General features: G+C 34.7%; 20 protein-coding genes and 1 pseudogene across 31 annotated transcripts in view; 8 read left to right on the top strand and 13 right to left on the bottom strand.

Annotated features, from left to right (window-relative positions):
• LOC7464577 (uncharacterized) overlaps positions 1-772 on the bottom strand; it is a 788-nt gene extending 16 nt beyond the window's left edge. The window contains exon 1 of the mRNA XM_002315059.4: positions 1-772. This exon is cut by the window's left edge and continues 16 nt beyond it. Within this exon, the coding sequence (XP_002315095.1) occupies positions 97-336 (240 nt within the window). The 5' untranslated portion in view covers positions 337-772 and the 3' untranslated portion in view covers positions 1-96.
• Positions 773-923: 151 nt separating this feature from the next.
• Positions 924-4260, bottom strand: LOC18102667 (uncharacterized). 2 transcript variants are annotated; one of them, XM_006378558.3, is made up of 5 exons: positions 3870-4260; positions 3629-3763; positions 3493-3530; positions 3315-3381; positions 924-1424 (listed from the first exon to the last, which is right to left on the bottom strand). In XM_006378558.3, exons 1-5 carry the CDS (start codon positions 4044-4046, stop codon positions 1035-1037), a joined length of 807 nt encoding a protein of 268 aa, XP_006378620.1. In that variant the 5' UTR covers positions 4047-4260; the 3' UTR covers positions 924-1034. The 2 variants fall into 2 exon arrangements, with proteins under 2 accessions (XP_006378620.1, XP_052312615.1); XM_052456655.1 differs by lacking the exons at positions 3315-3381; positions 3493-3530.
• A 1305-nt stretch (positions 4261-5565) lies between these two features.
• LOC7464575 (isocitrate dehydrogenase [NADP]) lies at positions 5566-9275 on the bottom strand. Its single transcript, XM_024609583.2, has 16 exons — positions 9072-9275; positions 8765-8808; positions 8547-8656; positions 8320-8357; positions 8144-8221; positions 7989-8042; positions 7791-7892; positions 7550-7641; positions 7339-7442; positions 7151-7219; positions 6957-7072; positions 6770-6804; positions 6529-6671; positions 6278-6400; positions 6036-6185; positions 5566-5853 (listed from the first exon to the last, which is right to left on the bottom strand). The coding sequence occupies exons 1-15, from the start codon at positions 9154-9156 to the stop codon at positions 6092-6094; spliced, it is 1287 nt and encodes a 428-aa protein (XP_024465351.1). The 5' UTR covers positions 9157-9275; the 3' UTR covers positions 5566-5853; positions 6036-6091.
• A 1972-nt stretch (positions 9276-11247) lies between these two features.
• On the bottom strand, positions 11248-15044 carry LOC18102666 (serine/threonine-protein kinase RHS3). The gene is made up of 4 exons (XM_006378557.3): positions 14699-15044; positions 14081-14157; positions 13089-13957; positions 11248-12297 (listed from the first exon to the last, which is right to left on the bottom strand). Exons 2-4 carry the CDS (start codon positions 14117-14119, stop codon positions 11421-11423), a joined length of 1785 nt encoding a protein of 594 aa, XP_006378619.3. The 5' UTR covers positions 14120-14157; positions 14699-15044; the 3' UTR covers positions 11248-11420.
• A 317-nt stretch (positions 15045-15361) lies between these two features.
• Positions 15362-17148, bottom strand: LOC7464573 (heavy metal-associated isoprenylated plant protein 32). Its single transcript, XM_024610073.2, has 3 exons — positions 16646-17148; positions 16468-16543; positions 15362-16345 (listed from the first exon to the last, which is right to left on the bottom strand). Exons 1-3 carry the CDS (start codon positions 16682-16684, stop codon positions 15573-15575), a joined length of 888 nt encoding a protein of 295 aa, XP_024465841.2. The 5' UTR covers positions 16685-17148; the 3' UTR covers positions 15362-15572.
• A 137-nt stretch (positions 17149-17285) lies between these two features.
• LOC112328881 (uncharacterized) lies at positions 17286-19647 on the bottom strand. The gene is made up of 5 exons (XM_024610072.2): positions 19314-19647; positions 18654-18953; positions 18232-18393; positions 17671-17754; positions 17286-17593 (listed from the first exon to the last, which is right to left on the bottom strand). The coding sequence occupies exons 1-5, from the start codon at positions 19545-19547 to the stop codon at positions 17486-17488; spliced, it is 888 nt and encodes a 295-aa protein (XP_024465840.2). The 5' UTR covers positions 19548-19647; the 3' UTR covers positions 17286-17485.
• A 1142-nt stretch (positions 19648-20789) lies between these two features.
• Positions 20790-22845, bottom strand: LOC112326130 (heavy metal-associated isoprenylated plant protein 32). Its single transcript, XM_024593451.2, has 3 exons — positions 22343-22845; positions 22165-22240; positions 20790-22042 (listed from the first exon to the last, which is right to left on the bottom strand). Exons 1-3 carry the CDS (start codon positions 22379-22381, stop codon positions 21270-21272), a joined length of 888 nt encoding a protein of 295 aa, XP_024449219.2. The 5' UTR covers positions 22382-22845; the 3' UTR covers positions 20790-21269.
• A 137-nt stretch (positions 22846-22982) lies between these two features.
• Positions 22983-25344, bottom strand: LOC7481614 (uncharacterized). The gene is made up of 5 exons (XM_052456810.1): positions 25010-25344; positions 24354-24656; positions 23930-24091; positions 23368-23451; positions 22983-23290 (listed from the first exon to the last, which is right to left on the bottom strand). The coding sequence occupies exons 1-5, from the start codon at positions 25241-25243 to the stop codon at positions 23183-23185; spliced, it is 891 nt and encodes a 296-aa protein (XP_052312770.1). The 5' UTR covers positions 25244-25344; the 3' UTR covers positions 22983-23182.
• Positions 25345-26801: 1457 nt separating this feature from the next.
• LOC7481613 (peroxynitrite isomerase Rv2717c) lies at positions 26802-28961 on the top strand. 2 transcript variants are annotated; one of them, XM_024609830.2, is made up of 4 exons: positions 26802-27098; positions 27175-27315; positions 27447-27515; positions 27873-28167. In XM_024609830.2, exons 1-4 carry the CDS (start codon positions 26937-26939, stop codon positions 27966-27968), a joined length of 468 nt encoding a protein of 155 aa, XP_024465598.2. In that variant the 5' UTR covers positions 26802-26936; the 3' UTR covers positions 27969-28167. The 2 variants fall into 2 exon arrangements, with proteins under 2 accessions (XP_024465598.2, XP_002316162.1); XM_002316126.4 differs by lacking the exon at positions 27873-28167 and adding an exon at positions 28560-28961 and having other exon boundaries at positions 26806-27098.
• Positions 28962-35373: 6412 nt separating this feature from the next.
• LOC7464572 (YTH domain-containing protein ECT4) lies at positions 35374-39805 on the top strand. Of its 4 annotated transcripts, none has more exons than XM_024610876.2 (9): positions 35374-35808; positions 36213-36277; positions 36401-36569; positions 36676-36755; positions 36994-37449; positions 37538-38083; positions 38208-38420; positions 38518-38673; positions 39153-39805. In XM_024610876.2, exons 1-9 carry the CDS (start codon positions 35766-35768, stop codon positions 39246-39248), a joined length of 1824 nt encoding a protein of 607 aa, XP_024466644.2. In that variant the 5' UTR covers positions 35374-35765; the 3' UTR covers positions 39249-39805. The 4 variants fall into 4 exon arrangements, with proteins under 4 accessions (XP_024466644.2, XP_002316161.4, XP_024466645.2 ...); XM_002316125.4 differs by having other exon boundaries at positions 39150-39805; XM_024610877.2 differs by lacking the exons at positions 35374-35808; positions 36213-36277 and having other exon boundaries at positions 36420-36569; positions 36662-36755; positions 39150-39805.
• A 2446-nt stretch (positions 39806-42251) lies between these two features.
• On the bottom strand, positions 42252-44973 carry LOC7481612 (uncharacterized). Its single transcript, XM_024609533.2, has 5 exons — positions 44135-44973; positions 43945-44002; positions 43768-43851; positions 43542-43677; positions 42252-43090 (listed from the first exon to the last, which is right to left on the bottom strand). The coding sequence occupies exons 1-5, from the start codon at positions 44778-44780 to the stop codon at positions 42800-42802; spliced, it is 1215 nt and encodes a 404-aa protein (XP_024465301.1). The 5' UTR covers positions 44781-44973; the 3' UTR covers positions 42252-42799.
• Positions 44974-51148: 6175 nt separating this feature from the next.
• On the top strand, positions 51149-51968 carry LOC7481611 (18.1 kDa class I heat shock protein). Its single transcript, XM_002316124.4, has one exon. It carries the CDS (start codon positions 51278-51280, stop codon positions 51743-51745), a length of 468 nt encoding a protein of 155 aa, XP_002316160.2. The 5' UTR covers positions 51149-51277; the 3' UTR covers positions 51746-51968.
• A 1442-nt stretch (positions 51969-53410) lies between these two features.
• On the top strand, positions 53411-55180 carry LOC7481610 (peroxidase 7). Its single transcript, XM_002316123.3, has 2 exons — positions 53411-53925; positions 54162-55180. The coding sequence occupies exons 1-2, from the start codon at positions 53650-53652 to the stop codon at positions 54945-54947; spliced, it is 1062 nt and encodes a 353-aa protein (XP_002316159.2). The 5' UTR covers positions 53411-53649; the 3' UTR covers positions 54948-55180.
• Positions 55181-56642: 1462 nt separating this feature from the next.
• On the top strand, positions 56643-59338 carry LOC7464570 (metacaspase-4). The gene is made up of 2 exons (XM_002316122.4): positions 56643-57185; positions 58225-59338. Exons 1-2 carry the CDS (start codon positions 56840-56842, stop codon positions 59148-59150), a joined length of 1272 nt encoding a protein of 423 aa, XP_002316158.2. The 5' UTR covers positions 56643-56839; the 3' UTR covers positions 59151-59338.
• Positions 59339-59985: 647 nt separating this feature from the next.
• LOC7464569 (protein FORGETTER 1) lies at positions 59986-82153 on the bottom strand. 6 transcript variants are annotated; one of them, XM_024610995.2, is made up of 32 exons: positions 77678-78329; positions 76313-76378; positions 76002-76175; positions 75794-75924; positions 75534-75610; positions 73285-73466; positions 73057-73134; positions 71960-72092; positions 70562-70622; positions 70396-70477; positions 69024-69152; positions 68755-68898; positions 68550-68646; positions 68330-68461; positions 67827-67897; positions 67585-67757; positions 67316-67409; positions 66459-66556; positions 66239-66374; positions 65852-65958; positions 64766-64861; positions 64583-64670; positions 64350-64470; positions 64059-64170; positions 63854-63977; positions 63711-63788; positions 63475-63593; positions 62767-62820; positions 62587-62689; positions 61708-61836; positions 60577-60688; positions 59986-60366 (listed from the first exon to the last, which is right to left on the bottom strand). In XM_024610995.2, the coding sequence occupies exons 1-32, from the start codon at positions 78185-78187 to the stop codon at positions 60335-60337; spliced, it is 3843 nt and encodes a 1280-aa protein (XP_024466763.1). In that variant the 5' UTR covers positions 78188-78329; the 3' UTR covers positions 59986-60334. The 6 variants fall into 6 exon arrangements, 4 of the variants coding, with proteins under 4 accessions (XP_024466763.1, XP_024466764.1, XP_052312346.1 ...); XM_024610996.2 differs by having other exon boundaries at positions 76313-76374; positions 77678-77759; XR_002984430.2 differs by lacking the exons at positions 59986-60366; positions 60577-60688 and having other exon boundaries at positions 62772-62820; positions 77678-78331.
• Positions 82154-85711: 3558 nt separating this feature from the next.
• Positions 85712-93782, top strand: LOC7464565 (E3 ubiquitin-protein ligase RGLG4). Of its 2 annotated transcripts, none has more exons than XM_024610618.2 (12): positions 85712-85873; positions 86326-86651; positions 90463-90547; positions 90808-90948; positions 91048-91161; positions 91322-91419; positions 91525-91604; positions 92453-92558; positions 92666-92793; positions 93114-93237; positions 93337-93393; positions 93475-93782. In XM_024610618.2, the coding sequence occupies exons 2-12, from the start codon at positions 86334-86336 to the stop codon at positions 93556-93558; spliced, it is 1335 nt and encodes a 444-aa protein (XP_024466386.2). In that variant the 5' UTR covers positions 85712-85873; positions 86326-86333; the 3' UTR covers positions 93559-93782. The 2 variants fall into 2 exon arrangements, with proteins under 2 accessions (XP_024466386.2, XP_002316157.4); XM_002316121.4 differs by lacking the exon at positions 85712-85873 and adding an exon at positions 85907-86071.
• A 579-nt stretch (positions 93783-94361) lies between these two features.
• LOC18102662 (uncharacterized) lies at positions 94362-95703 on the bottom strand (annotated as a pseudogene).
• Positions 95704-102003: 6300 nt separating this feature from the next.
• Positions 102004-105577, top strand: LOC7464564 (NAC domain-containing protein 54). Its single transcript, XM_052456387.1, has 4 exons — positions 102004-102449; positions 102587-102867; positions 103787-104143; positions 105026-105577. The coding sequence occupies exons 1-4, from the start codon at positions 102293-102295 to the stop codon at positions 105254-105256; spliced, it is 1026 nt and encodes a 341-aa protein (XP_052312347.1). The 5' UTR covers positions 102004-102292; the 3' UTR covers positions 105257-105577.
• Positions 105578-108110: 2533 nt separating this feature from the next.
• LOC7464563 (MYB-like transcription factor 4) lies at positions 108111-109808 on the bottom strand. Its single transcript, XM_024610334.2, has 3 exons — positions 109465-109808; positions 109224-109353; positions 108111-109028 (listed from the first exon to the last, which is right to left on the bottom strand). The coding sequence occupies exons 1-3, from the start codon at positions 109592-109594 to the stop codon at positions 108275-108277; spliced, it is 1014 nt and encodes a 337-aa protein (XP_024466102.2). The 5' UTR covers positions 109595-109808; the 3' UTR covers positions 108111-108274.
• A 16231-nt stretch (positions 109809-126039) lies between these two features.
• On the bottom strand, positions 126040-127593 carry LOC7481607 (organic cation/carnitine transporter 3). The gene has a single exon (XM_002315045.3). It carries the CDS (start codon positions 127591-127593, stop codon positions 126040-126042), a length of 1554 nt encoding a protein of 517 aa, XP_002315081.2.
• Positions 127594-132368: 4775 nt separating this feature from the next.
• LOC7464561 (uncharacterized) lies at positions 132369-136118 on the top strand. Its single transcript, XM_002316119.4, has 3 exons — positions 132369-133350; positions 133428-133775; positions 135339-136118. The coding sequence occupies exons 1-3, from the start codon at positions 133042-133044 to the stop codon at positions 135825-135827; spliced, it is 1146 nt and encodes a 381-aa protein (XP_002316155.1). The 5' UTR covers positions 132369-133041; the 3' UTR covers positions 135828-136118.
• Positions 136119-138489: the final 2371 nt, after the last annotated feature.

Genomic DNA, 138489 nt, shown 5'->3' with positions numbered 1-138489 from the left:
AGAGAATAATTTCTTATTTTAAAAAATTGATAAACTCACACAAGTTCAATTTTAACAAATGATGCAGCAACTTGTAGGGAAACCAAGCTAGGCTAGCTACTCGCCAGTGCCAGTAACTCCCAAGTCTTTCTTATTTTCATCTTTGCCAGCGCCAAAGACAGGGCCTCCTTCGCCAGCGGCGTCAGGAACCTTCTCCTGGAGTTTGTCGACCTGGATCGCGCCCTGATCCTCCTTTGAGTCCACCTTAACTCTGGTCTTGTTCTCCCCCCCTGGCACTGACTCGTATGTTGTTGCTGTTGTACTGCCCGGCGGCTGTGCTCCCTGTGCCCCTGACATTTCCTATTGCCTTCCTTTCTTTCGCTCTTCTTTCTGAGTTTTCAAGTGGTTTCGATACAGATATAGCAGCGTCAAGAAGACCTTATATATGCACTAAAGATGGCATGACCTTTTGTCTTCATAAACACAGTAGTCTAGGGGATTTTGACAAACATTGAGGTCCAACCAAATAAAAACACGTCGATAGCAAGCGAAGCCACATGGCATACATGCTACCATTCCCCATCGAATATGGCACTCTGTTCTGCAACGTGTGGCACCAGCAATATTACTACTTGGCACCACCAGCCTTGCTGTTGACGTTAGGATCAAACTCCTCAAGGGGGGAGGAGCAAGAGCAGCAAATCATAAGTGATGTTTCTGAAAGGCATTGATCGTTGAGTTTGGCATACATTCTGACTTCAGCCCTCTCACTTTAACCTGCTAATTTAAGGATCGTATATGCAATTTTTTCGTTAAAGCTCACTCTCTCCTTTTGGGGTTACTTATAGCTGAATGAATTGTGGGGATGCAACGGTATTTCAATCTTAAAAATAGCTAGGAACAAACACAAGCTTGCACAGAATTAGTATGTGTTGAGACAAGAATTTGAATCCAGTCTCAATCTTATCTAACTATGATCTTAGTAAATATAGATGATTTTCTAACAATATGTCTGAATGCAGCAATGAATTGAAAAATAAAAAATGAAGATGTTATCACAAAATAGTATAGACTGCGACGCTCACAAAGAAACCTAACAAAGCACCGGCTATAACTTCAACCTCTGTGTGGCCAATTGATTCTTTCAAAGGAGCTGAACTACAGGGGATCTTCTCTGTTGCTTCTTCAGCAGCTGTTAAGCTCGAAAATGCCAATCTCTGACTAGTTTGTCTTGTTTTGTTCTCTGTTTCAAGTAATAAAGGAGAGTTTGTGGAATTTGGCAAAAAAGGCCTTTCCTCTTTGGATAAAAGGGCACCAAGGTTTTCCTCAGGTGCTTCCTGAGAATCAATCAGATCATCTCTACTGCAAACCTTTGAGTTAACTTCAGTCTTGGGTAGCATTTTGTTTAATGCTTTCGCATGATTTCCAACTTCTCTTCTCACCCCCTGCAAAAGTAAAAGCATCTATTTTCAGATCAAGCTCTGAATCCAACCACATTATTATTCTATTAATCAAATGAAGATCCTAATATAAGAAAAGAAAACAAATCACGGAGGAACAAATGAAGTAGGTCCTCCAAGAACTGGGTATAATTTTGAGCAGTACCAATTAGTACCTCCTTTTCTGACTGAATAAAAAATGCAGAGAACAAAAATCTCATCACCCTTCCTTCCACTTGGACGGTGATATAAAATCCACACTGAAGGTGGAGCAAAGAATGCAATTGGTCTAAAGTTTTTGCAAAAAAGAACTCAAAAAGGAAAGGTAAATGCTTATTTTGCATGTTAGAATTAGGAAATAGAACAAATAAATGTTACCAATCAGCAGTCATTCGAATGATTTTGCAGAAGGTTACAGGTGATGTAGTTCTAAATATATATGATTCATAAGAAAAAAAATCCAAATATGAAATGATTCCTTACAAAAATGACCACATAAAAAAATTAGCCTCACAACGGCTGTGTAGCAGAAGCGTCACCCCATTTTCATTTGCTTTTTTCCTCACAAGCAATTCATGGAAGATGCACAAAACAAAGGCACTCTTAAAGCTAAGTTTCAGCCCAAGCTCAACCAAAATCAAAGACTGGAAAGTGAAAAGAATTCCAGCAGCAAGATCTGTCCCTATGATATCCATGTCAACCCCATCTAGAGTGAGAAAGTCTAGTGCCCCCCCCCCCCCCCCCCCCCACATGGATGCAGAACAGCAAAAAACCACAATCCACACAAGGCAATCCAAGTGAATGTTTTCTCACCAGTAGAACACGATTTCTGAGTTTAATCTCAACTGATCATCACATCCGGTGCTCCCTTTCCCCACTTCAGTTAGAGCTTGAAGCCGAATCCACAGCATAAGAAAACATTTGTTTAACAGTAAAATGTACTCAGCAAAGTTATAATCCCAAATCAAGAATCCAAACATAGCAAATGTTTTCTTCCCCTCGAGTCTATACTCAATTGGTTCATGGATGAACAAGGTCCTAATTGTTAGCGTATGAGAAAGGTTTCATTCCACCACTGTAGACATCCATTGAGAAACTACCAATATTCTTGAAAGCATACTAGATCCAGAGGAATCCTACAAAAATCAAAGCTCAAAGGAACCAATCCATCTTTGGGTTAAAATAAGCCCCACCTTGACTTCAGTTAACATATATAAGCTTAAACAAGTAAATTTTCTGCAAAACTTTGTCACAGCTGCTTCCCTAATTTGGAAGTTTCTAAAAGGTGTGCTCATGGTGAATTAAAAAGCACAAGTTCAATTAACATCCAGAACATCAACATCCAAAAATCAACTGCTCTGGTCACCACCTAATTTTCTTCTAAGCTATCAAGCATACCATCTCCACCAGAATAAAATGGACGCTTGAGGTCAGAGTGCTTGAGAAAATTCAATCCCAGTCTATAGGGTAAAAAATATTTTTTGACACAGGGTTAATTTTGCGACAACCCATGACTTCTACAGGGGATTACCTCGTATGCTCTCCAAGAAACCCTCAATCAAAATTTGATTACATTATTGTTGTAGATATGTTCCATGATGTGATTTGTATGCTACACGATACTGTAAAAAAATGTATGGCTAGCATTCGAGACTCGTGTAACCTATACTCTGTTCACACCAAATGAATATCGTTTCTCAAAAGTGAATACCATTATAAACAACAAGAACCTTAGTGCTGATCCTTATTTTACACATTAGAATATATGATAAAGAATAACATTCTTCTTAACACCATTTATTTATTCATGAGGTCAAGGATTTTAGCTTATAGCTCAAGATTTGAGTGCCTTTAATAAAAAATTAATTGAAAAAAGAAAGAAGAGCAACTGAACACCTGTGCATCATACATGACAAGGAAGGCATAAACCACAGCGAGGCCAAAAATCGAATCGGAGAAGCCCCTGTAGTCAAATAATTGAAATTTTTACTACTTAGCGTGCATCAATTCACAAAATTAAAAGAAATTAGAAACAGAAAAATGCAATGGCAGTAAAGGGGATTTGATTAATCACCTTTCAAGGGCAAGACATGTGGCAGCAGCCACCACTGACTATAAATCACAAAAAAAGTAGCAAAATAAGGAAAACATAACCCCCCAAAACAAGCAGAACTAAGTATTGGAAAAATAAGAAGAAATAAAGAACATACAGAGGAATGAGTAGAAGGAAATCCACCAGCTTGAAAAGTAGTCTTGAAATCAAAATCTTTGCCATATAAAAGTACACAAGTGTATGGCTTTGAGAGTTGACCAATGGCCGCTGATACAACAGCTGCTATCACTACCTATATTGTATTTAATTATTTATTACAAATTAAAGAAAACATCATCAAATAAGCCAAAGAAAAGACCAAAAAAAAAAGCAAGAAACTTTTAAGCCAAAGAAAGTACCTTGTTGTGAGCTATTTCCGCAATATCCTCGACACCAAGTTTGAGGAAGCAAGTGAGTTTGGCTGGCTTTCTGTGTTTTCTAAAACGAGGAAAATTGTAAGGTTTGGAATCCGAAAAGAGAGTGCTTAGATTTGGATATGTCAGGTTAGAAGCGGAGCTCCAACACTGCAACGCCATTATTCCCTCTCTCACTCTTTCCGACCGGTCAACCGCACAGTATCAAGCTCATCCACCCAATTGGGTTTCCACTCTCCACTTTGATATTGGTTAGTATTTTACCCAATTGTTAATGGCCCCTCATCAAAATAAGGCTGTGTGGAGGAGAATTGGAAAAATAATCCTCCTCTTGGTAGAGTAGTGGTGGTTACGGGTGAGGGTGAGGGGTCCGGGCCACTAGATAAAGTCTATTGTATATTTAATAAAGTACATGTATTTTTAAATATCTGCGAAGTCAAAGTGTTTTTTTTTATTAAAAAAAATTTAAATTATATATTTATCAAAATAAATTTTAAAAAATAAATTTTAAAAAATAAAAAAAATTATTTTAATACATTTAAAAAAAACTTTAAAATACAATAATTATTATAATATAAACAAGCTTTTAATCTTAATGTGTGGTTATTAATGCAGTTATGGTTACTTTTGTAAAAAAGTTTTTTAATAAAAAATATATTAAAATAATATTTTTTTTATTTTTAATATTAATAGATTAAATTATCTAAAAAATATTTTTAAAATATTAATTTAATATTTTTATATAGAAAGCTTTTTAAGAATAATTTTAGAAAACAAAAAAATGAACACGACTTAAATAGGAGAATTGAGATGCATTAGTTTTAAGAAGTCTCAAAATTTTACTGAATTATATATACAGTAAGTACGTCACCGTGGCAAGGTGTTTGACATTTAGTTTTAATCTATTAAAATTTTAAAAAAATTATTTTTTTAAATTATTTTAATATATTAATATCAAAAATAAATTTTTAAATAATAAAAAATATATCACGTAAATACTTTCTCTTTTCTAGAATTATTTGCGTGTGTTGGCTAAGAGTTTATGCTAGAGATGGGCAAGTGGATATGAGCCACCAATAAGAATGGATGTAAAGTAAACTATACACGCAATGATATTTCACTTTCCAGTCCAATAATTTACTTACATGCGCATAAAGATTTACGGCACGTTTTTTAAAAAGATCTGCTGGCTAGCAAGTAATTTTAGAGCACCCCTAAGTCATTATTTGAATGGATTTATTAAATTATGTTATTTTCGATTTATGTTAAAAACATAAAAAATAAATATTATTTTATGTAATAATATTTTTAAACATTTACGATAAATTCCAAACAAAAAAAAATTATAATTGATTATAAGTATTAAATGACCCTTAATAAATATTTTAAAGACATCATATTCCTGGCAAGTAATATCAATAATTTAATGATTAATGTAATGCTTATTTACCCTGATATATATATATATATATATTAAAAAAAAAGATCATTTGGATTTACTCCGGTTTCAAGATAGAAAATAAGTAACAGTTTTTTTTTTTTTTTTAATTTTCTGTAGTTTCTCCGCAGGAAATATGAAACTTGAATTCTTAGTGCCCAGTTCAATACGAAGTTCAGTAACTCGAAATTTCTAACGACTCATTTGCCTGAGACAGTATTTTTTGACGCCATGCTTGAACACTAGATGAAACCTCAAAGCATATATAATTTATCGGAAGTAATTGCTTGGAAAAATTATCGCACAATCCAAGGCAAGAAGAGTTGCCTGTCTTTCTTCGCTTTTACTTGGCCACAAAGGAAATGAAATTTAAGAACTGAATTCATAGAAATAACAGTAGCAGTGTCCAAGAGAGCAATCAATCATCAATTCTCATGAGATATCATGCTTATTCACTTCAAACACATTTCGAGAAGAACCCCATTCAATCTCCCCCCAGGCTGCCCGGTCTTTGGTAGTCCCTTTCCAGGCCTGCAAGAACAATCAACCAGAAATGTCAAAACTTGCTAGCCAACTTCAATCCCAACTTCCCAAAAAGGATTAGACTTCTTAATTTTATCTCATTCCCTTATGCAGCAATGAAACAGAAACTCAAAACATAGATAACGGATGAGGAAATAGATTAGGGCAGGAAAAAACCAAGAAAAATATACCTCGAGTTGAACCCAACTTCTGGGTAAATATTATTGCCAAGTTAGAAGCCATAATTTTACAGCTTTGCTTTGACTGACAATCTTGCCCTAAGCTCCTCAGCTACAGCATCAATGAACTCCTCTGTATTCAGAAATTGAGACCTACTAACTCTGCATGGGTACAAGGCTTTTAGAATAGTGAAAGCTCAAGAGCGATAGCGAAACTTTAAAATGAAATCACCTTTTTTTATTTCGTTCCTTACCTGGGACCATGAATAAGAAGTGCAAGATCCTTGGTCATCTTCCCTGACTCGACAGCTCCAATGCAGGATGCTTCTAGTTTTGCAGTAAAATCCATTAGTTTGACATTGCCATCCAACTTTGCCCTGATAATATGATCATGGTCAAGTTCTCATCCAAGGTTTCAAGGGCTGTAGATAATCCCATTCTTGGAAATTCAAACAATATAGTCAGCATAGACATTGTGTCGTCTGATTAAGCACTATTAAATTACCTGTGTGCAAGACCACTTGACCAAGCAAAAATCGATGCTATGCTGTTGGTGCTGGTTTCACCTCCTTTCTGATGAACACGGTAATGGCGAGTAACCGTGCCATGGGCTGCTTCTGCTTCAATTGTCTTTCCATCTGGGCACACCTGGAATCCAATTGAAATTTTTTAAAAAAATATTTGAAGGGGAGGAAAACAATTAAAATAAATTTAAACGAAGATAAAAACAAACACTGCAGATATACCAATACTGAAGTCATCAACCCAAGAGATCCAAATCCTGTACCGATAAAAAAAAAATTGTTTAAGAAGATTCAACAAAGCACTGAATTCCTCAGTGTCAACCCTCCAGAACAATTCGCTAACCACAAAGGCAACAAAAGAAGATAGATAGGTACTGTTGCTAGGGTAATCAGCAAACGTGATCCAAACCTTGGGCTAAGAAATCACTCTGCACATCTCCATCATAATTTTTACATGCCCATACATAACCCCCTTCACTTTTGAGAGCATAAGCAACCATATCATCGATGAGACGATGTTCATACCTACAATTCAAGAATGTGAGTAAATAACAGGTTCCTCAAATTGGCCAAACTAACCACCATCTGCACAAAAATTCTCACCAAATTCCTGCAGCCTCAAACTTGGATTTCCATTGAGTTTCATAAACTTCCTGGAATATGTCCTTGAATCTTCAGAAAAGTCAAATTAGGAAAATGTCAATAAAGAAGATGAATGCCAACCATGTAATTTCTCATAAAAGAAGCAAGTTCAAGATCCATGACCTAAATCATCCATCCCAACATATTACCTTCCATCATATTTTTTAAGAATGGTATTTTTTGTGCTAAGATAAAGTGGCCACTTTTTCAAGTAAGCAGTATTCATTGAAGCTTCAGCAAAAGCCTGGATGGACTGTTTTCCAAATCAAATGGAACAATAACAGTTAATGACTTCTAAAGGAAAAGGAAGAAAAGAAAAGGAAAAGAAAAGAAAGAAACGAAGAAAAAAAGAATCAGAACCTCATCAGTGTTATACATGGACAGAGCTACACCTCCAGCTCCTTTGAACTTGAAAACCTCAAACTCTGTCTTTTCATTGTGTCCATCAGGTACTGCATAAATTGCAATAACCTTGACATGATGAGATATGTAAACTTGCAGCAGTTTTGCAAGTCTCCCACAAAAGTGAAATTAACATGCAATTTGCAAGAACCCAAAAGTAGTGAATTTTAGCGCCAACTGTTGGAAACAGGAAATTTACCAAATACTAGCTTCAGTTTGCCAGGTCCTTGGATAACTGTATCAGTTGCTCTGTACTGGTCACCAAAGGCATGCCTTCCTATGCAGATTGGCTTGGTCCAACCTGAAAGGAAAAAAAAAAGCTTGTGTTGCAGTGTTGTTTTCAATCAATAGAAAAATGATCCCAAATCAAACAGAAAATCAAAAAGTCATTGCAGACCTGAAACAAGCCTTGGAATGTTTTTGCAGATAATTGGTTCTCTAAAAACCGTACCTGTAGTATAGCCAAAATAAAATAAAATAAAAAGTTAAGCTCCATAGTAAATACAGGAGATTAAAGAGGCAGTAAAACATAAATAAGGCAAGTTCATTCACCATTTAAAATGTTGCGAATTGTCCCATTTGGACTCTTCCACATATTTTTCAAGTTAAACTCCTTAACACGGCCTTCATCTATCAGACAACAAAGCAAACTACCTTAAGTTCAGCAATGATCAACAAAAAAAACCACGTACAAGCCTGTCCACGATCCTTAAAAGAGCTCAGTATACCTGGAGTTATTGTTGCACACTTAATAGCCACATTATATCTACAACGAATAGGGAAAAAATAGAAAAAGTTTCAGTCTTTAGCATAATTCTGAGTCGATTTAGCTAGTAGGTATGAAAAAATATTAAATAATAACATCACCATGAAGAATGGTGATGGTAGTTAGCAAAGCATAGTATTGTTGAAGAGGAACTCATAAAAACAAAAGAACCAAAGAAATATCGCATACTTGAGAGTCGCCTCAGCACTTTCAACGGTAACTCTATCATCTGTAGCATCCCGATTAGGCAGGCCAAGGTCAAAATACTTGATATCCAAATCCAAAAATGGGAAAATAAGCTGTAAAACATAAAACCAAGTTGCAAAAACAACAAGAAGAATCATATAATAAGGCACCATGGGGTTGTTCCCAAAACAACAAAAAGCACTCAGAAGACGAAAAAAGACCTTGTCCTTGATTGATTTCCAAATAACTCTAGTCATTTCATCTCCTGTGTAGATAAGAAAAAGAGATCATAATAATCATGTATTTATAATTCCAAAAGCAAGGCTCCAAAATTTATAAGCTGACCTTCCCAATTTAACATCATGGTCAGTCAAGTGACAAAGTGAGTGAGGGCAGAAAATCGTAATCAAAACCCAGAAAAAAACTACTGTACTGGGTTTTGAAATTGAGACACTCAGTTTGATAGTTATATATCATCCCACGCAAAGAATGTAAAGAAGAAGAAGAAGAAAATTGGAGAGAACAAACCGTCCATTTCAACGATGGGATTGGTGACCTTAATTTTATCGAATGCCATTTTCACTTGCTGTCTCTGCGTGATCACTGCAATCATAAAACAACTACAACTACAACTACTCGTTGGAAATTAAGAGACGTAAGAAAAAACGAGGCAAAATGATCGTTGGGTGGAGCGTGTCTGTCTGAGTGAGTTTGTTTTTTTATATCGGTGCCGTTGCCACTAAAGTGTAATGACTAAAAAACTGCCAGATTTTAGTTGCTCCAGTTTCTGAAGCCCACTGGGCTCTGTCTATTACACCAAACCTGCTTTTGTTTTGTATTGCATGACTAGGAGCATCGCATCGAGAGTACCTCATGAGGCTCATGTCATGTCATGTGGGTGCAAAATACAAAATCTAGTCAAATTTGTGTTTATTATTCATTATTGTAATTGGGATATGCTTTTTATTTATATCTTGTTTTTTATTTAAAAAAATTATTTTTTTATATTTTTAAATTATTTTTATGTACCGATATTAAAAATAAATTTTTAAAAATAAAAAATTAATTAGAAATCAATCACTGTTACTCAATCTCATCATCTCGTTTTCATCTTTTTTTTATATAACTCGCGGTATCCGGGCCAGCTTATACGCACCACGACTAATTCCCGGGTCCACTGAACACCCTGCAAGTTTAATAAATAGGTAAGACACTGCGGAGGTGATATGCATGCAAAGAAAAAATCGAACCTGAGTGAAAAGGAAAAAAACAAGTTCCTTTCATAGTTAGGCCACGAACTGATATGTATATTAGCTGTCTTAGGACGTAGCTCTTTGTTGGGTGCTAAACATTAACATCACCACGTTTGTGTTATTGTCATAAGTTCAGTTTTTCATATTGTCTTTGAGCATGATGGGTACATTATAAGATTAAGGGGTTCTTTAGTATTGAATTTCAACTTGTTTTTTTATTAAGATTTATTTATTTTGTTTTAAATTCATATTTTTAATATTTTTGAATTGATTTGATATGTTGATGTAAAAAATAAATTTTAAAAATAAAAAAATATTATTTTGATGTATTTTTTAGCGAAAAACTTTTTAAAAAATAACCGCTACCATATTTTTTTCACACGCCCCTAAGTATGTATCTTGCAACATGATGGGTTTTTAAAAAATTATCTTTAAATTGAAAATATATTAAATTGTGTTTTTGTAGTTTTTTTAATTTTTAACATTATTATACTTGAATCATTAAAAAACACAATTTATTTATTTAAACTAGTTCCAAATTGTACCTGCTTTGAAAAACTAGGGGTCAAATATTTTTATTTCCTATAAAAAATGTATATGTAAGTTTTTTCAAAGTATTTTTTTAGTTTAAAAAATCTAAGTTCAAATAAAAAAAAATATGCATTCATGTAATTAAATAAATTGAGAACTATGTGTGCAAATAAATAAATAAATAAGTCATTAACGATACTTAAAAATAAAACTTGAAAATCGAGAGACAAATATAGGTGAAGATATTTATTCTCAAATGACAGAATATTTATCCGGTTGTGTTTGCTAAATTTATTTATTAAAATAATTTTTTTATTTAAGAAAATGATAATAGAAATAAAGGTATAAATTACATTGATCGAATAAAATAAAAGGAAATAAAAAAATCATGTGTGACTGCACATATTAGAAATATTATTTGAAAATAATTTTTTTTATTTTCAAAAATAAAGTTCATCCATACAAAAGATAAAAAAAATTATACATGAATCAAAAAAACTCTTCAAATTTAAATATATAACTAAAAAAATAATCATCGCTCTCCAAACAAAATAAAATATAGAATAAGCACTAATTTAAATATAAATTTAAAAAATTTAGAAAAAAAACCATTAATTAAAAAAATAGAAAAAAAAAAGCATAAGTCAGCCAGCCCCATCTAGATCAAAATAAATCATTTTGAGTTACTGAAATTGTATAATTTGCGTGATTTTTAAAGTTCAAAGATTAAAGTATATTTTATACGAAACTCATTACATAACACCCATGTTTAATGTTTTTTTCATTTCGGTCTCTTTTCTTTCAATTCTATATTTTCATAAAAAATCAAAATTAATTAATTTTTAATTAGAATTAAATTGCTAAAAAAATATTTGAAAACCAAATTAAAAAAACATAAAATTATAGCTCATCGTAATACGTGAAAGAATGAAGAAGGCAACCTTTTACAATAAAAAAAAACTCCTTAATAAATGCAATTTTGGAGAACAAAAGCCTTGTTAGACACACCCTAAAGAAATTTTCTTTGTACACTTTCAGTTTCTCTCATAGATTGCAAGTTATGGATCGGGCAAAATATGGAATGGAATTATTCCTAAAAGTATTCAAACTCTATATAAGATTCATTTTTATTTTCAGGAGGACTAACATCGTTCTTATCACCTCCAACGTCTAGCCCTTTCTTGTCAGCTGGGGGTGCTTCTTTGCTAGCATATTGTGAGAAGTCTACGGGTTCAGGTATGTTTGGAGGCAAGGCACTTCTGACTAGAGCCCAGTTCACTCCTTCGAAAAATGGATGCTGTTTTATCTCTGTGGCACCCCTTTTGTATGCAATTCTTTTATGGGGTTCTTTCACTAGAAGTCCTCTTATCAGATCACGAGCCACCATGCTGACCTGTGGATTCTCTGGAAATCTCAATGGCTGCCCAACAACATTGAATAATGTAGCTCTGTTTCCTTGTCCTTTGAAGGGTGTTGTTCCATGCAATAGCTCATATAAGAAGATGCCGAAAGTCCACCAGTCCACTGCACTGCCATGACCTTCTCCGCGTATGATCTCAGGGGCCAAGTACTCGTGTGTGCCAACAAATGACATCGATCGTACGTTTGTAGGCTCTGCCATTAATTCTGGCATTGACCCTCCAACGAAGAGTCCAAAGTCTGATTTGGATTTTCGGTTCTTTTTACCAGGCAATATGCGTGGGAAAAATGTTGATGGTTGCATACAACCTTGCACTACAGATTCATCATCCAAGATGCCGCCGCCGCCGCCACCGCTGCCGCTGTTTACATGCACAGATGAAGACTTGACAAGGGTTGGACTAACCGAGCAACGAAGCGATAAATCAAAGTCTGAGAGCATGATATGTCCTTCGTCTCTAACTAGCAAATTTTCTGGCTTCAAATCTCTGTATACTATGCCTAACATGTGCAGATATTCAAGTGCCAACAACACCTCTGATGCATAAAATCTGTTAACAGCAAAATAACTTAGAACATCTCACATCCATTTGCACAAGAACTAAGGATTTGTTACGTGAAAAGAGAAAAAAAAACAATTTTGATCATTTGATTCATGAAAGAAAAGATTCAGCTTTTGTTTCCAACAAATCTAAGACCAAAGACACAATTGATCGACTTACATATGATGAACCTGTCAGAAACATAGAAAATTTCTCTACCAAGGGTGAAGGAGAATAGCCACTATGTCTATAGTTTTTCATTCTTTTTTTTTTTTCTTGAAATTAATGTCTATGATATTGGTATTTTATGTATCCAATCACTATCAAATCCAACCGCAAAGTCAAGGGTAACGGTTTAATTTCTATCCATTTTAATTGGAGAAGGGGTGAGGGCTTGGATTTTGGAGAATTAGCATAATCATATAGTCGATCAACCTTTAACAGCAACATCTTTGCATTCAACTGTGCTTGAAATACCTTGTAAAATGTAACTTTCTAGGTCCAATTATGCAACATAAAGGCGCTAGAAGCAGCATGATTATGTAAAAATAAAAACTAGCGAGCACAGATTGTGAACAATGCTGGAAAAGATGTAAGGTCCCGAACTGCTGCTGATCTAACCTAAGCCTCCATTATTGCAAAATTGGCAGAATCCTATATCAGCATATAATTAACACATTGTCAGACTGGCAGACTGAAGACCAATATTCAGATAATGTTTGTTAGAATATAACTACAAAGCTCAATATCACAAGTTTTGATGATAGAAAGAAAAAACATAGCAGAAAATGAGGACTCACCGTGCTGCTTCCTCAGTAAAATGCTTGTTAGGTTGCTTCTGCCGAAGAGAATGAAGATTACCTCCACTGCAGAATTCCATGACAATGCAGTAGAACTTATCAGTCTCGAAATAAGTATATAAAGTGGGCAAGAATGGGTGGTCAAGAAGTCCAAGAATCTCCTTCTCTGTCTGTGCCCTTAATAGCTTGTTTCTACTTGCTAGAGAAGCCTTGTCCATTACTTTCATAGCAAAATGGGCATTAGTCCCTCTAAGCTCAACAAGATAGACACTACCAATGTCACCGTATCCAAGGCGCTTGAGAAGCCTAAAGTTGCTAAGACCGATTGTACCTCTGGCAGTGGCAAACTGAATGGCTTCCCATCTGACATCACCACCTGTGTGGGGCTTGTTTGCCCCACCGGAGCTCTCTAAACTGTTGGAACGGGTAGAGCTTCTGCCACTCAAATTGGCATGGTTGGTAATGGAACTAAAAGTCTTTGCTTCGTTTGTCTTCATGTTTGCTGGCAATGCAGCTGTTGCTGTTGCTCCAGCTGCTGCTGAAGTGGTTGAAATTTGAGATTTTGAAGGTGTTCTTGGGCTTTGAATCGCGCTTTGATTAGCACTAGCATTTCCCACAGGCCTGCTTAATGGATCCATCTTTTTGGGATCTAAGTGACGATTAAAAGTTACATTTTCAGTAATCTTGGTAAATCTGGTTTCCCTTGGTGAACCAGAACCTGAACTTGCACTGTATTTTCCTATTAGATCCGTTTTCTTGGGTTCTTGGTAAAGAGGATTGTTACAGATTATATTGGCATCAATACTCTTGCTAAACCCCTCCATCTTCTTTGTTTCACTTTCTACTACTTTTCGTGGCATGCAACTCATCTGCAAAAGTACACAGAATGATGTATTAATCACAAAAGAATGCAACAAGTTGCACAAATTTGCAAAATCCGCCAGATTTTAAATCACAGTCCGCAAGGACAACAATTATGAGCTTAAACATACCTCGGATGAGTCAGGCCCTTTGTCAGGCTTAGATGACATTGATGGCGCAACACGAGACCACCCCTTAACAGGAATTCCTGATTGCCAAAAAAGAAAGAAATGCAAATCCATTAGTTTCACAATGAAATAGACCGATGCCTTAAAACTGATTTCTCAAATATACATCAGCAACAACAACAACAACAACAAAAAACCCTGCTCCTATTCCTGGAACAATGGTAGAAGGTTACCATCTGAAACAATAGTTTTTTTGCGAGCTGCTAAAGAAGTGTACATTGTTAAATGTTAATTTTCAATTTTGATCCGAAAGGTTGCATTGCATTGAATATCATAGCATATACGGAGCTCATAACAAACGATTAAGGTACCTATAATTTGTGTGTGGTGTGCACGTATTATGGGAAAACATATATAAATTATCGATTGAATATTCTATCGATTAAAATATATGCATCTCAACGTGGGATTGACAACATTCTGTGACGTAGGATGACAAGTATCCACAATGTATAATAAAAAGGGAACAAAGGGATTGTGAACAGAACAAAAGATCAATGAAAATGCCATAACAAAAAGAAACTCAAATGAAGAAACACATTGAAGAGATTGCAGACCAACCAGCAGAATCTCAAAATTGCATTAACAAAAGAAACATGTTATTGGTTATGATTGCATCTGGCTTGAGATGGAAGGGAAAATGGTATTTCATTGCATAATCTGCAAAGAGAGAAACTGTCTAAATAAATAAATAAAATGGTGGTGGTGGTGGTTACAAAGTTAAAATGTAAAAACGAAAGCAAATGAGAATGAGTTGGATTTTATATGGACCACCACTCATCATCATCATCATAGCAGGAGTGGATTTTGTTGTTAGTCTTTATTTGAATATTTTAGTATTGGTTTTTCAAGATTCGGAGAGTTTTGTGGAAACAAATTCCCATAAATAAAGCAAAAATAAAATAAAAGGAACACCCAAGTACCATATTCTATTCTAGCTAGCTCTTCAAGCTTTGTAACTACTAAAGTACGTGGGGAGAGGAAATAAAAAGAAGGGGAAACGGTCATAGCTATGAATAAGGGGTGGATATCCGTTTAATCCTCCTTGTTGTTTTGTGAAAAATAGGGAAAATAGAGGTCCTTTTTCATTTCACATCCTCTCTGCCCACCACTACTCTCCAGCTCTGCATTCTAGTTGAGATTTGCTGTTATATCGTCATTGCCTCATTGGCAACGTTTGCATAAGTAAACAAAAATGCAGCTTTGTTAAAAAAATTGTCAACATTGTTTATTTCATAATTAAGTTGAAGTGCGCACTTTGCCAATATCGAGGGGAAAAAATATTTTTGTACATTACAAATCGAAATATATAATGAAATTGCTTCCCTCTAAGAAATAATGTGTCGTGAATGCCAAGTTCACGTGTGGATTTGCAACAACAGAACATGGTTTATTATTCGTTAACCTAATCATAGCCTGCAGCACAAGCTGTAGCTCACATCACCCGGCAAGTTTTATGACCCCCACCACAGTTTACATCTGCGTGTAGGATATTCACCGGTTGCGATCCATGAGGAGCATAGTGATTTGGTGGTGTTGCGCCGTAAGGACCATGGTTGTATGTTGGCATGGGACCAGTAGGATCACAGTTGGGTGGCAGTAGAGGCCTATGAGCCTTCTCCTCACCCCATCTATTGCCGCCACAGCTGAACTCAAAAGCGTGGCAACAAGGAGGTACATTTTTCGTTGTGGGATCACATCCACCACTACCATTACCAGAGGGAGCAGGACCTCTGCTGCTGCTCGCACCACCGATATTACCATATTGGCCTTGACCAAATGTATTCATATGTGGTGGGTTGTGCCCATTCATCGCTCCATTACTCCCTTTAAGCTCGTGCAAATTGTTTGTATTGATGTCTGTGGCATGATCACTATGACTGATAACACCGTTGTCACTGAAGGTCATCTTTATGTTGTTGGTTTGGTTTAGCTCCAAAAGTTTCAAGCTTTTATTCTCAGCGAATTTTTGCAGTTGAGCCAGCTGATCGAGATCGATTCCATTTTGTTGAGCAATAAAAGGTGCATCTTGAACTCTCTTACCTCTGTTATCAGCATTGTTTTGGTTCATCAAGAGAGGTCTTGGTTCCCATAGAAGATGTGCTTTCTTCCCAATCTTTGCAAACTCTTCTATAAGTACATGAGGGTCTACTGTACTTGAGACTGTCACCTTCCCCTCATTCGCATCTATGTGGATGGAGTGCACACCTAGCAAATGAAAAAAAGGAAAAGCATAACAAATTCGATGCATAGCAGTTCAATCTTTTGGTTTCTTCGTATACATGACTAGAAGAAGGCTGTGCAGCATAATAGACCAGTAAAAAAGATACCTTGAGTTTTCTGCAATTGTTTCCTGATCTTCTTGTGGCAATTTCCACATGCAAAATTCATTTTCAGGACACATGTCTGCAGCCGTATTTGAAACATTTATACTTAACAACAAAAAGAAAAGGAAAAAAATAAAAAGTTGCAATCTGAGCACATTTCATTGGACATTCTTTGTAATACCTGAGGAGCAACTGAAGGAGCAAACGGCTCACGTTCCATAGGAAATTTTCTGTAGTCCTTAACAGACAAAAGTTGCGAGTTAGTTACTTGTCCCGTCGCCCCCAGAGAGTGCGTTTTATTCTTTGTTCAGAAGGCTGATAGAGAAGCCTTGAAAAACCAGGGGGGACGCAGTGACATTTATTTGCATATAACGATCTTTATTTAAATGTAGAAATAAATACAGAATCAGTGTCATGCGAGTGATTATGGTGCAGCTATATGCGTTCATGATGCTGGATTGCACAAATATTGTAGTGCAGACATGTAATACGTTAACTAATAAGATATGTTTGACATAAAAAATAAAAAATTCCTCTAAATTTTTCTATGAAGATGAATGCCTCCTGCCAAATCTTTCATTAGAATGATGAAAGCCTTCAATGATAATTTTTCATGCCTGGAAAGCTGGACAACGTTCAACTCTTTTATTAGTTTCTCGCGAATCAAATTCCAGCAAGATCAAGACATTATCATGCAACCAATGTTCCGGATTTGTTAAGAAATCTACAACAGTCAAACGGATTTAATCCATTAATAACGAAGTATAATTTCCAAAATCAATTGATGATACCAGAATTAATGAATTTTTAAGGTGTGATAATAAAGAAGATATTAGCTGATGTTTTCATTTAATAAGTTGAAGGGCACCCAGGGCAAACTTCAGGAGAAAATAAGTGTGTAGTGAAAAGGCACCATACAAGTTTTCAAATCAAAAGTTTTAATTGAAATACAAAGGAAATATGCAATTCAATAATTGTCATTTATTTTCTCATACATGCACAACGGAATCCAACATCAAATCTAAACCAGTACAGAGCCTTCCATCACAGTAACAGCTTTCCCCCGCAGCAACACTCTCTGGTTCTGCTCATCTAAGTGGATGTCCAGTATCCCACTCCTAGGAGATGCCTGAAGAAGATAAACAACGTAAGCAATATATGATTTTCTAAGACTACTATCTTAGAGAGGGGAAGGGGAGGGACTACCTGATATGCCATAAAATCACACTTTCCAAGTTTCTTGCTCCAATAAGGTGCTAACGCACAATGTGCACTCCCACAAACAGGATCCTGAAGAATTCAAACTTGTAAAATGAGGAAGTATTCACAGATATAATTTTATTTTGCGACAGTGCACAAAGTTTCACCATCTATTTCAGTTACTGAAAATTCAGTGTTTTCTAGACCAACAACATTCAGCAATGAAGGGATTCAGCAAAAGAAGACAAATCAGGTGGGTTTATCCATTAAGGTATCAAAATTGATGCTGTCAGGTAACCTAGATTCAGGACAGTCTTTAAGTTGGTAAAGCATACAAAGCGGATGAAAGAATTTAGCTGTCAGAATCCTTAGCATTTTGGCCATCATGTTCTATTCAATTTGCAGGTACAATACTCATCAGATTTGGTGAAGGCCTGATATTTAATGTCAGGAACTTCTTTCAATTACTTCAATCAATTAGGAATATCTTTACTGCAATGGAAGGTATTTAGAATTAGAAGTCTGAAGAGCATTCTGATGAATGAGACAAAATGCCAATAAAATTACCTCATTAATCCCAACTTTTGGGCAGAAGAAACGGCTATAAAAATCAAATCCAGACTCTGGTGGAGCAACTCCAGAAACAATTACCCCCCTTCCAGGACATTTAAGTATCTCATCAAATTCTGGATTTATTTCTGCAACATCTTTACCAGACGGCAAGACAATCTGCAAAAGGACAAGCTATTATTTTTGGTACACAAATGAACTCAACATTCAACCGAATACATATGGCATCGTATCCGGATACAAAAAATGACATACATGGAAGGTTCGAGCCATTCATGCTAACAAAACATTACTCTTTTAAAGTAAGGTCGGTGCTTAGTTGCAAATTTATGTGAGAAAATAACGAATAAGAGTTGCAAACGGAAGTATAAAAATGTAAATAACAAAACATTAAATAGAAAGGGAATTGGAGGTGTTACGAAGAGGTCACCGAAGGTTGTCTTCTTGAGATCAATTATTGGAGCAGAATTCAGTGCCTTAGAAATCGACACAGCGTCTATGAAGAACTCCGTCAATGGGACAACTGGGAAATCTAATTCAATGAGAAAGCTCTCTTTTGCTTCACCATTTGAGACATTCTCAGGGTTGATACTTTGAGGAACTTTCTTAGCAGTTAGGATCCCAGATAGCGTGTCAAATTCAATAATGTCAGAACTGACCAAGCCATTTGAAAATAGTGTGTGTGAAGCAGCTAATGTTGCGTGGCCACAAAGATTAACCTGTGAATGGGGAAAGGATAATAATTCAGAATCCCTCTTTATTATAAATCATCCACCTCAAAATACAAACAGGAAAACTTGCATTTGCAATACAGTACAATACAGTTAGTAAAATTGTAGCTAAAAATTGTTGTTTGTTTAAGGGCCATTAAAAAGTAATGAACTTGGTAGAATCTTCCATGTAAATGAATGAAACCATCGAATTGGCCAAAAATATTCAAAACCGCGCCACCCGATTGATCCAGAAGTAGTTTACACTCACTAACGACAATAAAAATTAATCACCCACAAAAAGAGCAATCACTTACTAGTTGAAAATACATTTAAAAAAAAAACTAACAAGAAAAAAGAAGCGTTGACCTCGGCAACAGGAGTGAACCATCTAAGACGGAACCTAGGATTGGAAGTGACAGCAACATCAGTAGTGATTGGTGTCAAGTAACATGTCTCGGAGATATTGAACTCAGCCGCCACAGCTTGTAACCATTTTTCATCCTTTTCATATTCTAATAAACATACAGCAGCTGGGTTTCCCTTGAAAGCCGAGTCAGTGAATGCGTCCACCACAAAGTATTTCACAAACTTCTTTCCCATTTGTGAAGTGATTCTGTGGAGTTAAAAAGGAAGTTCTTCTGTTTTGGAGACGAAGCTGAAACGAAAGGTCAACTAAAAAGGTGCAAAGCTTGGAAGGTTAACTGAGTTTTGTTTGTGGGTCATTGTCCTTTTACACCTTTACCCTTGCCTTGTTTTTTATTCTACTCCTAGTTTCAATGGAATATGCTTTGCACATTTTAAATTAAGCTATCAATTTAATTTAAATTAATTTAATTAATAGTTTAAATATCATTTATAATTATAGTATAATTTTTAAAATAATATTTATCTACTTATAAGTGAAAAAGAAACTACCTAGCATCTTAATTTATCAAAAATTAATATTTAATTGCAAATGATATTTTCTTTCGGTTCTTTTATACCCAATAATATTTTACTTTTATATATATATATATATAAAGTATTTTTTGTTACAGTATTTATTATTTTTATAAATAATAAATAATCTCAAATTATAGACTCAAGCACATGTTTTTGATAACTTTAAAATCTTAAATTTAACTTCATAACTTAAATTACACACATTTTAATTGTCTATTTTTTTCTTTCAATATAAAGTAGGATAGAGGAATCGGAGAAATCTCAAATTAATCCCAAAATCTCAAATTACACACATTTTATTTCGGTCTTTAAAAAAACAATTCTTCAGTTAGGTTTTCAAATGATCAAAATTTCTTAATATAAATGTCTATTTGAAAATGTAATTGCGGTTATTTTTGAAAATATTTTTCATGCCGAAATGCATTAAAATGATGTTTTTTTATTTTTTAAAAATTATTTTTGAGATCAGCACATTAAAACAATCCAAAACATACAAAAAAATTAATTTTTCACAAAAACAATTTAAATTTTTTGAAAACATAAATTCACCCGCGTTTCCAAACATTCCTCCACGTCATCAACAATTGTGTTTAATCATCACGTGTCTATCACATGCGACTTTCAACTCCAAATAATTTTTAGAATGAATCTAAAATCAATCCCTCGATTATGTAATAATTAATAATTAAGTGAAGCCTTACATTTCAATTTTTCAATCACTTCAGAAAGAGAACCAACTAGCCACTAAATTAGCAAAATCCTCACATTTCAATCACTCTAAGAACAAAAATAAATAAATCAATCAATACAAACAGTTTTTTTTTTAAAAAAAAAAAGACATAAAGAATTAAAAAAGAATCTACAAATTTTTTTTTAAAAAAAATCAATACAGACGCCGTTGACCTTTCATCGATCTGTCGCCATCTCGTTTTCTGACACGGTCGAACTAAACCTGGAAAATATCTTTTACTGCCTCCCTCTTATTTTAGTTAAAAGACGGAATCTTAAAAAAAATCGCTGAAAAGTATACACAACAAAACAAGTTTGGTTTTTTGCGCGCTTCCCTCTCTTTCTATCGAACAAAGCAGTAGTGAAAATTACTAAAAACTCTATGGGCAAAGAATGTTGGGCCATAAAGGTACAGAAGACATTGGGCCACAAAGGGGCTCATCCACTTGGTTCAAACCCGCTTTGATTCGGGCCTCATCCAGCCCATCCATGACCATGTTAGAGGAGACAGCTGAAGACAGGGGTAGCAGAGCAGCCTGGCACTCCCTGCCTGCTGATAACGTGAATGCCAAGTTCACGTGTGGATTTGCAACAACAGAACATGGTTTATTATTCGTTAACCTAATCATAGCCTGCAGCACAAGCTGTAGCTCACATCACCCGGCAAGTTTTATGACCCCCACCACAGTTTACATCTGCGTGTAGGATATTCACCGGTTGCGATCCATGAGGAGCATAGTGATTTGGTGGTGTTGCGCCGTAAGGACCATGGTTGTATGTTGGCATGGGACCAGTAGGATCACAGTTGGGTGGCAGTAGAGGCCTTTGAGCCTTCTCCTCACCCCATCTATTGCCGCCACAGCTGAACTCAAAAGCGTGGCAACAAGGAGGTACATTTTTCGTTGTGGGATCACATCCACCACTACCATTACCAGAGGGAGCAGGACCTCTGCTGCTGCTCGCACCACCGATATTACCATATTGGCCTTGACCAAATGTATTCATAGGTGGTGGGTTGTGCCCATTCATAGCTCCATTACTCCCTTTAAGCTCGTGCAAATTGTTTGTATTGATGTCTGTGGCATGATCACTATGACTGATAACACCGTTGTCACTGAAGGTCATCTTTATGTTGTTGGTTTGGTTTAGCTCCAAAAGTTTCAAGCTTTTATTCTCAGCGAATTTTTGCAGTTGAGCCAGCTGATCGAGATCGATTCCATTTTGTTGAGCAATAAAAGGTGCATCTTGAACTCTCTTACCTCTGTTATCAGCATTGTTTTGGTTCATCAAGAGAGGTCTTGGTTCCCATAGAAGATGTGCTTTCTTCCCAATCTTTGCAAACTCTTCTATAAGTACATGAGGGTCTACTGTACTTGAGACTGTCACCTTCCCCTCATTCGCATCTATGTGGATGGAGTGCACACCTAGCAAATGAAAAAAAGGAAAAGCATAACAAATTCGATGCATAGCAGTTCAATCTTTTGGTTTCTTCGTATACATGACTAGAAGAAGGCTGTGCAGCATAATAGACCAGTAAAAAAGATACCTTGAGTTTTCTGCAATTGTTTCCTGATCTTCTTGTGGCAATTTCCACATGCAAAATTCATTTTCAGGACACATGTCTGCAGCCGTATTTGAAACATTTATACTTAACAACAAAAAGAAAAGGAAAAAAATAAAAAGTTGCAATCTGAGCACATTTCATTGGACATTCTTTGTAATACCTGAGGAGCAACTGAAGGAGCAAACGGCTCACGTTCCATAGGAAATTTTCTGTAGTCCTTAACAGACAAAAGTTGCGAGTTAGTTACTTGTCCCGTCGCCCCCAGAGAGTGCGTTTTATTCTTTGTTCAGAAGGCTGATAGAGAAGCCTTGAAAAACCAGGGGGGACGCAGTGACATTTATTTGCATATAACGATCTTTATTTAAATGTAGAAATAAATACAGAATCAGTGTCATGCGAGTGATTATGGTGCAGCTATATGCGTTCATGATGCTGGATTGCACAAATATTGTAGTGCAGACATGTAATACGTTAACTAATAAGATATGTTTGACATAAAAAATAAAAAATTCCTCTAAATTTTTCTATGAAGATGAATGCCTCCTGCCAAATCTTTCATTAGAATGATGAAAGCCTTCAATGATAATTTTTCATGCCTGGAAAGCTGGACAACGTTCAACTCTTTTATTAGTTTCTCGCGAATCAAATTCCAGCAAGATCAAGACATTATCATGCAACCAATGTTCCGGATTTGTTAAGAAATCTACAACAGTCAAACGGATTTAATCCATTAATAACGAAGTATAATTTCCAAAATCAATTGATGATACCAGAATTAATGAATTTTTAAGGTGTGATAATAAAGAAGATATTAGCTGATGTTTTCATTTAATAAGTTGAAGGGCACCCAGGGCAAACTTCAGGAGAAAATAAGTGTGTAGTGAAAAGGCACCATACAAGTTTTCAAATCAAAAGTTTTAATTGAAATACAAAGGAAATATGCAATTCAATAATTGTCATTTATTTTCTCATACATGCACAACGGAATCCAACATCAAATCTAAACCAGTACAGAGCCTTCCATCACAGTAACAGCTTTCCCCCGCAGCAACACTCTCTGGTTCTGCTCATCTAAGTGGATGTCCAGTATCCCACTCCTAGGAGATGCCTGAAGAAGATAAACAACGTAAGCAATATATGATTTTCTAAGACTACTATCTTAGAGAGGGGAAGGGGAGGGACTACCTGATATGCCATAAAATCACACTTTCCAAGTTTCTTGCTCCAATAAGGTGCTAACGCACAATGTGCACTCCCACAAACAGGATCCTGAAGAATTCAAACTTGTAAAATGAGGAAGTATTCACAGATATAATTTTATTTAGCGACAGTGCACAAAGTTTCACCGTCTATTTTCAGTTACTGAAAATTCAGTGTTTTCTAGACCAACAACATTCAGCAATGAAGGGATTCAGCAAAAGAAGACAAATCAGGTGGGTTTATCCATTAAGTTATCAAAATTGATGCTGTCAGGTAACCTAGATTCAGGACAGTCTTTAAGTTGGTAAAGCATACAAAGCGGATGAAAGAATTTAGCTGTCAGCATCCTTAACATTTTGGCCATCATGTTCTATTCAATTTGCAGGTATAATACTCATCAGATTTGGTGAAGGCCTGATATTTAATGTCAGGAACTTCTTTCAATTACTTCAATCAATTAGGAATATCTTTACTGCAATGGAAGGTATTTAGAATTAGAAGTCTGAAGAGCATTCTGATGAATGAGACAAAATGCCAATAAAATTACCTCATTAATCCCAAGTTTTGGGCAGAAGAAACGGCTATAAAAATCAAATCCAGACTCTGGTGGAGCAACTCCAGAAACAATTACCCCCCTTCCAGGACATTTAAGTATCTCGCCAAATTCTGGATTTATTTCTGCAACATCTTTACCAGACGGCAAGACAACCTGCAAAAAAGGACAGGCTATTATTTTTGGTACACATATGAACTCAACATTCAACCGAATACATATGGTATCATATCCGGATACAAAAAATGACATACATGGAAGGTTCGAGCCATTCATGCTAACAAAACATTACTCTTTTAAAGTAAGGTCAGTGCTTAGTTGCAAATTTATGTGAGAACATAACGAATAAGAGTTGCAAACGGAAGTATTAAAATGTAAATAACAAAACATTAAATAGAAAGGGAATTGGAGGTATTACGAAGAGGTCACCGAAGGTTGTAGTCTTCTTGAGATCAATTATTGGAGCAGAATTCAGTGCCTTAGAAATCGACACAGTGTCTATGGAGAACTCCGTCGTTGGGACAACTGGGAAATCTAATTCAATGAGAAAGCTCTCTTTTGCTTCACCATTTGAGACACTCTCAGGGTTGATACTTTCAGGAACTTTCTTAGCAGTTAGGATCCCAGATAGCGTGTCAAATTCAATAATGTCAGAACTGACCAAGCCATTTGAAAATAGTGTGTGTGAAGCAGCTAATGTTGCGTGGCCACAAAGATTAACCTGTGAATGGGGAAAGGATAATAATTCAGAATCCCTCTTTATTATAAATCATCCACCTCAAAATACAAACAGGAAAACTTGCATTTGCAATACAGTACAATACAGTTAGTAAAGTTGTAGCTAAAAATTGTTGTTTGTTTAAGGGCCATTAAAAAGTAATGAACTTGGTAGTATCTTCCATGTAAATGAATGAAACCATCGAATTGGCCAAAAATATTCAAAACCACGCCACCCGATTGATCCAGAAGTAGTTTACACTCACTAACAACAATAAAAATTAATCACCCACAAAAAGAGCAATCACTTACTAGTTGAAAATACAGTTTAAAAAAAAAATAACAAGAAGTGTTGACCTCGGCAACAGGAGTGAACCATCTAAGACGGAACCTAGGATTGGAAGTGACAGCAACATCACTAGTGATTGGTGTCAAGTAACCTGTCTGGGAGATATTGAACTCAGCCGCCACATCTTGTAGCCATTTTTCATCCTTTTCAGATTCTAAAAAACATACAGCAGCTGGGTTACCCTTGAAAGCCGAGTCAGTGAATGCGTCCACCACAAAGTATTTCACAAAATTCTTTCCCATTTTTGAAGTGATTCTGTGGAGTTAAAAGGAAGTTCTTCTGTTTTGGAGACGAAGCTGAAACGAATGGTCAACTAAAAATGTGCACAGCTTTGAAAATTAACTTCGAGTTTTGTTTGTGGGTCAATGTCCTTTTACACTTTTACCCTTGCCTTGTTTTTTATTCTACTCCTAGTTTCAATGGAATATGCTTTGCACATTTTAAATTAAGCTATCAATTTAATTTAATTTAATTTAATTTAATTAATAGTTTAAATATCATTTATAATTATAGTATAATTTTTAAAATAATATTTATCTACTTATAAGTGAAAAAGAAACTACCTAGCATCTTAATTTATCAAAAATTAATATTTAATTGCAAATGATATTTTCTTTCGGTTCTTTTATACCCAATAATATTTTACTTTTATATATATATATATATAAAGTATTTTTTGTTACAGTATTTATTATTTTTATAAATAATAAATAATCTCAAATTATAGACTCAAGCACATGTTTTTGATAACTTTAAAATCTTAAATTTAACTTCATAACTTAAATTACACACATTTTAATTGTCTATTTTTTTCTTTCAATATAAAGTAGGATAGAGGAATTGGAGAAATCTCAAATTAATCCCAAACTATGTATTGATTTTATTTCAGTCTTTAAAAAAACAATTCTTCAGTTAGGTTTTGAAATGATCAAAATTTCTTAATATAAATGTCTATTTGAAAATGTAATTGCGGTTACTTTTGAAAATATTTTTCATGCCGAAATGTATTAAAATGATGTTTTTTTATTTTTTAAAAATTATTTTTGAGATCAGCACATTAAAACGATCCAAAACATACAAAAAAAATTTAAATTTTTTGAAAACATAAATTCATCCGCGTTTCCAAACATTCCTCCACGTCATCAACAATTGTGTTTAATCATCACGTGTCTATCACATGCGACTTTCAACTCCAAATAATTTTTAGAATGAATCTAAAATCAATCCCTCGATTATGTAATAATTAATAATTAAGTGAAGCCTTACATTTCAATTTTTCAATCACTTCAGAAAGAGAACCAACTAGCCACTAAATTAGCAAAATCCTCACATTTCAATCACTCTAAGAACAAAAATAAATAAATCAATCAATACAAACAGTTTTTTTTTAAAAAAAAAAGACATAAAGAATTAAAAAAGAATCTACAAAATTTTTTAAAAAAAAAAATCAATACAGACGCCGTTGACCTTTCATCGATCTGTCGCTATCTCGTTTTCTGACACGGTCGAACTAAACCTGGAAAATATCTTTTACTGCCTCCCTCCTATTTTGACGGAATCTTAAAAAAGTCGCTGAAAAGTATACACAACAAAACAAGTTCGGTTTTTTGCGCGCTTCCTTCTCTTTCTATCGAGCAAAGCAGTAGTGAAAATTACTAAAAACTCTATGGGCAAAGAATGTTGGGCCATAAAGGTACGGAAGAAATTGGGCCGAAAAAGGGGCTCATCCACTAGGTTCAAACCCGCTTTGATTCGGGCCTCATACAGCCCATCCATGACCATGTTAGAGGAGACAGCTGAAGGCAGGGGTAGCAGAGCAGCCTGGCACTCCCTGCCTGCCGATAATCTTGTCCACTGCAACCCAGAGTTAAAAAGGTCTTGGATCAAAAATAAAGTCTTTGGTAGAGAAATCAAGAACGGTAGCTGTAGTAGAGGATGGACTCTGTCACGCCACCGTCAGCAGCAGCTGTGCATCCAGTAATCGTGCCACTCTCATATCTGCTGGGGACATGGAGGGGCCAAGGAGAAGGTGGCTATCCCACCATCAACTCTTTCTCTTATGGAGAAGAGCTCCATTTCTCTTCCAATCCTGGCAAGGTATAGCTTCAATATTTCTTTCCCCTTAGTTTTGAGTTTGACCATCAGCAAATACTGAGTAGGGTTTCTCTTGTAGCCTGTGATAGCTTATAATCAAAAGACTTGGAAACTCAATTCTGGAGAACCTATGCATGCCGAGAGTGGTTACTGGAGACCCAAGCCTGATGGTACCATTGAAGTTGTCATTGCTCAGAGCACTGGCATCGTTGAAGTCCAGGTTTTTTTTTTAATTTTCTCACTTCCATGCCTTACTTTTGAAGATGAAAACTATATTGGATCTTCTCTTTTTTGGCTTCCTATCTTAATTACTGGTATCAGGTGAATTATATTCTGGTAATTTGTTTTTAGAAAGGGACTTATAATACACAAGATAAGACGATCAAGCTTCAGAGTCAATTGGTGGGCAATGCTTCTAAGGTGATTTTTCTTTTTCACGACCATTCATATTGTTTGTTCGATGGGTTATTTGCATCCTCAACATTAACCTTTGTATAACTTTACATTACTAGTTAAAGAATGCTTCACTATTGGTCGATGAAGCATGGAACTCTCTTTTCTGTTGCCGTTAGTACTGCAAAGAGGGCACTGTATCCATTACCATTGCCAATTTTCTGTTTCTGTATACAAAATTAAGTTGGGATTTGGGAATGGTTATTTGGAAAATAACTAGCTGGCTGCATTCTTGATAATTAGTTGGTTCATGATCCTAAAGACAAAACCAGATTCATTTTTATTTCAAATTATATGCCAGTAGACTTGTTCTGTGATGCACAGGAGCTTCAATTTATGCAAACAGTAGCTGATTTTATACCTTGGATGGTAGAATGTTTTTGTCATGGTAAGTTTAGACCTCATTCTCTTGACCATTAGACGAAAGCTGCCTCAAATTTGTGCATTTGATTTTCAAATTTCAGCATAGATATTAGAGAAGCCTTTACTTGAATTCCCATACCACACAAGCATGTTGTCATTGAGCAATGTAACCATTTGCCGGTTTTTTTATTTCACTGTCAATGGTTCGGCATGAGAGGCGAGGACAGTCTGTTGCATGCCACGAGCAAAAGAAAAATCTATAGATAGGGATTCATGGGTCACTATTCTAGTAATGGTAATCCTAAACTTATTCATTTATATTGATGGTAATTATATTACAAGGATGAGGATTTTAGCTTGTACAGGTTGAACAGAATTACAACAATCCATACAGGGTTACAACTAGAATTGAATACTAGAGATTTAGAAACATAGTTTGTCCCATTGAAGAAAGGAGGAATTATGCAAATGTTGTATGTTTTTATCTTAAAAGAATATAGGAGGATTATAAAGCAATGTCTTTTAAGAAGCATAAAAAATAAAATTGTCTGTGTTCTTTTTATTTAGCACTGTGGATTCTGTTTTAAAACAAATCTGTTCATTTTTTATTGCAAGTGATTGCAAATCACCTTCGTTTTTCTTTGGCAGGTGAAGGAGATAACACGAGATTTTGAATTGGTGAATGGAGATTTATCATATGTGGTTCAAATGGCTACCAACCTAACTGGTATTCAGCCACATCTGAAAGCTTTGCTCAAGAAGCTCTAACAGTTTCATGCCTATTTAAAATTGGCAGAGAATATAAAGTAGCATGCATCTTGGCTGATCTTGATGTTTGCAGCTGCTAAATCCTTGCAAGCAATTGTTAAATGCACAAAGTGCCGTCGTGTAAATTATTGTTGGAGTTGCTTGTTTGTCAGCAGACAGTAAAATCCTTCATTGAGTTGTGAAGAACTCCTGACAATGATGTATTAATGAACATTTGATCGTTTTATTTCAGACAGACTTGTGCTCTGTATATGATTTTAAAGCGTGTCTTTGATTTGTGCATACTGTGAACTTTAATATTTCCCACGCGACTCTTTTTTCTTTTTCCCCTTTTCTGCAAACAACTCCTGCTCGTTCTCTCATCCTTACAAAATTTAAGAAGGTCCGAATTTTTTTTCTTAAAAGAAAAACATGAACATTGATTTGTGAGTTTCCACAAGGCATAAGGTTACTTGCTTATAAAAACCACTAGGGCGATGCAGTGACCCATCACTGCATCGCATCCTTGATGCCTGTTCGATGGCATCTAGAATCTGCCATGGCACAGCCCATTTTTCACCATGCACGTTTGATTTAGATTGGCTTTTAAACAGAACAAATAAACTCCAAAAGTGTCATTAAACAAAGCCGAGGAACACTGACATGGAACAAGCAAAACATGCGAACATAAATCATTGGCAGTCATGATGTTCCTTGAGCTTGTTACCAAACTAAGAAAGCTCACCAGTCGAAAATGCAAGTGACTTCAAGATCCGGTCCCTTCTCTATTCACTTTTAATTAGGCAAATACTGATCATACTTGGCGTAAAAAACTTCGTCAGAAGGAAGAAAATTAGATAATCACTCGAAATATATTTCCTTCCATTCAAATACAGTGTTGCCTTTGATTACACAAGTAATTATACACTCAGGAAAACAAGCCTATTAAACAAGAGAATGATATCGCAAGTTTTTAGGAATCTTAGTTACGGTTCTAAGGTTTGACTTGTCCTCTGTGCGGAAGAATAGTAAAGTGTTTCAAGCTCCTCGAGGCTAGCGCGCAGCAGCCGCCTCTCCAACTGTTTTTTCCACGAGCTGGTCAAACTCGTCTATTCTTCGATCAACATGGTCATTAAGAGATGCAAATCCTGAAAAGATTGATGTCTGCTTCAACTCCGACACCAGCTTAAGTAAAGAATCAGCTGCTTGAACCTGTTTCCAAATAACAAAGAAAAAACAATGGCGGAGGCCCAGCTAGTGTAGAGGCAGGCATTCACAAATGGCACTCTCAAAATCAAAAACATTGCATTCACTCGAAACGATAGGACCCCGACCAAAGAAAGAAGATGAATCATGAAGTTGATCTGCTCTGAATATATCAAGTGATGCATACAACATCAAACTAACTTCTCTTCTATTTTCTTAAGAAGATTGTTTAGTGTGTACTTTTTAATTAGTAGTTATTGTTTTTTATTATTTGAAAGTCTTTTAAAGAGATTATTTTAATTTATCTTTAATTTTTTTATATAGTTTTTATTTTCACAATGTATTTATAAAAATAAAATTAATTTGTTATCAGTTAAAGAAAAAACATTAAGATTATAAAAACAGCTAGTATATGTTTTTTAATTAAAAAACATGATATTTGAGAAAAAAATATATCCATATGACATTAAAAACACATACTCTTACCCGCCGCGAAGGTTGGAAGATCAAACTAGTTTCCCCTATAATGTTATCCACAACCGTGTAAGGTTATTAGCGAGTAATTAGCAAATTGCAAGGCAGGGTAATGGAGAAAGTCAGTCATACCAAAAGCTAAACTCCTCTATTTTTAAAATAAGATAAAAAAAAAAACACTTTGAGGATTATAGTTTAATTAGTTAGATTTTAGGTTTGTTCGGGTAACTAGTTTAAATCTTATAAATATCAAAATTATTAGATATTTATATAATTATTATTTTAAAATTTATAAAATTATTAAAGATAATAATAGAATTCATGAATTCTAATAAGGCGCCCGCCCATGATCCAATAGTGAGGAGGGCTGGCGTAAATATATGTATGTATGATTCCGTACTTGCGTGTTTTGATAAGCGGATGATATGGGAAATAATACTGACGGTGGATGAAGGAGAGAGGTGTCATGATCTAAATTCATTTTCAGTGGACTGTTTATTTAGTGTTTTTAGTGGTTGGAGTGTGATAGTGATTTTTTTAAAATGTAGTTTAGTTGGAAATATATTAAAATAATATAATTTTTTATTTTTTAAATTTTAATTTTAATATTAGCATATCAAAACCATTTAAAAATATAAAAAAATAAAACAAAAATAATCAAAAAAATTTAAAAATCTTTTTTTTAAAATATAAAGACTACGTTGTTTTTAACAACAAAATCTTAAATAATCATGCTCTTTCAAACAGCTTAATTTCTGATTTTTTTTAAAAAAAAAGAAACTATATGTTAAGAACAACCTAATGTAGTGGATTGCATTATTTTCATTTTTCAACAGCAAAACGCATGAAAATGCAGTGCGCCAAAACTTTCTAGGCCAGTACTATTTAAAAAAAGAAAAAGAAATACTAAGAATTGGTTATCCAATTCGATGATGGAGTATCGCAAAGGCCTGACACGTGCAGCCATTGTAGGGGTCAAACGTGGCAGCTCATGCTCTCCTAACATTGGAACCATCGTAATCAAAAAAAAAAAACTGGATTTTTTTGTTTTAATGAAAGAAATGGATGGCTGGCAAGACTTGCCCGCCAAGAAAACCCAATAATTATTTATTTTTAAATTTAAAAAATGGAAATGATAAAAAAAAAAAGTGGACAAGATTGAGAATACCGGCCGGTATAGTGGGAAGAGTTTTTGGAGCTGACCCTTCTATTTATTTTGTTCCCTTTCACGTGGAAAAGAATCATTACAGGATGTGGAATTCCAAATTGCTTATCTTGTTAGTATATTATCCCAGCCGTCGGATTGATGAGTATAAATATATGTATCTTCTCTATATATGCTGTCAATTTCGCGGTGAAGGGAAATGCTTGCATGCAACTAGTGAAGGAACCATTCTGCGCGCATCCAAAGAGTTGTATTCAAGTTGCTAAATGGGAAAAAAAATTCCTTTTATGACAGCACCGTATGGTTTTGTTTTGTTCGTTGTAATACAATGTTCGAAAATTGCCATATCTAGTGTTCTTGGAACTATGATGTACGTATAGTGATTTTTTTACTTAAAAATATTTTTTAATATCAGTAAATCAAAATTAAAAAAAAATACTAAAAATCTTTATTTTATTTTTTTTAAATAAAACACACTTTGAAAAACATAAAAAAAAAAAGGGAAGGAAAAACAAATCTACCGCTCTCGAAACTCACTGGGTTGAAAACAAAAGAAAATCTCCTTTCGGTTTTGGGCTTTCATAGTGACGAGGAGATGCTATTTAAAAGAGTGGAGTTAAACTGGTAATATGAATATCTCTTAGGAAAAAGCTAAATTAAAACTAAAAGGATTTTGCAGCTCCAAAGGCCATATTAGAAAGCTAAAATAATATTTTTATGTTGTAAATTAAGCTATTCGTGTATATTGGTCAAAAGTCTTCAAAATTTGGTACTTATATTTTTATGCAAAAAATTAGTCTTCATTGGAGTTGTTTATATTAGTTAATTATAATTAATAAATTGTTTTTATTTATATTAAATATATTAAAATATAATTGATTTTTCTAAATATCTTTCCATTAAAAATTAGCACGTATAAAAAATTTCATATTTACATTATTTTAAAAATCAAATTATCAACTTGACTTTTCTAAATATATAGTTTTTTTCCTTGAAAATGCTTACTTTTCTGCTTATGTACACTTCAAAGGTAAAAAGTTATTTAGAAAGATAAATTATATTTTAATATATTTGATACATAATTATTTTAACAATTTGATATAAAAGGATTTAAAATTAACTCGAATGATTCTCAATTAATTTAATATTAAATAATAAAATTAAAAAATAATAACTTAAGTGAACTCGTTAAATTCATGACATGGATTATAAGATCAAAATACTTTTATAAAAAGTAAAATAAAAAACAAACATAAATCTAAAAAAAATAGTAAAAAAATACTATTATAATAAATAATATTTTGTAGGATTTTTATATTTTTGCAAAGAATATTATTTCTCTTGAAACATATAAAACAAACATTGAAAAATTAAATTGATATTTTTTTTATTTTTTTTTTACTTTTCATTTATCACATCCTTGGGAGTTGCAGATGCCCTTGTACCGTTGCCAATGCAACTATTCCATCCCGGTCAACACGTACGAATGAAACTCATCAACACGTGCGGTAAGGTTTATTTGACTGCTTTCCCCTTTGAATATAAGGGCAATTAAGACATCAGTGAATTACCCAACTGGTCAGTTTTATTTGTCATTTATTTTTGTATTTTAAATTTTTTTTGTATTTTAAATTAATAATTTTTTACTATTTTCAGATTATTTTGATGTGTTTACTTCAAAAATAATTTATGAAAAATAAAAAAATATTATTTAAATATATTTTTAAATAAAAAATAATTATAATTATATTTACAAACAAAACAAAATTACGAGAAAACATAAAATTTGGTGATGAAATTAAGTTTTATTTGAGAAGACGGGGATTTCAATTCTATCAATTTCTGAACTTGTAGAGCAAAATATAAAATTGATAAAGACAAAAGTTCACCCTATGCTAGGAGTAGAATGGATAAACATGCACCTTAACACTGTTCATCAAGAATTTATTTTTTTTATTTGTTTAAAATTAGTTTTTAAAATGTATTTGTATATCTTGTGTTGGTATTATAATATTTTTTTAAAAAAAATATTATTTTAAACAAAAAAACAATTTAAAAAATAATAATCACCACAATATTAAATACACTAAAAATATAATGAAATCTATTATTACATGCTCTTTATAGGTATACGGTTTTATCTTATTATGAATGAGTATGTTAAACACTAAATATTTAAATATTTAAATATATTAAATTTTTATTAATTGATTAAACTTTAAAATTTTTAAGCGCGATAACCTTTATATAAAAAATAATAAATTTTTTTTATTAGTCTTTAATCATTACAATCTAATAAAAAATTTAATATTTTGAATAAAGAATTCTTGCTTATCTCAAGAAGCTTGTTGTAAAGTGTACAGAAAAAGAGTATATATATATTCAAAAACTTTTTTAAAACAATAAAAACTCAAATTTTATTCATCAATTATTTCTTTGTTAAAAAACTATTATAACTTTTTTTTTTAAAGCATGATATTTGCTCTCCACGTCAGCTCAGGACTAGGAGCACTGTTAATTAACGACGTGTCCTGCCGCCACTCGTAAGATGTCATTCAAATACACGGTACCTGCTTATTTTCCTTGCCATTTTAGGCATGAGGATTTAAAATATCCACTTGATGTTTTTTATAGGCCGATAAAATTAGGCCTGGAAAAATTGATGACCTGGCAATAGAAAAAGACTACAAAGCTTTAAACCAATATAATATTTGTACATGTGATGGGAATAATGAACATTTTATAGAATTGAATGTTTCTTTTTTTTTTTCTTTTTTTTTCTTTTTTAAAAAAGAATTGAATGTTTCTTAGTCGTATTATACATGTGTTGTGTTAGACCTAAAGTTAAGAAAGATAAGAAATATAAGCTCTGATCTTTTTTTTTATGTTTACAGAGAGATAAACTTATATAGACTTATTTAAAATAAATATTTTATATAAATATCTTATAAATATATAAGTTATAAAACATTTAATATAATTTTTTTTATATAAATATCTAGGATATTTATAGATATATTTATGAAAATGTATATATTATATAGATCTCATGTAGTTTTTTATATATTCTCAAGGCTTGTAAATATAAATGTTTGGAATACTTTAATTAGCAAGATTGAGGACAGAAACAATTACAATAATAATATATTTTGTGTACGAGCCGCTATAAAAATTATTCGTGGATGTAGTTTTGTGGCATCGCTATAACCATAGCCGCTAAGTATAGCTATAGGTGTAACCGTTTTTATATTGTTGGTGTAATTATAAATATTATTATTATGTAAAAGTTTTATCGACCATGAAAAGAATTATCGAGAAACAAACAAGAATAAATATGTTTAGTATGAAGATTAAAAGTGATTTTTATAAGTTGATAAAATTGAACATGGGTAATTTGATGAACCCACCGGAAAAAATAAAAAAAGGACTTCAAAACTTAAATTAATATCTTGTAAATATCCAGATTCAAACTTTGCCCACAGTGGAAGCAGGCTGAACGCTTTACGAGCATGTAAAACAAGGAAAATAACTGAGTGGGGGAGAGTATAGAGTGCCTCTCAACAATCGTGTTCGCACCTTCGAATGGCAGGGTCCAAACAGAAAAGATGACAAATATGATCACAACACGGCAATAATAATAATAATAATAAAAAGCCTCAATAGTCCTTTTTTTTCAAATAAAAACAGGTAAATGACAATTTTTTATAAATTAAATAACATGTATAAAATGAATAATAGCATATTAAAAATAACAATTGTTATTAAAAATACTAAAATAAAAAGAGCCGTCCATTCGATCTATCTGACGTATAACTGACGTGTCATCCTCTCCGCCGTCCCTTTCCCTTACTAATATTCCTGAAAGCATTTCCCTCTCCCTTCATTTCGCCTTCCTCTCTCCTTCAAGCAAGCAATCAATCATCACAGGAAAAACACACCATTTCAGTAACACTCTCTCCCAGTATTATTACAGTGTATTTTTGGTGTCCGATATTTCGGGCCTGCTCTGTAAAAAGCGGAATCAGAGTACAATCATTATCCCGATATTTCCGGCCAGTAAAAATATCCAAAAATCAGAGTTCGTTAGAACAACACAACGCGTTCTCCGGTCCTTCGATTTATTCGCTATCTTTTCAATTTGTTTGTGTCTTTCTTTCCTTTTTCCACTTTAGGATCTCTGATATAGGAAGAGGCTGCCTTGCCTTTTAAGACCGTGTTTGGATCCTTCTGCTTCACTGCTCCTACTATTGACTTCAGTTCTTATGGCTCAACAACAACAACAACAACAACAGTCTCCTCATAAACGTAATCCTCTCTCTGTATGTGTGTATTGTATTATTCGTCGGATTATGATAGAGTTATGAGTTTTAACTTTAATTAATTTTGTCCGGAAAGAAAGAAAAAAATTAAAACGAGTTTATGAATTTGATATACTTTTTTTTTTTTTTTTGTTTTCTGTTATTTGGTTGTTTTTAAAAGACTTATTGAATACAGCAATAACCGGCCTGCTGGATATTAAGTGTTTTTTCTCACCTTTTTACGTGTTCAATAATTGTGCAGATCTGAGTACTTTTTTTTTCTTTTTTTTTTTAGAATTGATATTGCAGATATATATATTTTTTATTATATGTTATTGCTGTGTGGTTAATTATTTGATTTTTGACTTTGTTTTGTTTTTTTCTTTCTTTCTTTTAATTAATGATTATCAGCAATAGAAGAAATGATGAGGAATCTTAAGGTTGATCCTTCTCTAGAACTCTCCGAATCTAATACGGTAATTTAGCGCCTATAAACTCATCCCTAGTTTCCATTGATTGAATTTGAATTCTTATGTATAAATAACGATCGAAATAATTAATTTATGAATCTGTTTATTTATTTATTTATTTTAATTTAGGTCCCTTCAAAGGATGGGAGCCCATCAGATGCAACGTCGTGTATTTCTTCGGCAGGAGATGCAACTGGGAGTGTCAAAGAAGATGATGTGTTCGATCATGACTCCCTGACTACAGATCAGGCCTTGCCATATCCAGCTGAGAACTACTACTACGGATATTACTATCCAGGTTTGTTTGTTTCAACAGATGAAGAAGTACGATCAATTGTTTTTGTTTGTGTATGTCTATTGATTATGCATCAATGTTTTCATTTCTTACAGTAGCTTTTTACCAGGTTATGATGCTACTTTTGGAGGAGGGTCTAATGACCAAGTATACTACGTGGCTGGTGATGGAACAGAACTTCAATACCCTGTAAGGAATTTTAATCTTTGTACTGGTCATTAATGATATGGAAACAATCATTCCTTTTCTTCTTTAATTAGGTCTTTTATTTTTGTCTACTTGATAGTCACTGTCAAGGTAGTTAACTGAATTTTGGAAATCTTTTGAGCATAAAAAGCATAATTTCAATGGCAACAAATGTGTCATTCGTGTTTTTTTATCAAATCATGCAAGCAGGTTATCTGACATTCACGCTTGCTTCCCCTAGGTTATGCAAGCAGATAATGGGTCTTTGATGTACTTCATGCCAGGGATACACCATAATTACAGCTCTTACGGCACTTATGTGCCTGTAAGCATGATTGGCATTGATGGACAATTTGTTGCTCAATCACCATATTCACCAAGCTCCGTGTTCCAACCATCCATTCCTTCCCCTGGATATATTCCAACTCCTGTTCCCTATGGAGAGTCTTTACCACACCTATGGGACCCATCTGTTTTTGCTGGGCATGGAACATTAGGGAATTATGGCCACAGCGGAGTTCTGGAAACTCCTAGAACTAAACCTAACAGGTCTTCACCTAGTAACCCTCGTGGTCCTGTATCAAAAAAGGCACTGCCTTCTGACTTAAGCAAATCGTTAGAAACTAAGACTTCCCTTCCAGCACTGGATGTCTCATCTGGTCATGGCATGCGTAACCAGTTAAAATTACCGGGCAAGGTATTTCAGTTCTTTATACTTTGCAGTATGTCCTCGTGTCTTTTCCTTTAGAGGTTGTTTTGATGATTCTTTTCCCCTCTACTTTCAGGCTTCACAGCATGTCTCTCCATTCCAGTCAGATGTACTGGGCAAAGGGTATTTTCCATTTTCAAAGTTTCCATCTTATAATCCAGGGAAGGGTGCAGTGCTCTATCCAAATAACACTATTAAGGCAAATGCAAGGGGTTGGGGAAGCAATGAAAAGCTGAAAACAAGAAGCAAGACCAATGGCATCAATGATGCATTGCTTAATGAGCAGAATCATGGTCCCAGGACAACCAATGCAAAAGGTTCTGTGGCATTTGGAGGTAATGCTGCTGAATCTTTGGCTCCTGGTGGGAACGGAAACAGTAACAGCATAACTTCAGTTATTAGCAGGGATCAATATAACCTTCCTGACTTTCCAACCAACTACGATCATGCATTTTTCTTTGTTATCAAATCTTACAGTGAAGATGATATTCATAAAAGCATCAAGTACAATGTGTGGGCCAGTACTCCTAATGGAAATAAGAGGCTGAATAGTGCATATCTAGATTCGCAACAGAAGATAGCACAGATAGGCTGCAGTTGCCCTGTGTTTCTTTTCTTTTCGGTACGCACCTGAATTTTATTATAATTTTGGCACCTGAGTTTCAGGCACTACCTACTGTGCTCCATTATTTTCTCCGTGTTAATGTACTGATGCATTTCTATTTGAATTTTATTGGCTGATTTAGGTAAATGCAAGTGGCCAGTTCTGTGGAGTTGCAGAAATGACTGGTCGTGTTGATTTCAATAAAAACATGGATTTCTGGCAACAGGAGAAGTGGAATGGTTATTTCCCAGTCAAGTGGCATATCATTAAAGATATTCCAAACCCGCAACTACGACATATAATACTTGAAAATAATGAGAACAAGCCGGTGACAAATAGCAGAGACACACAGGAGGTGTGCTTGACTAACCATTTTTTAGCTGCTGGTCTTTTGTTCTTGTGAGAATTCTGTGCTCTCTTTGAACCAATTTTAACCATCTCTCCCATTTCAGGTAAAATTTCCTCAAGGTATTGAAATTCTGAACATATTCAAGAACTATGTTTCAAAGACATCAATATTGGATGACTTCGATTTTTATGAAAGTCGCCAGAAGGTGATGCATGAGAGAAGACCAAGGTCATTGATATCCCATTTTGATCACAAACAGGTTAGCTTCCTACCGTTGTTCCTTCTTTTTTTTATTACGTATTTGTGTATTGATTGTCTTTAGTTTTTCTCCCTTCAAATCTTATGGATTGTTTTGGTGAGTGCATTCATTAGTAGACCATCTTGTCATCATAATCTTTGGAGGATTGAGAATCATATTTGCTGTCAAAATCAATGGCTAATGGCGTGAAGCTGTTGCATCTTAAGATTCTGTATTTGATTCTCTTCCCATAAAATACTAAAGGATAAAGAATGGTTCTCCATACAACAAGATAGTGGACAATGTTATGCCATTAAAGATATGAAATTGGGATTTGGCTTTATTCTGTTCTTAAAAAGTGTTGTAATCATGCCAAGTTTTCCTCTCCTTCAGACATGCTCACATGTTCTCGCTTATTGTTGTATTATTCTAACATGATTTTTTATTTGATATAGTGGTGGTTTATTAATTTTGTGATTTTCTCATCTATTTGGCAGCAGAAAACAAATGAATTGATCTCTGGTTTTCAGTCGATAGATATATCTGCTACAAAAAACAAGGTGGACACTCGGGTTGGAGACAACACAAAAGAATGACGGATTAAAATCCCGATAAACCCTGTTCCTAAAAACAGCAGTTGAATTCGGAGCTGTGGAAATACAGCCATTGCTGCTGATGCAAAAGCCACCTGAATGGGGAACGTTCGGGGAAAAAAAAAAACGAAGATCCTTTGTTGTGAGGTACTGGGAGTAAAATTTTTTCTAGGAGGGGATGCCTTGGCGACACTCGAAGTGGTTCCTTTTCTGTATCATATGAGAAAGCGCATCCCCCCCACTAACATTGGGGTATTATGTAGTTTTCTTTTATTGTTTTTTTTTCCTTTCAATTTGATTTTTTGTCCCTTTCTTTCGTGGGTTTTCTACCCTCTGTAAAATGGTGGAAATTCTTAATGTGGTTATGCCCTTGGGATTTGTTTCCTAAGCGGTGAAGGGTTGGGTAGGCTTTTATTTAGGTTTGATTATTACATTAATAAAAAGAAAAAAAAGAAAAAGAAATTGTAAACTAGAAAGAAGGGTGTTTCTGGTGGTGGCTAAACCTGATAATCCTTCCCAAAATGCGAGTAGTTTTCTATATTGATGCTATTTTTTTTCTATTCACGCTTGCTATTCTATATTGATGCTATTTTTTTTCTATTCACGCTTGCTATTCATACAAAATAATCCAAGGGCTATGTGATTCTGTGCACTTTCGCTTCGGTCTAAATTCCCACGCCATATGTACTTGCTGAATAATTTCCCAAAAAGAAAAGTCTGCAAGCTCGGGTTTAATAAAACCGTGTAAAATCCTAATTGACCCTGTTGACTAGGAGTTTGTCCACGTCCTGGTCGACCACGTAGAACTCTCCCACGGCCTAGTGTTTTGAGGAGAAAGCGCTGTTGGAGCTCCACCTCCACCGTGTCTCAGCATAGCCCTCTGCCTAGCTTTCTCTGCTAAATTCACAACAGTAGAGGTGTTACTTGCAGGTGATACCTGTCTAACCGCTTCTGCCTCTGCTCCACTGGAACTAGCTAGCTCTGACGCATCTACTTCTGTGTTGGCAATAGCTGCTGTCTCACCAGTAAAATATAAATCAAACAACATATAACTGCTACTGCCTAAGAATCTCTGGTTCGGTGTTGTTTGTGCATCATGTATATATATTGCCATAGTAGCGTTTCCTGATCTAGAACCTCGAATTCTTGAACTTCGTACACCTGCTTATGGTGATACAAAGTCCATATGCTGGTCGGTTTTTTAATCTCCTAGACCGGAAAGTTTATGAACTTGTCATTCCACATTACGCTTGGCTTGGATTAGAGGATAGTTCAAGTGAATCTCGGATAATTACAGTTGCATGTACGATTACAATCCATTCACTGGGGACGTGATTTCACTCCTAAAATATAGAGATTTAATGTCACGAGTCGTTTTTATTGAAATTGCCTTCAAGTTCATCAAGCCTTCGTCGGACTTCCTCACAGTTGAAGGGCTACTTCTGTTCGGGGGTCTGTTTTGTTTTGTAGACCGAAGGGCTTGTTTTGGACACCCGTCAAGGATTGTCCCGCTTGCCCTGCAGACATGATAATATCGAAGGGCATGTTTCTATGTGTTGACTACTCAGGGTATATGACCTCGAAATGGAGAGTGGCAGCAAGTTAGACAAGGGTTTGGATATTGGCAAATCATTGAATTTTATGCAACTAGCTATCTAGTTGAGTCATGCGGTGATATTCCAATGGTCATGAGAATGCCGAAGTCTTGTAGCCAGGCAATAGACATGGTTGTAGAAGAACTGCTGGTTTTCAGGTATTCATACTGGACATTAGTGGCTGCCCAAAGTGGGTCAAAGTAGAAAGCTTGGGTGACCAGGCATTATTCGTCAGGCAATTTTGCTCAAAGTCTTTGCAGGCCACGGATTTTATGCATGGAATCAGAAGAAATTGCTTATATCTTGCTTAAATCTGTATGCTGTGATATTGGGAAACTGCTGGCTTAATTATTGACTCGTTTACTTTTCAACAAGTTGGGGAACAGCCAGATTTGGCTATCTGGGATGCGGCTCATTCGCTGATCTCAGCTTTACCCTTTGTCTTTGAACACTTAGTTACGACTACAGCCTAAACCCAGTATCTTTTCTGCTGCTAATCAGTGACTACTATATGAAACAGAGTATATGCGTATTCTGGTGAAGATCCCGTACTTTGATCTTGCAAGTTAGAACTACATCTTTTTCTTGTTGCTATAGTCATAAATACCTCATGCCATGCGTGGTTTATATTTATATAAGATCTAACTCAAGAAGGATGTGACTGTTTTATAGCAATTCTGGGCTATAACTCAACAAGAATAGTGGTTTTAGATTACAACTAACAGATTATTATACTTATGAAACTAAGGTGGTTATGAAAAAATGGTGCTGGGAAGCTCTCATGCAATGACATCTCGAGTACAGAAAGTTCTCAAGTTAATTATACATGACTTAAAATTAAATGTCATAATTCAAAAACCGTGTCGAACATATTCTTACTCGTCACATGAATTAGTCATCGATTTGACTTCTTAAAGTTTATATTGCAAAGTATTCAACTATTTCAGCAGAAGTGTTTTATTACATACTTCTTAGTAAATGTTTACGGACTGACGCATCGTTCTCCTTCTATATGATGCTAGAGTATAGAGAACGAGTCAGATTCTCACCAAGAACCCATTAAATTCATCTATTATCGTTTATGTTGAAGCTTGAAACTCTAAAATCATGCACAATCTTGCTTCTTTCCTTGTAATAAACGAGGGCCTAGCTCATTGTTCTGTATCCATCAATTTTCCTCTGTTATATTCAAGAATGGCTTGGTGTATCTTACGTCGTATTTTCTCTCTCTGCATTATGCTGGTGTCTGATTTTATAGCAAAATGCGTTTCTGTGATAGAACTTAGAGCGTATGAAATAGACAGTGGGCACATGGAGAAGATATCTCATCCAATCCATATATGGCTAGAAATTATAGAAAGATAAATTTTAAAGGGAAGCACATGACAAATGCATCGAAGAACACTGAAAATGCCACACCAAATCAAAGATACATTTCACATTTGGAGTATAATATTCTCTCAGAAGCTAAAAAGGTTAAAAATACAGGAGAATTATAGCTCAAAACACATAGAAAGAGAGGGAGGTGGGGATGATAGTAGGTGGCCCTACCCTCCTTCAACGAGTATCTCACACAGCCTGTTAAAGGAAAACCCCTCGAATAAGGTAGAGTGTGAGAGGTCACATGGAATAAAAAGAGACTGGCAACCCACACATGCCACTACCTCCCAATTGCACATGCTACCTGTCTCCTCCACCACAACAGTACTATGCCAACCTTTCCTCTCTCTAATCTATTTCACCGCGCACTCAAACTGTAATTAGAAACAAATTTAAAAGAAAAATCTCACAGCATCTCACAAAGTGACTAGTCACAAACCCTTTTAATATTTCTTCCTATCTAATATTATACACAACCATTCCAAGTCAGAGAATGAGCTTAACTACACATGCATTATAGCATATATTCTTTATGTCTTGTTAATTTTTCTGTGTCCCCCTTTAAATGTCAGTTTGAGTCTATTGATCAGCTTGTGCCTCGGTAGGCCTGCGGGCTGCCATTAAGGTGCATGGAAGATGCCTGTGGCAGGTGATCAAGTGGTCATTGGTTAACCCTACAGCTTGCATGAAAGAGTGAACCATGGTTGGACCAACAAACCTGAACCCCCTCCTAACCATGTCTTTGCTTATAGTTTCTGATTTTGATGTCTTAACTGGAATCTTGTGCCCAAATTTGTATTGGTTGGAGAAAGGCTTGTTATTCACAAATGTCCATATGTATCTGTCAAATGACCCGAACTCCTTTTTGATCTGTAAGGACACAAAGTTTATTACAAGAAACATTAGCAACCACATGGTTTTTAGCAATTGAGACTATAAATTTTCAAATAAAACAAGGTCTAATTAAATAACAACGGGTCCCTTCGTTGCATGGTTATTAACAGAAAATGTGGGGCACGCCATGAATTTAAAAGCAGGAAGGGATCGCAGCTTGCTTGCCAGCTACTTTTCACCAAAAAAAGAGGAAAAAGGGAAGACTAATTAACAAGCTGTTGACATTAATCAAGAGATTGCATCTTTTCTTAATCATGAACTCTTAAACATGTTCTTTTTAAACCGAATAAAAAAGGTTCTTTTGAAGTTTGAATAATCAAGAATACGTTTTTATATACAACAGGAGTGCCATGAAAAGAAGGGACCGGAGCGGATTATGAAAAAGACGAAATGATTTGCGACTTTCGATGCTAGATTTATTAGTTACCTCGAGAATTCTTTTAGAGTTGTCCACAACACCTCGGACTCGGCTAATCTCAATCCCATATTCTGCACTGATTGACATCATTTGTTTTTCAGTAATGTTGGCCACAATTTCTGCATCAAATCCTGAAAATGCATCCCTGCAGAAGAGGAAACATTAGCTTTTGTTAATTCTGAGAAACAATGAGACAAAGGAATTCAGTGGCTTTTTTAAAAAAAAAATAATCCACCTGAAATCTTGGCGTTTCTTCAAGATTGAAGTCCAATCCGAGCCAACCTGAGCACCGCTTAGAACTAGCAATTCAAATAACATCCTGTAAGAAATTTAGGAATGTTAAAAAACTTATTCGTTTGCAATTGAACTGGACAGAGAAATGAAGGGACAGAGGCCAAGGCAGAGTCTTTACTTGTCATCATGGACTGGAACTCCCCATTCTTTATCATGGTATGCAACATAGATGGGATCTAAGCACAAAAACGTTGGAAGTTTGGAGCATAATTAGAGGATGTCTCATTCAAGTTTAAAATTATTTTCACCAAATTCAACCACAGGAATCTAACAAACATTTGGTCAACTCATTTCATACTTTTCCTTACCTGAATTTGCTGTGATAAAACTGCATCTCTTTTCTTCTTCATCAGTCTTTGTTGTCACATTGATTGAAGAATCAACAGGAACAACTTTAGCTTCAAACCTGGAGGACTTCGATCTTCCATAATGAGCAATTCTCATCTTTCTCTGTGCATGTTGGAGTGCCATTTGTTCTCTCCTCACGGCAGCAATGCTCCCTGGTGCCTCCACGATCAAAGAAGAAGAATAACTCAACGATGCCTCAATAGAAGAAGAAAGTGCTCCACTCCCAACACTAGTTTCCTTGAAACTTTTCGACTTCTTTCTCTCTAAAATCGGTGTCTTTGCAGTGCTTCTTGGAATCACGACCTTATCAGAACTTGAATTCAAGCTATTAGCATCACTCCCTCTCTTAATAGCTGGTAATCTGGGGGACTTTGACTTTGGGGATAAAGGAGGTGAGGCCTTGTTGGTCTTATTAGCAGAAGTTGGTGGAGGTAGTGGCGGTGGAGGAGGAGGAGGAGACTTTGGTGCTGTTTTCTTTAGAGAATTATGCCTTTCAAGCGTAGGTACACGATTACATGTAGGTTGAAGGACTGGCCGGCCATTGATCCTGGCCACTGCTGGTGTTATTTCAACTCCTGTGGTCACCTTAGCGTTAGAGCTGCACATTTTTCTAGAAAATGTGTTCCAGGGATTTTTAGCCAAGTTAATGTGTAAAGTATGAGTGGTATGTGACAAGAGGGCTTATGAAAAGATTGGAACAAAGAGGGATTGTTGATGAAGGAGGGAAAGGGAGAGTTGATGAGAGATTGAAGGAGGTAAGGGGAGGGATGTGAGGTTATAAAAAAGGGAAGGAGTGGGGACATATAAAGTGTAAATTGTAACATGGGGAGGTTGGGGTCTGCCATACAAACTCTAGTGAAGGGCATTACTTTTTGTTAACTAGGCCACGAGGGGTGATCATGACACGCATCTGATTTGCCCAATTGGCATTGATTAATTAATCTATCTCCCTGTTAATTGTTATCACTAATTGCTGTTATTTTATATTGAAACTGAGTTATTGTTAGAGAGGGAGATAGAATCAAGAGACTGGCAAGGGGGGATTTGTTAGTTGAGATGTATGCAAAATATACAGAAATGCTTTTTCTTGGAACTTCCCCTAGTGGTGCCACTTTATTGGCGATGCATATATGACTCTCACACCTCGCAGGATATCAGGCTGGAGTGGTGGATAAGGAAGGTAACAATGCAAGAAAAAGACCAATCATTGATCTATTCTTTTTAGCTGGAGGGAATCTCTCTCTCTCGCCTTGTTTTGGTGGGTGAATATTGGAAGGTAACATGCAGGATTTCCTTTTGAGTTTTATAAGCACAAAATCAAAAACTTTTGTTGTGAGCACAGATTAAGAACCTTTTAGAGGTTGATTTTGGTTATGATTTAGCTGTTGTAACCAATCAAAAACAAAAAGGATTAGAAGTCCATTCAAGACCTTTATGAAATTTAATATAACAATAGCTCACATGTTTATGCAAATTCTTGAAGTGGCTTGTCACGTATATGCTTTCCAGTCAAATTGGACTGCATCCGTTTCCCTTTAGGAGGTCTCCATCATCAGCGTATCACAAGTAAATACTTGCCAACATAAGAAGAGCACCAATAATGTCAAACCCAATTTCCCAATTCCACCCCCTTGTTCTTCACATTTTATAGTACCTAAATGCTTAACCCCTGGAACACCTGCAAGCACTAGCCCGGTAGATTCCTAACTAGTTTGGTTATGATTTACTTTGCAACAATTCTACAGTTTCCCCATCTGCAAACTTTCCTGATTGCATATTTTTTAGGCTGACCTTCACATGCATTTCTTGGTTAACTTGATTCTTATGAAACTGTAACATGGGGAAGCTACTACCACTTCATCCAGCATGATATTATGGTAAGAAGTGCTATCATTGATAGAAGCATTATCTGTTGAAAATTTCTTTATTGATAGCTGATAAGTCATTCTATTAGGCAACTTTGGTGGCTAGCTGGAATTGATTACTTTTATGTTCTCTGTAGTCAGCAAATCTTGATTGCCTGGAAGATAATGGGTCCTTTCCTGACTTCTCAATGACTTTGATCCTTTAGTTTCACGGGTTGTGGAATGTGGACCCTCAACTGAGCTCTTCTGCTCCGAATACTGTTACAAAATCACAAGGCTGGAAACCTTACTTGCAGGTTATACTATTTCCGAAAGAAAGAATATAACTCTACTCCTTTTGTCTACCCAGAATTCTGTAGCCTGAACCTTCAAGCATAAGATTGCCAGAAATATTTTACAGCTCATGAGAGAGCGAGACATATTAGTTTTGGGATATGTCTCATTTACCAGCTGATTAGAGTTACAAGCATTTATCTTCTATGTCAATCGTCACGTGCACCCATAGAGCAATCTAAAACCAAACTGATCTGGATGAAAACTCGTTTTCAAATTTAATGGGATTTGTTTTCAATAATTAGAAGATCCTGCTCTTAAATCGGTGGACAGTCAAACTTGATACATAACATTGTTAAATCACAGCAAATTCTTCTGATTTTTAAAGAAATCACAGCAAGTCCGTCCTTTGCCCTATAATTTTAATCCAATCTTGCCATGTCTCCTTTGCCTTGTTCTTTGCAAATATTACATGTAGCAAATTTTTTGAATTCACTAACCCCCCTTGTCCCTTCTGAGATTCTTGTAAGATTGTCGAGACAAGTTCTGTGAACCCTCACCTACTTTGTTTCTGTTTCTCCCTTAACATTCCAAGATTCGAACAGTCTTTTCATGATTTAACTATTTTAAGTGCAGTGAACATAAAAAAGATGCTCTATCTAATCTTTTTTTGAGAATTATGCTCTAATTACAGTAAAAATGAACACAACTATTCCTTAATGTTGATCGATTGATTGTTATTCCTGCTTTTTCCACATTCCACGTGATAAAAAGAGTTACCACTAGCCAAAAATGCATGCGAGAGATTGCATTTCTGCTATGCAATCAGATAAACCCTTTTCTCAAACATTCGTGGCATCTTCCTTCTTTTTCTTTATATATATATATAATTCGTTTCTGTAATTTATATTCTCCATTTTCACTTTCATGATAGCTTGGTACATTCGTTGATCAATGATTACCGACCACCTCTTGATTTTAAGCGCTATGAATGATTGAGGAACTCAAGAGGCAACTCCCCATTTTCCTGATTGGATCGAACTATCTTTTTTAAGTTCTGGAATTGTTTCACTGCTGGTATCATTATCTGTGATTATATTTTGATAATTTCTATCACTCGAGAGAGACAACCCATGTGATATAACCGACACTTTATGGTTATAATTGATGTTTAGAGCCAATATTCGGACACAACTGAGGCAAAATCAGGCCACTATAATTTGTAATATTGCAACCTACTTGTGCACATGTCTTCTTGTAACTCCTATTGTTCTTTTCTTTTTATCTCTCTCACACACACACACACACACGTGTTCTCTCCTCCTTTCCTAGAGGCTTCTAATCTTTCACGATCGATCGTTCAGATCGAGGATGCCAGAAAAAATGGAGGGAGCATCATGTAATGGTAGTACTGTTAGATGTACGTAGCAGGCTAGCTACCAGCTCTGTATCTTTTTGTATGTTTTTTTTTCTTTGCGCGCTTTTTGTAACTTATCCAGCGATATATATATATATATATATATATATATATATTTATCGCTGGATAAGTTACAAAAAGTCCGATAAATGGAAACACAAAATGCTATGAAATTTTGTCATTATCAAAACAGATTTTACATATTTCATCACCGATAGAGATTTTTATATGAAAACTTTTAGGTATAAATTTGCCCGTAGAGATAAATAGAATTACTCATAAACGCATTAAATTATTTTTTTTAAAAAAATTATTTTTGAAATTATCATTTCAAAATAATTTGAAAATACTAAAATATTTAATTTGAAATAAAAAAAATAAAAAAAATTTAAATTTTTTTTTAAAAAATTTTTTAAATCTTGGACAAATATATGATTGATATAGCCTATTGATTAAATTAGCTATATATATATATATATATATATTGACTGTGTTGTTCAGTCGTGCGTGAAGCTCTTTGCTGAGCACATGCGATTCCGAACGTTGTATTCTCCGTTAGAAAGATATATTTTAGAATGCTTTAACTTAGTTATGAAACTCGACTCGGACTGATGGATTGATCTAGAACTAGAATTGAGTCGAGTTGATAAAAAATAAAAAAAATTATGGTTTGGTGTGACCCGGCCGACCCGACAAAACACGGTCAAAAACTCAGTTACAACCCATTGACTTTTAATTTTTTTACTAAAACAACACCGTTTTGATTTTTTTTAAATAGAGATTGACCCGGACGACCCGGTGACCCGGTCAAAACCCGGAACCCGGGTCTTGGACCGGGCCGGGTTTAAAAAGCTGTAACCTTTATTTATATTAATTTCTTGGTTTTTTTATTTCTTTTTATCTTTGTAGAATTGTATCCATAGATATAGAACTCTAGATCGCGGCCCAGCCTTTCAATTTTTTTAAGAACCAAAACAATTTGGTAAAAAAAAAAACAAATTTCCCACAGACGAGTTATCAAATTGACTTGTAAAGCCGACGGGGAATGATTGTATCGACAGAAATAAGTTGTCTTCTCTTTAATTTGTTGAGCTTTTGTGTTGCCATGGGGTGGGTTTCGCATTCAGCAGCTTTGTGGTTTGGCCTTCCGATTCTGCAGTTTTATGGGTTCTCTTTTTTTCGCCGGCTTCCTTTCGCGTCGCTCTCTTTTGCCCCGAGTCCATGATGGGGCACCCCTCCCCTTTCTCGGCCTTTGGCTGTAATTTTGGCATTTACCTTTTCTCGATTCAATAAATGTGCACATCTTTATAAAAAAATATATATATTTAGAATGTAAAGATTGCCAAGGAGGTCTCTTACAGATTGAAGTTATGATGGAATCTTTCATGGTATATGCTACAGTTTGTGTTATAAATTCTGATGATTCACCGAGCTTATGCAGTATGATTGCCTGAAGTCAACGGCTATAGTCTTCTCACTAAAAACTCTTAAGATTCTCTGCTAATATTGCTAGCAATTCCTTAGCTTTATAATGTTTCTGAATTATCTAGGTCCCGAAAGAATTGTACGGGTTCAAGTGAATTAAATGCGAACTACTTAGTTTGTAAATTCGATGAACAGTGGTCGGAATGCTACGGACAAGAACCAAAAAACTTCTGGCCTCAAAAGAAACTTGCTTGTGACTTTGATAGGAAGACAAAATGAATCGGCAAACAAATTAACAAGTTAGTGTAGGGTGGGATTTGGACATCCCCCGAGCAATATTGATGAGGAAATGTGCAGGAAGATGCCCTTGTCTTCCTACTCATAACTCAATAAATGTTTTATTATATGATTGAGCAGATAAGATTGAGAGTTGCCCTTCATTTTCAGGTTTTTTTTTCATTTTTTTTTTTTTTAACATGAATGTCCGGGTTAGCTTGGTGCACCTCGACTAATCCTACGGGTCCTGAAGTTAACGACTATGTAAGCCTCCAGTGGCCCTGAGATTTGTGGAACTCGAACTAGTAATCTTTAAAAAACAAACAAATAATTGAGCTATACCTTTCAAGATTAATGAAGGCAGACTATGACAAGTGTTTTTTTATTTTATGTGTACTTTATTATATGTGTTTTTTTAATTAAAAATATATATTTTTTAAAAAATAATTTTTAACATTAGTATATCAAAATAATAATAAAATATATAAAAAAGAATTGAATTAATATGTTTTTTTTTACTAGAAAATTTGAAGGGTCTTGGGTTAAATAAAAGGAAGTCCTTCTCTAATAAATCATAGCTGAAAAAATTGAAATTACTGAACCTCTTACACAAACTATCACGAACACAATTATTAAAGGGAAGTGTCTTGCTTAGATTTTTACTCGACGCCGACCAAAACAAATTTAGGACCAACTAAAGGTGCTTCCTTCCCAATAAATTCTGATTTTGAATATTTTTTACAAAAAGAAATACAGACTGAGAGAGGATATGTCGAAGATTAATATCTATGTCCATCTCACGTTTTATTAAATTAAATTGTAAAAGGTATTTAAATTAAGTGGATTAAATCAGCTTAAATATAATATTACAGTTTGATCCAAATATATTTTTGAACTTTGACACCACAGTCCAAATACAACCACAATTGAAATTTTATTTTGAATAAGGTAAATTAATAATTCTTTAAGGTATTATAAGATTATAATGACCATCTAAGAGTCTAGAAATATTATAAAAGTTCCTCTTTTATACCCAAAACACCCTTAATGTTAGGGGGGAGATTAAAAAACATGAAGGATATTTTGGATACAAAAGGGGTTTTTTGTAATGTTCACTTGAACTTGAAGGTGAGTTTTGGGTGATTAATGTAATTTTGTATGGGTTTTATAGTTTGCCCTTTTTGGACATAATAACGGAAAATGGGCTTGTGAATTGGTTCAGTACGTGAGTTGACACCAAACTGTATTTAGATAAGAACTATACAATATTTAATTTTTTTAGAAGAGAATCCAAATTATATTATAATTTTTTAAAAAAGTATTTTTTTATATTTTTGAGATTAGAAAAATAAGATTATTAAAAAATACATAAAAATTATTAATTTAATATTTTTAAATAAAATATTAAATTAAACTGCTGATGAACACTGTCAAATCATGGTTTTCTCGCGGGGCATGTTCTACAATCTTCTAATAAATTCCATGTCTGTGATTAATTAATTGCACAGCTAAACAACTTTTTTGACATCGAAACTTTTATTTTGTCCATTTCTAGGTTCCCCCAGAAACTTCCCTTGTGTTGACTACCAAATGGAGTGTGATTATCTCTTCCGACGTTATGATCCTTGGGAGTCAAAATCCTTATAATTTGCAAAATCTATCACCAGAAACTTCAAGAACTCGCCAGTCTCTGCCACATGATCCAATATAAATACCTTCAATAGCAATACTTAAACAAACAAGCATAACAAAACAACTGAAGTCTGTAGCTAACTCTTCGTTCTAACATTCCTAAGCCAAAAAATCTTTCCAGCACAGCCAGATATATATAAAAAAAAAACCAGAAAATGTCTCTCCTTCACTCTCTCTTGAACCAAAACAGCTTGTTTGATCCATTTCGGGGTTTCTTGATCGAAAACTCAGAGACCCAAATGGACTGGAAGGAAACTCCTCACGCCCATGTATTCGAGATCGATCTTCCCGGCCTTACAAAAGAGGACGTGAAGATTGAAGTTCATGAGGGGACAGTGCTTCAAATAAGTACTGCAGAGAGAAAAGAAGAAGCCGAGGAGAAAGGAGAGAAGTGGCACTGCAAAGAGAGGTCACGTGGTGGGTTTTCAAGGAGGTTTCGGTTGCCCGAAAATGCTAAACTTGATGAGATTAAGGCGTCAATGCATGATGGGGTTCTTGTGGTGACAGTGCCTAAAGATGAACTGAAAACGAAGCCTAAAAACAAGGCCGTAGAAATCTCTGGAGATGATGGTGAAAAACATGTTTCCAGGGGATTAGGTCGTTTTGTTTGCTGCAAGGCTTAAATCTTGTGCTTGTTGTGGTTAGCGCTGCGTGGTCTCATATCTTCCGGGATAGTGTGGATTTTTTCTTTTTTTTGGCTTGTTTCAAGATTTTGTGCTGTCGTGTGATTGGGAATATGAATGTAAATATGCTGTGACTTGTTTTGTTCTAGTAAAAGTTTAAGCTGAATCAGAAGGTCAATTAATTTTGTAAATAACTATATATATATATTTTTTTTTGAAGTTTTTTCTTCGTGGACGTCACACAAAATTTCCTTCATTTTGATCGTGTCCAGTGCTCCTTTCTGAGCTGGATAGAATGTCTTTATTAAGGGCCCAAATTTGCCGAGTGGCATTTGCATGACTTGACCCAGCAAGGTCAACGCTTCCCCCTCCAACCAGGGCCATGCCAAATATAGCCAATATTAGATCCCGAGTTTTCTGCGCTATTTTTATTGGATTTATTTTTATTCTGAAATGTGATAAAAAAAAAAAAAAGTTTAGATGCAGCATAATCATGAATTTTTTAAAATATTACGGCCGGTATAGACCTTATTAATTTCTATAGAGTTGAAGGGTTGGCAATCTATACGTCGATCCTGAGCTATTTGTTTTTAGATCAGTAGTTACTTAGTTAATTAAAGATATGTTTGTTTTTCTTAAATTTTACTGTGTTTGTTTGCTATTAGAAAAGTTGGTTAACAAAAAATAATTTCTAATCAAAAAAAATTTGGCTTGGTTTCCAGGAAAGTATTTTCCTGTAAAATTTAGGGGAAAAACACTTTCTGAAAATTATGAAAAAATTAGAAATGTCATATTATTTGCTGATTATATCAAATTTGGTCCTCAAACTTTTGATTGCTATATATATATATATTTTGTTTTGAATATTTATTTTTCAATTTCATCTTTTAAAATTTAATTTTTATATTAACTTTGGTCTTTATTTTTATAATTGTTATTTGTTTTTCCCTTATCATTTTTTTATTGAAATTTTTTATCTATCAAATTTGATCCTCATTCTTTTGATTGTTACTTATTTTATTTAAAATAATTTATGAATATTAATTATTATTATTTTAATTTCTTTATCTTTCATTTTTTTTTTTAGATTTGATCTCTATTATTTTGATTATTATTTATTTTATTTGAAATAATTTATGAAATTATATTTTTTTTCAATTTTATTCTCATTCAACTTTTTAATTTGTAAGATTTGTTCCTCATTATTTTAATAAACTTGAAAAAAATAAAATATTAATAAGTTATTTTCCAGCTCATTTTCCATAACATAACCAAACACTGAAAAATATTTTTCAATTTACTTTTTATTATACTATCAAATATCAGAAAATAATTTATTTTTCTGAAATTTATTTTTCTAAAATTTACTTTCTAAAAAAAATAATTTCCAATAAAGAAACAGAGCCTAATTAACTAATGACCTATTGATGGACTTTATGTTTTGAATTCAAGGCCCTCGTAATAATTGTATTCCTTCTAGATCTAAACCAAGTCCGTTTCTTTTTATTTTCCTCCCTAAATCATAACGAAATATATTGAAACAGTTGATTTTATCTTTTAAATTAAAGAGTTGTAGCTGAACGATCATCCTGCAGTTCCCAATTCCATATTTCACTCTTTACAGCATAGATTTCTTCTGGGCTGTCGAGTGTCCAAGTGACCTTAATATTTAACTCTGGAATATAGCGTGTAACGCTGTCCTGAGAGCCCCCACTTGGAGTACATGTTTGCAAGTCATAAAAATTGTGAATTAGAGAGTGCTCCTCACGTATTTCTCTCTTTACAACACATAAAAATCCACAATGAATCAAGTATAAAACAAGGCGGAGAACACAATCAGTAAATACTCGAACAGTTTTTGTCAGTGTGACATACCAGTGCTGACAAGAGATCAAAAAAGCAACATGAAGTGGTGGTTTTGCACCTTTCTCCTCCTTGTTCAGTTTGAGTTGTACATGGTGTCAGCCATATTGCCACAGAACCCTGTCAAAGATTTAGTTAAGCCTCTGGGAGCACCGTCGATCTTGTCTCCTCAAGATTTCCTGTCTCTTAGCTACTATCAAAAAACTTGTCCTGCTGCTGAAGAAATAATTCACCGAAAAATGAAAGCTTGGTTTCTAAAGGATTACACCTTGGCAGCTAGCATCATTCGCTTGCACTTCCATGATTGCGCTATTAGGGTAAGCACTAAATGATGACCAAAAATCTTGCACCTCTAATATATATCCTTCACGACCATTGCACTAGCTAGTATTCTCAACCTGAGAAAAGGTCTCAGGTTTTGGCATCTTTTATGCACCAAATGATGGTCATTAATTGGTTTTTTCCTTTTCTTTTAACTGATTTTATTAATGATAGAATTGCTAGTCTCGTATAAGTCTTATGAGACAAAAAATATTGACAACATGCAATGCAGGGATGTGATGCTTCTATCTTGTTGAACCATCGAAATAGTGAAAGGAGAGCTTATGCTAGCAAGACACTGAGAGGTTTCCAAGTGATTGATGAAATTAAAGCAGAGCTTGAGAGGAAGTGTCCAAAAACTGTCTCATGCGCGGACATTCTCACAGCTGCGGCTAGAGATGCCACTCTTCTGCTTGGAGGTCCATTCTGGGAAGTCCCATTTGGGCGTAAAGATGGAAAAACTTCCATTGCCAAAGAGGCTGACCTTGTTCCTCAGGGCCGCGAAAATGTCACAGCTCTGATTGATTTCTTCCAGGAAAGAGGATTGAGCATTCTTGATTTGGTTGTTCTCTCAGGTTCACACACAATTGGAAGGAGCAGTTGCTATTCATTCATGCACAGACTCGCTAACTATAAGGGAACTGGCAGGCCTGATCCTACCCTTGACAGACAATACTTGAGGAACTTGACAGGAAGTTGCAAATGGAGTTCTAACTTGGTCAATCTAGATAGAACAACTCCAAAGACTTTTGACGTGGAGTACTACAACAACCTTGGCAAGAAAAAGGGGTTGTTGTCAACAGATCAAGAACTCTACTCGGATCCAAGAACTGCGCCATTCGTTTCAGCATTCACAGATCAGCAGCCTGACCTTTTCTTTAATCAGTTTGCAGCGTCAATGGTGAATCTTGGAAACATTCTTGTCTATACTGCTCCGAATGAAAGCGAAATCAGACTGGACTGTAATTATGTTAATCCCGCACCTAGCAAAAAGGGCAATCCACCACGACGCGGTTAAGTAAATCTGCTACGGATCAATGTCTGTCCAGCTCGGCGCAGTTACAACCCTTGATGGATGTCCATTCCATTGCGGTTTTTCCATGACATTTTGTTCTTATTTCTCGACAATTAATGATTCTGGTTTTATTTAAATAAACTTATACTCGGCCTTGTTTGTCTCGCATCTTGAAGTAGTAGTGTATATGATGATCGATAATTATCTTAATTATATTTCGATCAATAATTACTCTCACCCCTCGTGAATTGTAATCTTGGATTCCAGTTACTGCAAGTTACAATAGATGCCACGCTCCTTCCTCCCCACTCATGTTTTGATCCCCTGGAAAACAGGGATTCACTGTAATAACTGATAAATGGCTGATACGGCTCGAGTGCACGTTAAAACGGGACTCAACTCACAAGAACTCCCTTGTCATCGTACAGCAACTTCACTCCATCATCCTTCCAAGATCCAACCACTCCATTGTTAACTTTGGTATTTCAAGATTGGTTTGTTATTAAATGCTATTTGCTTATTAATGATTTTGCTCAGGGTTTTACATTAAAAAAAAAGGTTTTTTAATGAATAAATGATTCGGGCGTGAATTTTTCTTTAATTTTGGACATTATTTGACCTCTCTGTAAATAGAAGATAGTGGATGGATCACCAAATGTCTATTCTTAATAAGAGATATTATTCAACACAAACTCTTAAATGTAAGAAAGACTTGGTTTGATTGCGCATACCAATAATGTGAGATTCCTGACATTTTAAATCAGTATTGCATTCTAATTATATTTGTGAAAAAATTTAATTGTTTTTATTTCAAGTTAATTTTTTATATTTTTAAATTGTTTTAATATACTAAAATATATATATATATATATAATAATAATTATTTAAATATATATTTAAATAAAAAAAACATCTAAAAAAAAAATACAACCTTTATTACTCTACAGACAAACTGAAAAATATTTGGCTGACTTTCAGGCAATGGTTCATGACACCCACTAACTGACTTGTCAATTTTTTAAGGTCAAGGCCCACCCGATGGATGGGTGTTCAATAATAGTAGATCTCGAATTAAATCATCAATAATTTATTCTATAATAAAGTTAAAATCACTACAATTACAAAGTTACATATCTATATGTTATTCTATAATTTCTTAAACTTTTTTTAACTATATTATTTAGCAAAGCTCTCGTAATGTAGTATTTATTATAAATAAATAAATATTTATTTATTTATTTTATTAATATTTATAGAATAATATTATACTAATTAATGTAATTATCTTTATTTTTATTTTTTTTTGCGTTTAAATAAAAAATTTAAATCAGATATAGAATTTTGCCTTCTATTGGCTGGAAGATAAAATTACAAGCACAGTGGTTGGATTTTATTTACAAGGGAAGATGATTAATTCTTTTTTTTTTTTTGTGTTGTTTGTCATTGCGTATCATGTAGTATTTTATAAAAAATAATTTTTATAAAATAATAATTTTTATATTTTTAGATTGTTTTATATATTATGTTAAAAATATTTTTTAAATAAAAAATATATTTTAAAAAATAATAACTTTTACATTCCAATCACTATTTTAAGGGCCCATCCTCTTTAATTCCATTGAATCCAACTCACCCATCTTATCTTCCTCTTTTCTTCTTTTTTTCAGAACCTTTTTACGCTTAATTTGTACTTTAACCTTTTCTCCAAAATAAATAAATAAATAAATAAATCCTCCCGAGTCCTGACAACTCATCATTACCATTTCTTTGACGATCCCACTTTTCTCAGAGTCCAAAACGTCAGAATTAAAAGGAACAGAAAGTACTCTCCAAGGATCAGAAGATCCCAAATCCAATTGAGACTGACTGAGTTGATCGTTGCCAGCAACAGAACCATGACAAAGAAGGCATTGTTGATAGGCTGCAACTACCCAGGAACAAAAGCTGAGCTCAAAGGCTGCATAAATGATGTCAAGAGGATGTACCAGTGTCTTGTTGATCGTTATGGTTTTTCTGAAGATAACGTAACTATCTTGATAGACACGGATGATTCTTACACACAACCAACTGGGAGAAACGTGCGCCAGGCGCTGAAGGATCTGGTTCGCTCTGCCGAGCCTGGAGACATGTTGTTTGTCCACTATAGCGGACATGGGACAAGGTTGCCTGCTGAAACTGGAGAGGATGATGATACTGGTTACGATGAGTGCATTGTCCCTTGTGATATGAATCTTATCACCGGTAATGTCTTTATCTTCTCTTGTCTTTTGTGGTTCCTCTCTCTCTCTCTCTCTCTCGAAAGATTGGTTTTGATTGATGTGATCCGATTTAGTTTCTTTCAGTAATCTGATCAACAGCAGTTTGTGATTGATCTTATTTGTTTCTGGGGGTTCTTTCTTTTTTTTAATTGCGATCATGGTGGATTGTTTTAGATCTTTTTGTGGATAGGAAATTTGAAGGGGGGAAAAGCACCTTTATTCTTTGTTTGGTTGGATCCCTGGGAAATTGATTCTAAGGAGCCGCGCTACTGTATGTGGTTTTCTAAGAAAATACCATTAGTTTTGTTTTTTGGTTTTTTTTTTTTTTTTTGTCAGTGGAACGTCTTGACTCTTGATCTCTGTGCTTGAGACTGTCAATTTTGAATCTTGATTTGTTAACTCTCTTGGACCTTTGCATTTTCAATAATTTAATCTGTTGTGGTGGAGCTGTTATTGCTCAAAGCTATTAGGATTGTTGAAGAGATAATTTGTGTAGTCTCTTTATTCTAACAAGAGAGATGCAGAGTCTTTGTTATTGCAAAAACAAATTGTTGGATCTTTAGTCATGAGGTTTTTGATAAATACAGGTTTATTTTATTGTTTCTTGGCACGATGATCATACATCACATTACAAGTTCGCATGCCAGGGTATTTATAGGACACAATCCAGTTTTGCGCTCTGAAATAGTTTGGAGCCTGCTTGATGGTCCATGCATTTGTTCAAAGAGAATCAATTCATTGGCAAAAAGTATTACTGATGGATGAAGAGCATGAACCATGAATTATTCAAGCAAATAATTAAAACATCAGAGCCAAGGGGTTTTTATCATTCATTTTGTTTTTATCATTCTCTTGTATTGGTTGTTATTAATCTAATTGATAAAAACTCGACTTGTTTGGAAATGGAAATGATTTTACGGAATTATTTGTTTCCCTTGACTGCGTAGTTACTAGAATGATTCGTCATAAATGTTGCTTAAGCAAATTCCATTCTAACTTCCAACTCGGATGTTTGTGAACAGATGATGATTTCAGAGATTTTGTGGATCAGATCCCACAAGGTTGTCGCATAACAGTTGTATCTGATTCATGCCATAGTGGTGGCCTCATTGATGAGACTAAAGAGCAGATAGGGGAGAGCACAAGGCGTCAAGAGGAGGAGGAGGAGGAGGAGAAAGAGAAGGAGGGGTCTTCTGGGTTTGGATTTAAAAGTTTCTTGAAACAGACCGTGAAAGATGCATTTGAATCTCGTGGAGTTCACATTCCTTCTGGATTGCACCCCATCCGGCATGTCAAGGAGGAAGATTTTGATGACAGAGCAGTTGAAGGAGACTATGGTGAGCGAGAGTACGTGAAAAGTAGATCTCTGCCTCTCTCAACTCTCATAGAAATACTCAAGCAAAAGACTGGTAAAGATGACATTGATGTTGGGAAGCTGAGGCCAGCCCTTTTTGATGTCTTTGGAGAAGATGCAAGCCCTAAGGTGAAGAAGTTCATGAAGGTTATCATGGATAAACTCCAACTTGGTGATGGGGAAAGTGGAGGTGGTGGACTCTTTGGAATGGTTGGGAATCTTGCCCAGGAATTTCTCAAACAAAAACTGGAGCAGAACGAGGGGTATGCACAGCCTGCCCTCGAGACTGAGGTGGGTAGCAAGCAAGAAGTTTATGCTGGAGCAACTAAGCGTGCACTACCAGATGGTGGGATTTTGATCAGTGGCTGCCAAACAGACCAAACTTCTGCCGATGCCAGTCCAGGAGGAAATTCAGCCGAAGCATATGGAGCTCTTAGCAATGCCATCCAGACTATACTTGGGGAGGCGGATGGTGACATTTCTAACCAGGAGCTTGTTTTGAGGGCCAGGAAGATTCTGAAGAAGCAGGGTTTCACTCAGCGACCTGGCCTCTACTGCAGCGACCATCATGTTGAAGCTCCATTTGTGTGCTGACCTGAATGGTTTCTCCAGTACTAAGAGAGGAATAAATTTTATGTGCGTGTGCGTGTGCGTGTTTTTTGAGTGGACTGTGCTGATTTTTATTGTGCTTTCCGTCTGAACTACAAAACCTTGGACCAAAAATGGTAATATTCAAGTTTTATGGCGCCTGAACCTTGATGCAGGCTGGTACAATTCACATAGACCATACTGCCGAGTTAACCCTTTCTTTTCCTAACATGCTATCCAAAATTACCCTTATTTTAATCAACGGCAGTAAAAATGAATTTAGGTGAGAAGTCTTACATTAAACTTTGAAAAGAGAAAGCAAGCAAATCAAATTAAAAGATAAAAATTGATGCATTGGTGCGTACACAAACATCATCTGTATGTTTTGGTAGAAACGATTGAACGTATAACATGCTTAGAATGTAGTTACAGGTTGACCTAAAGAGAAAAAAAGATCGAAATTAAGCTCTTGCCTGTGCTTTGCAGATGGAAAAGAGGAACCCACCACATCACGGCCGCACTCGCATGAAGATGACCCCCTTCTAATTTATCCAGACATCCTGCTTTCCATAATAACTAATTAGTGGGGGCTTTTAATTTAACGAAGTTTCGTGGCACCACAAGGAGCTCCTCACATCCAACGATGCCGGAAATTCATTTTCTGATTTGTGTCCCTCTATTCATTAAACACAACACTAGTGCTAAAACCTATCCAATTAGAAAGCGGCATAATTGAGGATAATATCAACATGAACACAGAAGGATTTCAACACTGGTGCTAAAACCTATCCAATTAGAAAGCGGCATAATTGAGGATAATATCAACATGAACACAGAAGGATTTCTTTATCAGCAATAGAATGATGATTATATAGAGATTTATACAAATTAGTTCGAGTACAACTACGACTCGTACAACCTGGAACCTATAACTTCCTGCCTTCTGCGATACTGTAAGAGATATACAAAATTATGAGCCAAAAAATGGAGCAAAAAAGCAAAAGACAAAAAATCAGTATGAATGAGCCTGCACAATTTCCTTGCATGGTGCAGGGAATGACTTTCTAACTTTTTCACTATGAGGTTTATGCTTGTATCTTCAGACTTGAATCACATTCTCAAGTCTCCAAAGCAACATTCTTACTTTCTGTATTGCTCACACGCTCCTTGGAACAAAAGACTGCACCATCTCAATCATCAATATCTTGGACCCACGCTAAATCTGCAACCAAGACGACATCACACTAGAATTAGATCCATGTAAATTACAATAAAACAGATTTATATCCAGACTTATACGCGTGCGCGCTCACACACACACACAGAGGTGAGGCAGGTAGTTGTAGCAAGCTTCGATAACAAAACTCGTGCATGTGTGCATAAAGGCAAGATAAGACTAAGCATGTGAGAGAAGGTAGGGAGATAGAGAGACCTTGAAGTACAGATTCCACAGCCGCATTTGGGACAAGGAGCCCAACAATTCGCTTGTTATCTGTGGTAGTTTCTAAACGCACAACACGGAGTCGCTTTTGGCTTTGACGAGCCTGAAGAGAATATTACTTGAGGTTTCAATTTATCTCAATGGCAATTACATCAGATTGATAGTTCATTCCGTGAGCTGATTCTTTAATTAAACATTTCTTTGCTGCAAGTATTAATGGCAGTGACATGCTTTGAACAATTTATAAAAATACCCCTTTGTATTAACAGGCAATGCTAAAAGGAAACAAACTGAATGTTTGGTTTCTTCTTGTGGAATAGAATCAGGGACAAGGTAAGAAAATCCTGGAAATAAATGATTTGGTCGAAGTCCCATAAAAACAAATCAATTCTCATAAATTCTCCATTTTATTTTAAAAAGAAAATTTTAAGCACAGGGCAGTAATATAAAGAGCTTGACCATGCATGGAAATCACAGCACACTTCAGTGTCTTTGTTTATGGTTCCTTCCACTTGATATTCTAGAACTTGTGTCACCAATGCGATACATTGCTCAGTTGAGTCAGCATGCATATATTTCTAATACCTAAAAAAGATCCACTCCATAACCAACAGCTGCTTTTCATAGTTATCCAAAAAACAAAGGAAGAAGGAAGAAAACTGACCCAAGCTAGGAATCAATTAAGAAATTAACCTATCTTTCCACCTCATTCCTCGTGTGTATCTCTCCTCCAGACAAGTAGATCAGACTTAATAGAGCATTTTCCAAATTATTGATCAAACCTAGATCCATCGATAGAGCACCTAACTCGAACATAAGCAATTTTGGCACTACATAATAAACGACCCTCTTGCAAATTCAAAAGTGTTGCCCACAGAAAGAAACTCATGGAATAAAATAGCAACTGCATAACTAGTAGAATGCAGTAAAAAAATTTAGATTTCAGTGAAAGTGCCACAAAGTCAAAAATCTCGAAGAGGGAGGATCGATACATGTAAAACTGACACTCCTGGCTCAAGTGTGGTCTATAGCAGAAAGGACAAAATTGAAAAATGAGCAAGGTAGCATTTACTAAACATCATGTTCATGGGAATTAGAAATCATTAAGAAGCCCTGCATTACCTGCTTAGAAAGGGCTTTCTCGATAGTGCCCCAAACAGGAAGAATAAGACCACCCAAAACATTTACTTCCTGCTGTCTTCTGCCAACTGTACAAAAGTTTCCAAGCTTACAGTTGGGGCCATGCATGCACTGCAGGAAAAATTAACAGTAAGCTAAGGTAAGAACTGCAGGGTAACTGAAGAATTAGCAAAAAAATTATGCACCAAGTGTACATGGAGGAAATAGTCAGTTCAAGAAGAAAATTATTTAGATTCCAGATTGATCAATACGATTATGAATGCATTACAGCAAAAGTGGGATTCAAGAAGTCACACAGTATCAAGACATGCACATTTCACTTAGGCATGATTTTGTTGGACTACATGACAAGGGGACAGTGGGATACTATCAGCAAGGAGTATCAATAACATTAATCAATCAAAGCTAAAATATTCCACCAAATTCTCTCCAAGTCACTTCCCTTGTTTCAGAGTCCTAAACTTTCCACATGGTATTATCAATTAACTCCAGTATATAATTCCCCATTTAAGTAGGAACACATTACAAACTGGAAAGCTTGCAATGAAGATATTAAATTTGAATATTCACACAAGACTTGTCTCCGACTGCTGAAACGGAAGTTGGAAGGTCGAAGCTGGCATCCAATTCATTAACAATTTGAACACACAAGATGAAGAGAAATCCACATCAAAGAACAAAACTCATCTTTGCATGTCCTAAAATGGTTGTTCACAAAGAAAAGTCAACATAAAATGCAATTAATTTTCATCACCGGTCAATCTATCATGTTAGCATTGCAGTTATGCTATATTTGATATTGCAAAATACCAATGCTAACAGCATTTATCATCTGAACATATATTCAACACCTTTTTGTACCTGTTTAGATGAAACTTCATATTCATCTTCCCAGCCACTACGAGCTTTCTCTAACGACAGCAATTTTCTATATTTGTTTTTCAACTCTGCCAGAGGCATTTCCCTGGAGAAAGAAAGAAGGGGTTAGTGAACACAATAGATTCAATATAAGCTTTGACTAAGCCTGGTGATATTTGATACCTTACCGACTCCCCAACAGCAGGTCTGACAATCTTAAACATTCCAGAAGCAGAGCTGAAGCAATGAAATAAACAAAGACACTGAAAGGATGAATACAAGAACAATAAAATAGCGAAGCACCTAATATTAATAGCAGCAGAAGTTTCTAAAACACTTGTATCCTAGCATTGTGAAATGGAGATCAGAGAAGTTGATATTCATTTTGTGGCAAAATTACCACTATTGACTTGTATTAATGCCTCTAGTCAACAAAATAGCAGCAGAAGTTTCTAAAACACATGTATCCTAGCACTGTGAAATGGAGATCAGAGAAGTTGGTATTCATTTTGTGGCAAAATTACCACTATGGACTTGTATTAATGCCTCCAGTCAAACCCTTCATTTACATTTCTCACCTCTTTTCCTATCTTTTTTACAGTGAAGAAATCTGGTAGCTAAATTGGAAATACTTCATCGAAAATCAGTTCCTCTCCAAGCTACAGTGGTCAAACATCCAGAAACTCAGGCTAGAGTTGATTTCCTTAAACCTCAGTGGACTACTGGAGTTTTGATTCACTTGCCCTCTTTGGCTTCATACTTTCTTTAATCAAAGAGTAATATTTTCAAGGGAATCAACTGATTTGTGTCATAAAAATTTACGATTCACATAATAAAAACTTTACAATTCACAAATAAAAAACATAGAGGTGCAGTCAAATCTAGCAATACCTTTCAAATGCTAAAATAAAGTGACGTCTTCCTAACCACTCCCTCTTAGATTCATAGAATCCATCATTCAAAGAACTGAGCCCATCCTTTTGCTTCTCCTCGAGCATGGTACTTGCAGACTAGCATTAATGAACATTTACAAATTTTACAGTTATTTATCAAGATGCAATCCAGCATTCACCATTCAGAGTTAAAACATGCATGCATAAAGAAAACAGAAGAAAGAAGAAAAACACCTCCCATGTGATTCCACGGTCCAGAGTAAAAGTAAACAGAACAGTTGATGCCCCAGACATTTGATCAATGTGAACAGTCTGTAAGATAAAAGTCAACATCACTGGTTGAGTAAAGCCAGTAAAGGAACAACAAGAAAGTATACCTTGGGAGTTCCTTGTAATTCTATAATGTTCGCTTTCATATCAACAATCCCAGAATCAAGATTCCCTTCAATGCGTGCATTCTGAACAAGAAGATCTAGGATACTGACGAACAAATCAAACAGCCTGCAGTGAAAAGCGGTTTAGTGGATTAAATTTATTTATGAATGCAACAAGCAATCATTTCTCAATCAACAAAATAGAAACCTATTTTGAATATCAGGTGGCAGTCCTAAGATCCGATTGAGGAAACGCCCAACATCGTGCATGTCTGAATCAATTATACGTCCAGACAACTTTCCATAGTCTTTCCCATTACCTATATAAAATGTGGGAATTTAGAGTTATAATTGTTACAAAAAAAATGATGATTAAAGATGATAAAACGGTAAAAATGATGGCATAATAACGAAAATAAAATTAGTGAACTGTGAGTATATTCTGACAGTTCAATTCAAGAAAAAGTAGTGAAACGGGAATGCACAAGAAAAAAAATACCAAGAACAGAGTCTCTAACTATTCCAACAGACACAAGAGCAGCTTTTGCCTTCATTATAAAATCTTGAACTGTCTCTGGCTTTTCAGATGAACATCCAGGAGGCACAACTGGCAGAGTATCCTGAAAATTGAATTTTAGTTATTCCCAACAATACCTGGCACTCCATTTTTCCACTATAAATCTAGCATGAAGAGAAATACTAAAATATTATCAAGAAAAAGGTGATGAACACCTGCTCCATAATCCCTCTATACATCACCGTCAAAGCCTTTTTCCCATACGCACTATCATAATTGTAAGCACTCAATGAAGGCCCTGCCCTGAAAAGCATTTACACATAGTGAGACATACAATCAAGCAAAAGACATCAATGATAACTGCTATTGTTCCCCAGAGGATAAAATATCCAAGTTACCTGCGGTCGCCCTGTGTTAAAGCCCCAAGAGATTCCAATCTCTTGGCGACAATAGATGCAAAGCGGCGTTCTCCACCAAGATTAGTAAATAATAGCCTGCCAAAGGAGAGAGAGAGAGAAAGAGGTATGTTTTTGGCCCAACAATTTATGATGTCGACTTTACGCTTTGCAACTATTAAGCATCTATATGTTAACTCTACTACTTTCAAACAAAACTGAAGACAACAGTTTTATTATTCTGGTAACAAACATCAGCAATGACCAAAAAGGCATGATCAGATCAAATAACCATGGTTTCAGAAACTGTAGCTTAACCCTATCCAAAGAAATCATAATTTTTACCCATCCATTGTGTAAAATAACAATCTTTCTCAAGGCTTCACCCAAATTCTAACTTTGCCCCATCTTTGTTTTGGTAGCACGTTCAGCCTCAACCATTTGCCTCGCTAGCAACTTCTATCTTCTGCCATCTGATATGACCTCTAACTTGCTATACACACACACAATTCCATAATTTCCTTCAAGAACTTCGTTTAATATAATCATAATGCCATGGATAATTTTGCGTGCATTGTCAAGCACTATACTACATCAAGTCTCCCAGCTTCATGCTCACCATTTAGTCATGTATGTATGAAAAGGGAATCACCTCAAGTAGCTCAGAAGAAGGCTTCTCCAGTTGTTATTGAGACAAGTTAGCAGAGCTTATAAGCACTTACTACCTCACCTACCTAATTTGAAGTTCATGTCAACCCTCCTCCCTGCGCTTGGATTATTTTATCAACTGAAACTAACCTAAGCCCACACCCAAAGATCCCCAAGTCCCCAACTACTATTTTAACATTTATAAAATTATGAACAATATGCTTTTTTAAATCATTCACTCTTGAAGAGCCAAATGGCTAGCAGACATGACAACTATAAAAAAGTTGGGGGAGTAAGCTTAGGAATTTTACATTTAATATAAAACAAAACAAAGTAAAATATTAATTCAAAAGGTTGAATATTTAATATGACACTTGTATACTAATGCAATGAGAAAATCAAATAGATGAAAGAGAATTAAACATGCATGGCCCGGCCTACCTATACATGGGCGCAGAAGCTTGATTTGATCGGTGTGTTCTTCCAAACTGTTGAATTGCTCGGTCAGCACTCCAAGGAAGTTCTAGAGTTAAATGAACCCTTCTTTTCTGTTGGTAGAAATGTCATATAGCACTTAATGAGACAATTACTTACAAATTGTGCAAATTACAAAAGCAGAACAAGGCAGAAATAATTTTTTTTTCTGTGGATAGAAATGTTGGCACCTAATTGGAAGTGAGACAACTTTAAAAAATGTACAAATTATACAAAGCAGAACCATGCAGAAATGAGACGAAGATGCCAAAGAATCATGCAAAACAATCAACTTCAGAGATTTTCAAAGAGCAATACCAAGCAAACAAAAAAAATTCAGAGCATTGGGCACACCTGATTTTTTGCTCTTCTGTCTGCCTGTAAAGACACACCAGCTGATCCCGCTTCAGAAATGATAGCAACCAATTTCTTACCATCCATGAAAAGCTGCTTCTCATGCATGTTGACCATTTCCATGCTGACATCCTTTCTAAAGTAAAAAAAACAGAAGTAAAAACAGTCATGTGGAATGAAATCAAACAATAAGTGAAAGGGGAAACGCACAGCAACTTACGAGTTTCGTGGCTGATAAGTTACACCTTTTCCACTGGTGGCCCTTACAAGCATGCCTCTCCTCCCAGTCATTTCAGAAATTTTATCAGGGCCTCCAAGCTGCAAATATTAAATGCTCGGTCAACAAGGGTTTCTTTATTTCCAAAGGAAGAGAATATTATTAGATCAAAGTGAAAAGAAGATTACAACATGCAGATAAGACATATCATCCATGACAGAATACAAGAACCAGAAAAAAAAGAGCTTCCTAACAGATTTACATATCAACCAGGGTAATGGAAAAGCTTACTGAGTTATGTGAAGTTATTTGAAAATATCTGTGACCCTATAATTTTCCACAGGTAACTGGAAACATAACACTTATAAAAACACACTTCCTTTTATCTCCAGAAGGGAAAAAACAAAAATAACAGACAGGAGAAGAAAACCATGAACTTGAGACTACATAACTAAGGTAACATTTGATATTGAAGTTTGCAAGGACTATAACACAATTTCACTGCATTGTGACTCAGCAACGCAGCAAAAATCATTGCCCATTTAGTAATGCTATATAAATAAAAATACACTAGAAGAGTTTGTTGTCACTCTCCATGCTCCCAGAGCCCAGTGAAAGGGGAAATTTTGGTTATAAAAGCAAAACATTCTTACAAATTAAAACTTCTTACAGGATTTGATAACTTGTCAGGAAAACAAGCGTTAGCTTTAAAAAAAATATTACAAAATGTTGAATGTGGGTAACTGCTTGTCAGTAATGTATGCAGATCGAGGCTTACATACAGCACACCATAAATATACATACAAGTATGGGTGTGTGCGTGTATTAGAGAGAGAGGAGAGTCAGAATGTGGTCGCTACCTGATCAATAATATCATCCAAAGGATTGTTTGGAAGATCCAAGGATCGAATTATCTCCAAAATTTTTGATTTGCGTTCCAAAGCTGTTTCATACCTAATATCAAGTTCGTAAATTATATAATGATGCTTTTAACAATTGGTGATTTAGAAACACCATGACCATCAGCAGCCCACCATGACCATCAGCAGCCCAGATGAGAAAAGTAATCGTAGAAGGTAAAATTACTAAGAAACAGGAAAAACTAATTAGCTTCCATAAGATAGGCTACCTCTTTGTAAGTTCAACAAGATAGGCATGCTGTTGTTGAAGAAATTCTTCTGTTTTTTCCTTGCACGAATGACATGACCAGTCTTCAGATACTACATCTGTAACAGGTGGCACTAAACATGAAGGATGGACCAGTTGTCCACAACAAGAACATTGGAGCAATTTCTTCCTTCCCTGCGGTTAAAATTTTATAAATAATAGCACCTTACTGATATCAAAACCACAAAAAAAATCAGAAACTACCTCTTCTGAATTGCATATCTCGCAGATCTGAAACTCATCATCAGATCCATTGGATTCACCTCCAGAATCAGCTGCATTGGCAAAAAAGAAATTAGGAAGGGGGGAAAAGCAATTTCAGAGTTTGCATCATAGCATACAAGAGAAAATGCCTCCAGACTTGAGCAGTAAAGCCCCATATTGCTAAGAAATAAAAAAAAATGGCATCAATAAATTTGGCAGGTGAGTTTACTAATTAAGGAAAAGGTAATGCACTCAACAAGGACACAAGGACGTTCACATGAAAAGACAGAACACATGAGAATAAAACCATACAAGAGCATTAAAAGGTTCGGACACTAGATTTCTTCTCTCTCTCTTTTCTTCAACAATGAAGATCAGTCATGTACCAAGAATGCAAGCAAGAAGCATCATTTTGCAAACCCATGATATAACAAAAGAGAGAATCACGTTTGGTCCATGGTTACTGCAATAAATCAATTAATGTCAGACTTCAGAAAACTTACTTCCAAACCCTTCATCAAAGTCATCATCACTCTCAGGCTTCCATCTTGCAGCTTTTCTGACTCTCCCTTTCGATGAAACACCAGGTGTTGCAGAGTGCCTCTTCCGTTGAAGTTCCTTTACACCTTCCTCTCCTACATAAAACAAGAAAGCAAACTCCATAATCCATATAAGCCGTAATGCATAAGGTTCAATTAACACAAATCATAACCACATAATTACCTTGTTGCTCTGGTTTTTCAGGCAGAGGATAATTTTCTTCCACAAATTTCAGCAGCAACTCTCGAGGACCAGAAATAAAATCATCAAGTTCAGAACCCTGCTCAAGAAAGTATAAATGGCATTCAAATAAGAAACTAAATGATGCCAATTGGAAGAATCACATGAAAATGTGTGCACCACATCAATGAATAAATGACATGCGCACATATTTTGAAACAGCTTCCTCAGTTCGAGCCTCCCCGGTACTCTGTAGGCCAATAACAACACACTTTTCTTCTGTCAATGCTTGCTTAGCTATTCTTACAGCAGCAGGCACCTTAGCTGACATGCACATGTGTCTAAAGAAGCGCTGCCACAAAATGAATGAATGAATGAATGAAAAAATTAATTAGAATAACTTGTCAAACAATAAAATAAGCATTTTACAAAAAGAGGATCAATGAAAAACATTTAAACCACAAGGGAAGGCCAAACCTGATGGCTTGACCAATATACTCTCCACAATTGACTAGAGTTAGGTTTGTCATTGGTGAGAAAGGTGCTTGCTGAAAGCAACTCCACTCGTAACTCTGCCCAAAATTCTGCTGCTTTTTTGTACATGTCCTAAGCAATTCAGAATCCAATATGAGAAAACTCGAGGGATTATTTATCAAAAAAAGAAAAGAGAAAAATCAAGAGATTCAGGGAAACTACAGGTGCAATAAAAACAGGGAAAAGGCAATGCTTTATTGGGTGATGATAGTCCCCGCCTAGGAGATTCTGAATCAAGTTAGTAGGGATCAGTGGAAAAACTAAAGTTCCTATAAACTAAAGGAATGGATGAGTGACAGAAAGGAACATTCAAACACCACATTCAAGATGAGGTCCGAAACTTCGAACGAGGAGTTCTCATCCTTCCCCACAAGTGAGAAGTCAACAATGATACATAGGAAAGTAATTTGCTAAAAATTCCCACTTTTAGTGGACAGCTATTTCAAATCAATTGATATTAACAAACAGATATTTTCCACAACGCTACAGAAACCTCGCCCAAAAATTTGACAAGGCACTTAAAGGACAGAGGCCATGTTAATAAATCCTAATGGGAGTGTCATTCTACATTCTTAGCGCATTAAATTGGTGGGTTCAATGCATTCTTGGCCACATGGAGTATGGGGACAATCAGCTGGGAAAAAAGAACAAAGACCAGAACCAAGCAGGTAAATAAGTAAAATAGCAGGGCATTTTGCAGGGTTACAAATCTAAGGTTGTTCTGTCCAGAAATGAGATAGACTGACCTAAACATGGTTACCTAAATATAACCTCTCTTTACCTTCCACGCTACTTGGTTTGTTGAGAGCATAAAATTGGCCACAAAAAAAAATATGCCAAGATGATTTGCTGACGATGTCTAAGCTATCAGCATATTTAAGAATAAAAAACAAAATTGAATAAGTAACAAGCAATGTCGAACTGCCCTGCTATTTAAAACATCTTGCTGAGCAATGTGAAAGGAAAACATCCAGCAGAACTTGGTCTGGGGCATCAGACCAATTTCAAAATTCATGGCAAGCAAACAACATCAGCTTGCTCAAAACAATATATTTAGCATGGAAACACCATACACAGTGCTTTTATTTGGACATGTTACAGGGGTTAGAAACCAGCACAGCTCTGTGGTGCAAAGGGTAAAGAAGGAAAGGGGGAGATCAAAAAAGACCAACTATAGTTAAGTGGATACCAGGAAGTAAAGTATAAAAAAAGGTCAAAATCATAGTCATAGCTCATATAGATCCTTGGAAGGCAGTAACAACTTCGACCATCAATTCCTATGTCTCATACTGGAAAGCCAATTGATGCTTCTTACCATCATCTCAGGTTCTAAGGGCGCTTCAACAATTTCAAACTCCGCCCCTTTATAGCTAAGGGTACGACATACATACATTCCCCTGAAAATCAGAAGTTGATGACAAATTATATAATAAATTCCTAAAAATAAATCTAGTTTACAAAATCATTTCAACAATAACAACCTTGCTTTCATGTCCATGGCAACAAGTTCCAATGCTCCAACACCACCTTTTTCAAGAACACCTGCAAAACTATTATTTAGCTAACTTTGAATGGTGAACATCGTATTTAACTAGCGACATAGAAGCAGCAAAAACAAATCATAGAGAAAATGCCCATAGTGGAGATTTATGGAAGCTTAACACACAAACACACAGAAGAGTTCCAGAACAACAAGAAATGAGCATATAATATCAAGCGAATCAATCAGCAGCAGCCTGCAGATTCCAAAATTTATGGTTATATCATCTGGTAATTTCAATAATACGTTTCTTGATAACTAAATGCAAATATCTCGGTGTGTTCTAATTATTTGCTCTTCTTCTAAGTTCTTAATTATCATTATAATATGTAGTTTCTTGACACAGCCTAGCATCTAAGATATAAAAACTTTCTTTGATGGTCACCTCCAGAGTCCCAACACAAATATATCAAAACACAAATAACTCAAGATATGACAAATATTAGTTTCTCTTTACCATGTAATCTTATGGAAGAAGTTAGATCTTTCTTCATTCTTTTTCATTATATCCAGTGGTGTTCTAGAAATTGCACCTAATGTTATATACCTAGGGAATTATGATGATTGTTTCAGATATCCTACACTCTTTTCCTCAGGAGCTTTTTGTGGCTTAAGTTCAATATATTATTCGTGCATTTTGTTCAAGGTTAATTCAATACTAGACAAATTATAGCTCCTTTACTTGAGTCTCTATCTCCCTAGATTAATAATTATGATTGAGCAACTATAGGACAAAAGGAACGAGTACTGCTCCTTATGCACAAAGCATATCGCTTTGTTGCCAGAAACCCTCCCTACTGAAAGGCAATCCTCTAAACCTCACCTTGACATGTAGAGAAGCACACAAGCATTTCAATTATACAGCCTTTACAATTGACAGTTAAACAGATGAATTTATGTCTGCATGGGCACATTTATGAAAGCGAGAGAGAGGAGGGAGGGAGTTCAGCAACTAACTCATGCCTTCCAAATAGGATCTTGAAACACATGCATACAAACTTTTCAACAAAGTAAACAACAGCAGATTCAATTATCCAATAGAGAAGGAAAAAAATATTAATATGATTTATGAATAATGTTCCTATAACAGTTAGCATTACAAAACTAAACCTTTTGGTGGGAGATCAATTAGGCCTCTACCATTTATGTACTCAACTATACTATTCTACTGCTTCCAACTAAAACCAGTTTTGTTTTGTAACTGAAATTCTTCTAACTCAAACATCATCTTACCAAAGCTGAACAAAAGAAAAAATGTGGCACAGACAATATGCATACAGAAATGATAGAGGAACATAAGAGAGGGGAGCTAGGAATAAAATGCATGAACTTATCACACCTAGAAACTTCTGGAAAACATCAAAACATGTTCCATCTCCCCAAAGACCAAGCCTGACCATATAACCCATATTTCGGGGCTCAGATGCACCGGTCGCTGAGCAATAGATAACACGTGCTCCAGGAAGTCGGGCCTGTTATATTGGAACATGAATATTGAAAGTTAAGATCTCAGGGAAACCTTGTTTAATCATCCAAAGCCACTTTGCAATAACAAATAGCATAGCTAACCCATGATCATTACTCCAAAATATTTTTAAAAAACAGAAGCATCAACCAAACTTGTGAATGTTTGTGTGATATATGGTATAGCAAGTGTGACCATAGGCGTGTCCATGCACATCCACCAGCATGATTTCCTGAGCATGTCAGCTTTTTCGTGTGTGCACATGCACATGAGAATAGAAGCATAGAAGAAATAAATAGAAATGCATTGCATGCAATCCAACAAAAGAAATCATCAAAACTGAAAAAGACCCTTGGAGGCTTAACACAATTAGCAAGTGGTTTTGCTCCCCACATTATCCTCTAGCATTTGAATCCTAGGAGAGAGCATAAGAAAATAATTCTTATGAATTCACCAGTCTAAGTGTGGATGGCCGCCGTAAGCCCCAACTAAGGAGGGATCAGAAGAAGAAGCCTTTCTTCCATCCCCACATAATAGTTCCCATTATACCTTCATAAACAGAAACCAATAGTTCTTTTAAAAATAGGAGTGATACACACTTGGCAACTGCAAACTTATGCCATGAGTTCTTGGAATAACAATTTCCGTAACACACCATCTTCCATGGTCATGTCAGAACCATAAACGTTTCCTGTGTACATTTGTCCTTTTCACATATAGGAAAATTTAATAGCTTAAATCACTATAATAATTTAATGGAAGTGAAAACTGTAAGAAGAAACCTCTAAATTTTTTATAAAAAAATATCTTAAATACCACCAGAAAGGTATTCACATGATTAGATTACAGAGACGAATGATGATACCTACATTGTACAGACATAAATGAGAAAATCCCAAACACCTAGTAAAAAGGAAGTGCAGAACAGGCAAGGAAAAAATCTTCTCTGGAAATCAGTTTCAAGGACAAACCTGAATATCAAGAACTGCTTCACCTGTCCGTGTGGGTTGACTTCCAGCTTCAGGTATCAAATTTTTTGCTTTGTGGCACTACAATAAAGCCATTGATCCTTAGCAATGAAAATTATAAGGATGTATTGAAACACAGCACTCAATGAGTCAGTCAAATAACAAAAACTTTGCAAGGTCTGACTGTCAAAGCGACAAACATAAGACAAACTTCCAAAAGAAGTATACTACCTCATCAAATATTAGAAGACCATCAAATCCTGATCCACACCACTGCACAAGCTGCTGCAGACGAGAACGACCTTTTTCAGAAGATGCAATGAGGCTACTGTATGTCAAAAATACAACACCCTCTCGGACCCCAACAGACTTCGAGTCAAGCTTAGAATAGGGCAGCTTGTTCAAAGCATGTACTGCATGGAGAAATAAGAAGTATTATGTTGGTTTTTCCATTTATGGATTACAAGATAATAACAGCAGATTGTATTTAAAAATCTCAAATTTGCAGCCAAAAGCCAAGTATAAGCAAATGATATTTTGTCACAAAAGAGTTTATCAGCAGCTCTCAAGTTTGGGTTTCAGTTTTAAGTGATTATGTATCCTCTGCCACTTCTTTATCAAACTACTTCTACACATCCTAACACCCCAACTAGCTCAACCATGCCAACAGATTACCAAAATCACTAGAATTAAACTTCTTACTTCCAACAAAGGTAGTTAACATAAAAAAAAAAAGCAACCTTTTAGCATTTAAAACAGCCATGTTGAAATAATATGATTCTACCCAGCTTTAGTATACTTTATTGATATAATTCTCTCCGATGGTCTTTGGAGGGGTCTGAAATTTTTAAAAAAAATTTCATGCCATCTCTCCCAAAATGAACACAGTAGTTTTTTTTTATATCATATCTGGAAAGCTAACTTCCCAACAAAGTTAATGCTTTCATCTGGACTGTTTCTCAAGGTGATAATAATGAATTGTTACAGATTAGAGGACCTCACAAGACCTTATCTCCTGATATTGGCATAATGGGTCACCAAGTCTCACAGTCATTTGTTTTTACATTGTCCAGTGGTTTGGGAAATGTGAAAAATATCGATGGCTTGTGGTGGTGAGCCTTGGGTATCCCAGTAGGGTGGAAGATTTTCTGCAGGTTTCCTTTATGGGTTTTGGGCGGAGGTATGTTATGGAATTTGTACAATGAATGCAGTCTTTCAGAGGATTTGGCTGGAGAGAAATGCAAGAATTTTCAGGAATCAACTTATCAACTTACTTCCACTAATTTGTTATGGGATAGAATAGTTTTCTTTGCATCCTTATGGTGTGTCATGCTTCTAGCACGTTTAGGGGAAGTATCATTAATTGACACTGAACTGAGATTTGGCTGCTTTAGTTTTGTAATCTTTTGCTTTGTTTGTTTGCTGCACCCTTAATTTGGACATTGTCTTATCCTCCATTTTGTGATTGTACTTCTACTCTTTTCAACATTTACACAGTTTCTTTTACATTAAAAAAAAAATTCACTAAAAACAGAACTTCGATATTCCATTTTTTGAACCTTGTTAAAGAAGAAAGTTAAAATCATTGCCCGAGTATATTCACACTAAGATAGTTTATAATTTGCAGCGGTAATCTATCTATTGCAACTCTCTGGGAAACAATTGAGCAACAAAAAAGTACTTGGTTCATATTTATAATTTTTCTGTCTCCTGTATATAATTTAGCTTTTCCAAGTATTTCAAACCAGATTTTCCAAGAATCAAATGATCTCATTGCAATTTAAAATGGCATAAACATCCAAAGCAATCACCAGTAACACTTGAAACAGAACCATAGTCCACACATTACAACAAAATTAGGGAGAACTTTCATTATCAAAACTTAAAGAGAATGCAATTAATCAAAAATCTTACTGTTACAAGGATTCACTACTAAGAGAAACTTCTCTATCTACTTTACTATGCTTTTACAGATAGAATAAAACATTTGCATACATGTAAACGCTGTACAATGAGATGATCACTACTCAGAAATATCCAAACAAGGCAAGGCCAAAAGTGCTCAGTAGCACAAATAAAAGCTAATGTGGAAAATAACAACAACAAAAATAATAGCAACGATAAAAGAAAAACTAAACCCAAATATATTTCCAAATATATTTACTGTATACTCACATCTGATGTTTACGCGTTTGCTCCTCTAGTCCATATAAAAATATTGCAGAAGATTTAATTAACAAAACATTTATTCTACCACCAAAGCAAGAAAAATATCCTCTCAGGTCCCTAAACTCTCGTTTTCCAAATTTCTATAACTCCACACATTAAAGCAAACCTTTCCACACCCAATCTTGAACAAATAATTCTGATTTCAAATGGTATGCTACTTCAATCATTAATCCCATATGTTGAATAGCTAAAACAGAATATTATTATTGCATAAAATCATCACATAAGCTAGCAAAGACTTGAGAATTTACCTTCAACATGTGCTGCCCCAACATCATCCAGGTCTCTTCTTGCATCGAACTTCAAGTCTGAACCAACAGAAATCCACCTGTGTAAGAACATTAGAGAAGATGAAAAACATTATGGAACATGGGTTGAAATATAGCATCCTTCCTAGCTGTAAATGCAAATTAATAACTTAACAGTCCAGTAATAGCCACAAAAAATGAACAGAGGACGAGGATAGATTGAAGGTCTGCATGCAAATCAGTGAGTGTAACCCAAAACTTACAATGCTTTCCTCCTTGCATGGTGCCAGTTTTCCCATATCAAGCCCGCAATTGTCCTACCTTTACCCACACCAGCTCCGTCTCCAACAAAGAATCCAGCCCTGGCACCATTTGGAAGGTGTTGAAGGTGTCTCTGTCATCAAATCAACAATAACTTATCAGTAGTGGCACACATAATCACCTACCATAAGTTCTATTGTAGAAAACAACCTGACATGCATAGACTAATGTCTCAATCTGCAAGCATGACAAAGCCTTTGAACTTTCTAAATCATCCTTGATTTTTAGATCATAAGTGGGCTCAGGTGGCTGCACTGCAGACAAGGAAGAAGTCTCCACAATAGGATCAGGATGAGGTGGTCCAATAGATAGTTTCGGAGGTCTCTGCATAAAGGAACGCATAAACATCAACTAAATTCTACTGCTCAATAACCAAAAACTATACACGAGCCAAAAGTTCAGAAATGCAGAGAATATCATTGCAGAACTTCTAATGTGAAGCTTTTAGAAATAATACTCACATAATCTGTAAAAGTTTCTCCCACGGTGCCACCTTCATCTTCTTCTCTCTCCACTTCAATGGCTACCTGACAAGTTTTAGTGTCAAAAAGGATGAAACAAAGCGGAATATGAACAAGAAAGTTAACATATTTTCAAATCACCAGCTTTCACAAGACATCCCACAACAGGGCACTCGAATATGCATCTGAGATCTTTTGAATTTTGTTTGGCAGGGTGATGGTGAGAAAAACTTTTTTTATTATTTTTAGATAAGAGAAGGGGCGTCCAAGATCTTTTGAGTTTTGTTTGGCAGGATGGTGGTGGAGAAAAACATTTTTAGTTTTAGATAAGAGAAGGGGTGCCAATTTATAAACCCTGAGCTTTGATTTGGTGGGAATGATGACAAAGCTGGTTGAATATGGATGTCAATTTGCACTTACCAACCTATTTCAGTCCTGGTAGTGATACTTGTTGTTAGAAACGGAGTATTTCTACAATTTTCCAAATTTGTCAGTAGAGACAAGTTTTCCAAATTTGTCAGTAGAGACAAGCTTGTTTCTATATTTGCTAGAAATTGTTAATAGCAAGATCTAGGTTCCTATTTTATATATCGGTGCCCAATGTTCCTCAAGCAAATGGATTTCGTTCAAGTTGTTTTCTAATGATATAAGAATGTCTGAGTCTTCCTATTTAGGAGTCCAAGTCCAACTAGGTTACAAATATTTCAAGTAAATAAACACGTTTGTACTCCTTGAATTCAATTGGAAAGTTCTGTGAATAACTTCACTACCTTTTCTCCACACTCACAAAGTGTCACGCTTCCTTCCTGGGAATGATCTTAACTGAGGGTATTCTTCTTTCCTTTCCTGAATTAACCCAGAAATCAACTTTTCAATCGCTCTTTCAGGATCTCTAACATAAGTCATCAGAGAACCTTGTAAGAGCAATAAGGTCTTATACTCCCTTCTAACGGGTTTTAGAAAACTAAATGAAAAAACACAACCCACTTCTCTTAATTCCCAGTCTCATTGTGTACCAAAAACCTCGCAAGGAAGGTCGCGAAACGAAGAACTCCTGATGTTGAAATTTAGAAGTAGAAGACCTAAATAAGCCACCACGTCACCCAACTGTGAAACGGCAGTGTCCTCCACCATCTAGTACATTGCCAGCTACAATGCAGCTACTAAAAGCTTAACCTTTTCTTTCTGTTAGCACTTAGCACGCATACATTTCTAGTAATTATGAGTGTTGCCCTTATTCACTACAGCTACTACTGCTTAGAAGCAGCACTCAGCAGAAAGCCCTAATTTTTTAAAATTCAAATAAATTTTACTCCATTTAAATAAATACACGAAAAAAAAATCAGAGAACAATTGATGCAAAACCTCGTTGACTTCTTCGGGGGGAGGAGGAAGAACTGGTCGCGGTAGAGGAGGAAGAGGAAGCACCGCTCGCGAAGGAGGAGGAATAGCAGGAGGAGGAGGAAAGAGCTGTTTAATCTTCGACAAATCAACAGCGAGATCGATAAAACACTGAGGGCACTGAAACCGAGCCAGACCATGAGGAACATTCAAAATAGCCTTGCAATTAGCACAAGGCAGTTGCATCTTGGTCGGATCGACACCGTGAGCAGGCGTTTGCAGTTGCGAAGGCGACGTAATTTTATGGAGCATATTGTTATTGTTTTGAGGCGGCGGAGCCACCGCCTTTTTCATGAGCTCAGGCGGCAGCATTTGCGGCATCTTACATGAAGGACAGACGAATTCCGTGATTCCGGGTCCGACGGTTAAGATCATTCGGCATCCAGCGCAGCGGACCTGGACGCTGCCGCCTGCAGAGTGAGGTTGTGGTGATGGTTGTGAGGCCAGCGGCGGTGGTGCCGATGGCTGAGTCATAATATAATAATTTATTTTCTGATTGGGGGGAGGTAAGTGGTGGTGTGGAGAAGTAGAACTGGTGGGGATTGGGGCGCGAAGGGGTTTCTGTTGGGAGTTAGAAGGTTTTTTTATCTCAGTTTTTTTTTTTTTTGTTTGATCAGGTCTCAGTTTTTTTTATTATTCCAGGAAATGATATTTCGCTGTGGGTGGGTAGTGGACTGATAACCGAACGCGCGTTGCGCGTGATCGGGAGAAGCACTTTTTTCTTATCGGAATAAACTCTGGGAGGTTGCTTTGCTTGTCGGGTAAGATAGTATTCGGAGCCGGGGTTTCTGAATATTACAAATATCTGTATATATTTTGAGTTTATCTTGTTAATTTTAATGAGTTAGACTTAATTATAATTAAAATTTTAAGTTTAACAAATAAATTTAAAACTTATTGTAAATTTTAATAAATAATTCAGATTTAATACATAACAAATCATTAAAATAAAATAATCAGTTGTAAAAAAAATAATAGAACACAAAATAATAAATTAAGTTTATTATTATGGAATTTATAAATCAAGTTAAGTTAACCATGTCTTAAAAAAAACTATCCATATTTATTTCTTGTATTTTTTATGTAATATTATTTATAATATTTATATTATCTAAATTCAAGTTAAATAATACAAACATTATAAATAAACCGGTTTTTTTTAACACCCTATGCTAGCGAGCTATACCTTGTTATTCCGGGCCCTTCCACAAAATTTACAAAAAGTGACGTGGACGAAGCATCAATCGTCTCCTCCCTATCATGCTCAGCAAACCGTAGAAGTCGTGGGATCCACCTCCACTGCTCAAAGCCTCTTGGAAAACATATCTCAGCCCTCAGGAATCCTCACATCACCCTGATGCTGTGTTAGTTTCCGAGGATATCCGCGAGTTTTCAGGAAATTTAATTTTTTAAAAAAATATATTATTATTTTTCTAATTATTTTAAAGTCACGATAAAAAAAAATTTAAATATTTTTTAAAAATATTTTTTAAATAATTATCATGTGTCAAACATCCTAAATATATTGAAAGCTTGCGATGATCTATTTTTATACGTATTTGGATTGTTATTCAATGCCTATTTGTTTATAGATTTAAAATTATTTTAAAAAATAATATTTTTTAAAAAAAATTAATTTTTCAATGTTTTTAAATCATGATGTTAAAAATGATTTTTAAAAAATATATATTATTTCAATATATTTTTTAAAAATAATCATTATTATAATATCAAACTAACTCTAATTTAATAAAACATGTAAATTTTGCACTCTATTCTTAGTTTTTTTCCATTTTATTTTTAATTTTATCTAGATTTTTCCAAGTTTGCTCACTAATTTATCAAATTCTAGTTGAGCATGTGTTTATTTTTATAAAATATGATTTACATGGGAAGATTTGTTTTTAACAACATTTATGGAATTGTTGTATTGCAGTGATTTAATTGCCGGTTTAGGAGTATGGTTATAGTTGTTTTTTTAAATATTTTTTATTTAGAAATATATTAAAATAATATTTTTTATTTTAAAAAATTATTTTTTATATCAATGTATCAAAATAATCTAAAAATATTAAAAAAAATATTAATTTAAAAAATTAAAAATAAAAATATATTTTTAAAATATAAAAACAAAGTGAAATAATATTCACGAAGTCGCTCGCAATGTTAGTCCACGTCAGAGTATTACTTACGCATCAATGTTTTAACTACAAACATATACGAGTTTATAAAGAGTTTGTATGGATCAACTAAAAAATTATATACAGACTTTATTTATATTGCCTGGTTTCATAAAGTTCTCGATCCACCTTATAGAATATAGATTGGAATCTATCGTCGTCATCCTTGCAGTTTTCAAAAAGTTTTCAAAGTCCTGCCAATTGTTCAACAACTACAAGGAAAAAAAATTATTTAAAAAATTATTATCTTGAATTTTATTTTGATTCAGATCATATTTTTAATCTCTGTATGATTTAAATTTTATTTTATATTGAAAAACTTGTTAGCGTGGCTTAAATATTTTCCTCACATTTAAAAAAAAATATGGTCTATAGCATAGCGTATAACAATGATGTAGTTTATACTGGTTTGCGTTCAAGATGGTCGCATACAGGGACATTCGATGTTTTTTATATCTAGAAACTAGTTACATAACCCGTGCGATGTTGTGGGTTATTTTTTTTACATAAAAAATATTAAAAAAAACTAAAATTTAAAAGTCTTGGGTTTTTCTGCAAAATTATACCCAAGAGTCTTGAGTTTGACTGCAACGTCTGACCTAAGAGTAATATTTATAATATTAATAATAACATTAAACTTACATGACCCAAGTTTAAGTGAGTCTGGCTGCAACACCGGACCCAAGAATATTGGATATGGGTATGGCTATAAAGTTGTGTCATAAAAGTATGATAATTAAATAGATTAATTAAAAAGAAAAAAACAAATAAAAAAAACCAACATGAAGAAAAAGAAAAAAAAAATCTGAATTAATTGGATTAACTCTTCAAACCAGGTTAACCCGTAAAACATGGGATTCGCGTCATGAAAGTTTGATAACTAAATAGAAAAAAAAATTGACGGGTTTACCTAGAATTAACTGGGTTAACCCATCAAACCAAGTTAACCCTTCAAGCCCAGGATATGTGTCATGAAAGTCTGATAATTAAATATAAAGAAATTTAATATTAACAAACTAAACTAGAAAAAAATTAACTAAAAAGAAAAAAAAATATGGGTTAACTCATCAAATCAGGCTAACCCATCAAATCCGGGATCCGTATCATAAAAATTTGATAACTAAATAAAAAAAATTAATATTAACAAACTAAATCAAACAAAAAAAAATTCATTAAAAAAACCAGAAAAAAAAAACGACAGTTCTATAATATAATATAATATAATATAATAATAATAATAATAATAATAATATATTAATAAGTGAAAGGCGTGGGGAAGCTACAATGCTTTCTCCACGCCTTTTAGAGTATTACGAGATGACATGTCCGCACGCTGCCGCGGGCTTATAAAACAAATACACTTGATAGCGTTATAATTGTGAACCAGTGCTAGATAAGTAATAGAAATTAAATGTATGATGGAGCAAATATTTCATGACGAAAAAAAAAGTTGTGTTGGTGATAAAAAACTTAGAGACTAAACAAAATGATTTGTAGCAATTTACAGTGTTTTGTGAGAAAAGATACAGTGTTTTCGCCTCATGATTTAGCTTTTCAGTTAATAAAAAAAAATTACAAAGCTAAATTCTCTACCAACTTAATATTAAAAAAAAAACCAACAAAGATAATTATGGAAGGAAAAAAACCCATGAGAAAAAACGTTGTAGCAATTGACAATGTTTTGTGAGGAAAACTATAGCGCTTTTCCCAATAAAATAAAATAAAAAACTATTTAGAGAAATATTGTAGCAATCCACGGTATTTTGTGAGAAAAACTACAATGCTTTCCTCATATGATTTAGCTTTATTGTAATTTTAATTCTTAACCAATTTAATATTAAAAAAAATCGACAAAGATAATTTTGAAAAAAATCATAAAAAAATCACATGGGAAAACACTGCAACAATTCACAGTGTTTTAAGAAAAAAAAATTACAAAGTTAAATTCTTAATCAGCTCAATATTTAAAAAAAAATTGACAGAGACAATTTTAGAAAAAAAAAACAAAACAAAAAGCAAAAAAGGGGGGGAAATCATGTTGAAAACACTGTAGCAATTCACAGTATTTTGTGATGAAAGCTACAGTGCTTCCCCACGTGATTTAGCCTTATTTGTAATGACTTGTAATTGTAATTTACAAACAACTCAATATTAAAAAAATAAAAATAAAAAAGATAATTTGAAAAAAATTATAACAAAAAAAAACTATGCGGAGAGACATTGTAGCAATCCACAATATTTTATGAGCAAAGCTACAATGCTTTCCCCACATGATTAACCTTTATTACAAAGTTAAATTCTAACCAACTCAATATTAAAAAAAAAAATCGACGAAGATAATTTTGGAAAAAAATATCACAAAAAAAGAAAACACAAAAGAAACTGGAAAAAAACCATGTGAGGAAAAACTGTATCAATCCATAGTGTTTTGTGAGGAAAAACTTGTATTTACTTGTAATTGCAATTCTTAACCAGCTTAATATTTAAAAAATAAAATTGACAAATATAATTTTAGGGAAAAACATAACAAAAACAGAAAAAAAACCATGTGGAAAAAAACATTGTAGCAATCAACAGTAATTTTCGAGGAAAGTTACAGTACTTTCCTCACATATTATAACTGTAATTTTTAACCAGCTTAATATTAAAAAATAAAATAAAAAAAGATAATTTCGGAGAAAATCATAAAAGAAAACCATGTGGAGAAACACTGTAGCAATCAACAATGTTTTAAAGAAAAAAATTACAAAACTAAATTCTCAATCAGTTAAATATTAAAAAAAATCAGCAAATATAATTTTGAAAAATAAAGAAATAAAATAGAAAAACTATATGGAAAAACATCGCAGCAATCCACAGTATTTTAAAGAAAAAAATTATAAAGCAAAAATTTTAACCGTCAATATTTAAAAAGTAAAATAAAAAAATTTAAAAAAATAAGAAAAAAGAAATAAAAAAAATAAGAAAGTTGAAAAAAAAATAAATTTTGAAAAAAAAAAAGAAGAAAAGTTAACCAAAAAAAAAAGGAAGCTACAGTGCTCCCATGCCTTTTAGAGTATTACTTAACTTAATGATGCAGTGTTAAATCATTTTGTCGGTACAGTAGCCTTGTGATAATTTACACGTGCTCATTGTTTGTTGAAGTGACTTGCGGTTGCGGTTTATGATGGTTAAAAATCAAAAGTGTGATGGTAAATTGTTGGATATCGTATATTTTTTTAAATATAAATTAATTAATTATTAAAATAATAATAAATTAAATTGATTATTTTATTTTATTTTATTTTATACTGGACAATGATTTATACATGAGTCAGGAAATTTAATGACTATTTGTTATATATTCAAGTAAGATAATTAATCAAATGTAATTTAATTAAAAATAAATTTTAAAATTTGAGATATTAAATTTAATTAATCAAGGGTATTACAGTTTAAACAATCAAGTAAGGATTTAATCAAATAAACTACTAAAATTAGCCTAAAAATATACATGATATTATTTATGAGATAAATTGATATTTTTTTATATAATTTTTAAAAATTATAAATAGAATGTTTTACATGTTATTTCCCAATAAAATAATGGGCCATGACACTACAATACATAAAAAATAAGATAAATTAAATAGCACTCTAATGTACATTATAGCAATCTCTTTCTTGTAAAAGAGTTTAAAAGAATTTTTATTGGTGGTTTCATTCATTATTATTAGAAGCTGGATATTTAGATGACTTGTAGTTTATGATAATTCAATTCTAAATCAAATATTCAAAGTAAAAAAAAAACTATATAATTTTCAAATAAACCCCAAATAACTCTGAATTTATCTAGCCCATGACTGAAAATTTTCAAATTTATTTTTTCAAATAAACTCCAAATAACTCTGAATTTATCTAGCCCATGACTGAAAATTTTCAAATTTATTTTTTTTGTTGCATAATCATGTCACGGGAACCAGCATCTCTAGGTTGGTATTTGTTGTCCCTCTCTTCTCTTTCAAGGATCCTTATTAACAAATACCATTAAAAGTCTTAAAAGCTCATCCTTATACCCACGATCCAAAGCCTGTTTACTCGACAGGAAAAATAAATATAGCAAGTCTTAATTTAGATTTATTTTAACCGTGCCAGGTTATCATTCAAAAAATCACACTGCCTGTAAAAAATGCACGCTTCTTATCAAAACAAGAAATTACATCCATAACCTATTTACTAGGTGGTCCAGTAGTAAACTTGAAATTAAAGGGGTTTGCTCTCCCTGTGATCTCAAGTTCGAATCATGTGGTTGATAATATGATGACCACTGAAGATTTAGATGGACATTAACTTCAGGGTCCGTGAGATTAGTCGAGGTACGCGCAAACTAACCCGAACACCCACGTTAATTACAAAAAAAAAATTGCATTTATAAGCAAATGAAATCTTGACTTGAAAAATATTTTTCTCTCTTTATATGTAAATAATTAATTTTTTTTAAGAATATATACTAATTACCTGATAATTAAATAAAAATAAAATTTTAAAATCGTCACGTAACAGCACGGGTCAGCAGCCAGGATGTTAAAAAAAATAAAAAATAGTTATAGATAACTGGATCCAATTAAATGGACCAAAACAATCGTTGCTTCTATCTAACCTTCTAGCCTGGCCAGTGCAACAATACGAATACCATGATGGGCTGACGGCTTTGTGCAATACATTTAAAGTTCTACACGTGGAAAGAATGAGATGACCCCCCGTGCGGTATTGCGTTCCAAACGGGGTGGCCAAACTTTATTTTTTCTTTAAAAAAATAATTTATTTTTTATATATTTTTGATATATTAATATTAAAAATAATTTTTTAGAAATAAAATAGTTTTTAGAAAAAAATATATATATTAAGAGATGATTTATATCATGAGAAAGGGCATCTTGAATATGACTTGGATTGAGAAAGCACAATGGCTGATAACTTAGTCCTCGTACTAATTAGTAGATTTAATTAATTGTCCTTCTACTTTTAACTTGATGAATTAAGTCCCTGTAGCCTTGATTTTTTTTAATTACATTGTACCCTTCGTCAAACCCCATTTTTCGTGTCGCTTTGATTTTACTTGATTTGAACATTTAGAGGATAAAGTGGTTTGAAATACCTTGTATTTTTTTAATTGTGTTTATTATATTATTATATAGTATTTAACTCTCCAATTTACCACTATGTTAGTTTTTTTTTTTCTAAACTAAAAAAAAACTATATATTTCAATTAAAAAATGCACTTGAGATAAGGATGTATTAGAAAGAATCATTCAAAATATTACAAGAAATAAAAAAAATCAAAATTAATCGAACCATTAAAATTTTAAGAAATAATTTTTTTATTATAAAAAAATAAAAAATACATCTCCTGTATAGCTCGTATGCGTTTTTCTTAGGATATTGAAATATATAATCATGTCAAATTAGATGAAAAATTCGAACAACATGATATATTAAAAAATTGAACACGATAGAAATGCAGAGAACAGCCCTGAAAGGCTGGAAGCCTGGAACCGACTCACAATTGAATAAAATGCTCTTTTAAATGACCGTTGTGTCAGACAAGACAGTAGGAACATATGTCGTTTATTTGCTGCGATTTTCATCAACTGATCACCTGTAAGAAACGGAGATAGGTGTTTCAGTCGTAATTAAAAGTAGAGGGACAAAATCCATCAATTTAGAAGTACAGGGACTCAATGAACCCAATCAACTAAGTACAGGGACTTTCCAATGTAATTACCCCTCCGCAATTAACTACGACTCTTGACTTTTTTTTTTCCTAACCTAATTTCATGGTTTTTTCATAGGTATTGATGGTGTTACCAGTTTTCTGATCTATCAGCAGCTAGAACTGCCGAGTCTCGCCTCTCCCCTGCCGGAAAAAAAGCGCCACGTGCGATCGCCTATCCAAACTCGCAGTCCCACGCTGTACTAGTCCTACCGTGTGAACTGACCCGTATGTCGTTTTTTATTTATTTATTTATTTATTTGGTATGTATCATGCTATATATATGTACACCGTGCTGTGGAGTTAGCTTATCCAACAGCTACTGCCCAGCAGCGCTCAGAATTTGCTAGAGAGTGTCGTCTGTGAAATAAAAGTGGAAAACCCAGGGAAATTAATAGCACTTGTTTTGGCTTTCCCTTTCCCCTGGTAATTAGAAGCATCTCGTGCCTTTCATTTTTTCCACGCAATCTTTTGAATCCTTTGCTCCTTTAAGCATCTGCCCATTAAACGCCACAAGCAAGTTAATTAACTCCTTTTGATTTCTTTCTTTAGTATATGCACACAGCATCAATTCTCTCCTGATAACAATCCACTAACCTGTTGCTTCCACGATCTTTCCTGCAAACTAACATTTTTTTTACTCTATATTTTCTTTCATCTCGCCCCTTTCTTGAATGAAGAAGATGATATGGGTGGGGTATTTTCACACGCCAAGTCTAATCAGAGAGGTTATAGCCGTGGTAGGAGCAGCGGAAATAGTAACATAGTTACAAGAGGAATATCTTCACCTTCGTCTTCGACCTCGTATCCGTATCCGCATCATCCTAGAATAATGTCCAAGGAGCCATCATCGTCACTGAGTAATACTGCTAGAGCCACTGGTAGTGATACTAGCAGTCAAGCAAAGGGAACCAGTCAAGCAAAGGGTGGTTCCAAATTGGAGAAGAAGCAATCCATCAAGCAGAAATATAGTTTCATCCCTGATAATTTTTCTTCCCTAGAACAGGTACGTGCCAATCATCCTCTTTAATTATTTTCTTTCATTTTCTTGGAAGCCTTGCTGGTAATTTTCATTCAGGATAGATAATTTTCCACTTATTGAGCAAACTACACACACACACACATATTATTCGATAAGAGAATGGATATTAATTTCTTGATGACTTGCGGAAAATTTGTCTGGTTAGCCGTTGCGATCTTAGTCAATTTGTCTGATTTGACTTTTCCCTGATGGAATCTCAGGGGAATCTTCTTATCAATTCGCACTCTCCACTCCACTCCATGCCGTTTCGTTTGCTTTTCAAATACTACTTGCTTCTTATTCTAAAAAAATATTACAATGCTCCATGGAAAAAGATAAAATAATAATGGAAAAGTGATATCCGACCAGTCAAAATATCGCAAGGTGCTTTTATTTTTTATTTTTTCTGTTAAACAAAGTCACGACAGTACTGTTAGTGTGGTCCAGACGCCAACTTTCCTTCTTTTTTTTCCCGCTTGGATTATAAAGGAATAAAGTAGCTGTAGGTGTTTTTTAAAGTATTTTTTATTAAAAATATATTAAAATATATTTTTTATTTTTTAATAATTATTTTTTATATTAATACATTAAAACAATTTTAAAAAAATTCAAAAGTGTTAGAAACTTAAGTTGAAATTTGAAATGCTATTCCAATGAAAATTTTCAAATCGAAGAAAATAGGTATTTATTTGACATTTTGTTTGTAAAATACTGTCATTTTATTCAAACCGATAACATCCAACAAAGCCACATAAGAGCGAATTTTTTTGAAAGGACTGAAAAGAAAAATCATGTTAATTTTTTTTTTTAAAAAAGTGATAGCTATATTGTTATTTTTTAATAAATTGAAAAATAACTCGTTATTTATTTTTTCTGATTTTTTTTCGTTAATCTTAACCTCTTTTTTTTCCGGCGCCAAACGGCCAAGGATAAACACTCCTAAGATATACAGGTTCATGGAACACACGCAGACACTCACGAAACATGTTTTTTTTTAATCCTTTGATTTCCATGTGTTTTTTTATGGGATATTTAGAAGTGTGATTTTTTAAAGTTTTTTTTGTTTGAAAATATATTAAAATAATTTATTTTTAGTTTTTTTAAAATATTTTAACACCAACAAATTAAAATAATATGAAAATATTAAAAAAATATTAATTTAAAACAAATAAAAAATAAAAAAATTTAATTTTTTTAAAAAGCAAAAATAAACATAACTTTAAAAATATATTAAAATAATATATATTTTTATTTTTAAATAAACACATTAAAATAATAAAACATTAAAAAAAATAATCTAACCACATTTCTAAACAGTCCTAAATCATCAAAACAACTTCAAATTATCACGGTGAGAATACAATTTTTTAAAACAAAGAAAAAGAAAGATATAATCATATGTATAGTTTATTTTTACATTTGAAATTATATTTATATGTGATTTAAAAGTGTTTTTAAATTTATAAAAATATAAAATTAATTTTTTTATAAATTCTTGTTATTTATAACATCATTTAATCAAATATTAATCAAATTCCTAACAAATATTCACTGAAACATTCGATATGAATTCATAAAAATCGAAGTTGAAATTGTCAATTATGAAACAAGAAAGAAAGTATACACTCCACATGTCATGATTCCCTGAGAGAAGAGAGGGGCCATTATTGCCAACCACTGGCAATAAAGCTAACGCGTTTTTGGTCATCACGTCGTCAACACGGTGTCTTCTTCTCAATGGAAACGTGAAAGTTAGATAAGATAATAAAGAAAAGCAAGTTTTTTCAATCATCAAGTATTATTGGTGACCCCAGGCACTATTGAAGGTTTTCAAGTAATTGACTGACTGAATCTCGAGGGATATAATTTAACTAATCAGTTTCTAGATTTGTTCTTTAAATATTACTAGTTTAAATTTTATAAACTCTAGTATTATTAGAAATTTACATGATTATTAACTTTAGAATCCGTGAGATTAGTCAAGGTACGTGTAAGTTGGCCTAGACACCACATTAATAATAAAAAATAATAATTGAATGAGTGATTTTTTTTATAAAAAAACAGGCTACATAATTAAAATAGTCCGTTTTATTCTCAAATTTCATCTATTTTTCTTTTCTTTTCTACTAATGTTTTACAGACAGATTTCTCATTCAATTTTTTTTTCTATAAACACACGTGACAGCTATTATTATAGGAGAAGTCAGTCGTTTAAAATTCACGAGACTCACACCTTATCATTCACGTTCAATTTGAATATTAATATAGTACAAAAACTAAGGTAAATTACAAAAATATCTTGAAGTATCATAAAACTACTAACACCGTAATTTTTTTTTTAATTTAGACAGTATTTGAAAATGCGGGCGATCCACGTTTGTAAAAATTAAAAAAAAATTATTAAATATTTTTTTTTATATATTTTGGATTGTTTTGATGCACTGATTTCAAATATATATTTTATAAAATTTAAAAATATTATTTTAATGTATTTTAACATGAAAAACACTTTGAAAATCAACACAACTATAACTTCCAAACAGCCCTATACAACCCCACACCCCTCACGTTCAAATAAATATTATAAAAACCTCATCCTTCTATTTAAAATGCTTTTAATATTTTTAGCATGCATAATTCTATGTTTCTCATGGTGGTTGTTATAATATCTTCATATTTTAAATTATTATTTTTATTATTATTATAAATTTAATGGAAATTATTGTAATTTATCCTAAAAAAAAACTGCAACTCATTTTCATTTTCAATGATCGAAACTTAAAAATTTAATGGAAATCATAAGTTTTATCTCTTGCAATAAGTTATCGATTCTCACACGAGTCCACACTCAAGACTCGACGAGTTCTACAATGTTTTCATGGTAATTATCGCTTAATTTATATGAATAAGCTTATGTTAAGTGAGCTTCGTACAAAGATTTCTCCAAAGCCTGCACCTTGGGAACGGGAGCTGGATTCAATTTCAACGTGAACCAAGTTTCAATGTGTGTTCAATAATATAATGTAAAGTGGTTAGTAAAAGTGTTTTACAATTAAAAATATATTAAGATTATATTTTCTTAATATTTTTATTTATTTTTTAAGATTATATATATAACAGTAGAATTATTGTATTTTTTTATTAACTATGAAAAAATAAATTTCAGATTTGATGCTCAAAAATCATCTTTAGCCTTATTATTTATACTCAATTCCAATCTATTTATAAACTATTCTAGTCATTTTAGATCGGTATCTGTAAAAAGAAAATCATTCAAAGAAAAATGTAAACGTGTTCACGTGATCCACGTGGACGACTGCTGTTTTGATTAACAGAAGCAAATGACCGAGTCAACTCTACTGGGTTTCGGGACCCTGCTGTGCTTTTGTCGACTGTTCAGTTTGACCAAAATTAAATAAATAAATTGGGATGGAAATTAATATGGTCCTTGTATTTTATCTTAAATTTATATTTCAGATTTTATTCTTTAATTTGACCAATATATACCTTAATTTTAAAAATCCATTAGTCGAGTTAATGGTTCAAGGGGTGAGGTGCAAGTTGCAACTTCAAATACGCAGAGCTTTTTGTAAACCTTCTGCAAACGCTCGTCATGTGTTATAGCATTAAATTGTTAACGTTAGGTATTGCTTTGTTGATTATGCATGGAAATCATTTGCTAGCAACGTGCGTAATTTCAATAACAGAAGTTTGTTGCTTCAGTATAGATAAAAATATGGCTACTCGGTTGAATTCTCGCAGTCTACTACTAACAGGCTCCCCCCCTCTTTTACAGGTTACGACAGCCTTGAGGGAAGCTGGACTGGAATCATCGAATCTCGTTGTTGGAATTGATTTCACTAAAAGCAATGAATGGACAGGTATGTGCAAGTGAACTAATCACATCGTCGATTTGTACCATAAAATTTGTGTTTTGCTTTATCAGTTATTCAGGAATTTGGATTTTGAGACTTCCATGAAGTTGAAATAAGTATTCAGAGTCGAAAAACCAATCTTTAGAAACCTAAGGGGGCGGCAATCTAATAATATAGCAGAATGGTTCAATTATATCCTCGTGTTTTCTGTTCCTTTGAATTGGTTTGTCTCTCATGGATGTCAATTGTTGATTTTCATTTTAAAGGCAAAGTCTCGTTCAATAATCGTAGCCTTCATGCCATCGGAGACACACCTAATCCATATGAGAAAGCCATCTCTATTATTGGAAAGACGATGGCTCCTTTTGATGAAGACAACTTAATTCCTTGTTTTGGCTTTGGTGATGGTAGGTTCAGTCCCTGGAAGTTGAATTCTAACAATGTTGTTTCTAGTTTTGCACCTTATAACTCAGCTGTTGATTTGATTTTTCTTTTTATCTATACAGCCACCACTCATGATCAAGAGGTGTTTAGCTTTCACAGTGATCATTCACCTTGCCATGGTTTTGAAGAAGTCTTGGCATGCTACAAAAAGATTGTTCCAAACTTGCGACTTTCAGGTTTGTTCCTTGCTTATTTGACGTTGGAATTTGGTCTTTTATCAGTTCCTTAGTTTTCTTAATTAGACCCATGGTTGAACATTACTTCTACAAAGATTCTTGTGTTTTACTTATTTCTCAAGCCACAAAAATCTTCACCGATATATGTTTTGGTTTTAAGGGCCGACTTCGTATGGACCGGTGATTGAGGCTGCAATTGACATTGTGGAAAAAAGTGGAGGCCAATATCATGTATTGCTCATCATTGCAGATGGCCAGGTTTGAATTCAAAACCCTCTCTCCTTTTCTGCATGCTTGCATGTGTTTGTTTCTGTATGGATGGATGCATAGGGAATCAAAGTAACAGTCTCTTTTTCTGTGAAGGTCACAAGAAGTGTGGATACAGGCGATGGAGAAATGAGTCCACAAGAAGAGCAAACAATCAAGGCAATTGTCGATGCAAGGTCGAGCCTTACAGATAAATGCAAATCATTTAAACTTGCTCAGACTAACATTCATAGAAAATATATCCTAGTGTCATACTATAACTTTCATCTAATTAAAATGACGAACTTAGGTTCTTATTAGAACTGTCACTTTCTTGGTGCGCTTCGGGTGCCAGCCCATTTACATTTGGTGTTATGCTGGTTATGGAATAGGGTTGCTAATCATTAGCAGCTGCTTGATAAACTTACTTTTCATTGCCACTAGAATGGCCATGACATTCCACTTCACAGACTACTATACTTGACCTGCTATTGTTACATGACTTGCCTAGATAGATATGTACATGACTTTGGCAGATGCATAAAAAGAAGGTGGTCAACTGATGACTGTCTTTATTTATTGAGAGGTGATCCCATTTTGCGATGTCAATCACTTGTAAACTATCAAATGAATCATAAGGGGTCAACAATCTACTTTTAGATCCTAGTAAGTATACAGATTATCTTGCGTCATAACCAGATTGTTATCCAGTTATTTGTTTGTGTCATGCCAGCTCGATATTGCATTTGTATGTGAAAAACACTCAAAGTCCACACAGAACATCGAGGATGCAGAATGATTGCTTCATGTTCTCCTCCACAGTCAGTTATTCATAACTTTATTGCACTGAGTTTACCTGTTTTGTGTTCCCTAACATGCCAGTCAGCCTGTATCAACAGTAAGTGGATGTAAAGTTGAATCTAATGATTTTCATCATCGGATTCTAACAATGCCAGAAAATGGAGTTGTGTTTATTCTGAAATGTGTTGCCATTTCTTTTATGAAAAGCAATTACAATGTGTAACCTTATGATATTCTTAAACAGTTCATACCCACTTTCGATAATTCTTGTTGGAGTTGGTGATGGACCTTGGGAAGACATGAAAAGATTTGATGACAAACTCCCAGCACGTGAATTTGACAATTTTCAGGTATAGTGATAACAAAATGAATGTTAATTTCGAATGCCATCCAACATTGTGATTTAATTTATTATACGATCTAGCACTTTATCAACTTGTTTCTGAATTGTGTGCAGTTCGTTAATTTCACTGCAATTATGTCAAAAAATGCAACCATCTCCGAGAAAGAAACAGCTTTTGCTCTAGCCGCTCTGATGGAGATTCCCCTCCAGTATAAAGCAGCTGTTGAGTTTGGTATTATCGGGTAGGTTGATAAACTTGTTTATTCACTGCTCCATTTTTTTAACACAGCTTTGCCAGCATTTGAAAACGTTTGAAAATTTCAAAATAAAGGCCTTCAGCAGGGGAGCCAATTCTAAAACTGGTCAGCACGTCTTAGTTTTGAATCTGGGTATGGAAAATATTGGTTGGCTTGCCCTTTCAATTTCAAAGAGAAAACAGCAATGGAAGGATTTCCATTTTTACGTTTCCCAGCATTCCTAATGCACTGGCCACTTTGTTCTGCATACCATCCATTTGTTTTTACGTGTTGTCTCATATATTTAAATGGCCTTTGGATAAAAGACGTTCCATGGGACAAGCAAAGAAAATCGTACCACGCCCTCCTCCAGTTCCTTATTCTCGTCGTCCAGTGCTAGATCGTGAACCAACCCATGTTTCTTCTCCGGTCTTGGATGAAAGAACCCAGGTTTGAAAATAATCTCGTGTAATGCTGTCTTTTTGTCTGGAACATTGTAGCTCGTCTATAATTTATAACTTTGAAATGTGTTTTTCAATTTGATTATAGGCCTGCCCTATTTGTCTGACTAATAGAAAGGACTTGGCCTTCGGCTGTGGGCACATGGTGAGCTGCCACATAAACATTGCCAGCTTTGTTTTTGCTTAACCTTTTTGTTACGATACTAATACCGTTGCTTGGTTGTAGACTTGTAGAGACTGTGGATCTAGAGTATCCAGTTGCCCTATATGCCGCCGGCCAATCACCAGCCGTATCAGGCTGTTTGCTTAACGACTGGATCAAGGGAATTGTATCTTGAACTGTACATGTGGTTCTCTTGCTTTCTTTTAGTGCGTGTTTGTGTGTATGCGCATGAGCGTGTGTTTGAGTGTGAAGGCAGAGTCAGATTTCTTCGCTCTGTATCTTGTTCTGTTTCTAAAGTTGATGCAGAACTTATTTTAACGGTTGAGAATGATGTATATTTGCTATGCTGCAAAATTTAGCTTGTGGAATCACTTCATCTGTAAGTAATTTAGAATATAATTTACGGCTTTGGGAAGCGATTCGCCAAGTCAAAAGCCACCCCTGCACGTCTTTAACCTCCTTCTCAACTCCAATACTGGAGTTAGCCCCAGGGTTACACTGATCATCTGCAAATTCAAGGGGTTGCAAGGGCTTTTCGAAAGGGAAACAGCTGCTCATTAGCAAAATTGACCCGAAGTTAAGAAGGTGCCCAAAATGCTTTTAGCCTAAAGTTGTATGAATTTCTGTCTCAATCAACTTCCCTGCCATCATTGAACTTTAAAATTAACAGGAATAGAAGTAAGCAATGTCAGAAATTCATCAATGACTTACCTTTCGTTCCGATGCGATTACGATGAGTCCTATTATCGTATCCTGTATGCTTAACTATAGTATCCACCGATAAAAACTTATAAATGATGCACTTGTGCATAAAACATGTCACTTCTTCCCAAGCCTCGTATGCCAGGCCTGGAATCAAGCCTAGGCACTGACATCATCTTCATGAACTACCAAGAAACTGCAAATAGCTGAGAAGCATTTTGGGTTCAAGATGCAAAACCAAAAGCAAATTAGAAACATTATAATATGAGATAATTGCTGTCATTCCCAGCGGGTATGAAAAAACCATACCAAAGCAGAAATATTCCAAATAAAACACAGGCTACAAGCTGTTGCGTAACAAGAAGGAAAGGGACCACTTTGCATTTCTTGTGCTGCCATGACATTAATATACCAAATATAGAAAGGGTCACATCAGCAAGAACCATCAACTAATCTGCTTCCTTTGATCGTTATCAAGGTTCTGCTCCTTGTCAGCTTCAGTGTTATTCCGCTTGGGTATTGACTGAATCCTTACATATGGGTTTCTTGTAAATGTCTCCCCTCTTAGAGCAGCTACATAGCGATCGTTTGTATCCTCTTTCCGCTGCAGCTCGCCAAGGTATTCTGCCAGTCTCTCTCGATTAACTTTACCCATCATCTGATTGAGAAATTCGAGCGAACAAAATTTGTCAACATGTACTTCCATTTGAAGATCAAAAGGGTGATAATTATTAACCATGACCCAAGATTTTGGGGCAATCTTAACTCTAGGATATGAGACAGAAATTAAAGAGGAACTAACCTAAGTATCTAAAGCAGCTACTCTGAGGTCACTGCCATGCACTTTCATTCCTGTGATTACCAAAAGATGACTTCAGTTAGAAGTGGCCTTACCTGTGAAATCCATCTGCCATATATTGAAATTTGGAAGCTTAACCAAGATAAAGTATCCAGTGACTAGTCTGCAACTCTATGCTAATTGAGGTATCCTTCAGAAGCTTTACCGCCCTTCCATTCTTCCTCTTGATATCTATGAGTGATTAACGTACTTTTCATATATTATTTTCTAGCATTCGATGCTAAACTACTTAAAAATATAGCATCAGAGTCAGAGTCAGATTCTTGAAATAACCAAGTTAACAAAATAATCAGGAATTAAGATATGTCAATAATCACAAATAGCGGGCCATGCCCAAAAATCTGCAGATCAAACGTTTTTATGGAGAAAATCAACGGTGATTCAAGATATATATATAACGTACGTACAGGGGAATCGGGACGCGCGTTCTAACGGAGGCGGGCTTCGAGCTCGGGGTTGCGGGAGTTGGTGGTTTGCATCACGAAATACCCAATCACACCTGGAACGACACCGCATCATGCAGCGAATGCGAAGAAGAATGGCTTTGAGTCTCTTGTCATCCTCACTATCCACCTCCAGGCCTCGCTCTTCTTCCACAGTATCGACATCTTCCCCTGGGTGAAGCTTCAACTTAACGAGTGATTCTATCTGGGGCTGGCCCTTGCAGTTTGAAGCAAAGATAGGGAGGCCCAGAAGCGTGATTTAGTTTGGGCCCGTATTTTCTCAAGATTTTCCTTTGGTACTTTTGGGCAAGGTATAATGGCCAGCAAACATGTCACCTAACTTATGGGCCAGAATTGTTGGATGATAAAATCACTTTTGGGCTAACACAGGTATATTGAAAATTGTTTATTTTTAATAATGAGATACAGGTTATTTTTTAAAATATATTTTATTTAGAAATATATTAAAATAATATTTTATTATTATTTTTTTAAAATTATTTTTAATATCAACGTATTAAACGAATAAAAAAATAAAAAATAATCAAATTAGTAAATATGGCAAGAGATCTCGATTTGAACTGGGAATTCAGTAATGATGGAGAGTAATCAGGACTCATTGTGATCCGAACCTCCTAATGAAAGAGTGTTTTTTTTAAAAAAGAGAGAAATCCCCGTTAACCTGTAGTACTGGATGGAGAAATATATTCCCGATCGAGGGCCATAATAACCACCACTCCTCTGCCCTACCTTCAAATAAAAATGTAGAATGGACCGCGATGTTAATTAATTACCAGTTTCGAACCTTCAACAGTACAAGCTGACTAGATAATTTAAAAGGGTTAAACATGATCTGAATGCAGATAGATCCAATTTTCTTTTTTTACCCGTTAAATTAAACAGGGTTCATTCTTGAAAACACACAACGCCCGCGGAGCTCAATTTTCACTTTGCCGTGCGCTATATAGCTAGATAGCCGATCATCTCACACACACGGCATTTTATTTATTTATTTGTTGAAGAATAATGTATTTTGTTTGTTGGGGATTCTTCTACTCCGGAATAGCTAGCTACAATTATCCAAGAATGATCAGATTTTTCGAGTAGCTTCTCATTATTACCAGAGATCATTACATTGACTAGATACCCTAACAAGATTGCTTTGTCCATTTGCCGTTCTCTCTCAAGCTGCTACTTCTTGTGGAAAAATGGAAATGGTCCCTTTCAAATCTCAGCTGTGACGTGAGGGGTCCAAGTTTGGCAAAGCGCTATTCCTTGGGCATGGGAGAAAAGGATGGACGAGGTCATGACAACGCATTCAAAACCATAGGCAGCTATACCATGAAAGCTACACCTCGTATATGTTACGTGTAATGGAAGAAGAATCGAACATTTGTCTTTTGTATGCACAGACTAAAATGGAAGCTAGATTTAGAGCCGACATCTTGGAATCCCTTTCTCTTTATTCTTTATGGATCGCTAACTGCCATCTCTAGGCTCTACTGTTACAATCCACCAATACATCACCCCCAGGCATCGATCCATGATCTCTTTGCCCTTGTGTTTCCCGTTGCATTATTTCACAGCGTATCAAAAAATTAACAAATATAAATAACACATCGCTAGAAATATCCCATTAGTAAATTATAGTGAATTTTCCTGATTGAACATGCCGTTGCAATGTTCATCGGTACACACCAATAAAAATATTTTTTTAAATATATATTGAGAGAATTATAATTAAAAAAAAAAGATAAAAAATAACCAAAAAATACAATAACAAGTAATTTTTACAGATATAATTACCGGTAGATTTAAATCTGTCTATAATATTTAATTTATAAATAATAAACTGCGATGAACTAAGACCTTTTATTCAGTAGGTAAAATTCTCCATATGTTGTTACTTTCGAATAATTTATCTCTTATGCTATCATAAATTGATAAATTGATGAATTTCTCATAGGTAACATCATCAATTTTTATTAGTCGAAAACTCACGGTTGACTGAATCCCAAATCTTTCGATTACAAGATAAACAATTTTTCATGTGGTTCAGAACACAAGTAAGGACTAGTTAATTATTCTTATCTCTCGGGATACTTAATTTCATTACACATTTCCCCTTAACTGTGATGAAGATATAATTTATGTACTAGATTTATCAATTGAGAGAGAATACTAGTTTTACTTTGAATTTATTAAGTCTGGATCTTAAAAGGCAAGTGAAGTGCTATAACAAGTATTTCCTCAATGAATATGTGTTTCATATTAAAGAGTATGGTTAGGGTAGAATGTGTTAATATTAACCTCTTATAATCATTTCACAAATGACCTTAGCAAAGTTAATTGAAAATCTGGTTAAATTAATATAATTAAAATTATTCGATTAACATGGATTGAAATAAAATCAACTGGTTTGTGACGGTCCAATTTAAATTGTTGTGTATTTGTAGTTTTAAAAAATTTAGGTAGTCTTCCATATAGAAAATGTGCTGCCGTTTTTTTTTTAAAACATAAATGATTTATGATACCTTAATTCTTTAATTTATATAGATACCTAGAAAATAGTCAATAGCATGTTGTATGAACAAAATCGCTGCTAGAGCGCTTCTGACAACCATGAGTCATCAGGAGCCGATCAAGAATAGGCACCTGAGACATAGGTCTCCTCCTCCTCCTCCTTCAGCACCTCAATTTTAGATTAATTGTATTTGAATTTGTAAATATTTAAATTTATAATAAATATTTGAATTTTTTTTTAATTTTTATTGTTTCTGTTTAATAGATTTTTTAAAAATATATGTTTTTAAATTATTACTGACAGGGGTTACCGACGGACATAGTCTATCAGTATATTACAAAGAGTTGGAAAAAAAATATTGTAAATGTCACTGCCCCTGTTTACTCACCTACAGAATAACATACGGTCTGTTTGACGATTACATGTCAAATTCATCGATGGAATGACATAGTTTTTTTTTGTATAATCAGCGATGGAAGTACCGACAGAATGAAGCAAATTTTTTTTTTCGCGCTTTGTTCGTCAGTAAATGCATCTATAAAATTATTACTGGCATACCATAAATCACCGACGAAAATTTTTCTGATATATTATTTTTATTCATGAGTCCATTAATAAAATTTTATAAATAAATCTAAAAATTCTGTTGCTTAATTAATTAGATCGTATGAAAGGTTGCCTGGCTTTAGAGTCCATTTAACATAACAACACTACTGTCTATCATTCTTGAGAAAGGAAAAAAACAACTGAAATAAAGAAACACAACTATATTAATAAAGAATGAATCAAACCCATGTGGTATATGGCAAGCTACGTAACTGTATATGAGAATCAAAATGTGGGTACTATAACTTCTAGTTAGAACTTGATGGATCAAGTTGCTTTTTCCTTTTCTTTTACATGTAGGAGCGTCTAGCTAGCTACCATATTTTCGCAATCCCATTGGTGAAAAAGAAGAATTCGGAATCTCTTTTATGCTAATCAAAAGCTTCTTGTTCATGCATATTAATTCACATACAAGGTTGACAAGGTTCTTAAGTGAAGCTAGCTACTATATCTATGTTAATACGTGATGAATATTGTGGAGTGTGGCTAGTAAAGAATGTAAAAGGATCTTTCGGCAAAAGACCCTTGAAACCCTACATCTCTCTCTTTCTCAATTTAATTGGGTCGCACAAAAATTAATTCAAATTACATCCACCTTTGAGCGTAAGAACCATAAAGACTCATCCAAACAAGAGAAAGCTGGAACTCCCAACAAAGTTAGTAGCTTACGTTTTAATAAAAACTACATGTTTTCTCCGGCCCGTTGTGTTTTAATTATTACCCGGTGTACTGGACTTCAAATTAAACTAGAGAGACATTTGGGTTTGGTCATCTTAGTTAGCTAGCGTGCATGCTATAATTTACTGGTCATGTATATTTCGATTTCACGCCGATCAAAGAACTAGCTTGGATTGTATATAGTTTTGCTGTGCTTAAAATGGTAAACTGTGGAGCTAAGAGTGTGTGTGCATGCAAATCAAACCCTTGCGCTATGTATTTTGATCATGCTTCTGCATCAATGGGGGGAATATATAATTAGAAGTTAGAACCAAAGGAGTACATCGATCGATGATATTGCGGTGGAGTTTGAGAGAAAAGAGAGAGATCAGACAGCAGTCAAAGATTTTGGGTCTGTAATCATTAAAGTTGGTAGGATGTCTTTACTCGTCTGGAAATGATATTTTAAGGAAAGGAAAGGAATCAAAGGGGGAGGTTAATAGAAACAGAATAAAACAGTAAAGGACAAGTAGTTTGGATGGCAGGAAAAGAAAGCGAAAAAAAACAAAAAGAAAAAGAGAGTCTAGGGTTCTAGGCTGTGACGGTGTGCCAGGTAGATTTTCTATTATGGGCCCCTTCAAGTCATCAACTGTTGAATGATAAAAGCGTTCCTTTCTATCCGGGAATAAAAGAAGGCCAGAGAATTTTCACATGGGCCCATCATATGGCCCATCAAATTCCCAGATTGTTTACGTTAAACTGAAGGCATGCACCCACATGTGGACCAACGAAAGTAAAATTTAGAAATTTAAAAGAACGCTCACAGGTCGAATCGTGTTTTCCCCACCTTGATAATCCAAATCTGTGCTATTTTACGCATTCCAAACAAAGATCGACGATGGTTTCGCCGGCTTGACATCTTTAATTTACTCCCTTTTCCCCATGGATATTGAATCTTTCAATTCCTTTACTTTATTTTAATATATCTTGCTCTTGATCTGCATCAAATTTGATCCTGTATATGCATGCAGTTTTCGGAGATAATTTTTGCATTAAACACTTTACCAACTAGCCTACTTTCCCCCCCACTTTGACAGTTTGACGTAGAGATTTCAGGTGAAAATTTTAGACATTTACTTGTTAATTAATTAGGGATAGATTCGTAGCTCTAATTTGGGAAAGACTTTCGGCTCCACCCATTACCCTTTGGGCCATAATGCAAAATAGGCCTGTCATTTTTTTAATTGTGATCATCATCAACGTACAATTGTTATTAATCAGGATGCACGAAGAAAAGCATGGATATCAGTCGTGTTTTTAACTAGAAGTGTACTGAATTCATTATTAATTATATATATATATATGCAGCACAATATACGTAGTGCCTGAATTACACAATTGATATACATATTATATTCTCTCTGGACTATATATATATATACCATTGCCTTTCAACAAGAGTAATGCCATGCATCTTTTAAGAATCGATTCTTGTACATTAGTAACCTTTCGTGACCTTTTCTTATGTAACACTCCTACGTTTTTTTAATGATAAATTATTAAAGATCATAACCATTCATTTCATTACAGTTTTAAATATTTTAAAATGAAATATAAAAGTATAATATTGCTTGAGAATTATGCGATCGATGACACCTCAATCTCCATGAAAGTTTACATTTTGGTCTTATATGATAGTTTTTTTTAAAAAATACTTCCTGACTTTAACAAGCTTTGAATTATTTATGAAAGTGAATTAAATTCTCATTGGCATGTATAAAAAATTTAGTTTAAAATATCAAAAAAATATTGATTAAATTGATAGTACAAAAATGTGCAATAATTCAAGGATATTGAAAGATGCCATTAAACATTAAATTACATAATTCGTACGCTACGTACCAAGCATACTATACTACAAATGCAGATGTTGATTTTGGATATAAGGTGGAATCCCATCATCATCAGTTATGAAATATCTTCATTGATGGTTCCCTTTTTTTCTTTTTTCTTTTTTGAGAGAGAGAGCTTTCACGGCTGAATCTCTCTAAGTTTCCAGCTGCGCCACTCAAGAGATTTAAGATTACTATATATTAAACAAATCATTGATTCAATAAGAATGAATAAAGAAATGAATATTTCAAGAAACTTACAAGAACTACACTGTATGTGGCCAAGGCAGCAGAGAACATGAGTTGTTCATCACGTTGCTTTTTGGTAAATGGCACATGATCATCCTATTCCCGATCAGATTCTCTTGAGCTACAGACTGATTGCTAGGCCTCTCTTTTTATCTAGCCAGGTCGCCTTTGCACGACAGCACGACAAGTGTACAAGGGCGAGATTGCACAACTAATATATGAATTATAAACACACATTAACAACGATAACTAACATCATTATACTATTATTCTACACATAATAAACAATAAAAACTCCCTCCAATAAAGAACTATATATTATACAATAATGTGATTATTACACACAGTACTGTTTATTAAAATAAGAAGGGGGAGGGAGGCCTAGTATTGCGTGTTGTAGGCTATGGGCGGTTTAGTTGGCCCACGCATCCTCTCGAGGGGTCCTCTGATTCTTGTTAGTTTGTGAGCAGACAAAAGCAGAGAAGCTGCTTATCCTCCCTGATGTTTTCACACAGAGCCTCACTCACAGAATCTCCAAAAGCCGAAGGACTTGTTGCTGTATAATATCCCGAATTCATTTTATCAACATAAATACCCCTTCGTTTACATCATAATATTCCTCTCCTAAATTAACTAAAAACATTTTTCTGATAGGTGTATCTAGGAAGGGACAAAAAAATCTAGTGTATTAAGGAAGGGACAGGGGAATTAATTAAAGATGTCAGGTCTGGTCTCTTGAGTGAATGGCAGCAACGTAATACATAAAAAGTCGAAGGGCTAATTAACGTTACCATCTCTGTCATAACAAAACAGTGGCCTATATAGTTCGATGTCGTACAAGCCAGTTTAGTACTAACATGCTATCCTCGATCTAGACGTTCTCGATCAATTGGGCCACTATTCCCTCCTCCCCGCACCCCTCCTCTCTTCGATCATTGTCATCACAGCAATGGCGCCCGTGAGCCTCCCTCCTGGATTTAGGTTCCATCCAACCGATGAAGAGCTTGTTGTTTACTATCTTGATAGAAAAATCAACGGCCGCACAATTGAGCTTGAAATTATCCCAGAGGTTGATCTCTATAAATGTGAGCCATGGGACTTACCAGGTACGTGTTAATTTTACATATGTAATTAATTAATTTCCATGCTTACGTCAATAATATTTAGTATCACCTACATATGTTCTTATGTATGCTCTTAGTGTTCTTTCTGACAACCTTTTTTGTGATAATTCGATCAACAGATAAGTCGTTTTTACCAAGCAAAGATTTGGAGTGGTATTTCTTAAGCCCTAGGGATAAGAAGTACCCTAATGGTTCAAGAACCAACAGGGCAACAAAAGCTGGTTACTGGAAAGCCACAGGGAAAGATAGACCAGTGAACTCTCAAAAGCGGCCGGTTGGCATGAAGAAGACATTGGTGTACTATAGAGGTAGAGCTCCCCATGGCATTAGAACCAACTGGGTAATGCATGAGTATCGCTTGATCGACTCATTGTGTGGCGCTGCACCATCAAGTTTAAAGGTATATATTGCACTTTCACTACTGGCTGCTTGCGGCACAATTTTCATTTGATCAAGTAGGGACACAGATTTAACCCATTGCATAATTAATGTTCAGAAATATCATGTAGGTGAATTAATTAATTATGAACATCGAGCCATGCATCATGATGAAGTTGGATCTGCCCCATCTGGTGGTTTTGGTGGCATTCATATATATGTAGACCAGTAGTAACAGGCTATTAGGGTTTACAAAAAGACAACTAAATGAGTTTGATTGTCGGTTTTGTGTAGAAGATATATAGTGATGAACTTTCAATAGGAATTACACGAGGCTGCAAGAGAGTTTTTGGTCTCATAGGAAACCTTAGTAACAATGACAGATCGATGTAAATTGAGAGTATTTTTTTAGGGGTATGTTATGTTCATCTTTCAGATGCGGGTAAAATTAATTAATATTAATATTAATTTCAGTGCTCCATGTAGCTTCTTCCAGTTCAAATTATTAAAAAATTTAGAAACAATTTTGAATTCATTTTCAAGAGCATATTATATACAGGGAGCAGTAGCACGGTTCAAATTAAGCCAGGACTTTATGTAGTCAAGCGAGGAAAAACCATCATGGATTATGCTTCTTTACATGACAGATACGCAAACACATATATAGAGCAGATCCTGTCACATTTAGTCATTGCTCTTGTTTTCATACACCAACATATCATTTTAGATCTTCCTTTTCCTGCTAAATGTTCTCTCTTTAATAAAGAATACCTTATCATCAACATATATGATGATGAAAGAGTCTTTGTTTCATGACTTTAGGTGTACTTACAACTATCTTTGTTTGGTTTCTTGTTTCCTTTTCTGCTCTTTGTGATCTTGCTTTTACAGATCTTTGTACACCTCTCTTTAACAAATTTATGTTTATTTTTGCACCACAGGATTCCTACGCATTATGCCGTGTTTTCAAGAAAACAATACATATTCCGAAAAAGAAAGAAGAAAAAAATAACGGGAATGAAGAGAAGGATGCAGCGTGGGTCTCAGAAGAACAATTATTAGGGGATGACACAAGCGGTATTGAAAGTTCTAAAGGGAGAGAAGCTGAAGATGAAAACTTCTTCAACAATGATTATTGTAAATTTCCATCTGAAACATCTTCCTCGGATGTCACTCAAGGGACTCCAATTGAAACTGCAATAGCCGATGATTTACAAGCTCCGTTTCCCTCAGATGAAGCCAACAGTTCGGCTAGCCTTTATTCAATGGGCGTGGATTTCTCGTCAAATCTAATTCAGGTACAATAAACAAGGTTCCTTTTACACATTAATTTAATTTTTTTATGGTTTGATCTGCTGATAACTAGTTAATGTCGGTCCAAGAATTAGTAATTATTTAGTTAACTGCATATATATATATATATATATATATATATATATATATATATGTCTAATATTAAGTGTGTGTGACATGGAAGGATAATAAAAAAACATTAGGTTATTGATGGTATGGGCCATACCAAGATTCACATGCAATAATCATCTTCTCCAAGTCATCCTTTTCTGATCATGATATGATCATCTCTTTTGCCAATACCACATTTCCAGCAATATTCTGCCTTGATGCGAAAGCTTCATGTTCACACCATGGAAAATACCACGTGGTTGTGTTTCACGCAGAGAATGAAAGTACAATCCTCGGGCCAGTATGTGTTGGAAATGGCCCACAACACAAGCCCTTTGAGTTTTTTCTTTCTTTTGATCTTAAGTTAAAGCAACAAAAGTTGGAAGCAATGAAACTCCCTGTCTTTTCTTAAAGCTTCCTTCTAAAAATCTCTCAAGCACTGACTCAAATTAGCTTTTTTTTCACCATCTCCAATAACTTCTTTTGACTGACTCGAACATAATTCAAAGTTCAAACATCTTTCTTCCTGATTTTTCTCTCTGGGTCTACTATATGTGACACCACAAACATCACCATTTCCAATGCATATGTTCCCCCATTTGAATCACATTTTGAAATAATTTCCAATTCAAAACATGTTGCTAGGTTTACTGTTTTAATTAATTTTCAAAAGGAGTTGCTTTTTCCAACTCTCCTCTGAACTCTCTCTCTCTCTCTCTCTCTCGTTTTTTGGGTACGAGACCAATTATTAATCACACGACATGCTGTGGATGCAGGATATGCAGATGCCAAACTGCTCAAGCTTGCATTACCAGTTTCCGTTCCCACCTTTAGAACTTGAGGATTTCCCACAGATTAGTATCACCGAGAGTATGAAGCCATCGAAGCCTGAAATAATCGACGACTACATGATGTACAAGGATTGCATGAACGGAACACTAGAAGAGATCTTCTCTTTATGTTCCTCTCAAGACAACTCCAATACTGTACTCCCCATGCAAGACTAAGAGCCACTAATTAGAATGACCACAAGGTAACAAATATTTTTTTTGTTAATGTTCCTTACAGATATTGTTGTATCACTACTAAAATTCATTTGACTGCACAAAGGTAGGATATATTGTGATGGGCTGCATAAAAAAGAAGAAAAAAATGGGGATTATTTTGCCAACCACATGATCAGGTTATACACGTACTTCATTAGACAAGGATGGGTCAAGGCATGCCATCGTTTCCTTTTCTGTTTTTATCTTTCGTTTTTTTTCATACAATTGTTGAAACTTCTCGGCCAGCTTTGAAAAGAGATTGGAAAAGGAAATTCGTGTCTCTGTTTCACTGTGGAATTATAATCAAGTACTGTTTCTGCCAAAGTAAAAGCACAAAAGATTTCCCTGTTATAAAGAAGCCGTGATATCATGGTGTGAGCCCATAATGCTCACACAGTAACTTAGGGGACTCCATAATTTTATACTGGTGAGAACTGATGATCGATGAGTTGCTTATTCAGCCAAAATAAAAAATAATAGTCCCAATGCCGAGTGGAAAACTTAACTGCTTGGATATGTATCGGCAACAAAGAAAAGAAAAAAGCTTCGGGTAATTAAATGTCGAAAGGGGAAAAATATTGGACGTAGGAGGTTGGAGACTCGTATCATTATCATGCATTTTCTTTGAAACCTACGGATGAATGTACATCCACTAGAATGGGAGTGGCTTCGGCTACAAGTTCAGGAAGTTAATTTCCATACTTTTTTAATATATTTTTAAGCGGTTTGAGAAGAAGGATTATAGTTTTAATGCATAGAAACACCACATGACAGTAGCAAGAAAAGTAAGATTGTTTGCAAAATATTGAGGTCCCCAGTGCTACCAGATAGGCGCGCTGAAGGAACAGTAAATAAACCATAAAATCAAGGGCATTTCAGGTTTTGTATTTTCGAAATATTTGATAAAATTGTCCGGTGAAAAAATCATGATAGAGAATTTCAGAACAAATTATTCGAGTGCTGTCACAGTTTTTTTTTTTTTTTCCCTCTTAGAAATGTAATTCCGAAAATCCAAGCGGTATTTCAAGAAAATTAACATTAATAAAGGAAGAACCGAATGAATGGTCATCGCCCAGGTCAGTGGAGCAAGATTTGTGTGGATGGGGACGGAGGCTGCAGGTAGAGTCCCATGGGCCATGGCCATGCGGGCTGCTTCCGCCTTCAAGCCAATGGGAACCAGAAAAGAAAGAGAGTTGTATGGGCTGGGTCAAGTAAACGAATACATGGGCTTTTCGATACTGGCCCAGTTTGTAACTTTGGTACCACAATCATCACGGGCTAGGTAATTAGAATTGACCCATCAGGCAGTGGCCAGGGGAGCGAGTTGAAGGCCCAATTAATTAGCCGTCTAGCTAATGGACTTCAAATTATTTATATCTAAGGGTGTTAATGTAAAAAAAAGAAGGGAAGGGGGCTAAATATGCACCTAATTAGATTAATTCTTTGTTTTAGTGAGCCAATACCCACATACATAACGCTTTTACTAGCAACGAAGAAAAGCATTATCTTACGCCCACAAAATAAATATAAGAATAATATTGCTCATGATATCCCTTTTCTTGAAATTTAATTTAGGGTAAATTGAAATTCAACTTCTCAAGGTTTATGCATTTTCTCAACTACAGTTTTAACTTTTTTTTAATCATGTTCCTGTATTTTATTTTTGCTATTAACTCTATGGCCTTTTTAATATATTCCTAATTGATGATTATTCAAAAAAAATTTAACTTTTGATTTGTTTGAATTAAACTCTGCATCTTTTATTTTTATTCCACTCTTTGTAAATTTCAAATTTATCATTAAGATTTATGGAATATCATAATATAATTCAAAATATAAGAATGAAAAAATTGGAGTTTTAAAAAATAATTAAAGAAAGACATTTTTTTAATTAAAAAATATGATAAAAAGGTATATTTTTCATTAACACCGTCCCAATACAAGATTAAATTTAACTTATAATTAATATGATATAAAATACTTTTTAATATAAAGTATCAACCATCACTATCACTGTCTCTTATACACTCTCAAATATATTTATACTTTTTTATCCAGTTCTCTATTAAAATCTTGACTAAGAATTCTAAAAAAGAAATGAAATCCCTTACTTTTTTCTGACTCCAATTCGTTTATTTTCTCTCTACTCATTTAATGATTATATTTTATAAATTTAGGGATGAAATTAAAATTTACGCTCAACAAAAAAGAAAAAGATTGAACAAAATTGAAAGATACAAGGTTGACTGGAATAAAAATGAAAGATATGAGGTCTAATTGAAATAAATCAAGATAATAAATAAACCTTAGGAGGCAAATTCAAAAATTTACCCTTATATTTACAATGATGACAAAGTTTTTCATTTAAAAATAATTACGGTGTGATTATGCTCAACGTTTTTATCTAATTCGTTATAAATACAGACGCCTTCTCTAACTTAGTATATCAACGGCAATAACAAAAAAAACTTATTTACCTTTTCTAACCTAAATGTTTTTTTTTTATTGTTTTTTTTTTCGACCGACCTACTTAATCTCATGTTATCTAAAACTAACGTTTGATTCATATAAATTTTAGTAATTGTCTCAGTTAATTCAAACTAGAAATATATATATATAAGGATAAATTGAAAATATAAAAACAAAATTGATGGATGAACACAAATAAATTAAGAGGCAAACTACAGGATTAGGCTTAATCAAAATTTTCTCATAGCATCAAAACTCACGGGATGGTGGAGAACATGCGTTTGGGGAAAATTAATTCAGGCGATGGCTATCTATGATCACTCAACATGCAAGAGCACCTTCCCAATTTAGATGAATAATGGAATTGATTGGTATCACAAATAATTTCACACCCGAATTGTTAGCAAGAAATGGAAGCGTTTTTTCCTTATCAAATATATGGGATGCACAACCTGAGCAAAACCTACTATCTATTACTGTAGCGCTAGTTACATACACGCATATGGTGGCCTAAAAGTTCCATGAAAGATCATCCATGGAGCCAAGATCACGACATATTGAACCAGGAAATAATGTGGAGTCGACCAACTCAAGATCATAGCTAGAGGTGTCAAATGAAGCATCCATATTATCATGAACTCCTTTATTCTTATCAACGATTTGTGTGTCACAAATCTTGTTCAGCTGGTTTTCTTGATCCTGTGATCGCATGCCTTCGAATAATTTTGTGGCTTCAAAGGGCTCAACAATGTTACTACAACTCCAAAAGCAATCTTCATCTAGGAGACCAAACCCAGTTGGGTTCACCGAAGTCGAAGATGAAGGGGAAACGCGTGAGTTCTCAATGGATGACACGCAAGGAAAAAGGGAAGAATCATAAGAATTTTGAGTATTTACATTCCAAATGACACTAGGGTTATCATAGCAAGAGGTGGGCAAGGGTAAGCCGGTTGTTGTTTGAAGCAACGAAAGTCGAGTGCTGCCATGAGAACGATAAGGGGAAGCTAGTGTTAGAATAGGAGGGTTTATCTCCATGGAAACATCTTTCATCTTTGAATCCTGGGAGATAATTGAAAGGGGTTGTTGGTTAGATGGTGATATATTGCATGCAACCTTATTAGCTGCCCTCTGATGAGAAGGAATCAAGTTGTGAGTTTTTGGGTCCAAGCCTTGTGCCATGAGCTTTTTCTTTATGCGTGAGTTCCAGAAATTCTTCACCTCATTATCTGTCCTTCCTGGGAGATGTTTTGATATCTGAGACCATCTGTTACAAGTATAAAGTTCTTGTAATCAAAATGCAGTGAAAGAATATATAGGCTAAGTAATTCTTCTACTCTATTCATGTCATCTAGTGATCTACCGTCCCCATTGTTAGAAACAGTGTTTTATTATTATTTATTTATTTTAATTTCTACCTTTTTATACACTTCCTTATTTAGACTCAAATATTAATCCTTACCTGTTGCCCAAAATTCTATGAGCATCTATGATGACCTGCTCTTCTAGCGCAGAAAAGCAACCCCTCTTGAGTTCTGGTCTTAAGTAGTTCAGCCATCTCAACCGGCAACTCTTGCCACACCTTTTTAAACCTGCAAGTACAAAGCAAAGTATGCGTCAAAAATGGATCAGATAGCTTGATTTTGAGTTCTAATGCATGCAAAAAAAAAGGGGTATTAACACACACACACACGCATTTATACCTGCAAATTTAGGGACAGAGCTCCAGCTTCCATGACCATGAGTGGCGATATATTTGACAAGCTTCTCATCTTCTTCAGGAGACCACAGCCCTCTTTGAACTCTCTGTTTGCTGCAGCACCTATGGCCCATCTCTATTCTCCACTCCCTTCCTCAGCTGATTCAACTAGCTACTCCTGCATCCTTCAATTAGCTAGCTAGCTCAACATAAAATGTTGAGGAATTAATCCCATCACTCCTCTCACCTGAAAGATCTCAATTTATATCCGATATGTTCGCCTACTACTAGTATGTGCCAGCACACTGGGTTTTTTGAGTCGGGCACGACATGTCCTCACATCTACCCGACCCAGAGGAATTAAGGTGGAGGGGAAGAAAATACAGTGACTGGCAAGTGCATGAATTTCCGAGCAATACAGGCCAGGTGGCAAAACATTGTGTATGGAGGGCAGTAATGCATTTTGTTGTGTTAACTTTCTGGGAGATTGATCAAGCGGTCCATTTCCTAGTATTAAGACTTTGTTGGGTCAGATGAGTTAATTATGGTGACTCAATAATTGGTTAGTTGATTTTTTTATATTAAAATTGTTTTCTATTATAAATTTAAATTTATTTTTCGATTTACCCATATATAGTTCTGGTATTTTCTTAATATATAATATTGAATTGAATTGCGCGAAGATCCCTGCACTAACCAGCGGGCCTATTCCTCTAATTAATTAGAATAGTCAGGAGGCAAAGCAGCAGAAGGCGTCCTTGAGTGTTCAGTTTACGTTTCTAATGACGTGGATTGTCGTTGCCTAATTTTATTCATCATCATGTCTTGCATCTAAATATACGAAGAAGAATTCAACAAAAACCCTAAAAGCAGACAAATCGGAAATGTGGTGGAATTTAAACTTGAGGTGCACTCATGAGCACTAGGTCTAATTGAGTGCGTTGGTGTCAATTGCTCTTCCATCATTTCGTTACAGTTCATTGAGCCCAAAAATGAAGAAAACATGTGTTTTCAAGAAGAAGCGACCTTTTCTTATGATTTGCTTTTCCTGGGCCAACATTATCTCTGCCCAATCTATATTGGTTGAGTAGGTTCTTACAATAAGACTAAGCGTTGTTATTGGCATTGTGTAGCTACAATGATTACGTTATTTTTTAAAAGTAAAGAAATATTTTTGTCTAAAATTACTGTGAGATGGACTTTTATATATATATATATAAAAAATGAAAAAAGGTTTTTATAAATAAAAAAATAAATTATTTTATTTTTTATTTTTTGCTATTTAATTCTATTGGGTCAACCCTCTATATTTTTTTCGACTTCACTTCTATTATTTTTTAATCTATAAATAATCTATCATATTACATATGTTTTTTTAATTTTACCTCCCTGTGATTTTTTAATCTTTTAAATTTTATTTTTTATTATTTTAATTTCTATTTATTTTATTTGAATTGTTTTTTTTTTTCAAATTTCATCATATTTAGGTTTTTCTCTCAAATTTTATTCTCATTCTATTTCTCACTTCTTTGTGCTTTTGCAAGTTTTTTTATTAATATTTTTTAATGATTTCATCATTTAAAATTAAATTGATTGAGAGTTAAGTTTCTTGATTGAAATTAGATTTAGGATTTAACGAATTGCAAATTATATAATTTAGACTAGGTTTAAGAGGTTCACCTAAACTTGCTTTTTTTTTTAATTAAAGCTTGTGTGTTTTTTTTCTTCTTCTTCTTCTGAGTTTTTCTTTGTTTTTTTAGGTTTGTCTTTTATTAGATCAGTACTTGGTTATTTGATCATTCAAATAGTCTTAGGCGTATTTTTTTTTGTTTTTTTGTGTTTTTCTTTAATAATTTATTTATTGTTGTTGTATTTTTTGTATTGTTTAGATTACCACTTGAAAATAAATTTTAAATTTTAGCCCCCTATATTTTTTTTTTATAATCCCCCCCCCCCCTCCTAACCTAATAACCTGGCTCCGTCCCTGCTCTTCACTTCCTCCGGGCCCTAAAAATGCTCTCTTTGCTGTGTCACCCAGCTATTTTCCAAATTATAAACACTTTTTAACCTTAAAAAAATCATAAAATAATTATAGTGCATTAATTCATAAAAAAATATTATTATAGCGTGTTATGATCAATCCCTATACAATTGAATTTCTAAGGGATTAGCCTAGTTGGTTTGTAAGTTTATCGATCTTTTACATTATTAATTATCTTGATAGAAATTACTAATAACGTCACTAATTAGAGGTGGCTTGATTGTTTCAAGTAATTTATTGACTGAAGAAATATGCTGTCCTGGAAACTTTAATTAGTAAGCATTGATTATTCGTGACATGGCCTTACTAATTTTCTAAAAATTAATGCTTTTCTTGTAACAATGATTAGTAATTTTTCCAAGCAAATAACACCAGCAAGAATGCTGTTTTATGGTTTTCTTGGCCATGATCATTACTCTTTAATTTTAATATATATAATCCTTTGCTTTCGCAGTTGATTGATGAAATAAACTTAACAACGATGTGCATGAACTGAGGTCTAGAACCTTGAAAGCAACTTATCTACTGTTTAATCAGACAGAAAAATAGTATTAAATTCAGGAATATATTGTCGATCGAGTGCTGACGAATAGGCTGTGTAGTAGTTTATAGGCAAAAATAACAGCTTTTCAATCCTTGTGATCGATAAAGCTTTGCAAATGAAGTGTTGCTGTGGGCAAAGCAGATTCCACTTCAAAGATCAACCTCCTCTATACTTCAAAGAAAACTAAGCACGTTAGTCTTCAATGACTTGACTGATTTGCTTTTACGACTTGTGTAAGATTTCGATCATCAAGACTAAATCAAATATCGTGCATTCATGCATGGAGCCAGCTTGGCACGTAACAATCACACACAAACACAAATATCATTGTACGTAGTTCTTAATTTTTAGAATTAAACGTTTGAAAAGAGTTGAGAGGTTTTATATCGAAAATGATGTACAGTGCATGTAAGATCAGCATTCAATGGTAAATGAAGGAGTGGGAGAGAGATTTGCAGAGGTAGGACCAATTTTCTGCTTGTTCATTCACTGTTTTTTGAAAAAGAAATCATCAGCTACTATCTTAGTTTTTCTTGAAATTTTATTGTAAGAACACATTACTGAGCCAAGATTCTGGTAAAATAAGTAATATTTTTCTCAATATATAGTCTTTTTAGAGAAATCTCTATTTATGATGACAAGCGCCACTGCTGCAAGAAAACTATTTTTTATTCTTCAATGTCTTTTTTTATTTTTATTATTATTCCAATGTATTATATATGATTATTGTGTAAATTATTTTTTTTAATAATTTAAGTTATTTAGATCATAGTTTTAACCAAAAAATTTTAATATGTTATTCACATAACAATGTTTTCAAATACATTTTAAACAAAAAATCTATTTAAATCAAATCAATCACAATTAAAAATAATTTTTTTAAATCTATTTTTATCAAAACTCCAACATAAAACAACTATTACAAAAACGTAATTCGATTTTAATTATAAAAAAAATATCCCATCACTACTTACTATCTTATTAATTATAAAACCTGGCTATCTCTTGGACATGGAAGACTCGGGGCTTCAACCATAACAATCATAGAAATAAAATCGAAGAGTTACTGAAATTATTTGTATTTGTCGTTGCAAGCAGGTTGATCAGACCCTTTGGAAAAGCTACGGCTTTTGGCTCTCTTTTTTTTTTTTTATCTAGCTAGGAGTTTTTCTTCAAAAGCAAATTATTTTAAAAATAAAAAATATTATTTTAATTTATTTATAAATAAAAAATATTTTAAAAAACAATTATTATTATTCTTTTAAAACAAAAAAAAACCCCTTTAATCCGCGTTGGTTTAAATGTGAATACGGAAGCCCACGTACCCCTGCCCCCAATTCCATGACAAATTAGTTTCGGAGTTAGGAGCAAGCCCATTGAAGATTAAATAACGGTTCAATAGAGCCAGGTGTGGGTATTTGTTTACACGGTAACTTTTGCTTTTAAAACTCACCGTGTAAATATCAAATTTGATAATATAAAAATTTAACTAGCTTTTCATGTGGAATCCATATATATTTTTGAAGAAATACCGTTTCGTGAGAAGCAACTCTCACGTCTGCAACCAAGTGAATATAATTCAATTGGGCACTGTTCACTCCAAGTGAACCTACATCAACCACCTCATTCTCCACTTATTTAACACCTATTTTGTTTAAAATTTATTTTTAATATCAACAAATTAAAATTAAAAAATAACATTAAAAAATTAATTTAAAATAAAAAATTAATTTTTAAAAAATATAGTTAGATTACGTTAACAAGCACCAAAAATCATTTATAAGTAATTGAAGTATAAAAAATATATCAAAATAATATTTTTTTAAATTTTTTTTGATTATTTTTAAATACATAAAAACATAAATATCGCTATTGAGGGTTTGTTTGGCAGTGTGGTTGCGGTTGCGGTTGCTTTTCAAATAGCTTTTCGTGCCAAAATGCATGCCAATGATTTTTTTTTATTTTTTAAAAATTATTTTTGACATCAGCACATCAAAATGATTTGAAAACACTAAAAACATATTAATTTCAAGTTAATAAAAAAATAAAAAATTTTCAAATTTTATCAAAAACGTTTTTGAAACACAGAAACAAACAGGGCTCGAATGAGGACCCTGCACTTCACTCCAAACGTAAGATATTTTCTAGTTTTTGTTACTGGTCGAGTGGATGACTAAGCAAACAGATAAGAGAGACAAAGTCGCGGTGTCGTTTTTATGGCCATGTGGCGGCTGCCCGTCGAGAAGATAAGCTTTAAAACATCTATAAGCAATTTTTTGTTCCAAAAAACAAGCAAGCCGGCAATATTAGTGTATTAATTAATTAACTTAATTTACTCTTTTTTGAAAAAGACAAAATTTCTATAATTACTAGCAGCCAAAAGTTTTGTTCATGTCTCCATACATTATTCCATATATACATGAAAAAAAATCATTCCACGCCGTCTATTAATTTGCTTGTCGACGAACAAAATGAAGTTACACACGCGGAATCTTCTCAGAGGAAGACAAACTTCATTACAAGTCCGTCTGCAATGCACAAAATATCATTTCACCAGTGGCCACTTGCAAAGCCAACAACTTAATTTGATTATGCAAGATACCACTATATTTATCTTTTCAAAACAAAATGATTCTAGCTACTACTAGTTACTACACCAGCCAGCCAACACGAAAATCAATTTTAGTTCTAGATGTGAGTCACCCCAACACAGGCAGATCATTGTTTGTACTGTTGTACTCTTCCTCATCCATGGTGTCACAAATTGTCCTGCCCCTTGTCTCCGGCAAGAATATCACAAACAACCCACAAATCCCTATTACCATCCCAAATATCCCGTATGACAGAAACCTGTTCTTACTTCCAACCGCCACCAGCACCGGACTGAACATACCCCCGAATACAAGAGATTGTCTAGCCATTGATATTGCCGAATTCCTCACACATGTAGGGAATAACTCTAGTGTGTGGATCAATGAAATGTTGAATGCTGTACATGCGCAGAAAAAAGATACCAGCTCCAGCCCCATTTGTAGATTTGCAGATGTCTCGCCCATCACAACTGAAAGGATGCTACAAACCCCACTTAGAGTGGTGAAAACAAGCAGCGAATCCTTTCGGTTTAGTTTGTCTACGAGGAAGAATGTCACTAATGAGGCAGGTAGCTCTGACAAGGCATTAAATGTGACACTCAAGTAGAGATTGAATGACAAATTTCCGAGGCCTAATGGCATGCCGTAATACACCATTCCAATACCGAATACCACTGCCATGACTGTCAACAGTCTTCTGCAAGCCCACTTTTTCTTTAAGAGAATCTTGATTGCTGAATAAGTATCAACATTCCATGACTCTTTCCCGAATTCCAAATTTGAGAAGCTCATGAGTATGCCACTACTCCCAGCCGTAGCAATACTCTTCAGTATAGTCACGGCTTCTTCTTTACGTCCGCGAACAAAAAGCCATCTTGGAGACTCTCGAACTAAGAAATGAACTAATATGGAGTAGAAAATTGTTGGTACTGAAGTCCATAGATAAAGAGTTCTCCAAGAGGAACCTCTATTCATATATGCAAAAGCGGGTAATGTTAAAAACCCTAGCGTGAAACAAAAGAAACCAATAACTCCTACCTGGCTTCGCCAACGTTTCCCTACAAGCTCAGTTGATAACACAAGGGCGCATGTTCCAATTGTTGCACGGCCGACACCATTAACGAATTTCAAGGCCGAGTAGATCCATATGTTGTTGGAGAAGACAGTGAATAATCCAGAGAAAGACATCATTAGGCATGATAGAAACAGCAAATTCTTGCGACCAAGCAAGGAATCAGCAAGCGTGGCTAGCATCAGTCCTCCAATGAGGCACCCCATGAAAAATGAAGATGCGGGTAGGCCTTTGATTATTGAACTAGCACACTCAAGTCCCCATTCTGATATGATTGATGTGTCCTTAGGGCTATCCCAAGCCCATGAATTTTGAGGAAGATGGCAAATGTCGGAGACTGAAGTACATGAATCACTTGTGCAGTGCCATTTTGGCTCAGCATCAGTGAAAACACTAATGAATGTTTGTTGTGCATCAAACACCCATGCAAATGACACAAGGATGGCTTGGAGGAGTTGGGCGAGCCCAAACTCTCCAATACAACGTTCAATGGTTTCATCAAGGGAGGGAGGTTGTTTTGACTCATTGGAAGGGTCCGGTCGAGAGAGAAGAAGTGGTGTTGAATCTGTTATAATATCAAAGATCTTGCACAATTTAACTGTGAAAATACACTTTATTCAGTAGTGTTCCTTTGGCTTAAATAACCATTACAACTTGGAATCAGGGAAAAACAAACCACATCTTCTTAGCCGAAGATTGTGGTAACAGAACAACAGAAAAATTACAAAACAATGACTTAGTCATAGTCAGCACTAACAAACTATACTGACTTGCACTAACAAACTAACTTACTGGCTCCTAAAAGACAGGAGCTTTATTCTAACGAAAACAACTGGTTTCCAACATATCCTCCCCTAAACTGCACTTGCTAACAAGTCAGTTTATAGTTTTGATGCTCTGCATTCCCAACAGATCACGTAGCCTTGTAAATGATTCCAACTTCAAAGGTTTTGTCAAGATGTCTGCCACTTGCTCACGAGTCCCACAATGAATTAATTCTACAGCACCTTCCTTTACCAGATCACGTAAAAAATGAAATTTCACGTCTATGTGTTTTGTTCTTCCATGGAGAATTGGATTTTTTGATAACTTTATAGTGGAACTGTTGTCGCAAAAAATCTTAACACACTTGCAGGAAGAGAAACCAAGACTGTTGAGCACTCTTTTCATCCAAATACTATGACATGCACATGCAGCAGCAGCTACATACTCTGCTTCTGTTGTGGAGAGAGTCACCACTGGTTGCTTTCTTGAGCTCCATGCAACTGCACCTTCACTTAGAAAAAAAACATAACCAGACGTGCTTCTTCTATCCTCTACATCGCCGGCATAGTCACTGTCAGTGTAGACTTTGAGATCATCTTCAGAATTCTCTGCACTTCTTCTATAAAACACTCCTAAGCTGGTAGTTCCCTTCACATACCTGAGAACCCTTTTTGCTGCTGCCATATGTGATGTTTTAGGATCAGTCATGAATTTGCTTAACATGCAGACAACAAACGCTATGTCAGGTCTGGTAACTGATAGATACATTAAGCTGCCAATTATTTGCTTAAACAAGGTTGAATTCTCACTGTCTTCTCCACCATCTTTTATTAATTTCGTGCCTGGCACGATAGGATTTTTTACTGGATTGCAGCCTCCCATTCCAAATCTTTCTAAAATTTCCCCAGCATACTTCATTTGACATAAATGTATTCCTTCACAGCTCTGTTGAACCTCTACTCCTAAGAAATACTTCATTTTCCCCAAATCACTCATATCAAATTCTAGTTTCATTGATTCCTTGAATTTCTCACATAGCTCCACATCATTTCCTGTATAAATTAAATCGTCTACATAAAGGCTAATAATTAAGCATTTACCTCCATTTGTATGTTTAAGAAACAGTGTGTGTTCATGACTGCATTTCTCAAAGCCTTCCTTCATGAAGAACCCTTCAATTCTACTATACCAGGCTCTTGGAGCCTGTTTCAAGCCGTAAAGAGCTTTTTTAAGTTTCAACACTTTATGCTCTTCTCCTTTGCTAACATAGCCTTCTGGCTGCTCCACATAGACAGCTTCCTCTAATTCCCCATGAAGAAATGCACTCTTGACGTCTAGCTGGAAAACAGTCCATCCTTTCTGTGCTGCTAAAGCTAAGATTAGCCTTATGGTGTCCCAACGAGCCACAGGTGCAAAAACTTCACTGTAGTCGATCCCATGTCTCTGAGCATATCCTTTTACTACCAGGCGTGCTTTGCATTTATCTACCTCTCCCTTTTCATTCAGCTTGGTTCGAAAAATCCATTTTACACCAATTCTCTTTATCCCTTCTGGTGGAATCACTAGCTCCCATGTCTTGTTCTTTATTATAGCTTCCATTTCCAAATCCATGGCTTTCCTCCATTTCTTCTGTTTTACTGCTTCATCAAAGCATATTGGATCATCATGTACCATAAAGCACATTGAGTCGTCAGGAAAACCAGCTCCATGAACATAATCATCCATCCATCTAGGTGTCCGTTTAATTCTTCCTTGAGATATAGAAGAATTATTTTCCCCTGGTGTATCATTTTCTGGTGCAGCAAGACCATTTTCCCCTGAAGTGTCACCATCTTCATCTTCCAGTACCTCAACATTCTCCCTTAATACAGTATCATCATTTCCACCTTCTATTTCATTATCATTTTCAACTCCCTCTGTACCCAAATCATCTCCTTCTACTGATTTCTCATCATAATCACTAATTTCTCCATCATTATCTGTATCTTCCCAAGTAAAAATATCACTCACACCATCATCACTCTTCCTCCAATTCCAGCCCTCATTCTCATCAAACACTACATCCCTACTAACAATCACCTTTTTGGTCTTAGGATCATAAAGCCGATAGGCTTTAGATTCTTCACTAACACCTATAAACACACATCTATGACTCTTCTCATCTAACTTTATCCTCCCTCTGTCAGGAATATGCACATTTGCAATACAGCCGAAAATTCTAAAGTACTCAACATTGGGTTTGTTTCCACTCCAACACTCTTCAGGAGTCTTTTCTTTGACAGCCACAGTTAGACTCCTATTTAACACATGCAGTCCCCATCGAACTGCTTCTGGCCAGAACAGTTTAGGCATTTCCTTCTCTGAAAGCAGGCATCGAACCATGTTTAATATAGTTCGATTTTTACGTTCTGCCACTCCATTCTGTTGAGGAGTGTAGGCAGTAGTAAGTTGCCTCTTGATGCCATGATTAACACAAAACACATTGAATTCTTTGGAAGTAAACTCTCCTCCCCTGTCTGTCCTCAAACAGCATATATCACATTCTGATTCTTTTTCCACAAAGCTTTTAAATACTTTAAACATGGCAAAAGTTTCACTCTTCTCGGCTAAAAAATAAATCCAAGCTTTTCTGCTGAAATCATCTATAAAGCACAATAAGTACCTTTTTAAACTGTTTGAAGTTGGAGTGATTGGACCACACAAATCTGCATGCACTAGTTGAAGTCTTCTTGAAGCTTTCCATTGACTCTTCTTGGGAATGACTGCTCGATGTTGTTTGCCACGATGACACACTGTGCATGCTGTGTTTGTTGCTTTGAATTTTGGAAGGCCTTTGACAAGTTGTTTGCTCTCCAAGGTTTTGAGACTCTTGTTGTTCACATGGCCATAGCGACGATGCCACAGGTCTGATAAGTCATCCATACTTGCTATTAAACAGTTTGAAGGTTGAGTAATCATAGTGGCTAGTAAAATAAACATCCTATTTGCTGCCATAAGAGTTTGCATAATAAGGCCTCTCGTAGGATGATATATTTTACAAGCCTTATCCTTCATAACAATAGCAAGTCCCTTCTCTTGAAGCTGTCCAATGCTTAATAGGTTGTTCTTAAGCTCAGGAATGAAAAATACATCTCTTACTACTTGAGTTAGTCCTGCAGTCACAAGTTTAACACTTCCTTTACCCATCACCATCATTTTTGCTCCATTGCCCAGCTTGACTGAGTGTCTGAACTGCTCATCCATTTCTATAAACCAATCTTTATTTCCTGACATGTGATTAGAGCATCCTGAGTCTAGAAACCAGACCTCTTCTTTGCTTGTTTTCTTGTCCTGAACGTAAGCCATTAGTAGAAGTTCTTCCTCTTCATCCATCTCGGCATAATGTGCACCCTTTTCCCAACTAGGACACTCATTCTGAAAATGTCCTAGTTTGTGACATTTATAGCATTCCACAGTAGCTCTGTTAAAACTATGTCTTCCTCTACCACGTCCACCTCTCCAAGCTCCTCGTCCCCTTCCTCTGCCTGCTTTGTCTTCATGAGTAACTTTAAGAACTTGCTCTTCTTCTCCTTGACTTTTCATCCTTTGCTCATGCACCAGAAGACTGCTCTGAAGTTCATCTATAGTCATTGTAGTCATGTTGTTAGATTCTTCAATTGAACAGACCACATAGTTGAATTTGGAGATCATTGATCGAAGAATCTTTTCTGTGATCATTGTTTCATTTAGATTTTCACCATGAGCCTTCATTTTATTGGCTATGGATAAAACTCTAGCAAAGTAGGCATTTACAGTTTCTCCTTCCTTCATACGAAGAATTTCAAAATCACAGCGTAATGATTGTAACTGTGCTCTCTTAACCCTTGTTGAGCCTTGAAATTTTTGTTTCATGGAGTCCCAGATTGCCTTTGAAGAGCTTCTGTCAAGAATGGTTTCAAGCATGTCTCGTTCAATTGCTTGATACAAAAGATTCTTTGCCTTTAAATCTTTTAGCTTGTTTTCTTCATACTCCTTCCTTTGAACATCTGTGAGTGGACGACTTTCTGATACGACTGAGGAGAAAGACCTTGCTTCTCCTGTGACATCCACCATGATGCCACGATCTACAACATTCCAATACTCTTTGGAACGAAGCAGATTTTCCATCAGTTCAGCCCAATGATCATAGTGTCCCACAAACTTAGGCACATAGCTGTTGCTGCTTCCTTCTGTCATTTTAAAGAAACACTCAAATCTTTCTTTTCACTCTTGTATTCACAGTCAGGCCTTGTTAAGAGGCTCTGATACCAATTGTTATAATATCAAAGATCTTGCACAATTTAACTGTGAAAATACACTTTATTCAGTAGTGTTCCTTTGGCTTAAATAACCATTACAACTTGGAATCAGGGAAAAACAAACCACATCTTCTTAGCCGAAGATTGTGGTAACAGAACAACAGAAAAATTACAAAACAATGACTTAGTCATAGTCAGCACTAACAAACTATACTGACTTGCACTAACAAACTAACTTACTGGCTCCTAAAAGACAGGAGCTTTATTCTAACGAAAACAACTGGTTTCCAACAGAATCTGCCATACTTTAGTTACAATCACTCAAATACCTTAATCTCATGGGTTTTAGGCTTAGAAGAGGGAGGAGGTTTTATAGGGGTCTAATTGGCCCGTATTTTTTTTTTCTTTTTGGACTGGTCAATCAGAAGGTCCATGATGTGTTTATGATGTGTTTGAGAGTCAGTTTACTGGAATTATTTTAAAAAAAAATTATTAATCTAATTATTTTTAGTATTTTTTTAATAGCTTGGATATTATAATATCAAAAATAAAAATATATATTTTTTTAAGTAAAAAATATTTTTTTAAAATCATAAATCACAAAATAAACACACTCTTAATTAATTAAGTATATATATATATATATATACACTGATGCAGCATATAATTCTCTCTAATACTCTATCAACTTAAAATTTGGAGATTTAATTGTGTAAAATTTCTGATTTTTTTCAAGTGGAGTGCGTGTGCGTGTGTGTGTGTATATATATATATATATCATAAAATACTTTAAAATTACAACATTTAATTTGTTACTAATGATTTTGGAAGAACTTAAAATAGAAGAGTGGCGGAGAACAGCACATGGTATCATAACTATGTGCCAGATCAGCAACTCATATGTGACGCCATGGATTATTCTAGATAACGGGTAGGAACAATTAACCTTCTTACCTTACATACAAATTATATATATATATATAAGAGAAAATTTCATATAAATAAAATTAAATATAGATATTTTTATCATGATTTATTTTATATTTGTACATGTTTTTTTATATTAAAATAGATTTATAAAATCAATATTGATAATTAACTATAAAATATTTTTCACTATTAAACAATGCTATGTGAAAACTATTAATATTACTTGCTATATTAAAATAGTTGGGTGTCAACTTATCCGGTAAAAGAGGTGTTTTTTTTTGCTTTTTTTTATTTTCCTCTTTTTTATTTTTTTTTCCATTTTACTTTTTAATATTTATTTAATTTTAAATTTGTTTAATAAATTTTTCAATTTCATTTTTATAAGGTTATAAGAATCTTAAAGAAATAACCATGTATTTGATTTGTACTTCATTTTACGAGCATCTATTTTTATTATTGTATAGCTAAGTAAAAAATAGTTTTTTAAAAATAAAATTTTAAACTTTATAATCTAAATTGCAGATTTGATAGATTAAGCCTTGATAATCAAGTTCATTAAATATATTTCAATCTTATTATTAAAAAATATATCATATTAAATTTATTTTTTAAACAAGCTGGATCTAATAAATTAATTACATGTGAATATCTGAATTCGGACTAGATATGAGCTGGAAACCTATCTATTTAGAATCCATCGGTTGTTCTGTGATGTGTATCCATGTCAATGTCACAGAGACCATGGGCGGGCGATTAAATTAATAATAATAATAATAATACATCTAACTGTACAAGGCAATAGAAAATTTCATTAATGGTATGCTGATCTGTGTGTAAAATATGTGTGTCAGACTCAGGTCGATAATAATTATCAATAACTAGTACTCTCTAAAAGTTGCTTTCCTTTTTAATAAAAAAAAAACAATTTTTGATTTCCTTGGACAGAAGAAGATTGACATGTGATGATAGTAAGTATTATCCATTATAAGTATTTTCCCTCTTATTTTTTCTCATAGACATCCGTTTGCAAGATTTGGAAGCTCTAATTATACATTAAAAAATAAAATAAAATTTTGTACACATATATATGTTTTACACAACACACACACATATAAAATATTTATATTAAATATCTTATAAGTTAGATATTTATATTAAATATTTTATAGATATTTCTTTAGATATTTATTTTAAAAAAATTTATATATGCAAAGCTTCATCTTTTTAAACAAAATGTATGTGAAGGTCAAAAAACTAAAGCTCATCTCTATAGATTCAAATCTAACATAATATAAGACTTTTAACTAATTACTCGCAACACATTGATAATTTTTTTTTAAACTAATCTTATGTTATTGGCCAAAAGAATTATATATCCGATAAATAAAGAGTCCTTAATGCAAGGTAAATGGTCCAGAAGATTTCTTTGTCGACATATATTCATGACCCGTCGTCTTTCGTCAATCAATCCTTTGCATCTTTAATTCCACTAACATGCTACATCTACATATTCCACGGGACCAATATACTTCAAAAAAACAGGAAAGATTATTATGATGGCGACTTGTTTTGGCACACACTTGCCACAATTTGTGAATTTAATTATGCAAAATATGGTATACAATCTGAAGAACCCGTTTGCGTGCAGCAGGAAATTTCATCGGCAATTCAAGTCATATTGACAAGTTCAAAAAACCAGCAACAACGGTGGCTTTCAGCTTGTTATCATGTTTCCGCAATATTGAGTAAAGCCGTGGAAGAGATGTTGGGCAATAATTATCTCAAATTCAATAAATTGTGTTGAAATATAAACTATTAAGATAGTGTATGTTTTTGGGTTTTAAAAATATTATTTTAAAAAATTAATTTTTTTTAGTGTTTTTAAATCATTTTGATACGTTGATATAAAAAATAATTAAAAAAAATAAAAAAAATATTATTTTGATATATTAGCATAGAGATGTATAGTATTATAAATATAGTTATTTAAAAAAAATAATTTGAAAATATATAAAAATAATATATATTTTTTATTTTTAAAAATTATTTTTTACATCAATTTATTAAAATAATAATATATATGAAGAATCTGGATTAGCACAATAGCGAGATAATATCACAGAAATGGTGGATGACTCGTAACATCCGTTCTTTATCCATAAATAAACCTTTTTTATTTTCGGAATCTCCATAAATAAACTTATCGCTACAGCATATAGCAAGCATGGAATTTTGACTATGAATTGGCATGTTATAGTTCTTGAGATTCACGAAATAAATATAATATATAAATAAAAATTCCACAATAGTTGGAGGTGTCCAAATTTTTCCCTTTTTCGATGTGGGATAATGTAACCCTTTAGGTGGCGGACAGTTAATTAATTAAAAAATGGGCCCAATCAATTACTCTAGTGGATTGCTGGGTTAAATTAATGCTTTACATTATGATTGGTAGATATATTTTTAATATGAGCATATTAAAATTATTAAAAAGCAATAAAAATATTAATTTAATTTTTTTTTAAATGAAACACATCAAAAATGAATTAAGCTTGTTTAGACCTACCAATTGCTCAATGCTCCCTGCCTGTAACCATCATTTATATCTCGCTTGGAACGAGAGTGTTTGGTAAAGGCTTTTACACGTTGTGCCCTGGTGACGATAGAATTTACTATTGTTTAGTCTGACGCTACAAATTGCGTGGCTAAAAACTAGAGAGCACTCAAATCTAAAATTACAATCTGGAATTTTTTTAGCAAGAAGAATATTCCAATTAGTAAAATCTTAATTTTAGCTAGTGTTCTTTCGTCTTAAATTAATTGTATAATTATATCAAAACTATTATATCAAAACAATAAGTGGAGTTCTCTGCAATTCGATGGATTGGGCGAGTAAGAGAGGGAAAAGGCTATTATGCGCTCACCGTTGCTACAAGCTACTTGGATTGTTCTCCCACTCCTTAATTATTATTATTATTATTATTATTATTTTTAGAATCAAAACAAATTTGCACAAGCTATTTTAGCAGTCTAGAATTGCCAGCATTCTCTGCATTTGCTATTTACATGTGGAATATTTATAGTTTTTTCATCTCTGATAATAATATTATTTTAGCTCTAATTATGATATTGCTAATTTAGAGTATACTGATAAGAAATCAAGTACTAGATAATTTTCTTAAATTCCTTCACTGGCAAAACATGATGACCTTTTCGATGAGAGAAATACTTTGGGCAAAATGGCTACAACATAATTAATTAGAACCACGAGGACGGTGATCATTAATTAGATTATTGAATTCCTAGTGGTATTGATTATTGAATCAGTCTTTGAACGGTAGAAAAATTCCTAGTGCCGCTTGAGTAGGAGGTGTAATCATAAATAATCTGTATATAAAATTGTTTCCCCCTCCCACAATATCTTAATTTAACAATTTATCAAGTTATATGTTCCCGAGAGCGGAGATTTGTTGGGGTGTATTGATGAATTCAAACTTAGGTGGAGATATGCTAACAAAGTGTTCAGAATTGTAGTCTGGCATACTTAAAAGCATGAAAACAGTGTTATAGAGCGTAGTTAAGAACACAGCCAGACATTTCCTTTCTTGGTGACAAAAAAGAAAAACATATACACAGGACGATCCAGTGATTTTTTTGCTTGGTTTTGATCAATTTCTCAACTTATGTTTATCAGGCTGCTAAAAGTGCTCTATTTTAGAGGTTTAGATTCACTAGAGAGATGAACTGGAGACTCTTGAAAGTTTCCCCTGGATTTTGTTGTGATGGCTATTTTGTGTAGATTCTACTGTTATTTTTTTAGGCTATATCTGTTGTTTTGTCCTCTTTATATGGATCTTGTTTTGTTTGGTAATTCCTGCAAAATTGATATGCTACAGGCTTTGTAATTTCACATGCCATCAGATTATGGTGTTCAATGAAATCATATACTTCTCAAAAAAAATATACACAGGACGACTGTTTGCCAGTACTGGGCAATCGGCGGTGGGCAAAAGTCGTCGATCAGCCATGGATTTGCCAATAGTTGGCCCATCAGAACTTGCTAGTTGTCAACCAAATGGTTTAATGGAGATCATCAACTGTTTGATGAGTACTGCATGTTGCTCTAGACCAAACTTGATTGCTAATTAAGTTGCTACCCCAATTGTATCATCTAGCAAAAATGCAAACAAATTACAGGAGAAGGAGAGAAAAAAAAAGAGAGAGGAAAATTTAATAGCGGACAGTTTCCAAGCGGGAAAATAGAGAATTAATCAGAAGTAATATTAAAAGTAGCTAGATGCATACATAAATGATTTGACTTCTTCAATTTCTTACCAGACACCCATAAAGATTTTATAATCAGCTTACATACGCGTTTGCATTATCCTTCTTCTCTTGTTCATCCATGGCGTTGGAAAGTGACAAACCCCTGGTCTCTGGCAAGAAGATTACAAAGAAGATACAGGATATTTCTACTGATCCAAAGACTCCATAAACTACAGAATTATTTCTCCTGGCAGCTGAAACTAACAGTGGAACAAATATGGGACCGAAGTTTATAGCTTGCCTAAACATTGATGTGGCTGAAATCCTTACACAAGTAGGGAACAACTCTGTAGTGTATATTTGCAGGACGTTAAGTGCAGCACACGAGCAGAAAGCAGATGCTAAAGACATGATAATCTGGACAGTCTTTAGTTCTTCACCAATTATTGCACAGACAATGCTACATACCCCACTTGCTATACCAAAGGCCACAACTGAACTTCTCCTATTAAATCTTTCTATTACATAAGGGAGCAAAAGAATAGAAGGTATGGTCAAGGATGCAGTAAGTGTCACGCTAAGGTAGATGTTGAAACCCAAGCTTCCAACCCCCAAGAACATGCCATAGTATACCATTCCCACACCAAAACCAAGAGTCATTGCAGCCAACAACCTTTTCAAAGCCCATCTCCTCTCCAGCAAGCTCTTCATCGATGAATATATGTCAAGATTCGACTGCTCATGGTCGAGGGGCTTGTAGGCAGATTTTAGAATAGAGCTACTAATATTTTTTGTTGGAACCATTTTATTCAGAATTGCAACTGCTTCAGCTTCACGTCCCCGCATGCAAAGCCATCTTGGAGACTCACTAACAAAGAAATAAGCTATTATACAGTAAACGATGGCTGGAATAGAGGTATAAATGTAAAGATATCTCCATGGAGAACCTCTATTCAAGTAAGCTATAAGGGGCAGTGAGAGTGCTCCTAGAGCAAAAAACAAGAAGCCCACCACCCTTACAAATCCACCCGATTTCTTCCCTGCCATTTCTGTTGACATCACAACAACACACGTTCCAATTGATGCGCGAAAAAGTCCACTAACAAATCTCAAACCTGAATACATCCACACATTGGTGGAGAAGGCAGTGATAAGTGCCATTGTGGACATACCCAGACAAGTTAGGAAGAGCAACTTCTTTCTACCAAGCCAGGAATCAGCAAGCGTAGCAAGAGTAAATCCACCAATCAGGGAGCCCACAAAGTAACTTGAAGCCGGTAAGCCGACGATGACTGAACTGCCACATTCAAGGGCCCAATCGGAAACTATCGATGAGCTGGCTGGCTCATCCCAGGCCCATTCAGTGTTTGAGAGATTGCAAAAATTGGAGCTCGAGTAACAAGTTTGATTACTAAAATCAGTGCAGTGCCATGAGGGTACAGCATCAGAAAAGTCACTAATGAAGGTTTGCTGTCCATCGAACAGAAATGCCAATGACACAAGGATGACTTGCAGATATTGTGCCGGTCCAAAACCTTCTATGTATTTTTCGATGGTGTCATCTAGCGAGTGTTGCTCCTGATGATCCAAGGTTTCTATGCCGGACGATAACTGGGATTTTGAGATAAGTGGAGCTGAAGTTGCCATGTTTTGGTATTTGGTTCTATGAACCTTTTTTCTTCTGTTTTTTGAGTGGTAGAGATATGAAAATAGTGAAGCTAGCTTGTCTTCAACAATAAATCTTGGCCCATAGGGGGTAAGAAATTAAAGGCTGGCCGGTAACTATAGGTCTTTTGTCCAAGGATCGCGTCGAAAAAAATAAAACCAAGTGAAGCTGATGATTAGTTTTGGATGATCATATAAAACACGTCAGGGAGAATCATGGAAATAGCAACAAGGACTATTGTTAACAAGGAATCACAAGATTAGTGATGATGAAGAATCATGGAAATAGCAACAAGCACTATTATTAACAAGAAATCAAAATTACTCTTGCTGGAGTCATGGAAATGATAGCATGGACCACTTATGGCTGACAAATTATTGTTTAGGGCCAAGTTAGTGATCGGCTCTGCTTGTTTTCGGCCATATGCAAATATAAAGTTGTGGTGCAGACGGAGGTTATTTTAAGTTATTCTACGGGTGAATTCTTGTACCCTAGTTTTGGTTTCCAGACTCAACCTGGATAGATCGGAAAATCCATCCATTGTGCAATAAAATAAATATACATAGAGAGAGAAGAACGTGAGAGAGAAGAACGTGATTTATTTGTAAAATAATTAAAACAATATTTTTTTAATTAATTCTTTTTTATAGCCATCTTGCTTTGATAATTATTTTTGTTTTACTGAGTTTTATAATGCAGCAATAAAATACTGATCAGTTAAGATAAAATCTTTCATGCCACAAGAAACGAACTTCTGTAAAGTTTGAAACAAATGAGCCCACAACAAAGAACAACCACATGGCTTGTCAAGAACACCTTCTGCAATGAAAAAAAAAGAATTAATTAAAAAACAAAAAAAAGAACACCTTCTGCAATGAAGATAAAGACACCATGTAGTGTTTTAGCTTTATAAAGGGGTGTTTTATTTAAAAATATAATAAAATAATATATATTTTGTTTAAAAAAATTATTTTCAGCATGAAGATATAAAAATAATCTAAAAATATAAAAAATGATTTTTAAAAAAAAAACACGCATCAATTAGTAAAGGACGTGCCAACAATTGCCCGACTCATGTTTTTTTTTTTAAATCTTTTCACAATTGCCGACACAGATTGATAAATATGTCTTCCTCGCTCGAGAGATGCTCTAAAGCTGGATCGAGCAGATCTCTTGGTTACATGTTACGTCCATAATCCATGTGACTATTGTCTGCCTACTGCACTGTATGGCAGTTGGCAGCCTTGTCATAGCAGGAGCAGTTGAAATCATATCCTTGATTGAAATTAAACTTTAATTAACTCATCAGATTACAAGCCCATATCCGACAACTATGAAGTCAGTGACACACAAAACAGTGCACAAACACCGAGGAATAATGCTACATGCAATTCATACCGTGGCAACACATGTCATAGTTTTGAAACTCGGACCGGTCTGGCTGGTTGATCCGGGACCCGACTGACCCAAGCATGGAACCGATCTGGATCTAAGAAAAAACCCGTCTGAGAGTTGGTCTGGTGAAATCCGGTCGACCCGGCGGGTCAATCCGGGACCCAGTAGACCCGGGTAAACCCGAGTGAAGACCCGACCTCCTTTTTTTTATATATGTATAAAGGTCACGCGACGTTTTGGCTGAAAGACCAAAACAACGAGATGAACGATGCACTGATTCACTGATGCAGAATTGCTGCAATTGCCCGGGTCATCATTGCTGATGCAGATACCACAGTTAGTCAGTTAGGTATTATAATTTAGCTAATTCACTTATTTTTAGTCTATTAATGGAATCTTTGAAAGCTCCTTTCTCTCTTGAATTCTTCGTCTCTCTGTTCCTTATCTAGTTATCCCTTTAAAATACACAACTTGGTACTAGCCCCTGTAAATTGTAATATATATATATATATATATATATATATATATATATATATAGTAGTAAATATTTTATTTTTTTATCCTACTTAATTAATTTGAAACATTCAACTGAGTATGCTAGGTAGAGATCCTAAGATTTGAAAGAAGACATGTATGTGAAATCTTTCAGAGTAGATAGCCTCCAAGTCTTGGAGTCCAACGGCAACATGCATGGTAGAAGGAGGTACTGTTGCGACCTTCTGCCTCGCTGCTGCTTTACCAGTATATATAATTGAAGTTATGAAAGGGTTTGTAACTAATTAGATGTTTTATATAGGTATTTTTTTTTTGGGTTGACCTGAGTCAACCCATCTAACCCGTGACCCGATCACTGGACCGGGTCGATGATCGGATCGGGTTTCAAAACTATATTTCATGCTACATAATACATATCTCACTTGATATACAAAATTCAAGTGGTCGTCTTCTCCTATTTCACCCTTTTATCAATACGAAGGTAACAAAACAGGCAGCATGTCCACCAAACAATTGTTGCTAGGCAGAGCAATGGTTGTTTTGTTTTCGTATTTCACTTGGGCTGGGTTTCTAAGGCGGGTCATGAACTTCTGGGCTAAGGCTCTTGGGCCTGCGTTTTATGTTCTAGTTTGTTGGCAAGTGTCAATTTTTGTAAGGGCCCAATGCGCGTAAACTTTCTAAAGTTTGCTGATCAGATAGCGAAGGGCGAACGCATCAACGTCAAAATGAATGGGCTATCTCGGGTACTACTGTCATGTTCCATCTTTACCGAGGTATGGAGGCTGAGTCACCACATCATCTTGGATATATTTGGTATTCTAGAATGATAAAACAAGAAGAGAAAAGACTACAATGATCATTCTCGATGCTTCAACAGTAACAAGAAAATCTATCACTCCACACTTGTGTGCAAAAAGCAGGTTCAACTTGTTTTTTCATAATTGAAGTATAAACTTGGTAAAGTGATGGGTTCAACTAATAAAAACATAGATCTAAATTGCAATCAAACACTTATATATTGTGGTTCAAACCAAAACGTGATACAATTACAAAAACAAACAATCACATAAATAAACGAGTTCTTAATATTCATGTAAAAAAAAGGGTTACAACTCCACTGTAGACCTAATGTCATGATATTCCCCTCTTAAGGTTTTTAAAAATGGTTTTATGTTTAGTAAAAAATACTAAAACCCAAATTATTTAAGAAAAAAGGAGTTAATTTCGAAACAAACTTTCTTATAAACGAAACAAGGAACACCCGTACTTGTGATGTCTTAGAGTTTGGTCTCATGAGATTGTCTCAAGTGCAAAGTTGCCCTCTTTTTGTCAAGCATTCTTTTGTATCTTGCAATTTTTTGCAGGGTGAGATGATGTTAACGTCATGGTTGTCTACTTGAAATACAAGACTAAGATGTGATAGACCAGCTATTCTTATGTAATCATGTGCATAAATTTTACCATGTGTTTCGATGTCAAATTAATGTAGTATATCGATCCTGCTTATACTTCCCAGCAAATGAAAGTTACGTCTCAACCTTTCACCAAAACAGAGAGTGCTTTCGGCTTGGAAGATCACCCATCCCCCTCCATCTGCCTCTCCGCCATTGATGCCGACTCTCCACCACATTAATCGCAATATTGAGATACAATTGCCGGCCCACCTCTTTGTGGATCCCAGATGATAAGCTTTTTTTCAAAAAAATCAAGACAACTTTACTATCAACGTCGAATATAAGCGCAAGTGGGCACCTAGTTTTTTCTTTTTTTCCTTCTGGTATTCACTGACAAATCATGATCACTGATATTTAAGGTTTGATAAATTGGCTGATAGTAGTTATATATAAAATTAAAAGCGAAATTCGTCTGATATTAATTGTAAAAAAAAAAAAAAAAGAAATTCTGTGATTAATTCTAATGATTAGGTAGGCTTATATTCGACGATTCTTCTTTTGGAAATTAAATTATCGTATGGTGACAAGATTATACGCTCGAGGGAACCATTTTGGGAAATGCAGATTTAATAATCACCATTAAAGAAGATACGGCCAGGAAGCTAGTGATTGCACTGAACCTCAATTGCCCCGTGTAAGCTCTGGATCATTTGACCGGACTGAACCTCAATTGCCCCGTGTAAGCTCTGGATCTATTGACCGGAGAGGATTTTGTACTCAAGTATTTGTCAAACATTACCAAGAGCATCGTACCGAATCAAGAGTGTTGAAAAGACACCCAGGAATTCAAGAGAGGTTAATCGCTGTCCATTAACTAAGGAAAGGGAATATTGTAATTATTGCCTATTTAAATTTAAAGTCACCGCGCAGAAGTTAAATTTATTAAAATAACCTTTTTATATTTTTAAAAGAGTTTGCTACGTTTCCACACTCTTGGTAATGTTTGCTTTTGACTTTTATTGGCAACACCTCCCACTATTTTTTACGCTGAACCGATTTTTATCTACGATAAAAGTGAAGTGTACTAGAACATCATTAGCACATCATTTCAAAAATAAAACTCAATTTCTATAATGTCGATTTTTATTTTTTAAAATATTACTTTTATCTAGAGTACTGGCGGGATATTATAATTAAAATAAAATATATATTCTAAAATAAAATATGTTTTGTAAGATGCGCTGTTATATATATATATATATATATATATATATATATAGACACACACACACACATAAGAAGTGGTAGGAAATTGGAAGTTTAATATAGAGTTCTTGAAAGAGTTTGATTCAAGGGGTGTGATGAGAAGGGTATATTTGTCATTAAAAAAGTTAAGAGCTCAAATTTTGAATAGTACTGTGTTAGTTTATTATATAAAAATAAATTTCAGGTAGAAATATGTCAGTGGAGATGGTTGAAACAGGAAGAGTGTCCTTGGCAGCAGAACCCTACCAACATTATTTATCTATGTACGTCTCTAGTGCAGATAGACGTGGCTACAGCCATACCAGAAAACTCCCAGGAAATGTGTGTAGCAGATGAATAAACACTGGAGAAATGAATGAAATGAAGTATCGATGTTGCTGTGGGCCAATCATGAAGACTTCACTGCTCTTATTACGCAGTGATTTTAAGGAAGATTACCCCTGAAGACCAGGGTAATTAGGAGATAAAAAAATGTAGGGTATGATCAAAGGGTCCACAGAGACATTAGAAAGAAAGAGAGAGCTAAATTTATCTCCTAAATATAGAAAGAGACAGCCCCTAATCCATCCGGCTCCTCTCACCTGGAGTTTCTCAAGAGAATCCCTGCAGAAGTTAAACGACAAGAGGAGTCTAAAAGAAAAAAAAAAAGAATAAAGCGAAAGACATCCCAACATGCAAGTCTGTATTATAATAATTACCATCATCTGCCGTTGGACAGATAAGCTGTCCCTTTTTGTCTCTTCCTTCTCATTCTTAGCTATACTCACAACCGTAATAAACGCTTTTATATACAACTTCTGTTCACTTTTACTTTAAACCCCATTCTTCATCTTCAACAACTTTCACTTTCTATTTCATAACATTAATCTCCTCGCAACCATGGGCTCAAGAGCAAGAAGGAAGCAAAGATGGAGCACACAAACCTTAACTCCGCTGCTAGAAGGTCCTGACCCCGACATGCAAGAAGAAGGTAACAAAAAGGAAAGCTCATGGGAAGTAATTCGTGAATGGTTTCGATTGCAAAAGGGTCTTCCAGCAGGTAACAGTTTTTCAGTATCGTTACATGGGAGTATTCCAGTCAAAGGACAAGATTTAAGGCTTTTACTTGGAGTTTTGGGCTGCCCTCTAGCTCCAATCCCTCTAGTTAACGACCCCATTCATCGCATTCACATTAAAAACACTCCTATTGTAAGTTCTTCTACACTACTTATCCATATGTTTATTTTCTTAATTCGGCAACTCCATCTTATCAATTTTTTCTATAGGAAAATTCTGCCGCGCATTATATCATCCAACAATATTTGGCAGCAACAGGGTGTTTAAAGCAACAAAAATGTATGAAAAACATGTATTCAACAGGGAGTGTGAAGATGATTCGTTGCGAGACAGAAATTTCCTCGGGAAAAAACGTGAAGAGCTTGGGGACTAGAAGTGGCGAAAATGGGTGCTTTGTTCTTTGGCAAATGTTGCCGGGGATGTGGTCTCTTGAATTGGTTGTTGGGGAAAATAAGGTCATAGCAGGCAGCGATGGGAAGACCGTGTGGCGTCACACTCCTTGGCTTGGCACTCATGCTGCCAAGGGACCCCAACGCCCTCTACGTCGCATAATCCAGGTACAAACTATATATATAGTGCATCAAATTCAATATTAATCTTGATGAAATTGCCCCCTTAAAAATTGAAGACCATAGTTTTAGTTAATCATAAAGAAACATTAGCCAGAAAACTAGTGATCTAAAACTGGTAGTGCAATATCGGGCTATGAGGGAGAAGAAACAACAGGGTGAACTGAGGAATATTTCTGTTTTTCTCTAGGTTGAAGACGATAAGACAAAATTAGGAACATTGCTTTTTACTCTACAATTTACTTTTAATCTACTTTAATCGAATTTACATACCAGACATAAGGATGGGGATGGAAGACCAATACAAGTTTTTTTCTTTTAAAAAAATAGAATTTGAAGACCTATCTATATGTATAGATCACAATCCCGAGAAATGGTAGGATCTATGTACAACTAGCTGACATGATAGGGAAACTGTCTTGAGCTTTACCAGACAGACTAGCTTCTTTTTTTGAACTCTCACGTTATTCAGAGTTAGGAATGGCACGTGATTTTGTTTTTGACGTCATCTTTGATCATGTTCAAAGTATATTTTTGGGACTGCAGCTTGTAATCATCCTTTGCACTTTACTTTTCCTTTTTTGCACTTTAGTGAATAACACCTGATTTATTGCATTATCGCCCCTTGCTTTTCTTGCCTTCCCCCCCCTCTTCTTTGTTTATTTTCTTCTCGTTCCCATGTCAATCGTTTTCCTTCTCTCCTTTCTCCAATTTTCTGTTTTTTTTTTTTCGCTTTCGAAATTATGGCGAGTTTCAAAGTTAGAAACTATCGTGGCATACTTGAAAATTGAAATCCCAGTACCTCGTCCGGGGCTCCTTCCTTTGCCTCTAGCCCCAAGTGAGTCAAGTGACGGAGGGATGAACATTCCTTTGGAGTTTTTGGGCCAAGCCCCGTTTCCCACAAAAAACCAGGGAATTAGTCATAACTTGTGAAGGAACATTTATGCTTAGGTTTCTTTTTTTTTTTTCAGGAGTGGAATCCCCATTTTGTATATGTTTCCTTTGCTTGCCATGACATGAGAGGAATCACTGGCCTGCAGCTGTTGAGATTTTGTGCACCTTGAATAAAAAGCATATGATTCTACTTCCTTTATTTTCGTGTATTATTGAAATTATAAGGATGTCAAAGCTGAGCTAGAATATGTGTGGAAGTACCAAAATATTTGGACCTCCCTCGTCATCATATCCTTGTTCTTTTACTAATTAATAATTCGAGACTTAGATCAGCTATCCTCCATTCTCAGACGAAAAGATAGGGATCAGTGTCTAACAGTATTTCATTGAATTCTTTGAAATTTATGAATTTAATTTGTGGTTCTTTCATTTGATTTCAGGTGTCTTGTCATGCTTCCTTAGTTTTTATATATATATATATATATATATATATATATATATATATATATATATATATATAAGCTCAAACCTGAAACCTCTTAAATTACAAGTTATTAGTACCCTGTCCTGCATCTAATTATGTGCTCGAACACTAATATCACCTAAAACTTAGACCTTTTCTTCGTGCACTTAATTAATCATGTGGTGGTATTCCAGGGCCTGGATCCAAAGAGTACAGCCAGCTTATTTGCTAAAGCACAATGCTTAGGGGAGAAAAGAATTGGCGAGGATGATTGCTTCGTTTTAAAAGTAGCTGCTGATCGAGAAGCTGTAATGGAAAGAAGTGAAGGGCCAGCTGAGGTGCTTAGGCATGTACTGTATGGCTATTTTTGCCAAAAAAGTGGCCTCTTAATGTATTTGGAGGACTCCCATCTAACAAGGGTACAAACTCCAGAAAATGAAACTATCTATTGGGAGACTACTATAGGAAGTAGTATTGGCGACTATAGAGATGTGGATGGTGTGTTAATTGCTCATCAAGGAAGGTCAATTGCTACAGTTTTTCGATTCGAGGAAGTGTCAGTGCAACACAGTAGGACTAGAATGGAAGAAGTATGGAGGATCGATGATGTCGTGTTCAATGTGCCAGGGCTTTCCATGGATTATTTCATCCCTCCTGCTGATATCTATGATGCTTCTCCATGATTAACTGGCATTAACTATAACTATGTTTTTGATCTAATTGCAATACTGGTGGGGTTTGTGGTGTATTTAATCTTCAAGTGTAGTATGTAACCGGTTTCCAAGCCACGAAGAACAAAATGACCAATTCAAGCTTGGGATGGAATAAGATGTTAAGTTTATTAGGTATTCACAGGCGTTAAATCTATAATATAGCTAGGTGAAAAGTTGTATTCAAGCTTGTTATAATCTTCCCAAGTCTACTTTTGAGTTGCTACTGAGAAATGGAAAATCGGAGAACGAATCTTACTGACATTGGCGAGTGTTTGTCATTTATAATGTCTCTTCTGAAAGAAAACTCATGAACTGGGATTTGCATCGAACTTTGAAGGGGATAAAGCACGGGCTGGGAAGAGCCTGATCGAGGACACAGAGAAAACTCTAAGCTGGACTTATTAACCTTAGAAATAATTTGTAGTAGGCCATTTGTAATTATGGGCTTAATGCGCTGTGACCTAGTAATCAAGCAACAAACCATATTGTAATTGTCTCAGCCTGTTTTGGGCCTTAAACCCTGTCATGGAGTTTCTTTTCTTTTCTTTTTTGAGAATAATTGCTTCGCTTGGATTCGAAGGGAAAACACTTTTTTTATATAAAAAGTTTTATATATTCTTATTTATTTTATAAATACTGTTATTTCGATTTCATTTAGGTAGAATGTTAGATTATTAAATCCAAGAAAGAAATGTGATACATGAAGTAAAGTCACGAACATTTCTCATAAGAAACTTTATGCATCCACCATAAATACGAAGCATTAAAATGATTCTGATAAGAGGAGGTGTTTAAGCTTAAACGGTGAATTGTCCCGACATTAACCCATGGAAATTAATGGGGGGAGGTCTAGTCCAATTATTTTTCAGCATAACTCAAAGAAAATTCTTAAATCATATATTTAACACGTATAATTCAACACCCCCATAGCTTTAAGATGAGAAAAACATATCCTAGTTCCCAAGAAGAACAGAGATCTGATAACTCACAGGCCCACCTCGTAGGAGGTGCTACGCCTTAGCCTACAGATCGGAGTCTATGGGAAGCAATATGAGCATGGTTGTCAAACTCGCGAGTTGACTCGTAAAATCGCCTGATTTTACGAGTCAACTCAGAGATATAGTGTGAAATCGGGTAGTAAACTCGAAAATCAGCAAACTCGGTTAAACTCAGTCAAACTCGGTTAAAATCAGTCAAACTCGGTAAACTCGGTCCGAGTTTTCCGAGTTCGAAAAAATTAACAAAATCTATTCACTCTTCTCAGAATCTCAATCCTCTCCATCCCGTTTGTCTCACAAAAATCCCCCTTTCCCCAAATCCACCAGCAACGCCTTCCACTCTCTTTCTTTCTCTCAAAACACCCATTTTTTTCTCTCTACACTCAAGTCTTCACCACTGCGACGGAGGCGCAACCACCAGAACCAGGTTCTTGCAATTTACTTGGCTTTCGGTGGGTTTTTTAGATTATTAGAGATACAACAATGGAGACATCTCTAAGATATGGAGTAGATTCCAAAGCCCTCAAAATTCATGCCAATAAGAGGTTTGCCATTGATTCCAGCACCCACTTGCAGGTAACTGAGATTGATTTCTTGATATTATTTATGGGAATTCTTTAAAATGCAAATTTAGGGCTTTAATTTTTAATTTTTGTTTTTGTTTAGGTTCATAGGGGAGCTAGATACAAGAAGTAAATTGTAAGCTGTTGTCCTAGCTACCATATGCAACTAATATCTTCCTTCCCTTACCATGACAGAGGAATTTAAAAGCAGCTGCGGAAGTATCTTGGAGCATCTATAATTTCCATAGAGAATAAGATGTTAGATTCAGAATTGGGTATGAAGTGATTACCAAGGTACATTTCCCATAACTTTATGGTTAAAACATCTGAAAGCCTGTGCATTGTGTTATACATAGTCAAAAGCAACTGCTTTCGACTTGAGTTGTCTTCCTTTTTTTCCACTTTTTATTTATTTTTCCTATTCAGGTGCCTTATCTGCAGATTAGGAAAAATAATTGGACCCTCAATGCTGACATGAATGGTAAATGGAATGTCAAATTTGTTTTGTGAGCAAAGAAAGAGCATGATATATTCTCTTAGAGGTGAGATGCGTGACTGTAGAATGCTTGTTGATATATTTCTTTGTTTTAGGTTCTGACCTAACTGAATAATAAACTGCAATCTGCTAATATGTATAGGGCCATCAATTAGATTTTTCACAAATTTGCATCCATCAAGAATTCTTACCTTTCATGCTAATTTTAGGTGATCTCTTTTTGTGTAGCTTGTTCGTTACAATTTGCCCCTCTTGTGGGATTCAGTAGAATGCTTAATTCATATTCTCCATTGCTGATTATGGAACTTGTCGAACTAGTGTTTGTGACTTGCATAAGGTATCCAACTAAGTGTATGCTGTATAAGAAGTTAAGATAGGAAATCAGCATATACTAATACCCCTCACCCATTTATCTTCTAACACTCTGTTGCCAACATGTATTTAAATGAAGAAACTAAGAAGGTCATTTGAGCTGATGAGCAAAAACTGGTATTTTCTTTGTACAGTAGACTTTTCTATTGATCTATGTTTCTATTTGTTGGTAATTTTTTTTTTTTAACTCTTTGCATGGATAG

Source organism: Populus trichocarpa, chromosome 10 (genome assembly GCF_000002775.5).
Source record: "Populus trichocarpa isolate Nisqually-1 chromosome 10, P.trichocarpa_v4.1, whole genome shotgun sequence".
Lineage (NCBI taxonomy): Eukaryota > Viridiplantae > Streptophyta > Magnoliopsida > Malpighiales > Salicaceae > Populus > Populus trichocarpa.
This window is presented reverse-complemented; position numbering and strand designations above follow the sequence as displayed.

Bases quoted from the DNA above. Each gene is read 5' to 3' on its own strand.
- LOC7464561 (XM_002316119.4), top strand. From the start codon at position 133,042: ATGGGCTCAAGAGCAAGAAGGAAGCAAAGATGGAGCACACAAACCTTA. The intron at 133,351-133,427 runs GTAAGTTCTTCT...TTTTTTCTATAG, and splicing joins ACATTAAAAACACTCCTATT to GAAAATTCTGCCGCGCATTA. The intron at 133,776-135,338 runs GTACAAACTATA...GTGGTATTCCAG, and splicing joins CTCTACGTCGCATAATCCAG to GGCCTGGATCCAAAGAGTAC.
- LOC7464564 (XM_052456387.1), top strand. From the start codon at position 102,293: ATGGCGCCCGTGAGCCTCCCTCCTGGATTTAGGTTCCATCCAACCGAT. The intron at 102,450-102,586 runs GTACGTGTTAAT...TTCGATCAACAG, and splicing joins TGAGCCATGGGACTTACCAG to ATAAGTCGTTTTTACCAAGC. The intron at 102,868-103,786 runs GTATATATTGCA...TTTGCACCACAG, and splicing joins CTGCACCATCAAGTTTAAAG to GATTCCTACGCATTATGCCG.
- LOC7464569 (XM_024610995.2), bottom strand. From the start codon at position 78,187: ATGACTCAGCCATCGGCACCACCGCCGCTGGCCTCACAACCATCACCA. The intron at 70,478-70,561 runs GTTGTTATTGTT...TCTGATTTTCAG, and splicing joins GCCATGGACATGAAAGCAAG to GGGAATGTATGTATGTCGTA. The intron at 64,862-65,851 runs GTAGGCCGGGCC...CTCCTTTGGCAG, and splicing joins GCTTCTGCGCCCATGTATAG to GCTATTATTTACTAATCTTG.
- LOC7464573 (XM_024610073.2), bottom strand. From the start codon at position 16,684: ATGGAACGTGAGCCGTTTGCTCCTTCAGTTGCTCCTCAG. The intron at 16,544-16,645 runs GTATTACAAAGA...ATACGGCTGCAG, and splicing joins CTCCTTCAGTTGCTCCTCAG to ACATGTGTCCTGAAAATGAA. The intron at 16,346-16,467 runs GTATCTTTTTTA...TTCATTTGCTAG, and splicing joins ACAATTGCAGAAAACTCAAG to GTGTGCACTCCATCCACATA.
- LOC7464575 (XM_024609583.2), bottom strand. From the start codon at position 9,156: ATGATTGCAGTGATCACGCAGAGACAGCAAGTGAAAATGGCATTCGAT. The intron at 8,358-8,546 runs GTATGCGATATT...TATTCGTTGTAG, and splicing joins AGTGCTGAGGCGACTCTCAA to ATATAATGTGGCTATTAAGT. The intron at 8,043-8,143 runs GTGAATGAACTT...GCTATACTACAG, and splicing joins AATTCGCAACATTTTAAATG to GTACGGTTTTTAGAGAACCA.
- LOC112326130 (XM_024593451.2), bottom strand. From the start codon at position 22,381: ATGGAACGTGAGCCGTTTGCTCCTTCAGTTGCTCCTCAG. The intron at 22,241-22,342 runs GTATTACAAAGA...ATACGGCTGCAG, and splicing joins CTCCTTCAGTTGCTCCTCAG to ACATGTGTCCTGAAAATGAA. The intron at 22,043-22,164 runs GTATCTTTTTTA...TTCATTTGCTAG, and splicing joins ACAATTGCAGAAAACTCAAG to GTGTGCACTCCATCCACATA.
- LOC7481611 (XM_002316124.4), top strand. From the start codon at position 51,278: ATGTCTCTCCTTCACTCTCTCTTGAACCAAAACAGCTTGTTTGATCCA.
- LOC7481613 (XM_002316126.4), top strand. From the start codon at position 26,937: ATGGACTCTGTCACGCCACCGTCAGCAGCAGCTGTGCATCCAGTAATC. The intron at 27,316-27,446 runs GTTTTTTTTTTA...ATTTGTTTTTAG, and splicing joins CTGGCATCGTTGAAGTCCAG to AAAGGGACTTATAATACACA. The intron at 27,516-28,559 runs GTGATTTTTCTT...TTTCTTTGGCAG, and splicing joins TGGTGGGCAATGCTTCTAAG to GTGAAGGAGATAACACGAGA.
- LOC112328881 (XM_024610072.2), bottom strand. From the start codon at position 19,547: ATGGGAAAGAAGTTTGTGAAATACTTTGTGGTGGACGCATTCACTGAC. The intron at 17,755-18,231 runs GTAATTTTATTG...TGAATTCTTCAG, and splicing joins CAAAAGTTGGGATTAATGAG to GATCCTGTTTGTGGGAGTGC. The intron at 17,594-17,670 runs GTAGTCCCTCCC...TATCTTCTTCAG, and splicing joins GTGATTTTATGGCATATCAG to GCATCTCCTAGGAGTGGGAT.
- LOC7481610 (XM_002316123.3), top strand. From the start codon at position 53,650: ATGAAGTGGTGGTTTTGCACCTTTCTCCTCCTTGTTCAGTTTGAGTTG. The intron at 53,926-54,161 runs GTAAGCACTAAA...CATGCAATGCAG, and splicing joins TCCATGATTGCGCTATTAGG to GGATGTGATGCTTCTATCTT.
- LOC18102666 (XM_006378557.3), bottom strand. From the start codon at position 14,119: ATGTCATCTAAGCCTGACAAAGGGCCTGACTCATCCGAG. The intron at 13,958-14,080 runs GTATGTTTAAGC...GTACTTTTGCAG, and splicing joins AAGGGCCTGACTCATCCGAG to ATGAGTTGCATGCCACGAAA. The intron at 12,298-13,088 runs GTGAGTCCTCAT...TGCTGTTAACAG, and splicing joins TTTACTGAGGAAGCAGCACG to ATTTTATGCATCAGAGGTGT.
- LOC7464572 (XM_002316125.4), top strand. From the start codon at position 35,766: ATGGCTCAACAACAACAACAACAACAACAGTCTCCTCATAAAC. The intron at 36,756-36,993 runs GTAAGGAATTTT...TGCTTCCCCTAG, and splicing joins GAACAGAACTTCAATACCCT to GTTATGCAAGCAGATAATGG. The intron at 38,421-38,517 runs GTGTGCTTGACT...CTCCCATTTCAG, and splicing joins ATAGCAGAGACACACAGGAG to GTAAAATTTCCTCAAGGTAT.
- LOC7481612 (XM_024609533.2), bottom strand. From the start codon at position 44,780: ATGTGCAGCTCTAACGCTAAGGTGACCACAGGAGTTGAAATAACACCA. The intron at 44,003-44,134 runs GTAAGGAAAAGT...TTTTGTGCTTAG, and splicing joins TTTTATCACAGCAAATTCAG to ATCCCATCTATGTTGCATAC. The intron at 43,091-43,541 runs GTAACTAATAAA...GTGTCCTTACAG, and splicing joins ACTCTAAAAGAATTCTCGAG to ATCAAAAAGGAGTTCGGGTC.
- LOC18102667 (XM_006378558.3), bottom strand. From the start codon at position 4,046: ATGGCGTTGCAGTGTTGGAGCTCCGCTTCTAACCTGACATATCCAAAT. The intron at 3,382-3,492 runs GTGATTAATCAA...ATTTGACTACAG, and splicing joins ACATGTCTTGCCCTTGAAAG to GGGCTTCTCCGATTCGATTT. The intron at 1,425-3,314 runs GTGTTCAGTTGC...TTACTTTTGCAG, and splicing joins TTGTCATGTATGATGCACAG to GGGGTGAGAAGAGAAGTTGG.
- LOC7481607 (XM_002315045.3), bottom strand. From the start codon at position 127,593: ATGGCAACTTCAGCTCCACTTATCTCAAAATCCCAGTTATCGTCCGGC.
- LOC7464570 (XM_002316122.4), top strand. From the start codon at position 56,840: ATGACAAAGAAGGCATTGTTGATAGGCTGCAACTACCCAGGAACAAAA. The intron at 57,186-58,224 runs GTAATGTCTTTA...GTTTGTGAACAG, and splicing joins TGATATGAATCTTATCACCG to ATGATGATTTCAGAGATTTT.
- LOC7464565 (XM_024610618.2), top strand. From the start codon at position 86,334: ATGGGTGGGGTATTTTCACACGCCAAGTCTAATCAGAGAGGTTATAGC. The intron at 90,548-90,807 runs GTATGTGCAAGT...TTCATTTTAAAG, and splicing joins TAAAAGCAATGAATGGACAG to GCAAAGTCTCGTTCAATAAT. The intron at 93,394-93,474 runs GTGAGCTGCCAC...GCTTGGTTGTAG, and splicing joins CCTTCGGCTGTGGGCACATG to ACTTGTAGAGACTGTGGATC.
- LOC7481614 (XM_052456810.1), bottom strand. From the start codon at position 25,243: ATGGGAAAGAATTTTGTGAAATACTTTGTGGTGGACGCATTCACTGAC. The intron at 24,657-25,009 runs GTCAACACTTCT...CCCCATTCACAG, and splicing joins GGTTCACTCCTGTTGCCGAG to GTTAATCTTTGTGGCCACGC. The intron at 23,291-23,367 runs GTAGTCCCTCCC...TATCTTCTTCAG, and splicing joins GTGATTTTATGGCATATCAG to GCATCTCCTAGGAGTGGGAT.
- LOC7464563 (XM_024610334.2), bottom strand. From the start codon at position 109,594: ATGGGCCATAGGTGCTGCAGCAAACAGAGAGTTCAAAGAGGGCTGTGG. The intron at 109,354-109,464 runs GTATAAATGCGT...TTGTACTTGCAG, and splicing joins CTCTGTCCCTAAATTTGCAG to GTTTAAAAAGGTGTGGCAAG. The intron at 109,029-109,223 runs GTAAGGATTAAT...TACTTGTAACAG, and splicing joins CATAGAATTTTGGGCAACAG to ATGGTCTCAGATATCAAAAC.